The 105206-nt window shown below is 39.2% G+C and overlaps 9 protein-coding genes across 15 annotated transcripts; 6 read left to right on the top strand and 3 right to left on the bottom strand.

Moving 5' to 3' along the window:
* Window positions 1–5234: 5234 nt before the first annotated feature.
* LOC115024479 (poly(ADP-ribose) glycohydrolase) lies at window positions 5235–26323 on the bottom strand. 5 transcript variants are annotated; one of them, XM_029456051.1, is made up of 18 exons: window positions 26265–26323; window positions 25261–25388; window positions 25074–25159; window positions 24281–24991; window positions 23839–23961; window positions 23483–23569; window positions 23132–23206; window positions 19802–19894; window positions 19007–19161; window positions 16226–16305; window positions 16061–16121; window positions 15807–15882; window positions 14448–14595; window positions 10027–10105; window positions 9535–9643; window positions 7634–7739; window positions 6467–6595; window positions 5235–6181 (listed from the first exon to the last, which is right to left on the bottom strand). In XM_029456051.1, exons 4-18 carry the CDS (start codon window positions 24734–24736, stop codon window positions 6006–6008), a joined length of 1953 nt encoding a protein of 650 aa, XP_029311911.1. In that variant the 5' UTR covers window positions 24737–24991; window positions 25074–25159; window positions 25261–25388; window positions 26265–26323; the 3' UTR covers window positions 5235–6005. The 5 variants fall into 5 exon arrangements, with proteins under 5 accessions (XP_029311911.1, XP_029311910.1, XP_029311909.1 ...); XM_029456050.1 differs by lacking the exon at window positions 26265–26323 and adding an exon at window positions 25951–26188; XM_029456049.1 differs by lacking the exon at window positions 26265–26323 and adding an exon at window positions 25657–25904.
* Window positions 25964–35561, top strand: adam9b (ADAM metallopeptidase domain 9b). The gene is made up of 22 exons (XM_029456048.1): window positions 25964–26456; window positions 26786–26892; window positions 26989–27065; window positions 27592–27670; window positions 27751–27827; window positions 28266–28458; window positions 28572–28634; window positions 28868–28939; window positions 29048–29217; window positions 29336–29426; window positions 30102–30232; window positions 30851–31022; window positions 31509–31598; window positions 31722–31923; window positions 32177–32285; window positions 32658–32838; window positions 33008–33094; window positions 33182–33287; window positions 33986–34115; window positions 34226–34331; window positions 35012–35049; window positions 35150–35561. The coding sequence occupies exons 1-22, from the start codon at window positions 26390–26392 to the stop codon at window positions 35271–35273; spliced, it is 2472 nt and encodes an 823-aa protein (XP_029311908.1). The 5' UTR covers window positions 25964–26389; the 3' UTR covers window positions 35274–35561.
* Window positions 35562–36153: 592 nt separating this feature from the next.
* pstk (phosphoseryl-tRNA kinase) lies at window positions 36154–39429 on the top strand. Its single transcript, XM_029456033.1, has 6 exons — window positions 36154–36477; window positions 37308–37563; window positions 38050–38251; window positions 38358–38433; window positions 38880–38973; window positions 39073–39429. Exons 1-6 carry the CDS (start codon window positions 36259–36261, stop codon window positions 39279–39281), a joined length of 1056 nt encoding a protein of 351 aa, XP_029311893.1. The 5' UTR covers window positions 36154–36258; the 3' UTR covers window positions 39282–39429.
* LOC115024464 (zinc finger protein Pegasus-like) lies at window positions 39295–43159 on the bottom strand. Its single transcript, XM_029456029.1, has 4 exons — window positions 43079–43159; window positions 42602–42758; window positions 42325–42513; window positions 39295–41515 (listed from the first exon to the last, which is right to left on the bottom strand). The coding sequence occupies exons 2-4, from the start codon at window positions 42735–42737 to the stop codon at window positions 40587–40589; spliced, it is 1254 nt and encodes a 417-aa protein (XP_029311889.1). The 5' UTR covers window positions 42738–42758; window positions 43079–43159; the 3' UTR covers window positions 39295–40586.
* A 32-nt stretch (window positions 43160–43191) lies between these two features.
* On the top strand, window positions 43192–48214 carry acadsb (acyl-CoA dehydrogenase short/branched chain). Of its 2 annotated transcripts, none has more exons than XM_029456028.1 (11): window positions 43192–43222; window positions 44093–44255; window positions 44340–44440; window positions 44548–44754; window positions 44882–45052; window positions 45696–45821; window positions 45901–45993; window positions 46106–46195; window positions 46308–46445; window positions 46789–46888; window positions 47352–48214. In XM_029456028.1, exons 2-11 carry the CDS (start codon window positions 44240–44242, stop codon window positions 47426–47428), a joined length of 1119 nt encoding a protein of 372 aa, XP_029311888.1. In that variant the 5' UTR covers window positions 43192–43222; window positions 44093–44239; the 3' UTR covers window positions 47429–48214. The 2 variants fall into 2 exon arrangements, with proteins under 2 accessions (XP_029311888.1, XP_029311887.1); XM_029456027.1 differs by lacking the exon at window positions 43192–43222 and adding an exon at window positions 43609–43735.
* Window positions 48215–50729: 2515 nt separating this feature from the next.
* hmx3b (H6 family homeobox 3b) lies at window positions 50730–53005 on the top strand. The gene is made up of 2 exons (XM_029456036.1): window positions 50730–51272; window positions 51578–53005. The coding sequence occupies exons 1-2, from the start codon at window positions 50993–50995 to the stop codon at window positions 52168–52170; spliced, it is 873 nt and encodes a 290-aa protein (XP_029311896.1). The 5' UTR covers window positions 50730–50992; the 3' UTR covers window positions 52171–53005.
* Window positions 53006–54175: 1170 nt separating this feature from the next.
* On the top strand, window positions 54176–58642 carry bub3 (BUB3 mitotic checkpoint protein). The gene is made up of 8 exons (XM_029456034.1): window positions 54176–54383; window positions 55240–55434; window positions 55530–55599; window positions 55737–55888; window positions 56213–56371; window positions 56543–56720; window positions 56951–57167; window positions 58277–58642. The coding sequence occupies exons 2-8, from the start codon at window positions 55240–55242 to the stop codon at window positions 58284–58286; spliced, it is 981 nt and encodes a 326-aa protein (XP_029311894.1). The 5' UTR covers window positions 54176–54383; the 3' UTR covers window positions 58287–58642.
* An 8910-nt stretch (window positions 58643–67552) lies between these two features.
* On the bottom strand, window positions 67553–83302 carry LOC115024465 (uncharacterized). Of its 2 annotated transcripts, XM_029456032.1 has the most exons (7): window positions 83143–83302; window positions 82565–82695; window positions 81984–82084; window positions 81129–81277; window positions 79701–79929; window positions 78900–79120; window positions 67553–69050 (listed from the first exon to the last, which is right to left on the bottom strand). In XM_029456032.1, the coding sequence occupies exons 2-7, from the start codon at window positions 82681–82683 to the stop codon at window positions 68883–68885; spliced, it is 987 nt and encodes a 328-aa protein (XP_029311892.1). In that variant the 5' UTR covers window positions 82684–82695; window positions 83143–83302; the 3' UTR covers window positions 67553–68882. The 2 variants fall into 2 exon arrangements, with proteins under 2 accessions (XP_029311892.1, XP_029311891.1); XM_029456031.1 differs by lacking the exon at window positions 83143–83302 and having other exon boundaries at window positions 82565–82803.
* A 15872-nt stretch (window positions 83303–99174) lies between these two features.
* Window positions 99175–103523, top strand: LOC115024745 (G-protein coupled receptor 26-like). Its single transcript, XM_029456566.1, has 3 exons — window positions 99175–100321; window positions 100991–101104; window positions 102978–103523. Exons 1-3 carry the CDS (start codon window positions 99654–99656, stop codon window positions 103204–103206), a joined length of 1011 nt encoding a protein of 336 aa, XP_029312426.1. The 5' UTR covers window positions 99175–99653; the 3' UTR covers window positions 103207–103523.
* The last annotated feature ends 1683 nt before the right edge of the window (window positions 103524–105206 follow it).

Here is a 105206-nt window from a genome sequence, read left to right as displayed (position 1 = left end):
ATGTTGCATGGAGCAGTAGTATAATGTCATTAGATTTATATCTCAATATAGGAAAGAATTTAAATGCTATCCACAAAAGGTGCCAAAAACAGCAACAGTTTATCTTATTATCCATTGTATTGCTGTGCTTTAATATACCCTCTTAATCAAAAAGGAAGTACTTGATCATTAATAAGATGTTAAGCAGAGTGGAAAGATAAAAGAATGATCTCAATTACAAGTCATAAATTCCCCAGAGTTATGACATGTCTCATTTATGTTTTGATTAAAAAGGATGTCTATGTAAGGACTGGAGGGCTTTAACAGATGAAATCCAATTAACATTCGATAAAAAGACCCAGCGGGGCTTCACTTTCTAACCAGGAAATCCTCAACCCCTTGTGCAGCCTTGCTGGCAAATTAACTGTGCTTTCAAATCACTGTAATTACCGTTTTGTCACAGAAAAACAGACAAATACAAATAGTTTGGTTCCTTAATTAATCTGTGAATAACAGTCAAGGGAGCACAAACTGAGGTCTTAACAGAACTCATTTGCTTGTGCCTTTCATTTACGCTCCACATACATCCTGTCCAACTTCCACGAAAGGGCCCGTTGCATTGTGCGCTGCCACCCTAACAGTGACAGCTGTAACAAACAAGCCCGGTGCACGACAGAGCCTAGAGGTCCACTCTGCCAGAGCTACTCTGCGAAGCACTAGAGGCACATGCAGACAGCTCCCTCCTCTCTATGGACAGACGCACACACAGTCAACCTGCGACACGTGACAGGCCTTTGCCTCAAGTCACTCCGTTCTGCTATCCCCCACAGTCCACTGTCACAGTCCTCACATACATGCCGAAAACAACATATCGAGCACTTTGAGATGTCAGGAAAAGGTCCGGTTGAAGTTCCCGTTCTCCAAGTACTGACCATTAGATGATAGGCCTTTAGGGAAAGACTGCTTTCATTATTGATTAATCCCTTTTTTATGATTAACTGATTAATTGTGTGTCAAGTTAATGACAGAATAATAAAAAAGACCCGAGGTGAGGTCTTTGGATTGCATGTTTGTTTGACCAACCGTCCAAAACCCAAAATATATTCAATTTACAATGATGTAAAAACAAAACAAAAGGACAGCAACTCCTCACATTTCACTATTCGGCATTTCTGCTTGTGAAATTACTTAAACGATTAATCCATCATCTGACAACTGAACAATCAATTCATTTTGTTTCAGCCCTACATTTAAAAAGGAGAAGTAAAATACACTCAAACTTAGTCGCTTAACTTTCTCCCGCTTAATGACTGTTGCCATGTGTTGGGATCTAATCATATCCTGAAAATGATCAAGACCAAAAGCCAGAAATGTCTCCTTTGAAATGTGTGAGAAACATCTGCTTCTGGCACCTTTGAAACCCAGAGAGAGACATCTGTCTAATGTTCCCAAAGTACCCGAAGATCAACATATATTCCATACATCTAAACATTTCTTTACAACACATAGCCCTCTGCAAAAAGTTGTGTCATTTTAAATACAAAAATAAAACATATTGTGTAATAAGCTTCCTGTAGCACCGTGAGATCTTTGCCAAGGAACTGAATATATTTTTCTCTTTTTGAAATTATGATTGGTCTTGTGCGGACACGGAGCAGATGGTGTTATCTACCTTGTGGGTGGAAGGAGCAACAAGTGTGCAATTAAAGGCCTGACGAGATGCCTTCATTTCAAAACAGATAAACTTGGGAGAGTAAACTCTTAAATTCAGCCGTATACTGTAAAAAAAATATTAGTTCAAAGTTGGTGCATTTGAAAAGTTAAATTTGACAGCTAGAATCCTAAAAAAAATTAAATCAGCAAGCATACATGAAAGCTAATGAACAGTTCATGAAATTTTAAGTGGTCAGCAATATGTGGACTTTCCCTAAATTAACAGTTTTTGCATACACACTTGGTGGGAATCATCCTACATGCCTATCCAGCTGATTTCACTAAACATGCTGAGTTTGTAAGTGTTATGAAGAGAAACGTAGACTGTAAGAACAAAAGAAAATGAGTTTAAATGACACAGCACAAGTAGCAAGTGGTTAGCTAATCATTTTATGTCCTTCTTTTACACAAGTTGCTGTGGCGATCAGGCTACTCCCCTACTCTTGTGTGGGAGCAACAATGGCCTCCATCTTTCATGCAAGCCGAGTCGGTATCAATCATACGGCACTCTAATGATAGATAGGCAATCTAATAACACAAGGAGCAAAAATAACTTCACTCACTCAATCCTTGACCTTACGGAACGAGCCGTCAGTTTAGCTAAAAGCTACGGCTTTCACATAAAAATTGATTTTTCTTTGGGATCAATTGCAGTGGAAACATTTAAACTAAAATGGCCATAGAAAGCTGTCACTAATAAATAATTGCTGTTGTTATGGATTTATACGCCGCCTCCGCCTCCTCTCTAACAGCCCATATTTAAGAGTGTTTTTGACTGCAGGCTATTTGGACCGAATACAAAAAGGACAATGCAAGCAGGTTTTCAGAGCAGTGAAGGAACTGCCTTTGGACGAGGAACCATCTCAGCATGTGTAGAGCCGGAGGGTATGACACTGCAGAGGCGCCACACAGGACACAGAGGAAGCGGTGGAACATTTAGGTCACACCGAGTTCAAACATGCCAAAAGGTACAGCAGTGAGAGCTGAGGACATTAACGTGTTCAAAATGTGTTAATCGTGATGGCACACAATTGATTTAAAAGAAGAGCATGACAAGGCAAACATCCTGTTTGCAAAGGAACATCATGGTCCACTAATGGTTTACTGAACTTACTGACGGCTGGGAGAAAAACACTGATGGGTGTGTAACAGAATATTGTCTTTTATCTCAGGGGCTGTCATTTGTTTCAATAACGATGATTAGTGTCCAGCAGTTTGGATCCTGCAACAGATTTTCAATCACGTTTTGCTTTAATGTGTCTCGTTCAATAAGGGCGTCAGATTCACCACTCGGTCGACTGTGTCCCGCTGCGGCAAGCTAGCTACTGTAACAAGATGAGGGTCTTACCAAATATAAAAACACATTTCTTAATTACTTCTTAATTCTTAAAAACTGCAATGCACAAATTAATTAGAGAAGGCAATAAATACAAGCACCTTATAGTCTCTTTTTATCTGTACTAGCTTGGTCATAGTGCAGAGGTCATAGAGGTCATAGTGCAGAGGTCATAGAGGTCATAGTGCAGAGGTGTAGAAATGAACTTGAGAAAAATACATGGAAACTAGACCAAAGTGAAAGAATCAATTGCAAATAAGGTGCATCCATGTACTCCAATGCGCCAGTATGCACATGCAGTATGTGCAGCATCTTTTTTTCATGGAAAGGACAAATTATGAATAATTACCAAAAGGCAACTCATGACTACGAATCCTATTTTTGTCTTATGTGTTGAGTCCAAACAAATGTAAGCCACAGCTCCCAGGGTTCCATCACACATATCAATATTCAGATGATAATGCCTTTAATCTGTGGCCAAGAGATCCTTCCATAACTCCTCCAAACACCGCAGAAAAATTCCACTAATGATCCAAGATGATAAGGAAAAATGAAGTAAATAGTTTACAATGAATTCAAATAGGCCTCCACATTTATAATACAGCACCCTACATTATGAGAGCTGACCTTCTTGGATTGAAACAAAGTAAAAGTGGAAAGATTATGTGGCAATGTCTTTCCAGCTTCAAAAAGAATCTGAACTGTTTGATGCTTTTCATTTGTTCTGCCGGGACCATTGATAATTCATACAATAGACTAAAGAAAACGAGGCGTTGCTGTAGTGCTGCATGTGTACGGGTGCACTATACCTAAAACAAGAAAGGTACTTGATCCCCTGATTCTCCTCATCAATCCCCAACTCAATCCCAAATGTGCCAACCTTTTGTCTCTTATTAATTCTTCAACACAAAGCTCAAAAATCAGAAACAATCTTCATGGATGCCAAAAATGCATATTACAATACCAACTAGAGTTCTCTTTATCAATTGGGTTAATGTTCTTCACACTTCATTTTTTTAAGTCTGTACCAAACAAAACAAGTTACTTTTTCAAAAGTGACATGAATTTCAATTATTCGTCCGGGGTAAGGAAGTAAGGAAATCCATAACGCCTAAAAAGTGTAGATTATAAATTAACACAAAAAAGAAAAATTAGGCCCGTGTTTTTTTTTTTACTAACCCTTTGAACTGAATTTATTAATTTCAGTCTAATCTTCAAACTGCATTATTGATATACCTGTTCTTGTTTAAGAGACTAAACACTATTCATGTTTGGGACTTTATGACAGATGGTAGCCAAAAGGTCAAAGACACACATGGGGTTCACTGCAGAGGCATCAATCCAGTAGGATGCCCCTGTGTGTCTGTGGTGGCTCCCCTTAGAGACACCACCAAAGGCTGTTTTTGAACTCAGCAAGCTACAAAGACCCACCTACTTCAAGTCCTGATTCCATGAAGGCTAAGCCTCAAGCTCAGAGACGCCTACTCCTCATTCATTCACGTACAGTGGTCCCTGTCCCTGGGGACAAAACTAATTTAACATTCAACTAAAATATTTAGTCAATAAACTCCTGCTGACTGGGTAATCTGTAAATTGATTAAAAAACCCCAGCTCATTAGGCATGTAACTATATAATTACACATCGAGAAAGTCACAATATGCATAACTTTAGCATCGTGTCCATAAAGGCAATAAATCAGTATCAAACAGGGTGTTAATAAAATATCAACTTCAATGTTTGTATTGGAAACCCCGTGTCATATATTTAAAATTGTATTGTGTGCTAAGACGTCTATAAACATCACAAAATCAAACCTGACAAACAGTCGAACCTCGGAGGACTCGCGTCAGGCGGCTTCTTCTTGATGCAAATGAAGCGGCGTTTCATCCGACACAGAGAAATCACCCAGGAGCCGCACTGCCTGACTCTCGCCTCTCACTGGATGTTCTATGATCTACTCTTTACTTAATGAGGTGTCATGTACAGTTTATATAAAAGGTACGACCTTATTAAACTGAGAGTGAATGGGTGAAGCTGGGGAAAGATAAATGGCAAGGCTGTAGAGAAACTCATTGTGCCTGTGACATCCACGGGACACGAGGCCCTCATTCTGATTGTTCAGAGACGTATTATTGACATTTGTGGCTCTATTAAAATGGTGCTTCAGAATAAAACATAGGCAATAATAAAAAAAAATACATTACATTCACTTTAAACAGATTTTATTTAGGCTGTTTGAAATACAAAATCTGTCAGAAAAAAATAAACTCAAGTGCAGCTATACAGCAATTATTAAGAAGGTCTACAAATAACAGATTCACAGTCAAATCATCTTTGAAATGGAGAAAGAAAAAAAAATCTAAATGAATATACTAAGTGCAACTGTTGGTAATTTGGAGTTTATATTCCATACAGCTAAGAACCCCAAAAATGTAGTAAAAGTAAAACGTTACTGTAAATGCAGAATGTACAATATTATTTCCCAAAGAGCTCTTTAAATCAAACCGCTTTCCTGAGACTGCTCCAAGCTTTCTAAACCCCGTTCTTGTTATTCTTTTCCTTTAACTTGATTTCTGACAGCCAATTCAATTAGGCTGGATATGTGTGGGTGTAAAAAAGGCAACATGACAAACTCAGAAGATGGATGGCAACCTTTGCTTCGCCATTAAAATCACAACTGCGTCGTATTGAAGCTCAATCCATCGGCGTATTACCAGCAGCAGCAAAATGAACACAGCGCCAGACAGGGTCGTAACTAATCACCCTCTGCACTTCAGTGGTGTTTGAGGATCTGCATGCTAGATTGTCATTTTTGGCTGCCAATGGTGGCGACCACATTTTGTAAATCCACCACTGTTAAATCAAGTTTCTCTTACAAAAGTAATAAAGCTAAAGAAAAAAAAAGGCAAATGTTTTAATTCGGTTTTGTTTCGTTTCCCGAAGATAAGGCACGGTGACTCATCAGCCACGTTGACCTTAACGGCAGTCTGCGGGGACGTGATGTCTGGCCGAGCCACTGTCGGAGTCATCTGGCGCCAGGGAGGAGCTGAACTGTTGGTAGATGAAGGAGTAGAGGCTGATGTCAGGTCGTCGACCAAGGCAGCTCTTGCACACTGAGCTGTAGTACTGCCCCAGGAGATCATACACCTGCCCTGTGAGGGAGAAAAGCAGATTGTGTGTGTTATCTAGTCTACACAGCCTCATATCACAGAAAGCAAAATGTGGAGTTTTCAGTAAGTTTTCAGGAATAATAATTAGCCATGCCATTGTTGGATGAGACATAAAACATCCTAAGAGAACATTTTCAAAACAAAATGATTATTTCATTATTATCACATCCTTGGCATTGAAATCTATAAGAGTGCAACAAAGAAAAGGCACACACACAGTTACACAGTTGCATGTAAACAGGAAGCAGGCTGTGTTGTTTTCCTTACCGACACTGATCTTCCTCCGAGTTAGGAAAGAATGCATCTTGTGGACATCTGTCATGAGCTTGCTGTCACCAAAGGTGAAATAGGCCACATCTCGGCCCGCCTCGGCAGCTGCCAGCATCTGGAGCAGAGCTGGAGGAGAAGAAGCCGGTGTTAAAACCTCAACTGTGAGAGTGGCACAAAAGCACTTTCATTACAATAACAAGATTATCATTTCAAGGATCTATTTTTTTTGCAGATTTGACATTCTCATCTTCTTACTCATTCAGTGGCTGATATTAGCATTTAAAAGTGAGCGACACCAGCCTCTGTGCCAGGTACAGTAAAGGGGGATCAGGGGAATAGGTCTCACCCCCACTGAGAACTCTGGATTAGTTACAAAGAGAGGCCAGGTTTGGCCCCAAAGGAGCTGTGAATATTTTAAGAGACTGGAAATATGTCTGCTAATTAATGAAGGTTGGGACAGTGGCAAGTTAACGAGCATAACTGAATCAACACTTTCAGAAGAGGGTTTAAGCTGAATATGTCTACACTTCAGCAGTTTCTCTCCCCTCCTCCGTTTCATCTGCTTTTCACCCAAGAATTATCTGACAATTAAAAGAAATAGGTGGCTATCTGAGGCTACAGAAGGTAAATCCAGGAGGGAAACAGCATCTGAATTACTAAGCTCTTACCAAGAGGCAGGTCATTAAGCAGACAGTAGGTGATTTTGCCTACGGAGGGCTGTCCCTTGCTACAGCTAATTAACAAATATGTATCTATATGTATATATGTTTGCAAGCACAGTTGCTCCAAGTCAGGTAGAAGAAGAAAAAAGCAGCGCTTCTACTGCAAACAGTTAGCATAAACTCTGCTGGAGCTCCCTGCTCAGTGACTGTGAGACGGAAAGCTGGAACGGATTGATGGACTCGAGCAGGCGATCAATTTCACTATTAATGAAACATATTAACTTTGTCATTTGATCAATAGAAGGAAGACGACGAATAGGCCTTAACTAAATGAAAGCATTCCCGGAAGACAAATGGATGCCAACGATGATCTGCTGGAGCCTTTCAAGCTGAAATGTATTCCGTTATATCCAGGAGGAGAGTTAGGCTGCCAAGAGCATGAGGATGAGCCCAACACATTTTTCACGAGATCTAGTGGCGGGAGCGTTACGTCAGCGCTTACCTTTCAGATGCGTGTCACCTCCAAAAACCCCACAGCCCCAGTTCCCTGTAGCCACTGCGGAAAGGTTTCGGTTTTGTTCTTCAGGGCGAGCAAAGCCACAGTAGGCCTAAATGAAGCCAACGGAAAGTCGACATTTTAGGAAAGGAAACGTAAACACAAAGCAAAAGACGATTTGATACGATAGAACAAGTGTTCTGTCGCAGACGCGAGGTTATAGGTACACTGTAAAACATTAGCCGTGTCTGAAATCATTCATCTATTCTCTACACAGTAAACACTAAACAGTTTAGTGAGCAGTGCATGAGATGTTGGACACCTATGAGTCATCATTATTAGGAAGTGTTGCGGAACATGTATTCAGAGGCAATGGACACATTTTTGCAAAAAGTAGTGCACTGCATATTTGTTCAGTTGTTGGAAGTTTTGAGGGCTTAAACTTTAGAACTTGAGACACTCAAATAAAAAATAAAATAAAAATATAATATATAATGCACTAGGAAGCAAATAAGGTTTGGTTTCAGATACCGTCATCTCCTCATGTTAAGCAAAACTGCTTCGGTCATCAAAATTGTGACTAAACCAGGTTTTTTTTAGGGAGTGACATTAAATTACAGGCCATTCGAGTAAGTGGGGAATGATATGTCGTTTGGTACATAAAGGCAAACGCCGTTCTGATGAGGGATCACCTTTCTGTTCCAGATCACTGGATGTATGTTGTATAAGAACCAGGCATACAGAACGTCTCCATACTAGCAAACATAAATGGAAAGTAATTACATTTTGCCTGCAGGCCTGTGCTTGACACATCATTCAATGCGTGAACACATACAAGGTTGGTTGGACTGGCTGAACATACATTTTTAACATAGTGTCATTTGGCAACATGTAATTTCACACCTATTCCCTCAATTCAATTGCCATTGGTGTGAAATTGGCATGGGTTTTACATATTCATTATTGCACATTATAGAATAAACCCGTGTGCAAAACCAAAAGAGCATTTGACACGACAACATGTCAGATGACAAATCACTTCTAAGATGTTGAATGAAAGATGTGAAGCTGCTCTGGACATTCATTTTCACATTGGAAATGAAGTGAATAGTGAAAATGAATTGTGAGAGCCCACCCTCCTCCTGACCAGTCATAAATTATTCCAGTGAAAGGGTAGATGTAACGGGATTGATCTATATGTTGGTGCATTCTTCACACCCTTGTCAGAGCCGTCAAATTCCTCCATGCTTTCAGATTTGACAACATCTTGATTTTCTAGTACAAACGGACATCTCTGACTGGCACGAGAGGATTCCTATTTAAAAAGAAATCTATGATGCAACTGTAATAATTTTGATTAATATCCCTGAGGTCAATTATGTTCATTAAAATTCATTCTGCGCCTAATGGAGAGTGTAACTGAATAACATTAAGCTTATTCTGTACAAATACGACAATCCGTCAATCTGCATTAAATACAATTCAAATATTTACCTAAAGATAAGCAAACATGAGTCAATCTCATCGCAGCTGCCATTTGTTGTGATACTGTTTCCCAATTATGAATTCTAACGGCAAATAAAGTTAAAAGATAACTGCAGCCATACGCTGTTAAAAAGACATGACTATGGAAGTTCAAAGTGTGACATCAAAGAGCAGTGGTAGATTGCCCCTACACTTCCACTGCCATGAATTATACAAACTGTGTCTACAAAACAAAAAGAAAAGCACGTACAGCAGCACTCGCCATAAAGTTATCAAGGAGCTGACATAATGGGGTTTTTTTGGTCTCACATGTTTAGTTATTTTCAAAGACGCAACCCGTTCATGTTTTGCAGAGCAAAGACGCTTAGCAGAAAGAAACAAACAAGCAGATTACAGATTAAAACACAAAAATAAAAGATAACCTTGTTGAGTTCTCGGTTGAGTCTATCGGGGCGAAACTGTTCAAGAAAGTTCTTGAACTGCAGCGCATCGATGGCCACAATCTCTGTGCATCTTCTCTGCCAGCCATCTCTGCCAACAAATCAAATAAAAGAGTTTTGTACTAATTCAAGTACAATAAAATCAACTGCGCAAATTGGGCAATCATTTCTCGTATCTACATCCAAGACGGAATGTAGGAAGTTCCACAAAATTAAATGAAATAAAAAAGACAGCAAGCATTCTTTGTCACATTAAACGACATGTCTGCATTTTAACTGATGATGACGGCGCTAGATGAAAGGTCAGTCAGTGGATCACAAAAATGTAATGGCAGTTGATCCAATAGGATTAAGATATTTCTGTCTAGACCAAGGGGATGGCCAAAAACGATTATAATAAAGGGGTTAAACAGCTTTTTGTTATTATTCAAGCCTTTTAAAAAGGTCTTTAAAACAGCTGGGTGCAATGAATACCTTGGAGTTTTGTCCTGGTGGCTGCCAGCCCACTGGTAGGTCCGAGAATAGCCTGTGTATTTACTGTACTGCTGTGTACCTGGTGATAACAAACAGGGATATTAGTCTCTCTCACACACACACACACACACACACACACACACACACACACACACACACACACACACTACACACTCCTACACGTTGTATTTTGGTGGCAAAGCTGAAAGAAAGGCAGGTAAGATTACTGTGTTAACAAGCACATAACATCCAGTTTAAGGTTCATGGTGTAATAATCCACATAATCGATGTGCTTTTCTTTTTTGAATTTGATTTTCAAAAAGAAAACAACAAGTCAGTACCATACACAGAGTATTTGCATAATTGTTTCAGGAAACAACACGCAGCATTCATCTCGTCACCAGAGCACAAACATATTCAACAATGGTGTTGTACACGAACAAAACAATCCCTCAGCTCAGTCAATTATCTTCATGCCAAACTGCACTTAATCCCTAGAAGACTTACAAGAAGATGAGTTCTCCTACCAACATGGTGTCTAAACCTTTCACAAAGGGACTTCAGATATCAGAGATTTCCACAGTTGAACAGAAGGATATTCATCCCCAACCCACTTCTTCATTATAGCCTTTCTAGCCAACACAACATCGTTTATCATACTTGTTTCTTTACATATTACCCTCTAGAATATAAAGATATATATATTTTTATATTTTTGACAATGTAATCTGCTTCGAGGAATTATTTTGCATTTGTGGAAATTTTGGAGAAGCTCCTTTTGTAATTAGATATCCAAGAATACAAATTGCGTTAAAAATTGTAAGAACAAAACGGGGGGGGGGGGGGGGGGGGGGGAGGTTGTCTCTCGTGATTCTGCCTGATGCGAGCGAATGAAACAGGAGCAGCTGTATCCTGACAAGAGGAAGGTCAAGTTATTACCCCCCCTTGAAACGATGTGAGAAGCAGCGTCTGACCGCCAGCCCACAGGGGAACACTCAACACCAGTAAAAAAAAAAAGAAAAAAGGGGGAGAGGAGGGTGGGGAGGCAACAGCACAGTCAAACAAATGAAATTCCCATTCATTAGCTCTCATTAGTACCTGGCTGTCGAGAGCGTTCGCTGAGATGCTTCATGCTGCAAAGTGAATAGGCCAAGTGATTAGTAGTAGGGCCTTGGTTCAGCAGGTATTAGGAGGTGCACAAGGGGGGGGGCGGGGGATCTCTAGAGCGCACTCTGCTTGACAGACATTTCACTAATAATCAGCTTGCCTCTCACTTTTTCAAGTAATAAGCACAATTACTGCCCGGATAAAACACTGAAGTGCCTAATGTAGTTCACAAGTGTAACATTTAAAGAAAACAGAAGAAATAAGTAATTTAACATACTCCCTAACTTTTATATCAACTTATTCAGTCATACAACAACAGCTTTGTACGATCTGACTACTGGCCACAAACAGACATCTCAACTTGCAACAACCTGGTAACTAAAATCAGCTAATAAAGAATAAATGAAGAGTTTTATACTCTTCTAGTTCATAAAACTTTTCGAAAGTAAACTGGCACAAATGGTACATAACGCATAAAGTGAAATATCTTTGCGCAGAAGATACAGAATCTCCTGCTGGTTTGCGTTGTTCGAAACCACAATGTTGAGTGTGGCAGTCCTTATGTAAGTCCATAGTGCTATAAATATTTTTGCTGACATATTTAAAGTTTGTCTAAAGCAGGACAAACAAGCTAATTGGCGTAAAACCTCTGATGAGATGCGCGAACAGTTCCATATCAATGCTCATCAAAACAATACAATAAACCAGCTACAAGAGAAAGTATGTTGGTAAAAACATGTTAAATAATTACAAAGTTGGATAAAATGTATTTAATTTAAAAAGAATGTTTTTAAAGAGTAACATACAAATACTTAAAAATATTCTAGTGATGTTAGAAATGATATATAGAAAGGTAAAGCATGTTAAGTTCACTACAAGATACCACAAACGTAGCCGATAACGTATAACACTCTGGCAGTAGAACTAGCTTCGTATCAGCTATGCATACACCTGACCTTCACTGGTCCTCCAAGAATATCAACCTCTATGATCAACCAGATTTGCGTTTGAAAGAAACAACCTTCAGGAACAATATGAATTATGATTTAGATTATTTATGCAACCCGTTTGTCATTTAAAATTATTTGCAGTGGGAGGCAGATCAATCTTTACCAGGAAAAGATGCAGTCTGGTTATTAAAAATTATTTCTAAATAACAAAAAAAGGTTGCATTAAAAAATCCCCAGGTATGATTCACGATGTTCACTGAAGGTTGTTCCTTTCATGTGTAAATACATCAAAACAAACTGACCTTTTACAGCCTCTGGTTGACCACAAATATAAGACAGAGGCGCATCTCATTGCCATGTCCAGAGAAAGTGAGCAAGTGAGGAAGTTTTACTACCGTCAAGGTCGGCATGTGAACAAACGAGGAAGGCACCGTTTCTCACCTGTAAAAATCATAGCCGTCTGCAATAAAAACTAACATCAAATAGTGTTTTAGCAAGATTGTGTGCCTCTATATCTTCTGCTTGCAGCACATCTTCTGGTCAGAACTACCATCAATGAATCACATGACTTCTCCTTGATATGGTTTATACTTTTGACCGCCCCGATGGCAGCCACATATCTAGCAATCAAGGAAAATTCAATTAGGCCTGGGCACTTTCTCAAATTTCCGTGCAGAGGTAACATCCATTAGCTGCCCTACTGTATACCAAAACGTATCACAGGGGGATATGATTTACCACATGGCCGCGATGCAGCTAAGGCTTGGACTTGGACTTGGCTGTTACTCCGGGAGACGAGAGATACGGGCAGGGTTTAATAAAGATGATGGAATGGAAGAGTCCATTAGCGGAGCAGGTCTTGGGCAGGTCTTCCAGCTATAATTAATTCTGGGCCCAGGTAATAAAGTTAAGTGCCGTAAGTGGAAGCGAGGGAGAGATGGCCGGCAAGAAGTCTGAAGGTGACTCCGCCAAACATAGAAGAACTGATGCAGCGGTATGATTGCTGATCAGCAGGGCGAAGGCTCTGTTGCCTCACTTCCTGCTCAAATCCAACCCACTGGCTAATGCATCATGTTAATCTATTTATGGGTGCTGGGTATTTGTGTTGTAACAGTGGTTCACATCATGGACTTGCATTTATTACAATGTACAATTTCAATATACAATTATCTCGAATATAATCAGGAGTTGGTGACCTATTAGCAGCTAATATCTGCGTAAAGAAAATATTGATAGCTAGCTACAAATATATATTTTAAATATTTAAATAAATATATTTTTATATATTTATATTTAAATAAATATATTTTTATATATTTATATTTAAATAAATATATTTTTATATATTTATATTTAAATAAATATATTTTTATATATTTATATTTAAATAAATATATTTGTATATATTTATATTAAATAAATATATTTTAATATTTATATACATATTTAAATAAATATATTTTATATATATAATATAAATATATATTACAAAATTAAATTATATATATATATATATATTTAAAAAATTGAAGTAATGATGATTTTTAGAAACCCTGCTATAAAATCTGTTTGTATTAAAGTTTACTTTCTTTACTAAATGTATCTTACTGTTTTCCATTAGGCACTTGTGTGAGTATTACTTCTTATACACTTTACATGTATTACTCCATTGTTTGTAATTCTTACGCCCAATAATGTCCTTTGAGAGTGAGAGATATTTTCTCTTGTAGAATGGTAACAGGATTTGTGTAGGCTTCCATCAGTTTTGATAAGCTATTACTATATTACATAACGTTAGTTTTCTAACCTCTTCATCAAACACAATCAAGCGGCTACAACAGTCTAGACAAATCGGCGTGAGACCGTTTAAAAAATAAAAATAAAAAGACAGGAGCAAATCAGCCTCCTGCTGGGGCTCCTTCAGTCTAGCTCTTGTTACTGGGTCTACCGGTCGGTCACAACCTTGTTTGTTGCAACCACTCAATACTGAAGTACAGTCAGTGGGAATTACTCAACAGAAAGACACCAGCAGAGCAATCAGGACAGGCCAATCTACAACTCCCGACTGATGCGACTCTTCCCTTCCCTTTGCAGCCAATCAAAAGGAAACATGTGGCAAGGACAGATAGAGAAAACACAAACATCCTTTAGCCTCTCGCTGAGCCAGAATGGGGGAAATTGGAGGTGTGTACTTCATGCTGTGTGTGACTAAAAACACCTACTATGTTTCTTCTGGCAAATTATAGGCCAAGCATGAGAAATGCGAACCTCGGGGCATTATTTATCCAATCTGGATCAACGGATTACATCATGAATAATTGAATAGAAAGGAGTAGTTGTGGGGAGAGTTTTTGTATCACTGACCTGTGATGATCAGACATTCATTGTGATCCAGGGCTTCAGTGAAGAGGCGAGAAACAATAAGCTCGGGGTTGATCAGAAAACGGATTTCCTCTTGGACTAGACCAGAACTGGTGACTCCTCCTCCCACAAACTGATTGGCAAAATCCACCTGCAAATCAAGACAGATGACAGATGATGAAGACAACACCGTGCCTTTGCATTGTGGTCAGGAGCACATGTTCTTATAATTAAACATTTTCTTTGACTGTTAAACTCATAGTTGCCCAAACAGGAGGAAAACACTTCATGAAAGGGTCTCAGCCCTTTTTCTTTTATATATTTGTGACAAAATCCATGACAAGCTGATTGGGAAGGTGGCCTGAGGTGCTCGCATTACTCAGACATCTGTCCCCCATGTCAAAATGAGCTCTCCCCAGGAGCAGCACTTAGGCGTGCTGCTGCCAGTAGCAAATATCAAAAGCAAGAGCGCTGTCCTGCAGTCCAAAGAAAACATTTCCCTCCAGTCATAACATGCTGTTAAATTGACTGCTGACTGGTACCTGTGATATATCTTGCTGCTTGGGTTGTGTGTGCAAATCTATGGGTGACACTGCTTTACTCGTTGCTTTCTGGTCCGTTTTATGATTCAAAAGAAAAAACGCATCTCATGGTTTCGGCTCAGAAACAGACGTGACAACTCGTTGTTTTAGTCAGAAAGCAGCCGCGTGGAACGTATAATTTAATTTCCGGACTGACAGTTGTTGCTCATTGGCCTATAGACAGCCCAGACCAACCCCGCCACAACCCCAAGGAAGAGGCTGCAGAGGGGTGCGCAGCAGTCTGAGAGCAGATCTCCCCAAACTGGTCACTCAACTCTGGGACAGCGAGCCAGCCTCCAAAGTCTGCTTTGACAGGCTGTCAGCACCCCCCGCACCCCAGCAGAGCATCCATCAATCCGGGCCACAGCGTGCCCCGGAGCTGGTCATGTGTGCACATCAACTGTCAACTTGTGGCAACTGGAGGCAAACAAAAGGTGAAAGGCAGAGCGAGCCATCCTGACAGTGTAAAGGAAGCACGGCCGACACAGAGAGCAGAGGAGACTCAGAGGCCTCGACCCCAGTCCCAGCACACACTCCCTGCGACGTGTCACGGGCTCCCTCAAAGGCCTTTTCAGCAGTCGTAAGCATTCTGGGTGAAAGACTCCAGAATGTGGTGGCTCAGTGACTGACTACAACAGAGGGAAAAGAGGATGGGAACCAAGCACAAGGCGGAGTATCTCACAAACTAAATGCTCCTTCAAGGAAAATAATAGGATGGTGCAAGGTTAAGTCTGTCTGAATAACAACACTACTGGTACACTTCTCCTCCTCTGCGTCTTACCTGAAGCATTCCATAACCATCATCCTCGATGGTCCCTTCAGAAGTAATGTGGAGCTTTGTGAGCTGCGCCTGAGAGCTGAAACATAAAGAATGAATGATGCTTTCCATTTATCGATTACAGTTGAGACGATGGATCCTTGCTGGCTTCCAAACGGTCTTTTATCTTTAGATTTAGGCAGCTGCAGGGATTTCTTTTGGCAGAAACAATTGACATACCACTACTACTCTTTGATTACAGTGTCAATACACTACACCTTTTCCAATTCAGAGGTTTATCCAAGCTTTTTCGTGTGAATGTTACAAGTCCAGTAGGCTCTACAAAAGCAAAAAAAGGAAAGTAAGAGGTATTTCATATTATATGTCACTTTACATCGATAACAACATATTGCAACATTTAAATATGAAATCTGAGCACCTACTTTGTTCACTGAAACTTTTGAAATAGCACATCAGGGTTTTCAGTTTCTCAATCTTGCTTGAAGAAGGCCCCTCAAACAGCCTGAAGGCGAGAAGAGATTTTGAATTTAATTAGGCTACATATTACATTCATCTTCTACAAAATGAAGCACACATTGTAGGCAAGCAGGTTATAAATGGCATCACAGCCAACCACCAACTCTTTTAGTCAGCCAAAGGTTAAACAACTACAGCCAAGACCGGGGGAAAATGACTCTCCAGTGCCGCCGAGACACAAGACCTCCACTTTGGCCATGTGAGTTCAGTCATGCTTTAACTTTTGATATGAATTGGTTCATCTCTCACTCAGCTTCCCTTTCACTCACTAGCCAATTATGTAGGAGTTCCTTCGCTGTTACGACAATGGAGTGGCCCCAGGCTTGCCATCACAGAGTCACACTGGTGTGCCACTTCACAGCACTCACACAAAAAAAGGAACAGAGAGGGAAACAGGGCTCCCTCCTTGGGGGTACATTAAGAAGCCCTGTGTCGCTTTTAAGCAACGGAGTCCTCAGGAGGCAAAAGGTCAATCCCCCTGAAAAATAACACACAAAACGCGCACACACACACACACACACACACACACACACACACACACACACACACACACACACACACACACACACACACACACACACACAAAGCTGCTGGAAGTGAGGTGCAGTGGGCGGGTTTGAATGCACTTTCAGCATTAAGCCCACCATCTCAGTCTCAAGAAAACTCTGTAAAGAACCCCACAGCCCGCCTCACATGGCATAATAAAATAAAGAGAAAGAGATTTCATGTGAGTGAAATTAAATAATGACAAAAGCTTGATGCACTTGAAGCCCTTCAGGGGCTGAGGAACACATTCATCCAAGTCCGCTCCTGCATTCATTTCTATTTTTTTTTGTCAGTGTGGCCTCTAGAAACAATTGTGCGTCGTGTAGTCCTCGGGGCAAATGTCTTGGACATGAGCTCGCCACTAGTGAGAGCAGGCTTTTAGTAACATATTGCAATGTGGTCTTTGGGGAATAGAGCATTAATACACAATTATATAACATCAATATACTCCCCATAGATGTGAAAAAGGCTATGATGTAACTAGTGGAAAGGGGATAAGTGACTACAGTATGTTTAACAGCTGGGTTTCCGCATCATCAGCACAAACATTTATCAAAAAACAGGGAAATCCAGGCATGAAAAACCATTTGAGCTAAATGCATTTCATTATAAATAAAGAATAAAGTTTGCTTTTTCAAGAATACTTTGAATGACAAAAACTACGACGAATAAACAGTTTTAATAGTCAGCTTTGTCTCAATGGAGACTTATTTTTTCCATTGCGATAAAGCTATTAGACATTGTTTTTCAATGCAAATAAGAAGTCCGGATTGAGATAAAAGAACATCTAAAAAGATAAACAGCTTGGTTTTCATTTCCTCTACATATTCCTGTGAAACAAATATTCAGACAAAAAAAAAGTTTGGAAGAGAACAGATCTTCAAAAGCAATACAATTCAAATGAATCAATTCTCAGCGTCAGGCTACAAAGACGACACTGGCCTTCCTTTTAAATCCCAGCAAAACCTTTATGTGAATGAAATACTGATGCAATTGAACTCTGCTACAGCCTTCTGTAAAACAGCCAATGGCCTTCTCTATTGTCAAACGCAGCCATCTGAATCAATGTTAATCTAATTCCCTTCTCCATTTAGGTAATTACACTGTGATGCCAAAAGAGATGGGGGACAAGACTGAGCAGAGATCTGCAGAATGCTTTTGCATTACACTACCCCGATGATCTCCACAGCGAAAGCTTGCAGGGATAAAAAAAACAAAAAATAAATAAACCTCCAGCCTTCCTTTTTTTCATATTTGAGAAAGCTTCGGCTCCGAACTACGCATACAGAAAGGTATTTATTATTCTGGTAAAACTAAGTCCAAGAGAAAGACAGACAAAAAGGTATTGTAGTGTACAGTTCTCGTGAGTATTACAGGATAAAAGGAAACATCTTTAAAAATGTGACATTATTTCAGATCTCTGTGTAAATACAAGCATCTCTGATCAATTTACTCTTGTTATGAGATAGGGTTTATGATCATGTGTAATTAAATCTACGTACAATGTAACTGTTTGCTTTAACACGCAGCCAGAAGATAAAATGATTTATGAGGAAAACATATACAGTAGTGCCCCCTGATGGAAATGAAACAAGTTGTCACAGCACCATCATTTACAAACTGACTATGTGACTTTAAACCAGGGGTGTCAAACTCGTTTTAGTTCAGGGGCCACATACAGCAAAATGTTATCTCAAGTGGGCCGGACCAGTAACATCACAGCATAATAACATATAAATAACCACAACTCCAAATTGTTCCCTTTGTTTTAGTGCAAGAAAGTACAAGTACATTCTGAAAATGTTCAAATTTAATCTTTTTTTACAAAACATTATGAACAACATGAAATTTCTTAAGAAAAGAAGGAGCAATTTCAACAATATTAAGCATCAGTTTATCATGTACACATGTGCATTACAACTTACAGATGACAGTGTGTCTACAAAGGCACAAAACATTTTGTCCCAGGTATCTGGGACAGTAGTTTACTTTATGATCAAAACAACAAATCTTTACCCCTTGCAAAGTCATCCCGTGGGCCGGATTGGACCCTTTGGCGGGCCGGTTTTGGCCCCCGGGCCGCATGTTTGACACCCCTGCTTTATACCATCATGTATGGAATTACCACATCCCTACTTTACCTGAAGAAGTTGATGCCTGGGTAGTTGGTGTACTCAGTCCTTCTGGAGTTGCGTCGGGGGAAGGTGCAGAAGAAGGCGTTGGCGAGCAGACATGCCACCTGCTCCTGAGACATGGTGATGGAGTGGCTCATGCCTTCCTTGAGGAGGGGTATCGGCTAGAGGGACAGAGGTACAACTGAGGAAGGTCAAAACAATTTGTTCTGACAATTTGCCAAACGAGACATTGAAGTATGTTGCATGAATGTACTAATTTGGCACCACTCTGGGCTTCTTGAATCAGCCATCATAATCACAATCAACGTCCATGTTTGCTCACAAGAGATCTATACTCCTGATAAAGGCTATGGGTTTATAAACAAACAGTGCATCTGTGTGAGCAATTCTGTGCTGACAAAAGGCAGAGCTTGTTGCATTTAAGACTAAAGACCAACAGAAAGAAAATGACTTTGATTGGTGTTAAATTAACCAAAACAAGAAATACATTTAACACAACATGTAAAATTAAAATGAGATGATTGGCCAAATTAATAAACAAAAACAAAAACTTTTAATGACTTTTCCAGCTGCAAAGGCACATTGCTCTTCATCATCCACACGCCAAAGAAGCAGATGACCAAGAGGAATATAAAACATTGGGCAAATGACCATCAATAGCAACGTGCCATGACCTCACCATTTTTAGTGCCATTTCACAAGATATTTGTCATGTCGTGACCTTTGGGATCAACCTGCTGCGGTGATCTACTATGTCACAGACCAGTGAGTCAGTGTCTGTTGGTTAGTGATGGCCGTTACCTTGGTACAGAGCTCAGATGCTCTCAGTGCTAATTGCACCATGTCTGGCAGCAGGGAGTCAAACAGATGTTCAGCAGCATCAGGCTCCAGGACCTTGGAGAGAGCAAGAGATCTGTTTATGTTTGTTGTTTTGCCACAAAACTCAGCTGTGACATTATTAGCTATTTGGGTTGATTAAATTCACAGCTTGGATCCGTAGCAAAATGTTGAAGCTGTATGTACAATTTTTACAGAGAAATAGATTTTAATGAATTATATATATATATATATATATATATATATATATATATATATATATATATATATATATATATATATATATATATATATATATATATATATATATATATATATATATATACATACACAAATACATACATACATACACTAACACATATACACTACTCGTATTTACACCCATATTGGCTACAAAATTTCAGAATGATCGATCACACAGCAATTTAATCAAGGTTGCCCGCACGGCCATGCCAGCTGATTAAACAGCCTTCCTGGAAGAGATGCAAATGAACAAGCGTTTGAAATAGAAAGGACAGTGTGTTTCCAGGACAAGGAGCCTTGACTTGTTATTTGGCAAAGGACATTTATATTATGGCAAAGGAAGCCTGACTAAACACTGTCATAAGTAATGACCTGGTTGACATCATAAACTGCTCCTATGGGCGTAATAAATGAAGGCAGTTGACGGAGCGAGATGGTGGATATAGCTGAGGTAGTATAAGCCGAGCTCTTTAAATCAGCACAAGACAGTGCATCAAATCAACTGAACTAACACTTTGTATGACTTGATACAGGTCTGTACATCACGCAAACTGACAAAGTAATCAAGCAAGAAGCGAGGGTGTGGGCAGCGAGAGACCAGATACAGATTTAACACAACTCTCGATGCTCCCGTTCCCATTCCCCGCAGGTCCGAGGAAAAAAAAGCAATCTGCTTGACTGCGTCTGTGGACGTGTGACCGTATAAAAACAAAACACTTGCATGCTCATAACAGTAAATACAACACGGGTTTTGGCTGAAGAAAGTGAAATTGCCAAAAACCAAGGCTGTCCGTCAACGGCTTTTCAGTTATTCATAAGGTGATCGTGCGGAAATGAATATTCAATGAGGCTGCCTGGCCCGTCACTCTATGCCATTCATGTCTACTTTTCTCTGACACTCAAAATAAGCCTTCTCCAATGTCTCCAATCTGGCATCTCCAGGGGAGAAGTAACACAATGAAAAATGGGGTACGTTACATTGCATTGTTTGCCATTCCTCATGTAGCCTGTGTGTTGCACTGGAAATAAATCAAACATGTAGGACCCTCCGTGATTGTTTTTTTTTTTTTTAATTAAACCAACATTATATTCTATGGGCTGTATGAGCTGCTTTCTATCAATATATTAAAGATACTGTACATGTAGCTTATTAAAACACAGATGTGTAACTCAGTCAAGCTGTGAATCAATTCTGTAAGAGACAGAAGCAATACAAATTAATTTGCTAACTGCGTGTGTCGACTTTGCAATAATATGAAGCATAAATAAAGCCAATGCATTTTGTTTGAGCTACAACAACTCTAAACAAGTGACGTGAAAGTATCCAACATGAAACACAACTGAGACACTTTTCGTTATCAGAGTTCTACGGTCGTATATATGCAAGTTTTACAGTATTTACTGATCTACCAATCATCACTGATTTCATCTTCACTGACGATGAAATGTGCGAGTGATCATGTGTTTGATGTAATTAGCTACAATTTATGTGGCACCTAAAATCCAACTCTATTTTAATATGTGTGATGGAACTGGACATTTTGCATCCCAGTTGACTTGACACAATTAAAATCGAACCACAATGACAAAACTTTGCCTCCAGCTAAAGCCTCTCAACATGTTCAGATTTGATCTAATAAAATTCCCCATTCGGACATGATTCATGACATACATGTGGCACACAATTGATTCAAGAGTATAAGGCTGGAGTTAAGAATTCTCTGGGATGTAAGGTCATGAAATATCATGTAATGCCATTTTCATTTCTGACAAGTTACTAAACTTGACCTTTTGGAAAAATATTTAATTATTCCTCTGGGCTCCCACTTTGCCTCTGAAGGACTGCAACAATCTCCTTTGAGAAATCCATTACTACAAAATGACAGAAACACATTTGATATAAGGGCATTCATGAAGAAAGTGTTACATGTACTTATTTCCTGAGATGTGAGAGATCATAGAAAGGTGACGCCGTGAAGCACAGAGTGGATGAGTGCTCAATTCTATAAGTAAAATAAAGAACCATTATTTGTCGAGTCTTACATGCTCTGGATTTCTTTCATCAAACAGTCATGTCACAACATGGCCCATCTCTCCTAATGGAAGGTTCCTATCCCTTTCATGAGCCAGACAGTAGTACAGCTCTGCCTGATTTTGCAAAGGATGACACAGAGCGCATCAAGACAAAAGATGATGGATGGCCTCCAAACGAGGCTGGAGAAGACACGGACAGCTCTGAGCAACAACCAATAAACCAACAGTGCTCTGGCCATCATGATGCAACTGATGCCTAAAGAAAATGAGTTATCTGGGGACAGTTTTACCACATAAACACTTTTAAAACGTAACCTCACAAGATAAACTATATACGAATGAATTGCATTCTATTAACTGTGAGCAAGTGCTGTGACTCTATTTATGTAATGCTGCACGATGCTTGAGAAATCATTGTAACAATACAGAACAAACTTCTTCACAAAACCTATTAACACTTTATTCCCACACTTAGCCAAGTATTTACTTTATAAATAAGTATTTTCGCCTCTCAATCACTACATGACAGGCTCATTATACAGTATGTACTGTGAGGATTATTGACTGGTTTTCAAGTAGTAGAGAAACAAACACAAGAAAATTGGCTGCACGGTCATTGATTCACAATGCCACTTAAATACTGGTTGTACTAAACTGGATCTAATCTGGTGTCAAATGAAACATCCGTATCACTGCGTCTTCCCCAAACGGAAGATATTATCCTCACTACCTAATGAGACATCTGTACTTTCTTTGACCCGAGCTGTGTGAGAAGCACCAACACTGGTTTACGATGCCTTCTGTCGAGCAATTAAGTATCATGATTGGACATTTGAGGTTTCATTAGTCTACAGCTAACGCTCTAACATTGTCAACATGTGTGTCCATCTGTGTCTACATATCTGCATGCCAGTATCCGTTAAAGCCCTTACCAAAAATAGTTTTTGAGAACAAAGAAACTTTATTCACTACTTCTGGGATGAGTGATTTTCAAAAACAGATGTTTATATCGTTTACCTTGGTGCAGTAGAGACGTAATGCGGTGAAGTCCCATTTCTTTGCCTGTGAGGAACTGTATTTCAAAATGGCGTTCTGTAACAAACACATTCAATAATTATATAAAATTGAGAAGCAAAATGAATCTTTATTGTCATTTTAAGTCAGGATTGCTATACATGTGTATTAAAACAACAAACACATTGACAAAATGTCTGAGAGAATGTGTGCCTCTCTGTTTCTGGGCTTATGACGCCATCTTATGGCGTAGTCTGGTAACAGCAGCTACGGTGCACTCTTCCCCTCTTTTTATGAAGTGAAATACATTAGGCTTTTCGAATAAAAAGGACGGCACACAGATTAGAAACTTGCCTTCAGCTCGGGTTGACATGTTAATTTGTTGTTAAAAGTTTCCTTGATCAACTCCCACCGACTCTTATTTTGCCGTTCTTGCGTTTCCTGTGGAAGCACACATTGTGTTAGGTCTCTGCAGGGTAAATACAGTTCAGCTCTTCATATGCAAAAGAATAATAACGCTGTGTTATTGTGCACGTTTCTTGCCGCGGTTTCATGAATTAATGTAATGTTTCATTCATGCACATGCAGATTTGAGACATAAAAAGTGAATGTGGATGTGTAAGCGTCATAACTTGTAGAAACTCTTGACAGTAACACAATTTAAACATCTTTTTTCATACTAACAGGTTTATAAATACTTGGCCCATTACCTCATCATGTACAGGAAACAGATTCCAACTGGAACAGGGCATTTTGACATGGACATCATCCCAGGTATCCTTAAACTCAACAGGATATGGAACAGGAACTTTACCATTCTGAAGAAGGTCTGTCTGTCAAATGGTAGTGAATGAAGCTTTAGTACATGTAATACCTGCATACTAACAAACTGTCCTATTGTCAAGAACATATAGATCTGTGAGAAACTCAACGAATATATATTAAAGATCATGTTTTTGTATGTTAACACTTTGCCTTTGCATGCTTACAGATTATTACAAAAGCCCTCATAAAAAAGATCTTATTACAAACTATTGCTGAAATCAGCTGGCTCGGAATCCTGTAAAGACATTGGCTTGACTTATTAAATTACTCTATGTTTATATGACGTAACCACCTGAAGTGTTGTGAATACAAATAAATTGTTCAAACCCTTATCATCACAGTGTGCTGGCCGGGAACATCCCTCAGCGGTGGAAGCGGTCCGCCACATTCAGGCATTCTCTTTAGCTCATTGATTGGTGTCCCCAGCCATTTGACATTAGACTTGTCCTTGTCTGCATCTTGTTTCTCTGGAGGCTTATCTGAAGATGCGCTCCCAGAAAAGAAGTCTGTTATTTTGGTATTGTGTTTGACAGAGTCCTCTGAGCCTGCCGAGTATCTCTCCACTTCTTCTTTCTCTAATCCAACATAATTGTGGGACAGTGTCTGCAAAAACTCACTCTCTGCAAAATCCTCGAAGGCTGGTGACACAGGATTGTCTTCATCCAGGTCTTGTGGGGTCAAGGGTTGGGTTTCTTCATCAGAGTCAGAGATATCAGGCTTTTCAGCATTTGTACAGGCCAGAACCTGAGCTGAAGTGCTTTGAAAGCTACTGTCATCTGCCATCTCTACATCCTCTTGGGTTTGGCACACAGATGTACTTGGGTTTTTTTGGGGCTTAACCAACCATCTCTCAAGAGTATTTCTTAATTTCTGTTGTCGTCTAGGGCCGATTCTTTGATGGTTACCTTTCGTCTTTACACCTCGCAAACCATCTGCTCCAATCTTTGGCCTGTATATCCATCTTTCCGTCTGTGTTGCTTTGCCTCCTTTCTTGATCTACTGTGTCATTATTTCTGCTCTGAATACATATAGACAGGCCTACACAATTAAAAAAAGAAGATGCTTAAATTAAGCCCATTACTTGTTTGACATATACTAAAATGTTATCTAACCAAATTACCTGTGAGAGAAGACGGGGGCTTAGGTGCACTGATTTCAACTCTGAGTGTCTTTGCTAAAGGTTCAAAGTCGGTCAGTGCTGTCATTCTACAAAAGGAGAAAGCAAGATATAAGATCATGTCCATATTATTTTGAGAGAGGTGCATCTTGGCAGTTTAAACATGAAGAGACACCAAATGTATACTCACAATACAACTTGAGCAGACACCACGATTGAGGTATTATTTGGTTTTGTCCAGACTTGTTTCGTAGGCAATCCTTTCGTCAATAGGTGAGCATATCTTAAAATACGGTATGCAGCCATACATAACGCAATCTATTTCAAGAAAGCAAATAGATTAACCGGGGCTTTAGTCAATTTAAGGAACGTAATCATCCGTGTTGCTATGTGGTTTATTGACTAAGTGAGGTTTCCTAACTAATACGTTTAAGTACTTAATGGTACAGGAAAATGCTGTTTTGCATTTTAATAGTATTCAGACTTTTTCCTTTGGTCGTAGTTAGTTAGTTGCAGTCCAAACCTAGATTGACAGACTGTCAACAAACGACTGTCAACAAACCATAGCTTATTAGCTAACACTTACCTTACATGCTAACTAGCTTTGTACTACAACGGGTTGTTAAAACAACTTAACAATGATTAAGATTAGCGTCAGACACTTGAACTGGGTAGTGTGGAGTGGTAGCTTTCTATTAGAAAAAGCTTCGACGTAAACTATAAGCACATTTATTGTTATTTAGTTCATGTTAAACGCACTGAACATTGCTACAAACAATGCCGTTGTTCAACACCAAATCACTTCCGCACGCGAGTGACGTTGCAATTTATAGAATAACGCGATATTTCCAAAGCAGTTCTCGTCGATGTTTATACTTACACGTATTATTTTTGATGTAGAAAAGTTAGTTATTCAACAATTCTGATTCAGACACCATAGCATTAAAGCACGATTTTATTGTAGACGTACTGAGTCTTTACATTTATAACGACGAGGAGCTTCTGAAGACAGAAACTCACCCACTTAAGACAACAAGTAGTCAAGCATTTAAACAGTTAAACCGTCAGTTAACACTTAAAATAACAGCACAGTCTATCTACAGTAACGTGTAACTGTCTGGGAAATTATCTCACAAATAGAATGACACAGTATTGTCACTCCACATTTGGATTTGATTGTTTTGCAATTCTCACCTGTCGTTAGCCACACCCATCATGACGCACCTGACCAGGAAGAATAGGCACAAACCTTGCGTTCAGTAATAGTTCACATACCGCAGACCTGATGGGGAAATAATCTTGATACTTTAACCAGGATCATGGTCAGAAAATACATCTTTTTCGTTGTTTTTCTGCTGTCTTACGTTTCTTGGATTGACAACAAAGGTGAGACGTTGCTGATTTGTTTAATGTACACACCGACAACTATATGATGGTTTAGAGAGGGGTTTTTCTTTGCCATCAAGCTTGCTTGTGGTAAGACATGAGACATTCCCTGTGTATGCTCAACAATCTTTCTGTTTTAAAGGGACATGAGAGATCCTAAGAACAAGTAATATTATTATATTGTATTGTTATTATTAGTTATATTTCACTATTCATTCTTTTTTGTATGTGGTTGTATTATTTGTGGAGGATTATTGTCCTGAGAAGAAATAGCATTTATTAACCACAGAATACCTTCTCAGTATTTACAGTTTCTCCTTTCATTTCAGACATTTTCAATGGCCTTTCATTAAAACTCTCCAAGTACTCCATTGTGTATCCTCAACTGATTCACAGATGGACAAGGAGCATCAACCAACCACCACAGTCACAAGAAGTATGTAACAACCCTGATTAAATATATTAATAAAACACATTTTAATATTTTAATATGACAACATCAAGTATGCTTTCTTGTTTTAACTAATTTCAGAAAAATGGAGAGGAGGTATTATCATATGCAATCAACATAAACAACAGAAAGCACCTCCTTCATCTAAAAAAGAACAGGTATACGCAAAGTTAAAACTTCCAGATTACACTGCATACAAATGACAGCGTCAGCTCCCGACCTAATCAATTTTTTATGAAATTTTACGCAAAACTGATCCCAGATCAATTGGAGTTCATAGTTCTGTTGCCATACATGGCCAGGACATCACACAGGTCACTTCTTACAGGGTCAATATTGATAGTGAGCTCAACTGGAACACTCACGTTGCCAGTGTTTGTAAAAGAAACCATCAGCGACTCTACTTCCTTCTAAGACTCAGAGCTTTTGGTGTCTGCTGGAATATTATGCTCATTTTCTATAGAGCTGCCATAGAGTCTATTTTACATTTTGATATTATATATATTTTTTTTTTTATCTCATGCTGATGTTTGCATATGTGTTCTTATTTAATGTGTATTTTTGTATTTTGTCCTATGTGAGACACTAAAGTAATCTTAACCTTAATTATTTTTACTGACATTGCAGGACCTTGTTATTGCTTCAGATGAAATAACTCATGTAATTTCTTCCTCTTCTTGTCAGGGACTTTTTACACCCAAACTTTGTTCAGTATTCTCGTGACGCCACTGGTAACCCCGAGTCATCCTATCCAAAACCGCATGTAAGTCGACACTTGCTTATTCTAGTTTATTAGGCTGGTTTAAACTTCCCTTGAACCGGTTTTTATTTTAATGTTCCCAGGTGCATTGCTATTACCATGGAGAGGTGGAGGGACATGAGGATTCAGTTGTAGCGCTCAGCACATGCTCTGGCCTCAGGTTTGAACAAATCTTATCTTGCTGTTTCTAGGTTCCTCCTTTGAGCTAAAGATGAGGCTCTACATCAATATAGACATTTAATTACTTTTGTATCAGGATTATATGATTGTATTGAGTTAACGTTTCACAATATTTTGTTGTCCAAATAATGATCAAGAGCGACAAATGCACTTTTATTGAAGTTTTGAACCTCAATAAGTTGGAAAATGTTCCCGTCAGACATATGTTTTCCCATTTATTATGAGGAAGTGTATTGGGTTGATTGGTTCAAATGTTCTTATTTTAGTGAAATGTTACCAACTCTATCTGTGTTCCTCTTTTCCTCCAGTACGTAACTTGTGCTTTGTAATGCCATGTATGCAGTACCACAGCCTGGCTTTGGCACACACTGAAATTATTGATCTATTTGTGTGTCTGCTACGCACTTCTTCTATGTAGGGGTGTGATCCTCCTTGGAAATGAAACCTATGGAGTTGAGCCTGTGCCACAGTCTACCACCAAGGAGCACGTTCTGTACCTACTGAAGGACTTTCAGTCCGAGCCCGTCACTTGTGGGGTCGTCAGTGAAGCTGCATCAACGCAAAGCCATGAACCCTTTGAACCTGGCCAATCGCTGACTTCACTGCTGCGGGTTAGGATGCTCACCACGTTCACCTGAACTTATATTCATAGTGGGAACAGGTGGAAAGTAACTGAGGGTCTAAATAACTGCTTTACGTTCTTTACTGTTTGTTGTTTGAACAGAGGAAGCGCAATTTACCTCAAACCAGTTACGTGGAGTTGGTGCTGGTTGCCGATAATCTCAGGGTGAGTACGTTTATATGTTTTATGACTTCACTAGTATGTAAGTGAACATGAATTGGTTGCAACAGGTTCACTTTTTTTTTTTTTAGACGAGATGCAAGTAAATTAGCGCTTGGCTCTCCTTGTAGTTAGGAATGTGCTTTTCCCCCTCAAGCGTTGCTCTTCTTTTCCTATGCTGTGGAATATAGTGCCAAAATATTGTCTATCATAATTATCTTTTACAATTGTGTTTACAGTATGTCTATAAGAAACAAAATGAGACGGCGGTACGAGAGGAAATGGTGGAAATGGTTAATCTACTGGATGCGGTGAGATTTCAATTTGTTTGCTAATTGATGCTCGATTCTTATTCATTCTACAGTCCTGGTGCTCGTTCTGTGCTATGCTTTATAATCCTAATCTTTGTTTTATTCCAGTATTACAAGAAGCTGAATATCCGTGTGGTGCTTGTTGGCCTGGAGATTTTTAAGGATAGTAATCCCTTTCAAGTGGAAGGCTCTGCTGGAGAAGTGTTGGGGAGATTTGTCAAGTGGAGGAAGACTACGCTCTTACCAAAGATCAGGCATGACATCGGTCAACTCATCGTGTAAGCAACGTGTGTTTTCTGTCTTGTGATGACATCACATTTCACTGATGGCTGCGTAGTCTGAATTATTCTGAAATGTAAAGTTTGTGATTTATCTCTCGGTCCACTCGTTCCTCAGCGGTCGGCCCAATCCATACGATGGAAGTATAATGGGTATGGCCTTCGTGGGCACGGTCTGCTCCACAGCCACGTCTGGAGGAATCAACGTGGTTAGTTCAACTCCCTTTTAACTTCTAACACCAGCTGCCACCTGGGTGCTTCGGCAGTATGAACTTTTGTGCAGAAACTGATACTGTCTGCATTATTCATGGGAGGCTCTATTAGTGTTGCTCATTCTCACATGACCTAAATAACACAGGGCTCAAACAGGTTAGACATGAACACGGTCTTACCATGACCGGGCAATTCTATTTGGGTCATTGAATTCCGTAGATTATTTTGCAATGTGATGCCTTACGCCGTTTTAATTCCCTTTTCATAGTCATAATAGAAGGAACTCTTTTTTGATAACTTAAATGTACCATATGATAGTTTGAGAATTTCCATTTATTATGTTGATAAATAAATTATTTTTACTTCCTGATCAACAACATTTTTTACATTTACTGCTCTTCTTTTCCCTTCAAATAAAACACATTTTCTTAATATAACTCGCTGTATATCCAATTGGTTTACACTTTTGAAAGATCCGTTCATGCCAGATCTCTTACTTCAATATCTTAGTTCAACAGCAGTGAAATGCTCTTTTCACTCTGACTTAAAAATACTCTGATAATGACTGATAATGTCGATGAATAACTTACATTTTCAGTTTGGGATCATGCATTTAGGTATATTACCTATGGAGAATGTTAGCACTGAATGCACTGGGTGTGTTTTCACAGTTCAGCGCGGACAACCTGCCTTATGCCTCCGCTGTGGTGGCTCATGAGATGGGCCATAACCTGGGCATGAATCACGACAGAGAGGGTTGCTGCGACGATGGAAAAAACTGCATCATGGCGAGCGCTGCTGGGTAACACATCTTCCACAAAATATTTCTTAACTCCTTGACATGAAATTAAACAAGCATTTGTTAAAATAATATAGTATATTCTGTGCCTTTTTTTTTTTTACAACAGCCTTACATAAAATATTCTTTGTGATGTGAAAACTAGCAGATGGCGTTTTTGTTTTTGTTTACATTAGGTTAACTGTCCATAGTCCATGTACTTACTGTACACGACTTACAGGATATTGTACTAAAACCTAAAGTTGCACATACACTCATTCCATTTAACTTAGGATTTTAATAAGCAAATGTATTATTATCTTTTTATTTGTTTTATAAATAGATAGAGATCCTGTAGCCTAATGTAATATGCACACTTTGTGCTTATATTGTTTGCTACAAAGCTCTCGATGGCCATGAAAGAGTGACTTTAGTGGCTCTGTACTTTTAGTACAATCATTTTGTGTTTGTTCCTGTTTTTGTATCGGCTCGCAAAATTCTATTTCATACAAAAAATACTAAGTAATGTAATGTTACTAAATAACAAAAAATGTCTTCGCTCAATGGTCAAAGATTTGTTTAATAATGTGAGGGCTGTCCAGTTGGAGATTTCCATTAATGGCTTATCCTGCTATCCTGTAGTGGTTCCCCCATGTTCAGCCGCTGCAGTGGTGGAGACTTTGAGAGGCTGATCGTTCGTGGAGGAGGCATGTGTCTGAAAAACCAGCCCTCTCCATCAGATGTGGTCGGTATTGCTGAATGTGGCAATGGCCGGCTGGACAAAGGAGAGGAGTGTGACTGTGGCAAAGCAGAGGTAGAGTCTTGTCTGCCAGACACACACACAGACACAGACACAGACACACACACACACACACACACACACACACACACACACAAACACAAACACAAACACACACACATAATTACAGATTATTGTATTGGGTATGTATTTCTTTAAGCATCATTTTACAATAATGAGATAATTACGGATGTATAGCAGATACACAGACAGAAACAGTGTAGTTTGTGATATGGTGCAAACCAGTATTTTGAATATGAAAACAGACCTTTGCTAATGAATGTTGTTAAGAGTTATAATCAGTATTTCTTTATAAATGAAGAAGAACATTTTGGTGTAACATAAAAACATTTTGCTCTGAGCTTTACAGACTAGACACGCATGTCATGTTATACCCTCATTGATCTTAGAATAAAAACATTAGTTAGATCAGTTATTGTACATTTTCTATCTTTTTAATGTAGTGGTAAGCATTGTTTTTTCCGTTTTCATTTCATACAGGAATGCGACAATCAATGCTGTGATCCTGCCACCTGCAAACTTAGACCGGGGTCCGCCTGTGCTCAGGGGGGCTGCTGCGACAACTGTCAGGTTAGCATTAAGTTGGACTTAAGGCCAGAGTTTATGACTGCACTGCATAGAGGCAATACATTGTATTCGGGAAAACATGCTTTGCACTTGTAAAAGGATGTATGTGATTGTTTTTTGTTTTAGATCAGAGTTCCTGGAACGCCATGCAGAGAATCTGTCAACACCTGCGATCTTTCTGAATACTGTGATGGCAAGACCGCGTTATGTCCCGAGGACTTCTATATCATGGACGGCCTGTCCTGTGAAGACCGTGAAACTGCAGCGTACTGCTTTGAAGGCCGATGCCAGACGTATGATTTCCAGTGCAAACATCTTTTTGTGCCAGGTATATTCAATAAGGCTTGATGCAAAGACTTTTGTAGCTAGTTAAACTCCAGAAACTGTAAGGTTTGTGTACTTTTAGTCATGATTACTGGCTGCGAATGTTACCCTGTGCCAGTCAACCAGATACCCTTTGATTTGTTTGTGTAAAATGTAAACTACAGATAATCCAGTCAAGAATACATCAACCCACCTGATCTGAATTCATTCTCTTCTCATTAATGTTTTATCTTGGTTATTATCTTTCTCTTGGGCAGATCCAGCAACAAAGGCAAAGGATATTTGTTTTAAGACTGCAAATGTGAGGGGAGACAAATTTGGAAACTGTGGAGTCACCAAGGGTGGCTTTATCAAATGTACTGTAGCGTAAGTACTCTGGTTTTTAATAATTTAATGATATGAACCAAGTGTGTAATTCTGAGAAAGACTGCAGCAGCAGATAAGGTACCAATATTTTTTTATGATCATCGGGCCTAAAATATATTGTCTTTTCTGTAGAATTGGGCTTGGTAAATCCATGTAATGTCTCTTAACATCAGAAATCCTCTAATTAGGTTTTTCATTTGATATCACAGTTTTAGGAATCCTTCTAATTCAAAATACTGAGGATGGTCATTTTAAACAAAACGATGTGATGCAACTTTATTTTGTCCATTATTAAAGGATATATTTACTTTAAATATTAAACTCATTAACAACTGTGGGAACTGACTGTGTTTTCTTGAACTTGTGCTGCAGAAATTCCATGTGTGGAAAGTTGCAGTGTGCCAACGTGGACCTCAACACCATCCCGTCCGGTGCCCAAGTCAGTATCGAAGAAATTCAAGGGTCAAGGTGTATTAATGCAAACTTCAACCTTGGCACAGATGTGCTGGATCCGGCCTACGTTAACTCTGGCAGCCCTTGTGAGAAAGGAAAGGTAAGCCGACAAACTATTTTAAGTCTTTGCTTCAAGGAAGGAATTTAACCTGGAACTAATGTGATTATACTTGTTTCAGGACAGTACTGTCTTTGTGCATGTGGAAATAATAAACCCTAATTATTCATTTTGATTGCATCAATAAGTTATAATAAGTTTTCTCTCTCAGACCTGCCTGGAATTTCAGTGTGTGAACGCCACTAATCTGATGCCCAATTTAGACTGTGATGCTCGCACCACCTGCAACGGCCGAGGGGTGAGTCAGAGTATTCTTTACTTTTCTTTATTTTTACATCAGCCAATAATGACAATTCTTACTTTGCTGTTATATTGTTTTCTTCAGGTATGTAATGACCGAGGGCACTGCCACTGTGGAAACGGTTGGGCCCCGCCTAACTGTGACAAATCAGGGCGAGGTGGCAGCATTGACAGTGGTCCTGCTCAGATAGGTGGGTTTATATTCATTTACATTTCAAAATAAAGCACAAACTTTTATGCCCCTTTCATGTCTTTAATTATGAATACCTGTATTGAGGCACATATTAACCCATCTGCCTTGACTGGAAAACATGTTGGTTAAAATCCTGTTATTTTTAAATGTCCACACACTCTAATACAACATATGGAAATCAGTTTTGAAATTATTTAAAGCATCACTGGATACACAGTAATCTAATACAGTAGTCCTTTATTAGGCTTCATGTTACTAATATATCATTTTGTCTTCTGCTAGCATGACTGTGGTAGCAGTGGTTCCTTATTACATCAGTTATTGTGGCGCACAGATATGAATGTGTTTTTGTTTTAGATCCTTTTAATAATACTAAGAATGTGTCATTCCAATTTCTCCATTTTGCCAACTTTATGGCATGTCTGTGATGCCTCTAATGATGAACTAGATATTTTAGCTGTTGCACTAGCATTAGATGTATATGGTAAATCTAAGTTGTCTTTACTGCGCTCTGCCTCCACCCCTGATGTATGTTACGTTTATCATGGTGTCCTGTATTGTCATGTTTGTGGTGGAAAACTTCAGAGACAAAATGACTACAAAAACAGCAAATCAATGATGATGGTAATCTGCTTGGAATAATTGGAGTAATATACTCTAATGATTGTTATTCACATATGACCTTTTCTACCTCAGACCACTCCCTCAGGAACGGCCTGTTGATCTTCTTCCTGTTGGTTGTTCCTCTTCTGATTCTTCTGATTCTGGTGCTGCTCTACTTCTTCAGGAGAGACGCTCTAAAACCGTGTCTAAAAAGAAGCCCCAAGTAAACCCCTCACATTTAAAATATACGGATAGATATGTTAAAGGCTGCCGTTGCAACGTTTTATTTTGATGAAAAGATTATTGGTTCTCATAGGTTTTGTGCTTTAACAGGTCACGTAATGCTGGAAATGGAAATGGAAATGGAAATGGACAGTCAAACACCAACGTTCAGACAAATGCAGCAACCCAGCCTCCAGCACAGGCTCCTTCTGATGAGGTAAATATGTGTTGTTTTTCCTAATGATCATCACTGCAGGGATAACTTTGCAGTAGGAACATGTGTTCTTTCATGACCTGAACGAAAGGAAAGAGGTAAATTAATCAAAATAAGTACATGTAAGTAAATGTAAATACTTGTTGGCATCAAATGTGTACAGAATTGGTGACTATATTTGTGACAAAATGTACTTTTAATTGGGACCAACTCCTTTTTGGGCTTCTACATTCAACATCCACAAATATTAAAACAAAAATACTTATTTGTAAAACTGACAACATCCCATCTATAGAGGGTATAGAGGTATGATATAGTTTATGAAATCTTATATGGAAAGAATCACCTACTCCATGAGGCTTTGGGAATTTAAATTTGAGGACATTTTGAGGAAGTGGAAAATGTATACGCCCTTCTTTCATTTAAATCTGTTTATTATTATTTAAAAAATGTTTTATCTCAAATTAAAAACACCCCTTGTTCTACTGTATTTTTCGGTTCTATAATTGCATTGTGAAAATCTGCAAACATTTATTATTCTGTAAAGTAACTAAAGAAGACGTGTGTGAACTGCTGCTGTAATGTGATTCCAATAATAAAGGAAACATTTTCAAAAACAAAAGTGGCCCACATTATGTTTTCAGCATTGCAGATTTTAAGTTGTTTTTTTCTTTTAATTCCAGCATGGACATCCACCAGATACCTTACCTCCAATTTCAGGGTATGACCTTTTTATGATCTCTCAATCCATATTACCTTCACACACACAGATGGAAATTGAAGCTTTCAATTGACCTGTATAACCGGTTTGACCTGTTTAGTTTCAGGTATGGAGAACTGGATTATTGGAATGAAGGAACAAGCGTTGGCCCTGCACAACCACCAATTCCCAGCCAGGGCCCTGGAGTCCCCAAACCATTCCCACCCAGGCAGATACCGATTTGATTCTCTTTTTAAACTAACCATTTTCAATTATATTGTGAAGGTATGGAGTTCCCTACAGGTCAACACTGTATTACGAGACCTTTTTAAAACACTGTGATGAAAAATATTAACTTTAACTTGTTGCCAGCACCTCTTTTAAAATTGGCTGTAGTAATGTGGTGGTGGATGAGGTAAAATATCTAAAAAACAAAGTTTTTGTATATTATAGTTACTATGTATTCAAATATTTTTAAATATTTTTTGATTTCATGAATGTAAACCGAATAAAGAAATGTATTAGGCAATGTGTATGAACCTTTGTATTGTAAGAGTGTGTTTCTTGGAACTGTAGTAACCCTTCTGTGCTATCAGTGTAGCCTTAGTTTGTTTAACGTAATAATACATGAGAGCCACTATATGGGTTATGCATTAAGCAAGAAAATGTTTTTGGCAATGGCTTTGCTTTTTGCTTTGTCATCGAGTTGTTCAAATAATTATGGAAATGGCCCTGAAGGTAAATTCTCTTTGCTTGCTTCTCCATTTTTAGATTTTGACAGTTTAGACGTATCTAGGTGTGTCACTGCAAGCAAGCAAGCAAGCAAGCAAGCAGTAAAAAACCTAGACCTGACAGTCCTTGGCAGTGGTTCTGAACCTTTTTTTACCTTAAATAAATCTGTTTACCTATGAACCCAAATCACAGCTTCAATGTGGGCATGAGCTACAAGAACTTCAATCCAAGAGACTTTCCTTCTCGGATTGCAAATATTTATTGAGCTAACAATGCCCGAGATTTAGTCTAGTACATCACTAAAATAGCTTATTTGACTATATATCTTAAATTAAGTAGAACTATCTCCCTTCGCCTTTTTTATTTTGAAAGGTGTGTGGCCGGAAGTCACGTGTTTTCTTTATGTTTTGGAGCGGCATGATGCGGATGTTAGCTGTCAACTGTGGCAACCACTACAAAAAATGTAAAAATATGAGTTTTTAAGCTGCTTTCTGGTACATGGCTGCAGAGGAAGCCGGAGGGGTCGGCCGGACTCCGGCCTGTCTGTGTGTCTTCTGCGGTCTACCTGCTGCTGGGAAGTCCACGTTGGCCCGCAGAGTCCTCAGCACCGCTGCACAGCACGGATGGAGAGCCAGCGTTGTGTCGTATGATGACCTGATCCCTGAGCATGCTTTTCAGACCAGAGTGGTGAAGGACTGTGTTGAACTGCAAGAAAAAGTAAAGACAGTTGAGCTATATCATTCCTTATCTAGTCGCAACCCCAAAAAGATGAAACTATCCAATCTAGTAGAATTGCGAAATGTAAATTATTATAAGGACTTTGCCTATAACTGTAATCTTAAATTGTAAACCACCAATATAATGTTAGTAACATTGGGAGTTGTACTATGAAGAGTAAATATAATTTTAGTATGAGAATAATGAAAGAATTGCAGCAAATTGTTGTATCAATCGTTTTATGAAAAGTATGACATTTTATTAAAGAAAAGTGCCAAAAGAAAACCTGGTTGCAGCTTCTCACATGTGACCATTATCTGTTTTTCTTATTTTTTTATGATATTCAACTAAATATCTTTGTGGATCAGATTGTTGGTCAGACAAAACAAGCAATTTAAATATAAGAACTAGATGATATAGTTAATTTCATATCTCAATATATATCATGATATAGCATGTTTTTTAGTCATTCAATAAATAAATATTCTATATGAAATAACCACATGGTTACATTTATTTTAGTTTACTCCTTTGTGAATTTGTATTTTACTATAAGAACTTAAGTGCAAAATTAACAATTTTATAGTGAAGTTAGATAAGTAAATATGATATAAATGTTTGACCTTTTTATATATTTTTAACTAAATAGATATAGACCAAGCAATTTAATAACGACACATGTATTCACTACAAAGTACCAGAGTCATTTTCATCATTTGGGTATCATTGACGTGTCCACAATAGTTTTGTACCTTAACAATGTAAAATCAATTTCCAGCAAGCATTAACACTGGTTTTATTGATTGGTTAACTTATTTTATTCTTTCTAGCACACTGAATGGAAGCTACACCGACAAGCAGTTTTGCGGTGCATCGAGCAGTTCTTGGAGAAACCTCAAGTTTTGGCAGAGCTGGCGAGCAGCCGTCAGATCAACAGGGCTGCATGGGAACAATGCATTCTACCTCTGCTGCAGCCTGAAGCTTTGGACCGCTCTCAGGCTGACCGGGCACCACTGCTCTTTCTACTGGATGACAACTTCTACTATCCAAGCATGAGATATGAAGTGTACCAACTTGCAAGAAAGTGTAAGCACTTTCTGTCTACAGCATACTAACTTACCTTTTATACAGGACCATACTAGTAGTTTGACATGTTTTAGCCCATTTAGTAAAACATTTTTATTAAAGCATTCTATAAGCTTGTATATTGATTTCATACCTCAAACCTATCAAACCCATTAAATCTTGGAAGATTGGAGCCTCCTGCAAGCACCCGAATGCATCAGTGAATATTTTCAAAATCATTGACTAGCACCACAAGAACCTATCATATACATTTAAAGGTCACTAAATGTTTACTATGATGAATTACTGATTCCAAGCAACTTTTAAGATATTAAAAGTATTAAAAGATATTAAAAGTATTAAAAGTAAGTTTGTTTTAGAATACTGAAGAAAAAACTGATGGCTGCCTGGACAATAAGAAATCCGTGTAAAAAACGATGGGATAAAACACTTGTATGCCCTTTAAGTTTCCATTTGGTTGAACTAATTAGTCTGTTTTCTTTTAAGATTCCCTGGGTTTCTGCCAAGTGTATCTGCAGTGTGATTTGGAGTCCTGCATCAGCAGAAACCAGAGCAGGTCCGAACCCATTCCCACTGAGGTGGTCTTGGAGATGGTGAAGCGTTTGGAGTCTCCAAATCCACAGAAGAACTCATGGGAGACGAACAGCATTTCACTCAACACCACAGACGATTTTTCCGAATGTGACATGTAAGACAGCGGAAAAAGCAGTTATTAGCATTTATTACTGAAGTTCACAAGCATAAATAAAGTATTCATTTGTTACTGTTTCTCTTCCTGTCTGGCTTGTCCTCAGCCAGAGGGTGAAGGAGTTGATCTCCTCGGCACTGAGCAACCCGCTGTGCCCGACTGAAGACAACACAGAAAAAAAGGTGTGTCGACGGAGCTCCCATCAAATCTTAGTTAACATATTAAGTCAATTATTAACTTAAAATATGCAGAAACTGCAGAATTTATTTGTCTTGTGGTTAGGGTTGAACAATCAAGATTTTTTTATCGAAAAATAGCAATATGGCCTCTTGCAATTTTCAAATCGCAGGAGGCAAAATATTTGTTAAAGTTAAAATCTTTCTCAAAATACCATTTTAAATTAAATATTGTCATGCTGCTGAGATGTCCTGGCCTGCACATTATATTCTTCAGGCTTAAGAACACGTTGTGCTCATACCCTCATCATGTTTTTGAATGAAAATGAGAATAATGATGTAAAAATGATCATTCCCTCTAATATCGCAAATGCATTATCGGTCAATATAATCGCAATTAGATATATTTTTTCAAAATGGTTCAGCCCTAGTTGTGGTCTCATTCTGTGCAGGATGCAGACCGCCTGAAATGCGCCTCTAGTGTGGTTCACCAGACTGACCAGGCCTGTCGACGCCATATATCTGAAGCTATGAAGACTGCCAGAGGTCAGTTGTGTGTGGGCTTCATTAACGCCACAAATTTGACATTTTAATCAGTTTGTCATTTGAAGCCAAGTTACGATCATTTTGTCCCCCTAACTTTAGAGAATCAAGTATCCCCTGAGCACATGAGGTCTTTGGCTGCTCAGCTGAATGAATCCAAAGCAGAGTTTCTTCACAACCTGCGGAGACAGTTGCTCCAGGAAGCGTCTTTCACCCAAGAAGAGGACATCAATGTGGTCAAAAGAGCAGTTGACGTTTTTGATCACGAGAAAAAGGAAATCCTGTTGAGAATCATAAATGCTAATAAATGACTTGAATCTTTTCTTGAATTTTCACAAAGGAAGATTTAATCGCATCAAAAAGCCACAAGAGAATGCAAGACACTTTGTATTCAATTAAATAAAATGTACTTTTGCTGGTCGTTGTGGCACTAAGTGAATAAAAAGTTTTGCTTTTTTATTCAATCTTTCTTTTAAACTCAAGATACAGGGATACACTCGTGCTCACCTGCACGGTCACAGCAAATATGGTGTCAGTACATACATTCTATATTAAACATTAAAGAGATAAAAGCCCATTCAACTCAAATTGTAACTTTCTGTCCATACTAAGATTAATCACATACTAAGTATTTAACCTGTCTTTATTTTAGACCAAGATGTACACAAATCAAAAGCTATTAATTAAAATAGAACATTACAGCTTAGAGTCACAGGGATCTTAACAGTGTCTCAACAGCTGCTACTATACACATAAGAAGTGGCTACGGTGAAATTTGATTTTGTACTAAGAATTGGCAAAACTACTCAAAACAACTTATACATATATAATTGTTTCATGGGTATAAATTAGTAACAAAAAAAGAGAATAAGAAATTGAAATATTTGTGATTGATTTGGCTGATTTGCTCGGCACAAACTTGTGATTTGAACTGAAAAATTAGCAAATTCAGTTTCTCACAGCGAAATGTGTCCATCCAATTTAACTAAGATAGAAAATTTGATTTATAATTAGATAAACGGGCCATATACAGAAAGTGGACAAAATTACAGTTTAACAGCCCCACGATGAACACTGATGGTGAAGCTCATAATGTTTAATGTTAAATACTGTTTACTTTATTTAAAATGTCTCATATAGTATAGCTGCCTATGCAATTGTGATTTACTACAGGAGCTAAATGGGAAGTAATTAGAAGAAATTAGTCATTAGTAATTAAAAATAATTAGGATAACATGCCAAACACAAGCAGCTGCATTGGCACAGAAGGACAGTGGTCACAATGCCCTTACTAATACTGACTGTAGGACGAGTTGAAATGAAACGTCAATTATCAGCTTCAATTTGTATTTTTACTGCCGAGCTGTTTAGAAGATGTTTCTGTCGTTTTCTCCACCCTTTGTATGCATCAATCCACAACTGATATGAAAAGCTCAAAGCCATGAAGAACTGCAATAAGGCAACAATATAGTGAGTATTAAATGAAAAAAAAAAAAGAATAGTAAACTGTACACAACAAAACATCAAATGTAAATCAGTCATGTTTAGATGCTGTACAGGCAATATACTGAGAACATAAGGATTTAAGACACCAAATGCATCTCTGTTGCTAGAAATCACTTGTGTTGTCCACGGGCAAAATGGCATGAAAAGTCGTATTTGTCTATACACATGTGCCCACAGATGTTGCACTGGAACGGCTGTTCGTAGCCATGACAGCCCATGTGTATGGTGTAGAGGATGTTGTCCTGAAAGTGAATATCACAGTGCTGGCATTTATTTAAGAGCTGTTGGTCCGGTGTGTTCAGGGCAGGAGCGGGTGTGCTCGGCTGGCTGTTGCTAACACTCGCAGTAAGAGTGTTCATGCTGTTCTCAAAGCCGAGGCCAGGAACAGGACTGCAACTCCCGCAGCCTGAGGTGGGAGATTTATTTTTAGGTGGTGAAGTCTGCACTCCATTTGAACACATGACAAGGTGTTCACTGGAGACCTGTTGTATGAGGATGGGCTTCTCGTCTTTTAAGGAGTCCCTGTCTGGGGATGCAGGAGTCTGAGACTCAGGATGAAGGTCGGCTAACTGGCCCGCAAGTGTAGACAGCTGGTCCAGTGGGTTATTAAAAGTCATACCATTAGCAGCTCTGTTGCAACTGTTGTTCTCATGTACCTTGGGAAGGTTCTGATACTCACTGCTATTCAAATTGTGGTGGATCTTGTGAGACAAGTCACTCAGATAATCCGACTTTGGCATCACCATAGAGGGAGGGTTGAAGTTGATGAGCAGTCGCCTGCTGAAGCCCAGCGAGCCTGTCCTCTTCTGCAGGGAGCTCAACATTCTCTTGTTGGAGAACGAAGAGCGGACGGCTCTCGTGGGCAGGAGTTTGTGGCGGCGGCGACGGTGGTGAGACAGGTTGCTGCGGTCGCTACAGCGGAAGGCACAAAGGTCACATTTGTACGGCTTCTCTCCTGTGTGCGAGCGCATGTGGGCTTCCAAGTGGCGCTCGTACGCTGAAGCAAACGGGCACAGCTGGCAGCGATGAGGCTTTTCTCCTGAGGGACAACAAGGAGAGGAAATAATTGCAGTTATAATATTGATATTACCAAACATACTCTACTGGGAAAGAGTAAACAGCTATGAGGAAGTAAGTACATTGTACTATGTGTGCAGCACAAGAGATTATACAAAATGGGACGTGATGATTAGGGATAGTAAGATATAGAATTGTATTTATTTTTAAATACAGTAATTATCATGTAAGAGAGCACTAGCTCACACGAGGTTACTACTTTATTTATGCAGGGGAAATGTATAATTTATGATTACATTAAGATGGTTTGATTGTTTTTAAACTAAAGAAAAAAACAAGATGTGTCCCATCTTTTATAAGATAAAATGTATTTGTTTCTTAACAAAATGCAAGGTACAGGGATTCTACTATGTTTTAGTGAATAATATCCTGAATTGCAATTATTTTGGCCAGCATAATAGTGACATGACATTTTCATATCATCCCATGCTTATTTGTGCCATAGACAAAACAACGAGATAACAAGAAGAATATATTCTTCCAGTATTCCATCTTTAATAGTCTAGTTATTGTATGTGAGGAAACTGACATATAGCTGATATATACAGTGCAATTAAAACAGTAGTTGATTGGGAACATGCCCAGTGAAAAAGAGAACATTTTTCAAATGTTTTATTTAGGCTGAAAATCACCTTGAAGTTCCTTAGTGGCCTCCACCCTGAGAGGTGCTTATATTTAACAGTTCCTCAGCAGTGTGTTCGGTTATCAGCAATGTTTAAGATAGATGTTTAGACATGGTGTTACCTATATTAATGTAGTGTAAACACTGACCTGTGTGGATGCGGATGTGCTCTATTAAACGAGCCATGCCCTTGTTGGCATAGCTGCAGTAACTGCACTTGTACTTTCCATCGCAGGTCCTCTCGAGGCCGTCCATCTGTACATCTGACCCATCCTCCATTGGTAGGTTCACCTCCACATACGGAGGATCCAAACCATTCTGCTCACTCCTGGGGGCAACTAAAACCAAACGCACAATGACTTTATGATTTGACCCTTTACTTATCAAAAATATATCGCTGTATAATTTATTGTACTCCATTCCCACCTGCTTGAAACGGCTCCCCTGTCTCCTTTTCTCCGCAAACAGAGCCGGAGATCATGTTGACATGCTGAGTTTGTTGTGTCAGGTATTCTTGGAATTCCTTCACAAAATCCACAGGCTCGGTTTTTATCTCTTCCATTCTCCTTCTACTGTATTGAAACTAAACAGATCCAGTGAGATTAGTTGATAGTTATACGTATGACAGCTCTGCTTTCACGTGTATTACTGATAACCTACAGTAAGTAAGTTAGCCAACGTAGCAGCCTATGTTGATTGTTAGCTCATAGCAACAACAATGCTAATGTTGCCTAGCTAGCTCGACCCTTACAGCAATTTTCATTATCATCAACACCGATTATCTAAGGCGAACCTCAACGCAATCCATAGCTTATCTTTCAGCGTCTAAGTTACATTATTACCAAGTAGAGAGAAGTTTGAGAATTTGGCCCTGGGGATAAATTATTCGGCTAGAATTGTTACCGGGTGAACGCTTCCGTTTCTGCTGATACGCCTGTGCTCCGAGTCCCCTTAAAAGGCACTTGGTGCTTTCGGGTACTATCAGGAAAAACGAATTGGCACATACAACGAGCATAAACATATAAAGGGAGTCTCAAGAACGCTCAAGTAAGTATTATAATGTTCTATGTCATCTGGGTTGCCAATTAGCCGTATTTCATCCCATTCATGCAATTACTATACGGCACAAACTATAATTCTGTATAAAAAAAATCATATATTTAAAATATATAATATAATATATTCAAAGCATGCATTTCTTGCGCACACAGCAAAGCACTTTCCGTTAATTTCAGTTTAAACCTATGATAAAGAGCATCATAATTGGCAGATTGAATTTCTGTTGTGTTTACTCAAATAAAATAAAATAAAATAAAATGTATTTATATAGCCCAATATCACAAATTACACATTTGTCTCAGTGTGCTTTACAGACTGTACAGCATACTCAATTTCTCTCAGTAAAGCTAACACACAACCATAAAACTTGAGTGTCTGATTTGCATTAAGGGGAGCCTGAAGGCAACGTCACCACTCTTGTGGACTGACATACGCATATAAACATTTTGTAACCGTTTGTAACAAGTCATGGCTGCACCGTTGGTCAGGATTTTCTCAAAGGTGAGACTGAATATTATTGTCCTAGTTATTAACATTTGACGTTTTTCGGCACTAATGTATCCATACTTTATCCTTGAATTACGTAACGTAACCCGGCTGGCTCTCATTGACTTTACTAGCTAACCAATATTGTTGTTGCTAATACACTGCTAACGCTAGCCTGAAGCACAAACCAACATCTCAAACTCTGCAGTAGCTGATCACTAAAATAATTATTTATTTATGTAATGTAATGTATTGGTAGTGAATGATGGCCGACATGGCTGTGTAGTATTCTTATTCAAAGTCTGCATTTACTCAAATACACAGATAGTCAGATAGTACAAAGATGACCACTGTTGTCTATCCTGTTTTCAGTCGTGCAGACAGATCTTTCGACCATGGGGTACATGCCAGGTTGGATGGAGGAGCAGGTCCACCAATCCTGCCCCAAATACGTCCTCAGACCAGGCAGCTGGGGTCGTCTCCTTTCCTCCCCTTCAAACATTTTCAGAGGAGGAGAGCATGATGAGGGAAGCAGGTGAGTTGGACATATGGTGGTGGTGCTGCTGATAGCTGGAGACAACTTCCTTAAACACTAAACATATGTCTCGTTCTTTGACAGTTAAAAAGTATGCACACGAGCGCATTGCTCCGTTTGTGTCAAAGATGGATGAACATTCTGCCATGGAGGAGGAAGTGCTCAAGTCTCTCTTTGAACAGGGTGTATGTAATTCATTTAATTGAGAATTAACAAATGTGTCATTTCACTTAAGTCAGTTTCCATCTTTTTTGTTTTTATCCAGATGATAATGAATCAATTTTTTTTACAGCTCATGGGTATTGAGATTGACCCAGAGTACAACGGCACTGGCTCCTCATTCTTCTCCTCCATTCTGGTCATTGAGGAGCTGGCGAAGGTGGACCCCTCTGTGGCTGTGCTCTGTGACATCCAGAACACACTGATCAACACACTGTTTGCGAAACTGGGTACAGCAGCTCAGAAAGAGCAGTACCTCAGCCGACTGTCAACTGACATGGTGAGCAAGTTGTCTCTCAGGCATATATACAGATTGGTAATCTGAATATTAAGACGGCTATGATGGAAAAAAATGTTTTTAGATGCTTTCCTGCACTTTCTTATAATAACAGAGTTTTGTTACACAGATCGGAAGCTTCTGCCTCTCTGAAGCTGAGTCGGGGAGTGATGCCTTCTCTCTAAAGACACGTGCTGAAAAACATAAAGACTATTACGTCATTAATGGATCCAAGATGTGGATCAGCAATGCAGAGCATGCAGGTGTTTTCCTGGTGATGGCCAATGTAGACCCGTCTGCTGTGAGTAACATCTTTCTATTTTTGGCGCCTCTAAAACAACTTTCTCAATCATTTATAGTATTACTCTAAGAAGATCTTATTGTAAATATACCTAATCTTATCTAGAGCTGCAACAACTATTTGACTAATTGATTTGTTGATTTGACAGAAAAATAATCGCCAAGTATATTGATAATCGATTAATCGTTGAAACAATATTTAATGAAAGAAAAATCCTGTTTTCAGCCTTAATTATGGAGACTTCCTGCTATTCTGTTTTCGTTCATATCTTTTAGTTTTTGACTAAACAAATCAAACATTTAAAGACATCATCTTGGACTTTGAGAAATTGGGATGGACATTTTTCACCATGTTCTGATATTTCATAGACCAATCCTTTTGGAATGGAAAAGTCTGCAGATTAATCGTTAGTTGCAGCTCTGATCTTATCATCTCGCATCACAGAGATCGTTTGCAGCGTAACATCTGATTTTCCCTGTTTTATTGAATGCTGTTAAATACCATGAATATGTAATCCAAAAGAGAAACCTCACAAATCAAAATGTATCACAGAGTTGAATGATGACCTCTTGAACGCAGTCCCATCGAAAGTGTGCCCCTGTAACGTACAAAATGTGAAGACAAACTCCCTTTTGATCGACAGGGATACAGAGGCATCACCTGCTTCATCGTGGACCGGGACACGGAGGGGCTTGAGATTTGCAAGAAGGAGAACAAGCTCGGCCTGCGTGCGTCCTCCACCTGCCCGCTCAACCTGGACAATGTCAAGGTACTACTGAACACCTTGTACTACACCGGAGCTGTGTGAAACAAAAGCTATTATTCACTTGTTTTACTTCTCATTTTAGGTACCAGAGAAGAACATTTTGGGAGAGATCGGTCAGGGGTACAAGTATGCTATCGGAATGTTGAACGAGGGCAGGATTGGAATTGCCGCTCAGGTAAACCATTTTAATTTTAATTATATACTTAAAACAAGCTAAATATTCAAGATTACAAAGTGAAAATGTAAATGTTGTACGTGCTCATTTTGTCTGTGTGTGTGTGTTTCAGATGCTTGGGCTGGCACAGGGTTGTTTCGACCACACTATTCCTTACACCAGACAGAGAATGCAGTTTGGAAAACGCATCTTTGACTTCCAGGTTAAGATCCACAATTAGACGCCGCACTTTCACACACCATGTTTTGCAATTTCGTCACATTCTTCTGGTGGTCACTGGTTCTCATGTCGTTATGGTACTCTTTGTATTCCAGGGCATGCAGCACCAAATAGCCCACGTAGCGACGCAGATTGAAGCAGGTCGGCTGCTGACGTACAACGCTGCTCGTCTGAAGGAAGCCGGGAGACCTTTCATCAAGGAGGCCTGCATGGCTAAATACTTCACTGCAGAGGTGAGCTTCCTGATTCACTGACTACACTTCAACACAAGGATGGTGAGGGGATATGAATAGTGTGATCATCAGGGTTATCTGTTATGTTTTTATAAATACATTTTATGTAAGTTAATGGATTTCTCCCCCCTTTTACATTATTTCTTTGATCTCATCTGTGTTGTTGAACCTTGATTTCTCCTTTACAGTTTTCTAAGTAATTATTTTTTTAAAGTCTGTGTTATACATTTTGTGATATCTATTCTATGTGCTGCTATCTTGGCCAAGAAACTCCTGGTTGGATGAAAGTAATTATGATATCACACAATGGTATTTATTTTGTTTATGTGTTTATTTTCCTCAGGTTGCGTCCCTAACCACATCTAAATGCATCGAATGGATGGGAGGAGTAGGCTTCACCAAAGACTACCCCATAGAGAAATACTACAGAGACTGTAAAATTGGTGAGCATGACTGGACAAATATAGACATGTTTGCATTCTGTTTGTTAAATTGTTGACATTAGAGCTGGTTTTAGGAAAGTGGGACCTAAAGCAATAATGTAGAACAGGACACAGCTCCTGAGGGTCTGCGGGAAGGTCAGGTGTAGCTGTTTGTCATTGGACCAGAGTGGGGCGGAGAGAAAGGGCTGATAGCGGTGGCTGTAATCGGACTCCTCAGGAATTTCCCCCGCCTGACCCCTCAGAGGGCCGTTACACCAACACACGGCCAAGGAAGCTGCCGGGGAAAAATGTCCCTTTTACTGTCATCACCACCATTTTGGTTCTCCAGCTGGGGCAGCGGCGTACTGAGCAGCATAATAAGACCCCTTGTTTCCTGATAGCGAAAGCTGCAGGTTCATGTTCTGTGTCGGGGCATTCGACATTAAAATGAAATTCTAATGATTTGTTTTGCCTCCATGCGCAGGTACCATTTATGAGGGCACAACAAATATTCAGCTATCCACTATAGCCAAGTTCATTGATCAGGAATATGATCACTGAAACCAGCCGACCGGAGCCTGACGGATGACACTCCACTTTGTTTTCCCCTCCTCAAATGACTCTGGGGGTGCATTACTGCTTTCATGTCTCTAGAGTTTTGTTGCAGTTCAAGATGTTTGTTCATAGTATCAATCATTGTTACTCTTTAGGTAGTTTGCACTACTGATGTTACTGATGTTGTGGTTGTATTTCTCCATCTTTAGGGTTAAAGTAATATGCTGCTTATTTTGATTAATCATTTGACAAATAGGAAATAATGAAAAATGATCATCCCAGTTTCTCAAAATCCAAGGTGATGTATTTTAAATGTCTTGTTTTGTCAGACCTGAACACAGATATTCACTGTAATATGATAGAAAACAGAGAAAAGCTGGACATTTCCATATTTAAAACGGCATTTTCTGCCATTTTTGCAAGAAGAATTACTTTAAAGAGTAATCGATTATCAAAATAGTTGTCTATTTATGTTTCTGTTGATTGACTAACCGTTGCAGCTCTACATATAGCGCTGTACCACGTCCCTCTTGTCCATATTCTTCCTTTGTTTATTGGTATTGGGTTGATGAATCATGTCAGAATAACATAACTGATCCATGTGTTGTTTAAAGATATAGATTTCCTTTGAATGTTTCAGTGCCTTCAGAGGGTCAGCTATGAGTCTGTCTTCACAGGACACTCTCATATGCTCCATAACCCACCGTACAGTTTCTTGTTGGGGAAAATGTAATTTCACATGATAAAGAAATGAACTTTTTTGCAATATCAATAAATATGAAGTATTCTGTATCTTTCTTTGGTGTCAGATTAATACCAGGTTATGTCACTAGATGGAAGCATTCTCCAGAGTGACAGCAGCACTCTGAGGCAGCTTCTCAATGAGAGAAGTCAATTACCAGTCATTTAACAGCCTGTCGCCTCTAATGATATTTTATATCAATTTAATTATGCTGGTGCTTCAGATGAAAAGAGCCCGCCTTGTATAATTGACTCACTGATAATTTTTCAGGTGAGATTGATTACATTTCCACGGCCTACATGTGCTGTGTAAAATGAGGTCTATTGTTTAACACAACTCGAATAAGCTGTGTCCAAGTATACAAACTCGTAATAGCCATTATCCATCATGACCCCTTGTAAAAATGAACCCGCCAAGGTATCTATTTAACAAAAAGCCATTAATCACTGACGGTACTTGACAATATTTATTAACGGGGATAACAACAGTCAGATTCAAACCCGACTGCAATGGTGGAGATTGACACTATTGATGCAAAAATATGTAGATGTTCAGATCCTCCATGAAGTTAGTAGATAATCATGTTTTCACTCTAACTATGCTAAATTTTGGTATTTTTCATTACATTTATTACACTTTATTTTGATGGGGAAATGACCAAGCTGTTTTGTGCCCAAAGCCTACGTGCATGTCTCTAACACTATACAAAGAGAAGGAAGCAGAGAAAAACCGATCAATAAAAGAAAAAACGGGCAAATATGTAAAAATACTTTCTGTTAAAGTATTCTCCAACAGCAACTAAACATGTTATTTTCTTCCTTTTCTTTTTTATCATTCCACTTCCACTCTGTTAAGTGTTGTGACCAAAAAAGTTTGTATGTACTGATTCATTTTTGATCTGGTCTAATAAAATTGATATTTTAAGACACAAATCATTTTATCAAGAGTCATCACTGATAGAATGTATAATCTGACATGAGTCTGTCTATGTTGTGTGATGTTATTAGATACAAACAGGACCATGACAGGTTCCAAATGAAGACAGAGAGTGAAATGTTACTAACAAGATCAAATATTTTACCCAGACATTTCCGAAAATCACTAAAACGACAAAATTGAAACACAGGCCTGCGTTTGCATCACTGATTGATTGTGCTTTGTTTCCCCCTCTGATCCACTCCGACTTGTTCCCTCTATTGTGCGAGCCCCTGCTTAATGAACATAATCTGATGAAAACAGCTATCTGCTTGTCACTTTGCATTGGCAAACGCAGCTCAACTAGCCTCTTTCTCCGCCCCCATCTTTAACACAGCTATGAGACCTCTAATTATGCAGGGATTCAAGTAGCTTTTCACAAAACACAGTGTTGTCCTTCAGAGCTGGAGAGCGCCCTGTGAGCTAAAAGGACAGGCTGCATGTTTGTAGGTTGAGCAAATTCAATCGGTTTGATTAGTTCCCTGCATCTGCTTCAAGTTTGGATTAAATGATGAATCTTAAATGCATCTCATGGTGTGTTTTTTTGACCATATATAGTAATATGTCTGAGCCAAATTTGACCTCACACAAAAACATCTATATCTGAAGGTTAGACTGGCATACATTTTTTGTGCGTTTGCTTTAGGATTTTTCAAAGCAACATACATATAAAGCACATTCCAGAGGCTATGATTCATTATACTTTTACATCTTGAACTCTCAAACATACAATTCCCTCAATCTTCAGAGAAAAGCAGTTTGACAGTTTACAAATTTAAATTCATTTTGTGTCTCTGTCTTCTGCTAATTATCATCTAATATGACCACGTTATATCATGTCTCATTACACATACTAACATTATTTGCTGCATCTAAGCATCATTATTGTAATATGTGACAGAAACAAGACTTGTTGTGTCATCCTGGTGCATTACATCCCCTGCTGCTGCCCCAGTGGGTTTGCAGGATTTTGCACAAAGCAGATTTGAAAAGCCTTTATCTCAGTAGTAAGCATTCAATTTGATGTCTGCCTGTAGCACTTCCTGACTAATAAAATTACATTGAAGTCAATGAGCTCTGGTGCAGGGGAAATGCAGGTACATATTGCTTTCCTGTTGCACACAGGTGGAACAGAGGATATTTGAAATAACAGATGAATGAGGTTGAACCTCAGCAGCTCACAACACCTCACGCAAAGTCAAGATATACGTAGAAATCATCTTATCTATAATAACATGTATTTCTTATGCTAAAAGGATACATATAAGACTACTTTTCAAGTCGAAGTTTCCTCTTTTATTGTTTTATATGTTTTTGGCTGGTTTAGATTAGTGCGTAAAATAAACGTAATTTGCGTATTATTTGTGCCATGGCCAAACTGTTTACAGCTCCATGTTGAGGTGTGATAATCCCTTGACCATTTATTCAATTTACTAACAGGTGCTTGCGGCACGTGCACGCCCCCAAACCCCCGAGACGTTCTCCTCTTTAATCTAATTGGATAATAAATGGGTGCGTACTGTTGAGCCCGAAGCCAAAACGCTTGCGCGGCCTTTTTCTTTTGGCGTCTATTATCGTCATAGCCCCTCGTCGTTTCATCTCAAATCCCATTCGCTATTGTACCTGCCCAATAGCAGAGACCGAGCGCGTTTTAACTCGGATGGCATTTTTCATTTCATCATTACAATCTAGTGCAAGTTTGACGCAGTGATCTCTGAGCTCTCATTCTGACCATCCTCGGGAGCTGTTTTCTTCTCTTTCAAATAGTTTTAACCAAAAACAAGATCATCTTTTCCGGTGTTGTTTTTCCTATATACGTTTTGATGGTGATCCACATCGGACAGTAAACTGTGATGGCAGACTCTGATGCGCAAGAGACTCGCCAAACTGCAAAAGACTCGCCGTTCTCCATAAAGAACCTGCTGAACATCGAAGACAAACCCACGAAAACGAAAAGTTTCCACGGCTCTTCCAAAGGAGTGTTTGAAGGTAGCTTCTTCTCTCGGCTCGGTGACTTGTCTTTCCCTCGATTTGAGTTGCCCACACAGAGAATTGGACTATCAGCGCAGTATTTGGAGAGAGCGTCTACCTGGTGGTACCCATACACGCTCGGGACTCATCTGAGGACTGGAGGTAAATGTTATTAACTTTGATCATGAAGGAAATGTAGTGTTTTGGAGAAATCTGAATTTAGATTAATTTTACAGCAAAGGGCCTATTATGTCATATCATGAGGGGGATACCATATGAGTAATAGGGGCTTTAAAATATAGCCTATACATGAATTATAAAGATATTTCTAAGTCAAACGCATATTCCACCAATACATCTAATGTGTTTGTAGTTTCAATGTATGTGAATGAATTTAAAAACAAGTTTTGGATAGATCACACGGCATATGAGATCAAATCTGAATCCAGTATTTTTTTCCCCTGCAGGGTCTGAGAAGGCCAGCCTGAGGGAAGCATCACCGGCACAGGACAGGCGCTCCCCAGATCTCCAGAAAATTAACCAAGATGCCAAAGAGGAAAGCGCCGACGACGATATCGCGCTGGATGAAAGTGACTCGGAAGAGCCAAAGAAAGAAATAGACCAGGAGGACGACTGGAGGAGGAAAACGGACGAGCTGGACTCCGATAGGAAGCCCTGTCGGAAGAAGAAGACGCGCACGGTGTTTTCCAGGAGTCAAGTCTTCCAGCTGGAGTCCACCTTCGACATAAAGCGCTACCTGAGCAGCTCGGAGAGAGCAGGCCTTGCCGCTTCACTGCACCTGACAGAGACGCAGGTGAAAATCTGGTTTCAGAACCGGAGGAATAAGTGGAAAAGGCAACTGGCCGCGGAGCTAGAGGCGGCCAACCTGAGCCATGCTGCGGCGCAGAGGATTGTGAGGGTTCCCATACTTTACCACGAGAATGGAGCCCCAGAAACGGCCGGGGGCCCCGCTGCACACTCACCGAGCAGCCAGTCACTTCTGGCTTTCCCCCACCACATGTACTATTCCCACCCGATCCCACTGCTGAGGCCTGTTTAACATTGACTGTGCATGATACGCTGTACACATGTTTTTAAATTAGAGTGACCTTCATTGGAAAAAATACAATTTTGTACATTTTGTAGATTCAACGGACACAATGTTAGATCATGTTGTTATTATTATTATTATTATTATTATTATTATTATTATTATTATTATTATTATTATTATTATTATTATTATTATTATTATTATTATTATGTAATCATCCTTTCCTGCTAAAACCTCCTTAAGCAAGTCCTTATTACGGCACCATTTGGTGTTACTGGAGGGATAATAGAAAATTATTATTAATTATATTATTATTATTGGTGAAATTATTACATGCTCAAAGGTGGGTGAATATATTTTAATGTATTCGATTTGAAAAAGAAACTTGTTTTGAACAGGGTTGACTGTCCATATGTATTTTACAGAGATTTGTGTCAGTGTTTGTATAAAACATGTGGAATTAAATATTTTGATATTTTCCAATATTGTGCAATAATGTTGGCTTCACATTAGGCTACCAGCCATTGTCACCTATATTTCACTTTTACAGAAACAAAAATCCCTTTTCTCTTTGTAATGGTGAAGACAATCATGTGATCCTTAAAACAAATCTCCGAAAAACTGCATTTAATGGGTATTTGTTTATATGACGGAATGTTTTGCCGGTAATTTAAAAGCCATGCAAAGAGCCAAAAATAGCCTCTGTTTTTGTGTATGTTTTTCTCTGATATTGTTATTGAAATTCTGTATATTATGGTCTTACACTCAGTAAAGATTTCGTTCCAAAAATATTTGTATCTATCCTTAATATAATTGTGATGAACATGGAAATGAATCCTTCAATTATGTCGTGTCTTAAATATCTCGGTTTTCAAACATTTGTGAGGATGGAGTGATCTTTTTTTCTCGATTCTTTAGAAAAATGTTTTAATGAGCCATAAAGGCACATTGAGGGTTTGCAGAGATGATCGTAAATACGGATATGGATCATACTAACATTGGATTATTTTAACAGTTAATTAAATGATGGCTATCATTTTAAATCTGATTATTTGAGAACATTTGCGCAATGGTTGCGTAATTGTAAACATAATACGAGGAAACATTATTCTGGAATTTTGTTAAATTTTTAGTCCTAACACTAACATTTTGATCTCTTGCTATGATGGGGCTATTGTTTTGCTGCAACATTTTCTCAAACCAAAATAGCCTAATTGTGCAGATATCTCACACAAACATTAGATTAAGATAAAATACAACTTTATTTATCCCGAGGGAAATTGTTGTGCAGCAGTTGCAATACAAAACGGTAAAAATGCAAATGTAGAGAGTGCAAATATACAAGTCCAGGTGCAAATATATACAATGCCAAAGTCAGGTTACTAGTATGGATCATAAAAATATATGGTGGTCACAATTAAAAGGCCAAATCAAGGGATTCAATAGTCTAGTAGTCAGTCGTTACATTTCCACAATGTAACATTATTGATACTATATTTTTAGCACGAGTCTGAGAAGAGGACTCAAATAATCTGTGATATGTTGGCCTATAAAATATTGTTATTCTATTAGACTGGACCTTTTTGGGCAGCATTGTCCTCAAACCACAAAAAAAAAACAATTTGAAGAAAGGTTATATACAGCTACAATAGCACAAACCTGTCCAGATAGGCCTATATTTAGACTACCTTTGCTGATATAGGCCCAGAACTAAGCAGCCAGTCGACCTGATGAAATATCACTTTTATATTCGAAAGTATGGTTTTCCTAGTTTGTATGCTACACTAATACCACTGTATGCTGATTACTATGGTGCATTATATTTATGGTGCATTATGAAAGACACAGTTACTCATACTAAGAAAATACTTCCTATGTGCCATCGAGAGAGAGAGGTGGGGGGGGGGGGGGGAGAGGGAGAGGGAAAGGGAGAGAGTGCGAGCAGTCCTGTGTCATGTGATCTGTGCTGAGACAACGGAAATAGCCGCTTAGGGTAAATCAACCAATCGTGTTGCAGGCGGGAACTTGAACATTCGACTCAACCAATCAGCATCCACTGGAGCATCGGCGGTGCTTGCCAAGGATATAGCTTCACGCAGCCACATTGCTTTGTAGCATTTCGACGTTATATATTTTCAATATTTACTGTCCACCAAGGCATAGTAATTAGGCGTTAAGGTCAAGGATCAGTTGCATCGGAACGACACTAAACCGAAGCGGTAAGTAAAGTGAAATGGCTAACACCAGGGCTTCTAGCCAACGTTATCGTGACCGTTACAAGCTAGCGTTAGCAAACACCGGGGGCAGTATCAGTGGGCTCAGTGTAATTGCTGGATGTTACGGCACAACTCGTTTTGTCAGTGTAAAACAAGAACGAATGCGATAGAAAACGCACACGCATTAAAGTTATTATTTTACTATCCCTCGCAAACATAAAACATGTTATTTGGCTTGTATGTTAGCAGGCTTAATACTGGTTGGGGCTAGTTAGCTAGCTAAGCCAACAACCACTGTCACTGAGCTAGGCTAACAACAAGCTGGAAAACCATTGATCCACCAGTATACCAATGACGTTAGTTACGAACGTTTTTATAACTTCATGGAGTTAAAATCAGATAAATGGAGGGGGTAAACTTTTTTATAATCACAAACCTGTATGTTATGGTTTTAATCTAACATTATGACCGTTAAAGTAATGGAATGTTTACGTTAATTTAGCAGTTATGATCACTCTAATACTACCAATTTGTTTTGACAGTGGCAGCAGTAGTTTAGTTTCAGCTCATGTGGTTTTGGATGAAATTATGGTAATAATATATAGGGAATTAACTAAATAACATTACCTGTAAGAACTCAATGTAATGCACGCTATCTACAATAATTATAGCCGTGTTGTTAAATTAAATAGCACAATACTTGAAAAAGGTGTTTATGTTGTTGCATCCATGTTGTTTTATAATGAAGTATTGATATATTTAAACATGTAATGTATGCATAAATTAGATCTAATTAAAGTCACTTTGGAGCATTACTCAGTTTCAGTGTCAGACCTTATGATATATTTGCTCTTTGCAGATGACTGGCTCAAACGAGTACAAGCTAAACCAGGGACCAGAGGACAGCATCTCTGCCGTCAAGTTCAGCCCCAGCGCAACCCAGTTCCTGCTGGTTTCCTCCTGGGATGGCACTGTCCGTCTCTTTGATGTCGGAAGTAACACCATGCGGATGAAGTACCAGCACTCTGCTCCAGTTCTTGACTGTGCTTTTTATGTAGGTCACATATTTTTATATTTGTTTAGGCTCCTCATGCAATGTCAAAGCCTGATACAGTCTGTTACTCACAAATAACGTTCTTTAACTTGCAGGACCCAACACATTCTTGGAGTGGAGGTTTAGATGCACAATTAAAAACTCATGATTTGAACACAGACCAAGGTATGTCCCAAACCTGTTGTATACTAATAAAAGTTTTCAGGCAGTATCATTTAAACTAATTCCAGATCTACATACCTATGCCATGTATTTGCTGTATGTTTTAATTTCTTCTACTCTTTAATATTCTCTTTAAACAGATACAATAGTTGGAACACATGATGCCCCCATTCGTTGTGTGGAATACTGCCCAGAGGTTAATGTCATGGTAACGGGCAGCTGGGACAGATCAGTTCGGCTGTGGGACCCAAGGACGCCCTGCAATGCTGGAACATTTACTCAGCCCGAAAAGGTAGAGCAAAAGCGACACATTAGTATCATATAACAATGCATGCAAGATTTTATGAGTGACTTTCTTACAGGAGCATTTAAACAGCCTATTAGTTTAGTTTCTCTGTGCATGATTCTAAACCTAAATGATGGATGGTTGGATGTACTTTATTGATCCAAAATTAGGAAATTCTAGTGTTACAGCAGCAAATACGCCATAAATATACATATCTACACTAGACAGTATTACAATTGCATTGACATTTGACTCATTGTTACAGGTGTTTGTGTAGTGTCTGCATTTCTAGTATTGTGTCTCATCTTGTCTGTCTCGTCTTTGTGAAAGGTGTACACCCTGTCTGTGGCTGGAGATAGACTGATCGTTGGCACAGCTGGAAGACGAGTCCTGGTGTGGGATTTGAGGAACATGGGCTACGTACAGCAAAGACGAGAGTCCAGTCTCAAGTATCAGACTCGCTGCATTAGAGCCTTCCCCAACAAACAGGTACATATTTAAATTCAAATCAACTTTTTATCAATGAAAGTGCACAGTTCTACTAAAAGATACATACCCCAGTTTAAATTTGTCAGATGATTTACTCCTCAGAGAGCATTATGTCACAGATACAGATACCTGTGTTAGTTGGTAACTTCATATGTTCTGTCATGGCTCCAGGGCTACGTCTTGAGTTCAATCGAGGGGCGTGTAGCTGTGGAGTACCTGGACCCAAGCCAGGAGGTTCAGAAGAAGAAATATGCCTTCAAATGCCACAGACTGAAGGAGGAGGGAATTGAGCATGTTTACCCTGTCAATGCCATCTCATTTCACAGTATTCATAACACCTTTGCCACAGGTAAGACTGGCTAGTTAGTACATGACAAAAGACAACATTTATTTCCCCTTACATTTAGTTTGTCTCTGTAATGGGGCAATTTGTGTTTTATAAAACTCGTAGATTTTCCTATGACCTTTTTAGCAGTGAGCTGCCAAGGTTGCACGAGTAATACCGTTATTATAGATCCATATCTCAGCAGCAACACGGCCTGAATCTTTTGAGGTTGACCTTGAGCCTCCTTCTTCCAGGTGGCTCAGACGGCTTTGTGAACATCTGGGACCCGTTCAACAAGAAGCGCCTGTGTCAGTTCCACAGGTACCCGACCAGCATCGCATCGCTGGCCTTCAATAACGACGGCACCATGCTCGCCATCGCCGCCTCCTATATGCACGAGAGGGGAGACATCAGCCACCCAGAGGATGCCATCTTCATCCGCCAAGTCACAGACGCCGAGACGAAACCCAAGTGAGTCTTCCTCACCGCTCGTGTCCTCAGTACGGCAGTTGGCTACTCACTGAATCATGTATGCAGCTGCATTTACAAGGAGGCACGTCCAGCTGCAGCATATGCTGATCTGTATCTCTGTCCGTCCACTTTTCAATATCCGACAGTTGAAAGATAGACAGATGAGAACTTGAAAATCCTCCCCCCAGTATGTGTCTATGCTGTCCAGACAAAAAGAAACCTGCTGTACGATGTAATGCACTCCCTTACAATAGCCCTGTAATAATAAATACTACCTTTTGTGACTCAATGTTTGACCGGGAACTTTGAAAATGTTTATGCTTTATATGGTAAGAAATATTGGACTCAAACAGTAACACATTGTTGGTTAAACAGCTTTCGCTGAGGGAATTGTGGAGGTTGACGGATGTTTTGTGAAGACCAAGGTTGAATTTGGTTGTAATGTCAGTACAAAATGCTCCCACTCATGTCCCACAGTAGCAACATTGGAGTAAATGACCTCTTCTAATTGCTGATCCAAGAAAGGGATGCACTGCTCTGACTTTTTCATAACTACCGATAACTGGGCTTTGGGTATCGGTTGATACGAGTACCGATCCAATACCAGTGTTTAATAAGCTGTATGCCTCACTGTGTGGAAGTGACTGTGATCATTCTTTCATGAGTAAGGCAGCATCAGGCGTGACTTAAACATTGCTCTCTTAACTTTTAAAAAACAAAAATGTAACAAATAAATACATAGATTTTTTAAAACTAAATAAACTTAAAAATTGGCAGGAATTACAATTCAAGTGTAAACCTTTTTAATGCAGCAACAAATTGGTCAAAACTGTGTGTGTGTGTAAAAAAACAACAACATAGAATTGAATTGAATAGATCGGCCCCATTGTCACCAATACCCGAGCCTGCTATTTGAGTCAGTAATTGGTGCATCCCTAGATCAATGTGTAATAAATAAACTTCTGAAACATCTACTTTAGCAGGTTTTTTGTTTTGGTCGGACTTGAACCTCAGACAGAACCTCAATAAAACAGTGAGTGGGGCATCACTTGTCTCCATGCATTAGTTCTGTGATTGTTTGAATCGATTCTCCCGTTTTTGGTTTACAGGTCAACTTAAGTCGGTCTTGGAATGGTTCCCTCTGCGTATGAACCCTTTCATCACATTTGGGTTATCTGCTGGCATCCAGTGTACCATTACCATATAGTTTGCTGTCATTTCTTCCCATTCCAAAAAAACAGCTTTTTCTTTCTTGTAAGTGTTTGTTCAAACGTTTCTCTTTTGTGGCTCTTGTTAAATATGTCATTGTTTCATGTATGTTCTGACAACCAGCTTTTGTTTTCTTGACTAAAATGGATTTTTATATACACTTTTTTCAACATTTAAAGTCATACTGAAGCTGTCTTTGGATCAGTCTTGTAACACTGATACTATTTTGACGCTTTGATGGTATAATAAAACATTTTTATCTCAAATTTTGACCAACTGCTTAAAGTTTTGTCACATGTACCTACGAAGAAAAAAAAAATCCTGAGAAACGCTAGGAATGTGTCGGGGCAGAAGAGGCTGTTCTCTTGATGATGTGTTGAGGGAAAGCGATGATCCACTCGTCTTGCCGAGGGCTCCACTTGCCCCCAGACAGTGACCTGTGTTGATAGACATCAGAGGTCTGCGGCCTAGACCAGATCCTGCTTTATTATTGGGGAACATTGGGAGAAAACCTTTAAACTGGATGACCCGGCTGCATCAGGCTGACTGGGGCAACACAAAAAAAAACCTGGTTCGCTAAAATAAAATGATCATAAACTCTGCTCATTCCACAGATTCTATTATTATAGAAGATAAAGAGTGAAAGCAGAGATGTCTCAGTGGGCTAATACCTTTTTCTAATATCACTGAATTCATCTGCTGCTATTTTGCAAGTTGTTACACTGGTGACAGAGTTGGATGCGACGCAGACCCTTTTTTAATGCAGTATTCGGGATTATATGAATGGGAACTGAAAACACTGAGCCGTGCCCTGCAAAAGTCTAAGTGGTGTCTTTTTCCCTCAGTTCAGATTTTCAATTGCAACTAATGCAATTTCTGAAGCCCTTCAGCCAAAGCAGCAGAGAAGATATAGATGTCAATTATTCTATTTAAGAGCTCCAATTTTTTCTAATGGCTCTATCTGCTTCTGCGGTATCCTGGAAATGATTAGTTCGGATTGGTTAAATGATGTAACTAATTCCCATGATTGCCGATAATGAGTCCTTCTTTGACGTTAGATTATGACTGCACCTTAATATGAAATGGCATTCATTTTGGGACATAATTACTGTCCATGGAGCAGACTGAGAATGGCCGGGGGTTTGTTGTTGGGGCTACAGCAAATTACCTTGTTTCCTGTCATCTTTGGCTTCCGCTAAATTGGAAAATTGAATTCTTTGAGTGTGCATTAAAGCTGTTAATGTTTTCTTGTCTGTATTGTTTAGCTTTTTTTAGCTGCCAATTTGTCAGGCTCATTGGAGCAATTAGTATTTTTTGTAACCTTAACACACAAGTCCCTTTTTATTCATTACTTCAAAGGATTTATTAAGGCCTGTAACTTAACAAATTGCAGCAGATAAATCTGTTGCATTATCTTCCTCCAAGCCTGTCGCCACAGATCTCTCTCCAGGTTTTTGTTTTTTTCTCTTTCATCCAGCAAAGGCCCAGTTTAACCACACATGTGGTTGTGTGGCCAGGCTCTGGTTTCCAACCGCTGAAGTGTTGCAGACAGTTTGGCTCTACATGAAACCGTTACATGACAATTAAAATGGGTGATTGTGCTCCAACAGCCTGTCATGTGCATTTAACCCGACCACAAAAGGCTCTTATGTTCACTCAAGAGGGCACAGATGACCTTCACCAGACACCTTATCTCTCAGGAGCGGTTTCTAATATTATATCAAGCTTCATGAGCTGTGTAGAAATGAGGAAATCACATGATGCATCAGGAAAATGTTGACACCGTTCTGTATTCGTCTTCTGTTTCAAGACACAGTGACGCCATGCAATAATGCAGTCTGATCTTCCTTTGGAAATAAAGATCAAGCTGTTCAGTCATTTTGAATAAGCATACAGTAGCAGTATTTTATTTTGTAGCACTGCCTGCATTTACACAGCAAAAATGAATTGTTTCATTGCGAGGCTTTCTAAAAACGTTGGGACATGCTTCCATCGTTGAAGAACTGATTTCCATTGATGGCAGCAGTTCAGCTTTTTTTTTTTTTTTCTTATGGAGGGTGTCAACTACAGGAACATGCATGAAGGATTTATAATTTAAAGGGTGCTAGTTTCTAATAAATACCTTTGTGTACACATTAATAAATGTCATTTAGGTCATCAGTGAGGACATTTTGGGTTGCCATGTTGCAGTTTAGAGCAGTGCACATCCTCCTTTAGCATATCCTGTTTTGTCTCTTTAGCTAGCTCTTCAATTCAACAGGAATTCAGTGGACAAATCCATATTTATTACTTGTGTTTTATTCACTTTCTTGCTGAGATTTAGATGAGAAGATTAAAATCACTGTCATGTCTGTCCGTTAAGCTGCAGTCTGCATCCATCACAACCATCAATCTGGGCCAAAAGATTCTGGTCTTGTCCTGTGTATATATATATATATATATATATATATATATATATATATATATATATATATATAGTTGGCATCTTGTTTCCAGTACATCCCAGCTGGGGAATGAAACCTGAGCTTTTCACTTGGACGTGGCTGTGGCCTGCCCTCACTCAGAGCTCCACCTGCCCCGAGGAGGCTTTTAAAGAGCTTTGGTGGGCAAGACAACATCTCCTCAAGAGCATTGTAGTTACATTAGAGCCTAATTAGACGGTGAAGCTCAAGGCCATGTAACCCGCTGCTAGGTTTCACACTCGCAGCCATCCATCTCCTTACAGGCCGGGCCGGCGGGCAGCAAGGGGCTGACTGCTGAAGGGGACGCTCACCTGGGAGCTGGGCTATAGTAAATCAAAAATCTCTGGGCGTGACAGGAGGGTCACAGATTTTGGGCTCGAGGTTACCTTTTGGCTCCTAGGCTTTGTGCTGCAGATAAATCATTTGGTAAAGAAATGTGTGGCCGTGGTGTTTTTAGAATCAGGCCTAATAAGACTATGAAACCAGATTGAATTTAGCCCCGTTGTGAATGAAAGATATTATTATTATTATTATTATTATTATTATTTCTTTTACCATAAAGAACCAACACATATCTATGCTTTGTGTTTTTACTGCCTCAGAAAGATGCAACAGTAGTTGTTTCTATAAGTTCAACTTTAAGGCACGTTTAGATCATTAAAGTATTGTTCCATACTTTCCCTTCCTGAAAGAAAGACATGCCAGCAAACATTCACTTCAAAAAGGTAAAGAGTGGAAATTGATGCTTTAGTGAAAAAAAAAAGTGCTCCTTTCAAATCAGCTTTCATGCCACCTGTCAAACTGATGAATGTATGTATGAAGGAGGCGGGGCAGTCAGTGCATCGGGGTCATGCTTGAAAATGTCTGGCCAGGGGGCACCAGAGCTGCAGAGATTAAAGGTGAAAATACTCAGAAAAGGGAACTCTTGTTTGTGACTTTTGCTCGCCCAGAAAAGGAAACATATAAGGTATATACTGATTCATTCATGTTTTGTTAGGATTAAGTGTTTAAGGTGTTGCCTATAACACCGAGAAAGCTCTTGGTGCTTCCTACTGAGGAAGACACCTTTTCCCATCATGTATAGGGTGCCATATTGAATGGTTTGTTAATGTCCTCCAGGGGTGAACCTACAAGTACTTAATTTTAACTGATCCACATCCTATAGAGAGCCACCTGCCAGGCTCTGTGAGAACTCGTATCAAGTCCTGCGGATCACACAACATATTCCACTTGAAAACCTAAAACCTGTTACATTGTATCGATGATTTGCGGTCAGCTTTAGAGTGACTTTACACTGTCGAAAAAACACGCCGAGGGCAGATCCCAGGGGAGACTGCAAAACTTGTTACCGAAATCCGATTGCAGGCCTTTTCAGGCCAGCCTCTTTGTGCGCTCTCCATGTCTATGAAACCCTCTGTGCTGTTTAATGGGTTCATGGCCACAGGGCAAGGGTTACAGTTTGTCCTTCCTGCAATTAGCATTCACGGTTAGCTTAGCAGAACTAATGCACCACATCTTTGAGGATCAGGTTGCCTGTGTGCCTCTGAGTGACTGCGGAGCAAGATTGAACTGACTCCTTGTATCCATTTCAACCTGCTTCATTAGATGTTATTTGCAAAAAATCCCCTGAAGAATACCATTTTAAGATAAGTAATATCTGCCAATAAGTGTCACATTGTTGCACTCTGGAAAGAAAACAGAGGGATAAACGAGTGCATACCGTGTGCTGATGTATAGTACAGCTACACAGTTACAACAATAAAAGCACAGGGGTCTGAACTATCAGACAGAGATCAATATGGGCCCCTTCAGTTCTATCGATGTGTATTTGTTTCTCGTGTTTTTCTCACATTTCTCCGTCATCAAAAAAAGAAAGAAACGCACTCTCTGTTTTTGTCTTTTTTTTTTTTTTCGTGTCTGGTTTGCCCTGTGACACTTAGGTCAAGACACTGTGATCTCATTGCAGTTTTCAGTCCGCAGGAACATTTACACCGACTCTATTGTGGTAGCAGTTGTGGGCCGTGGGGATCTCATGAGTCTTAAGTGACATCGCTGTTAAACTGAAGCAGCTCGGAGCTGTTTTCTGCTATTAGCTTTCTCTGCTGTTGTGTTGTGTGTATTACATGGTTCATGTGCGATGTAGCAAATATGTCGGCTGTAACGTGAATGCATTTTCTTTTAAATGACGGGAGTAGTATGACAACAGACATAAGAATACAAACAAACACTGTGCTACATGGATAAAGGTGAATTAAAACAATAACGTCCAATAGGAAAGGCTCTCACACTTTAAAAAGGAAGGTGCCAAATGTGTATTCAGTTAATCATTTAAAAATGTTAAAAATACAAGTTACAACTTCCTTTTTAAAAAAGACTCAAGAAAATATAAATAAATATTTAATAAATGAAAGTATGAATGCAATACAATGTAGACATCGAGTCAACATCTGGGTGAAATGCCAGTTCCCAGATTATAATCTACGTCTACATCTTCAGTTCTATGAGAACATTGTAAGAGACAATGTTAGTTAATACTTATTACGGATGTGGAAATGTGTGTTTAAACTCCGACCTGTGGTTAAGCAGGGAAAAATCTATGTTATTGAATATAAAATACATTTGCCATTTCCTAAGTGCATGCTGTCTGAGTGATCAGTGACTGCAGTGCATTACAGAGTCCAATCAATGACACACAAAAAGATGTGCTTTCATAAACAGCTTTTGATTATTGGACATTATTAACTTTTCTGAATTCAGTGAAGTGAAGTATGTTGTCCCATCGACTCAAATGCAGATTAAGTAAACTAATGTGCATACAGAGATCAATGCATTCATCCAGTGATGTTTCTGTGCGTAGAAACGGCAATGCATTGAGAAGTCTGGCTCTAATTCATCATCGTCCACACATTATATTATTATTGATGGCGCTTGCCTTGGGCTAGTCCATTTGTTTTTCAGATTTGTGACAGGCGGCAGAATGCTGGATGGAGGTTTATTCTGCAGCCGTGCCGCACACTCTCTCTTATTTATCTATTGATCATCATACCTCCCAATAATCTGCCGCCTGACACATTTGACAACATTATGTGGAACAGGTCAGAGGACAGCGCTAATGAAACTGAATGATGGATGTTGTTATCCGCAGCATTAACCTTGCTGATAGTTGTCACAGACAGCACATTTATACACACACACACACACACACACACACACACACACACACACACACACACACACACACACACACACACACCACTGTGACCCTGCAGAGCCTGCTGTAAAAATAAAGAGCGGAGCGTTCATTGAAGTGGTCAAGAGGAATGTACGTGTAAAAAAACATTTTACAATTTACAGTGTTGCAGGCAGCATTTGCTTGTCAAACATGTCTAAAACAGCATTTAAATGATCTTGTTTCAATTTGAAGCAAGTCCTAATTACAAGATGATATAGTCAATGAAAAAAGTTCACTTTTCAATCAAATTTCAGCAGTTTTTAACCTGCAAATCGCCAAAACTACACTTATTGAGAGGGTGCTTCTGGACAAATATTAAGTAAAACAATTAGTCTGGGAAAGGGGAAAAACATTGATTGGGGGATTAGAAGAGCTGCAGGGCACCTTGAAGCGAGAACAGGCTGCTTTTGAAATTACATATCTGACTACAGACCTAGGTTTTTATTTTTTTTATCCTTTTAGTAAATAGTCAACAAAATAGATTTAATGTCAGCACAATGAGAAATTAAACCACACACACGAATGTAATCATCACTGCAATTTATCCAAGCAAGATAAAAGTGAGCAGATATTCTCCACGATTTTTGTCAAAGTCTTAGAAAAAGTAGGTAGAAAATGACATTGTACCAAAATCACATTCTGTGCGAGCACTGTGAGTGAAGTCATAAGAGAGGTCTGTAACACCGGGCGTGAAGTGAGCTTTATGACTGCGAACGCACCGCTCTGCTCTTCTCCACTCCATCCATCCATCCATCCCCGCCTGGCTAATGTATCCCTCTCAATAGCCGGTGACAAGAGGAGAAAAGACTGCCTGTGTGAAGCACAAAAATCCCCACCGCGGCCACGTTCGCCACAGTAATTGGCAAAGGAAGCTTCATTTCATTCACTCCCGTATGTCTTTTGTTGTCCTGTAGGTTTTTTTTTACAAGTGTGGTGCTTTTGAGGGTTGTTTAAAGATTGGCTAATTTCTGCAGCCCCCTGCCTGTTGCTACCCATGTGCCCATTTTATTTATTCTTTTGTGAGTACACAATTGGACACTGAAGTGTATTAATAACTCAACATTTAATAGAGTCTTGATGATACTTTGGAGTACCCCCTACTTAATTTTGAACATCTGCAAGAGGTGGAAAACCATTTAGTCTTTTCTGAATCCTGCTGCTTTCACACTCTCAAGCTTTGTTGCTGTACTGTAAAGTAGCGGTCACAGAATAGAGCTGGGTGGGCATTAGAGCAACAGCCTGTCTCCTTTCATTAGCACATTGTAGTAGTTGTATAAAAGCCACAATTACACTTTATCCTGTCGTAAAAAATACATAAAAAGATTTTTGAATATGTAACACCGGTGCGTTTCTTTTCTCCCTCATAAGCACGCGTAACCTTCTGATACATCAGCTTTATATGAAAACTGCTGCTAAGAAAGATCTTGAGCAAATATCTGCTTTTTCAGCTGTGATTCAGACACTGTATGTTTATTTTCACAGATCCTGTATTTATGTAAGTATTTACATGTTTACAGCAGTTTATGCCAGCGGCTCCCAACCGGTTTCGCTTTTGACCCCTTCATATAATGTCGACCCCTTATCACAGTTTGCTTATCGATGAGTTGCGAGCATCAAATTGTTACTTTCCCTTCTCAGTTTGTTATATTTGAAAACACTTTTAGAAGCCGGAATGGATTACAATGTAAAGTATGTTGCAAGAAAAGGAGAATAATTGTTAAGCAGAATGTCAACAGTTGTTATTGGGACTATTTATTTAGTATAAAGTAGTTTGAGTGAAAGGTGTTGACAGCAGGGTCTCTGGATTATCCTGAGTAACCTTCTGGAGAGATTGTAGCTGTTGGGCTTTTAGCCACGCTAGCAGCTATGGATGGTAATGTCGGTCAGTCCACCACTTTGGTCCTGACTGAAATATCTCAACGATTGGATGGTTGGCCATGAAATTTGGTCCAGACATTCATGGCGTGCGCAGGCGATGTATCCCAATGCCTTCGCTGATCAGCCGACTTTTCTTCTATCGTCACCATGGGATACATTTTTGTGGGTATTTTTTTGTGACAGAGTCATATCATTCTTGTTCATGTCTCCCTTAGGATTCAAATATAAATGTAAAATGTAATGCGTCTGTTTGGTTATGACCAAATACTTGCAAAAACTATTGAGATTCCATCAGCCTAAGCTGTACTTTGTGTTTGCATGTCTATAAACTAGGGTTCAGCAGGAAAATTAGCATCTTTCTTTTTTATGTTGTTGGGTGAACTGACCCTTTAATCTACAATATTATTATTATTCTAGTTCAGTATGGTGTTAAGATAAATACGTTTGTAAAACTGAAGGATTTGAAAGCCAAGATAGCTGCCGTGATTACAGGTAGATAAGTGATTGTTAACAGTTTCGGTACATTTCACTGTTCACGTTGTGTTTGTGTAAGGGCACAATCAGAGCCAAGAGTCATTCCTAACTGTTTCCCCACTTACAGTAAACACAGCTTTTCCCCGTGGGGTTAGACTCTCAGTACAACACAATCTCATCTCTAGGGCCCTTTACAGATGAAACAGGCGTGCATCTCAGAAAATATTAGTTAAAAAGAGCATGTTGACCTCCGCCTGATCAGAACCTTTGAGCTAGTCAAACTGAGGGAAGATGGGGGTTTACAGTATAATACTAGGAGTTCAAAGCGCTGGAGTTCGGCTGCTCGAGCAGGTGAAAGGAATTGTTTCAAACATTTGGGAGAGGAAACAGTTATGTCCTCGAGTACTGACCTGTATGAATACAGCACTGTGCTGCAGGATTCCAACTAAATGGCTGCGGCTGAGACAGCGGCTCGTTCCTTCGCATATGTTATTGGAGAGGGACGTGTCCTTCATGTCCATGCTGCTCTACAGTTCCATGTCCTGTACCTGACCTGACAACCCTGGGGACCGTGCCCAACGGTCCAGAGGTCAAAGTTAGACACCTGGTCTTACTGCAGGGTCAAGACTTGTAGTTCATCACTTCCTGCATGAACCACCAAGTCTTTAACTTACAGATGGTCAGAACAGCTCTTTGTAGGATACATGACGCACATGTTTACTGCAAGGAAAAACATATTTCAACATAATTCTATTGCACTATAGATTCACATAAACTCGATATCCGGGAGGATTTCCATTTGAACAGAACCCTCATTGATTCAGTTTTACAGAGGAATTGCAGCCTGGGATCAGTTTACCTTGTTACCTTGTCACACTATGTTCTGGTCTGATCGCCATGTCCATTTCCGCTGAGCTTCCCCTCCCTCTCGCCACCACGCTGCCCGACAGAGCTCTCTTTGTCCCGGTGGCCAGTCATCCATTCCTAATATCCAGTCTTTTACCGCGCTGGAGACGCGCTGCATGCTTTCAAAGAGCAGAGTGAGCTGTCGATGGATGCCCTCCATCTCCCAAATGAAGCTTTGAAGAAACCTTGTGGCCTAGTAATGACAACAAGTGACTTTGAATAAGAAGCATTACATCATCAAATCTTTTTATTATGACACCAAATAGTACAAATACAATTAAACATAAAAAACAATTGAGGATACCATGACTAAAAAGAAAAAAACACACACACACACTAATGAATAATATAAAACAATACAACAATAATGCTTAAATCAATCAACTGAAGAGTATAGTTGACAATCAATTTGGCTTGATACTGAAAGTGCTTGCAGTTTTTTTGTTTAAGAAAAGCAAAACATTCATATTACCCTGCATGCACCCACCACTCAGAATGACATATTTCTCTAAATCCTTCTCATTCCATATCAACTGATATTATCAATATTGCTTGTCAAGTGCTGTGGAGAAAACAGTTCCTGAGGACACTTCTTAGTACTTAAGTTTAAATATGCAAAGACAATAAACGCGTCAGAAACCTTAGAAATTCGAGCAATGTTGACAAAGAGAACCACAGTCTAAAAAATGTGCACGTACAAATGCAAACAACACAATGCTGTTTGTACAATCTGTTCCTCAGGTAAAACAGACATTTGAACAAGTGAGGAGCTTGAGTACAGTGTAATGATGTTTCAGGTAGAGAGATGCCATGCAAGGAGATACCATCAACACAGAGAGCTGCCTCTATTGCATTAGCTAAAGGCACTGATATCTTAATGGAAATAACTTCATTTTGCCCACTACCAGGCACAGTAAATACAATTGCTAGCTGTTAGCGCAGCTGTGTAAGCCTGGTAACTGATGGAAAGTGACTCAGTTATGAATGGTGCTGGTGGTGCTCTTGAATATGTTATCATCTTCTCTGTGTGCTGGAGCATATTAATAAAGCACCTTACAGTTACACCATCTAAACAGACCGTAAATCAGTGCCCACAGAGGCAGTAACACGCTCGGCCCTCATCGTAACCGCCACAATTAACACATTAAACACTTCAATCCTGAACTGATGTGACACAATCAGCTAGCGTAATGATTCATTAATGGCCGGTGTAAAGTGTGGGCCAGCCCTAGAAATTCAAAACAAGAGAAAGTTAATCGGGCTAATTGTCTGAAACCATCTTCATTAACATAATATTGCCACTAAGGGTTGCAGAATCAGGGGGAAATTGGCCTACAATAAATGCTCAAAGACAGTCAGAAATGGTATTTTTAAGACAGTATAACAAACTACAAACACTGCATAGTAAAAGGCACTCAGAAAAAACGTGATTAAGTTTGAGCTAAATTAAGTGGTTTGGTTTTCTTGCATCTGCATACTTGTCATTAAGAATGCTTCCTCTCGCCGCAGCGCCATGATGTGATGGCTATCCTCTGTATAGACTGAAACACACGGTCAGTGGCTGAGAGTGATGCTGTGAATGCTGTTTGCTGAGATTTTGGCGTCTGCTTCCTCCCCGCTGATCCTGAAGATCACATAGGTGTTGGAGGGGATGGTGGTGGTGGCGTTGAGGGATTTACCCAGCCAGCCCTGAGATCCACGCTTGTACATTTTAACTGTTACCTGCAGAGTAGGACGGAGAGAAGTCACCAGATAATTAATGTTATACAAAGGGAGAGTTTGTACAGAAGTGGCTATAAAATAAGATGCTGTTCTTGGATTTTGGGGCTTTGGCTGGAGTCATGACCCTGACTGAGACCTCTGACCTCTGCCTAGAGCTAAGCAGACGCTCATGACGTTCACATTTGACCTCTGCACGAGCAAGTTGTTGCTTAGTCTGTGGCCTTGCAGTCTGTCAAACTTGACCCTGAAAGTATTGATTTGATGATTTTCAGGTAAAAGATGGAAAGGTACCCACGACAAAACTGGGCTATATTTAGTTAAACATTTTAAAAACACATTATGGTTACATATTACTGTTGATGAAACAGCATTTAAACACCCGCATTTCAATTGGCAACAGGTAACCTTTCTTTGAAATGTATTCCTTGAAATAAAATAGAAATAACAGTTTTATGTAACATAGACCTCTATACAAAAACTACAACTTTTGAACCAGATTTAACTCAGATGCCTACTGAGAGCGACTTATTTAATTAATAATCTTTTTCAGATATACCATGCCTATTTGTTGGTTCCATTCCAATTTGAACATGTTTGTAGTTTTATACTTGGTCAAATGTGTTACAGGCTAAAACAAATCCCTTCACCTTTTATCGAAAGACAATAATTGCGAGGAGATTCTGATCAGGAGCCAATTAGTCATCCACTGAAATGGGCTTAAAAAGAGAAAAGAAAAATACTGTAATATTTTCCACAATCCCGCTAAAACACATTTTTGGAAGAGTAAACCAAACGGCAGTCTGAAACCGAATAAATATTAAATTAACCTTGTTCTCACTGTAAGCTATTTTAATTCCCCTCCACATCTTGAATGGAGTCATAGCTCTCTTGATTTTATGTAGGTTGTAGGGCATAATACGCTTTAACACTACATCAAAACTGCCTGTTATGTTTGAGCCTGACAATGGAAGCCTTAACTAGATTTAGACATGCGGGTAATTGAACCACATCCATTTCAAAAAGAATACCTCGCTGCATCTCTTGTTTGGCTGCATTTACAGGGGATAACAGAATATTACAGTGCCTTTTCACAGTTCCATTTTCTTTCACTTTAGCATTAGGCAATTTTTCAATTATTATTTTTTTTCCATGTTCTTTCATCCCCGGCTCTCCATAATGTCTGGGCCTTTTAGTTAATGGTAGCGACAGTCAGAGCCCAGTATATCGGCCCTTGTCCATTTTGCAGGTCATTGTGGAAGCCCAATAGGCCTTTTATTACGCCAACATCAAAAGGCAGATAAGCATTAGAGGTGGGGAGAATACCCTGCACTAGATATGTTCCCTCTTTCCTTTGTCTGCTATTGAAAGTGATCATTTTAATAGTGAAGAGGTTGGTGTATTTGGGGCTGATGGGAAGTGCGGCACCCCTGACAGCCTACGAATATGAGCAAGTCGATAACACAACACGAGCACACAGCACACCCTCAACACCTGCACACTCTTGCTGCTAAACTAATTATCTGCAACAAAGGCCACTGCGATTTCACACACATCTTTCAACCATTTACTTACTTATTACTGTGCATTAAAACAGGGCGAACAATTGTGTCTTATATTGCAGCCTTGGCCGAATGCCACATGGCTTGTATTACAATAGCATCAGACACTTCAGAATGAGTGTCTATTAATTTGGGATGCAGGAAAAAATAGCTTCATGACAGCTGGTGGCAGAGAGGCGCATACACCAGCACAAAGACATCACAGAGGAATTATTCTAACAAATCATAGCCAAACGTAATAGTAATTATTTAATTTAATGGAACTAAAGTTGAGTACTTCCATCTTTGTGGCGCAGACAAAATAATGTTTTTGCATCATTCAAACCCGGACATAAATAGAAAAACTACTCACTTCACATAGTCTGAAAGACACATAGTGCATTGTGGGAACGCACACAAAGAGCATTTACCCCCATCGCGCACAATCCTCTTAATGTTATTTTAATTAAAGAAAATGTTCGGAAAGCTGCATCTAAATCCAGATCTGCATCAAAATATGCATATGACCATGGTGTCTTGGGAGAAAACCTAAATCATATGAGAATATTTTAAAAGTATATTAAGTATATATATATTAAGTATAAGTATAATACATTTTTAAGGATGAATTGTGCAAAATTGAATTTATAGACATTTAAATGTATTCTATTTCTGTAGCATCATCCAAAAGGCAGAATGCAATCACATTTTGCACCATGTTTATGGGTTAACGTTTGCACAAAAACAACTTCTGTTCATAACTGTCTACTACAATCTGGAAACCAGCTATGGGTAAATGGTATGGAATCAAATCTTCCTTTGTGGAGGAAGTCAGTTTCTCAGATCTGTCGATTAAATCAACTAATTGACTCATTTCTTTAGTCAAGGACATCCCTAGAAACCTGTAGGGAGAGTGTTGATTAACAATTCAAGCTGGCGAGAATCATTTAGGCTAAAATGAACGCGTCCTAAACAAACAGATTCACCCTGAAACGCAAAATACAGTAAAAACTAAACTTAACAGGCTTCAAAACATTAGCTTCTTGATGGAGGTAAATATAATACAACAGAAAAGCTACAGATAAAATACTGTATATATTTAAAATCAAAATAACCGAAACGGGTTTGATTAACGGTGTTTTGATTGATCGTGTTTTACCACATACAGGAAGGAAGTATGCAGCCGTCTTTGGCATGAACTCAAAGAGGGAAGTTCTGTGTGGTCTAGACAAGCTGCCTGCCAGGTGTTGTTCAGCAGAGATGGTGTGTCAGGTACAGGAACTGTCACTGCATGTTACCCTCACAGCCACTTGAGGCAAGTGTCTCAGGGTAAAGATGATACTGTATCTAAAGTACAGTTGAAAAACAAGGAAGGAGCTGCTGACATAAAAAAACCCAATGTTATTTGAAGTGCAACCTGCATCCTACACTTAAAAGTAGCATGCCACAGCGGCACACCTTTCAACCAGCCAATAGTTACAAAATATAAAGTCTCTTTTGACTGTGAAATGTCCACAATGTACGAGAATTAAAACTATTTCAAGCACAGACAGGCCTGAATGTGTGTTTGTGTGTGTGTGTGTGTGTGTGTGTGTGTGTGTGTGTGTGTGTGTGTGTGTGTGTGTGTGTGTGTGTGTGTGTGTGTGTAACACTTAATGGCAAGGACAGGACCCTTGGGGCTAAGGTTGGGTGTCACACAAAGGGCTAAGAGCTCACCTAACGGTGTCTACCCCTGATACACCTCTCACTTTCAGTGTCGGGGAGGGGGAGTCTTGTGAATGACATCACTACTCACATTTCAACGAGACAATCTCCGTCTTCTTATTTACCGTCTACTAATAGTCATAAATCCTGCCTTTGGTACGCTGTTCACCTTTTACCCTCTTAAACTCAAGACGACGGCTCATTCTAACGTCTCCTTACAAACAGCTGATAGCGACCTCACTGGTTTCCTTAGCTTCTACCTGTAGGGTGTCAGAAATCCCAAACCATTTCTTTATAAACTTGCCTTATACACTTTGCATTGTGACCACACACACTGTAGAACTAATTGTAAAAGTATAAATGGAATTATTTGCAATTAAAGGTCTGACAGGTCTGACAAACATGAATAATGTGAGGAACTGTGTAATTGGTAGGGACGTGTCACCACCTGCGTGTATTGCCATTCACAAAGTTCAGATTGTTTCTCCCGATAAAGTCAAAGAATCCCAGTGGGGTATCAGTCAGCGGGGGCTGTTACCTGGAGCCATGGGTGCAGTGTTTCAGGTGAACTCTGAGTGAGCGTAACGCCACACCAGCTTCAGACGACGGGCTCTTTGTTCCACGCTGTGTCTCACTAGACACAGATGGGGAGGAACACCGAGCAGCACACCTCTGGCGCAGCAAACATGTTTGTCGACGCGCCAAATGTGATGGAATCGGACCAAAAGTGGTTCGCTGTCATTTCAGATGGATTTAACAAGGCAATTAGGAAAACACTGTGTGGTTTGGCTCACTGGGTGAATCAATTAACTACCTGCTGAGAGGGGTGTGAATCGCTGGATTATCAGCAATTCGTTGAAGTTGGATTATTCAATTAACTGGATAATTGTTTTGTGAATAAGATGTCAATCTTCAAACTGCTTATTTTGACAAAGTTCAAAAGGCAGAAGGTATTCATTTTAAATATATATAAGAAAGTAAAAAGCAGGAAATCCTCACATTTGAGAATCTGGAACGAGTGAATGTTTATCTGATTAATCTGTAATCAATATTGTTGTTGAATAATTTCCAATTGACCAACTAATCTAATCCTTAACTAAGCTTATCAGAAGAAAATTCATCGGCCCGTTTGAAGAATCACTACAATACTTCCTGCCTGAAATACTCTAACATCAAAATTGAACTCCAGATGCGGACCATCCATTAAGATGCCGAAACTTTGGTTTGGTGACATTACCGTTTAAGTACATTTGTCTAAAGTCATGAATGCAAAACACGGCTGGTTGAGTTGTAAATAGCAACGTCTCTGCTTCCAACCAACCTGCCTCAGCTAACAGGAAGCCATTAGACTCTCGCCAATAACCATTTACATCCATTCATCCAGCTCTGACTTTATTTTCCATCCACATAAGTGAATTTTCCGCGAGAGGTTAAAATATGAATCCCCCTCCTTTTTCTCCTCAATGGGTCTGGTTGTCTGGCTGACTTGAGAGGGCACAATCTATGACTGATTTAATTTGCTCTTTACGAACATCTCTAACAGCATTACCCCCAGAGCATACACTGACTGCCCCCATCTGACTCCATTAACTCCCAAATCAGGTTTAAAGACCATATTGATGCCGTCCGTTATTAAGGGTGATTATCAAAACAACAGACAATGGGCCAAAGTGTCTGTTAACTAGTTTATCCATAATTTCACATAACCGTAACAGATGGCAGGGCTGTCAATTAAATACTGTATCTGCAGCACACAGCGGCCACACAGTGTCTGGATATGCAGCATATTAGCCTCCACATTAAAAGAACGATAGTCTGCTCACAGGTGGTCAGAGGAAATGGACCGAGCACACAAAACAAATGTGATATTAAATGTCAAACAATGGGAATTCATCAAATTGAGAAAAGAGTGAGAACTTGCTAATTACCAGCTGGTGTTTTTAAGCTGGCGCTGAGGGTCTTTCTGTAGAATAAAAAAGAAAAAGAAAAAGGCTACAGATAAAAAAACCTCTAATGTTGCAGTCCACTTCACCACCTTTATTCTCCTCAATTAACGAGAATGGCTTTTGAAACTGTAATTAAGTGTCTCTGCTCCACTCGGCCTCTTCATTATTCATGAATCCCTATTGATCATATCTTACAACCTATACTGTGGGGATCACTGTAATATCCTGAATCCCCAAAACAAATAGCTGAGCTTCCCGAGTTAAAATTAACATCTTGGCCAGTGACCAAAGGAAAGTTTCCGTTAGATACTAAATCCAGCAGTTAATGCTAAATTGGATGAGAATCATTAAACATCTTGTATGAAGCCTATATGGTCTTATTAAATTTACCATAGCAAAGGTTTGGGCACAAATGAATTATTGTTGTTTATGGAGCTTCAGTGGAGCCATATTAGTATGCTGTGATCATATAATTACGGTTGCAACTAACAATTATTTTCATCACTGATTAATCTGCACGTCATTTTCTTAATTAATCATTCAGTCTACAACATAGTTTTCCAGAAACCAAAGTAATGTTGTTAAATTGCTTTTTTTAATCTGACATATAGTCGAAAACACGAAGATATCGAGTTAACTATCATACAAGACGAAGAAAAGGCATCTATTCCTCTGGCTGGGCAATACATATTGATATAAAGTGTAAAGTGATATTATCTAATGGTTTTCTGATCTATTATTTGCCTTCACCCACTCAGTCATTATATTGGTCAAACGTACTGTGTATTGTGTATGAGAGATAATAATATATACAGCATATATATATATATATATATATACACATATATATATGTGAATTAGACCTCTATATATATATATATATATATATATATATGTATATATACATATATACATATATATATGTGAATTAGACCTCTTACAGCGTATAATGCATGCAGTATACAATATACGCATACAATATTAATGGATATCACAGACAGTATTACCAACTGTGTGTCTTGCACGACCACAGCTCATTCCACATTCGAAGAAATTATTTTGTAATGAATATTAATGGCTTGGAGGTTTATTTTAAACATGTATTCAAATTTACTGAAACTCAATCTCCACCTGTGTTAAGTAGGAATGTGTAAAACATGAACTCTACTGGTTGATGTTTAACTAAATTAACAGAAGAGCGCTTGAAGAGCTCTCAAACATGACTGGTATTACATGCTGGGTGATGAATTTGGAGGAAACACATCGAGTCATCTTCAAATTGACAGACGCAGAATCTCTCCGCGGGACTCTTCACAGCGGTTTAGCGCTCGAGTGAAAAAATAGATTTTTACCAAGTTTAATCACACGCTATTACAAGGCAGCTTTTATCATTACCTTCCACCGTATAAGTGCTGGTGTCTTCACTAGTTCATTACAGACACTTGTGATTCTGCAGCACCCTTCTCATGTGTAATTGCATGGTTAGCTTTTCTCTGTAGCTTCCTACACACACTCTGGTGCAAATTATTTCCAATTCCAGTTTACTTTCGAGAGCGATGCTGCAATTACAGAAATCTGAACATCCTGGTAATTTCCCCTCAATTTTCATTTTCGTTGAAAAATGAAACTAATAGTTCTTTCTTCCTGGGACAATCTTCAGAATTATCTTTCTTTAGTACAGAAATCATCCTTCCATCAAATTTAGTACTGATAAATTGCACTTTTGGCGAAACAAATTGTAAGTATTTCTTTCTTGGTTGACGTCTGGTAAACAAAACAAACGCACCCGTGTTGTTTCTGAGGCCCAAAAGCACACAGGCTTTCACAAATGTTCATGTAGGATTGTTTCATTTTCTCCACTATACACAGGATTCTGCCATATATGTGAATGGCCATTATAAATGTTTTTATATTCAATAGCAAAAGTAATTATATATATTTTCTTTTAATGGACAAATTCGTTTTTTTCCTCGACATAAAAAAAGAGACCAAAAAGCTGCAGTGGTTGCCAATATTATCTATTTAGACAGCAGAATTTGCAGGCTTTGTAAATGGCCAGCTCCTGGCCTTTTGTGTGCTTCCATTCATTATCACCACAAAGCGGTTGATGTCTCGCCTCTCTGCCTTTTCTTTGCTAAGCACCGGGCGCACCAGACTGTCCATTACAGGCCTGTGACACGTGCAGCCTGGGAGATGGCCAAACAGAGAGGAATGTTAAAGTTAAAGCGGAGTTAAATTAACAAGCTACACCCGTGTGGAATCTGCAGCCAGTCAGAGAGACAAGATGTATCTACGGTAACCGAGGTCTGATTATTTGTCCGTCGGGATGTTGGTGGTGAATTTGCAGCCTTTTCGCATGGTGGCTTTTCTTCTATTAATCAGCTGACTGGGTGGTGTAGTCAAGTTACGGTCGTAGGAACTCAATTGTTGTTTCTCAGCTATGCAATTAGTAGACACTCTATATGCTGAACGTGAGTAAGGAGACTTTTTTATAAACACAGGGGCTCCATTTCTACTCCTCCTGAATAAACAGGATTATATGAACTGGTGCAAAGACCTCATGAAACAGTCACATTTCAGAATAGACACACACACACACACACACACACACACACACACACACACACACACACACACACACACACACACACACACACACACACACACACACACACACACACACACACACACACACACACACACACACACACACACACACACACAGTAATTACCTCTCAATCCATACAAATTGAATGAAGCCAGAACCGTGGTCTAAGAATATAGACCATAATTAATAAATTACAGCCACTCTACTCAATCATTCTCCACTTTGGGGACTTGTAGACATCCCATTCTCCACAGAATAATTGACTGAGCCCGCAGAAAAACACACCTAGTGACTCCACGGTGGCTTTGTGGATGCATCTGGTGCCACCTCTTACAACCAAACAGATGCCCGAGTAAAACTGTGAGTCATATCGCAGATCTTCTATCCTGTGTGTTTACAAGTAACAAATCAAAAGCATGCATTATTTCTGGGCTCTGAAAGTACGCCTGGGGGAACTATCAAGTTTCTTTGACTCCCCCCAAGCTTCCCCTCGCAGCTGCTGCACACGACCAAAGACCTTTCTTTCTTTTTTTTTGCTTAAGATGGAGCGGGTGACACAGTCATGGACTCCAAAAGGAGCAAATGCTTTACTTAAGATTATAGTACGACTCCAACGGCAAAGCTATGTTTTTTTGGTGGTTATTCTAACTAAATGTTAAGAATCATACACTTGTAACAAATATATACTGTCTATTGTATTTTAACATGCTAAGCAGGGTAAAACAGAGAGTCACATTTCTTTGTGAACTATGGGGGGGGGGGGGGGGTGTTCGCCTAACACTGCCTCCATTTACAAATATTTCTTTGAAAATAATATATTTTGTTGTCGCCTTGTGTGTCCCCTTGGGCTAGAAAAGGGCCCACTGGAGACTGTCTAATGATTGTTGGGTCATGTATCAAATACACAGCAGCTGGAGGCGAGAGTACATGCAGTCTGGATGTTTGGGGTGAGGGGGTGTGAACTAAAGCCTGAGTGTAGTCTGTAAGGAAAGCTCAGGCTGAGTGAAATCTGTAATGGATGCTGACCAGGGGTCGTACCCACTGGACCTTAAGAGCTCTGACCTTTTACTGTCTAACAATTATATATAATTACTTCATTCAACAACTAATTTCTCCAACAAGTAGCACTGAAGCGTGAAGAAATGTCACCAAAACAACTATCATTTGGTGTAAATATCCGAATCACTCAGAGTCAACCTTCACATTCACTGTCACATTGACAGTTAAGATGTCCTTTCATGCCACCTGGAGAGACAACATGCAACTAATCATAATCATTACCTCGCAATAACATAAACAATAATTATCTACCGACCTGAGGATGTGAATGAGCTCAAATGATGCCTATTCATATTCAATGACTTGATTCAATCAAGTGAGCTACTGAGTACCTTGTAGGCAGGCAGAGTGACTTACCTCAATAAAAAACTGGAGAGTTAGGGCAGTAATTAACACTAGGAGCGTTAATTGGAAATTATCTGAGAGCACACTAGAGGGAAACATGTTTTTAAAACAGTGTAAAAAAAATCCTCATTCATCTTTATCTAGTTTGTGAAATAAAGATTTTTTTAAATGACCACAATAACTCTCACTGTTTCACTTCTAAATAAAGAAAAGCCTTTTATTAGTTGGACTTAGCTGGATCATTCTAAAACATCAGTAAAAAAACTGTAAAACCTGAGATTTTCATTAATTTGAAGGTCTTTTGACCAAAGTTTTATCGTAATAACCTGATCTGATGTCTGTATAAAGTCATATTCTGACATTTTCTAATTTAAAAATGGCCCTAATTGTTTGCAAATATTTGTAAAAGTGCTTTGATGTTCTGCAATCTTTAGTCTTACTCAAGCCTTTGTTTTTCCAGTTCTCAGAAAAAGAGGGGAATGCCTAACAACTCACAGTCATAGTCATAAAGTACTACTGCCACCTGCTGGTCTTCTGGTTCACGTTGGGCTTTTTGCTTTACATTATTATTTGAAGCTGTTGAGGCAGCCTTCAGCTCTCATGTACAGACGGTACCTCTGGACCTGGTAGCTCATCAGAGTGGACTGACCTGAGGAGCGTGTCCCAGCAGGGACCACAGCGAATCAGCTGACAGGGTCTTGACTCTGGAAAACTCGAGCGTGTCTGTCTCCTGTCGGTTGAGAGCGATGTACTGGCAGGCCTGGAAGTCTCCTTTCAGCTGCTCACCACAGTGCAGCCGCACCAGATCCCAAGTCCCCACCCTCCTCAGGACCTCCCGCACTGACTCCATCTGCTTGTATGACAGATGACCTGCAGAATACAAAAAAAGAACATGAAAGAGACTGGTGGTGGAAGTCATTATAATGTAACAAAATGTAATTAAATAAATAATCAAACTTGTCAAGTTGTTGAGTCCTCAAAGTCTTTTTATCTAGCACATTTTCAATTTTAGTAAGATTATTTGAGTCTTTTGGTGGCATTTTATGTCTTTTTTAGAGAGTCAACAGCAGAGAGATGAGAGGAAATGAGGGGAGAGATAGATGACATGGCATGACATGCAACAAATGTCCCATGTAAAATGACATTACGATTAATAGTCAGTGCCTAAAAGTTTCCAAAACTTATCGGCAGTTTTCACTATCATTAAACAAGACAAAATAAGGCAGAGAACTGCACTAGAATCAAGGAAAACAACACTGATACTTGAATTTAAACAAGTGTATTAGTATTGAAAACATGCTGAATAACAACTCTTCTTTACACTAGTGCAGCAGTCTGTTTCATTCTGTCTACTTTAGACGAGCAGTCTGCACAAGCAGATTTCTTCAGTATAAGAACATTAATTAAATCCCTCAATGTTTTAGTGTTTATCTCTTAAGGAACCGCTCACCAGAGAGCCAGGATGGAGTCAGTGCATCTGATATCCAGGCCATGTAGCCCTCCCTGAAAGATCTGAGGAAGTCGTCTATCTGGCTGTGGGAGACCAGCTCCCTCCTCTTCCTCAGCTCCTCATCCAGCTCGCAGTCCGGAGAGAGGAAGACAACCCTGGGGAAGAAGAGGCTTTGGCGCACCGACACTCCACTCCTCTTTAAATGGCCACAAAAGTTAGCCGTCTTGGTCTGGAAGAGAAGAATTAAGGGAAGTAAGGAGAATTAGTTTCGGATAAATCATTTAGTCTATAAAAAGTTCAGGAAACAGGGAAAATGGTCAAAAGTAAGGTCGGGAACCAATCAATAGTTTTTTGGTACTGAACTAAATATGTCTGTAGCTTCAAGAAGCAGCAGTAAAAACAGCTGGTATTCAATGTCTGGTCCCATTTGTCTCTGATTTAAGTAATAATTCTGCTGATTATTGACAGTATGTTTGAATCAAAGTTCTGCTTGTGTTTGACATTTGAGAACATTTTGATTTATTTGTTAAATAAAACGCTGGTATTTTAGAAAAAAACATGTTTGTATTCTTTAAAGAAAAGTGTAGAAAAAAGTATTGTTTTGTTATTGGTACCTAGAGCCCTAGGGGTTATCTTATCAATCTTATCTTATCTATCTAACCAACAGAGACACTTCATTTACAATGACATACAAATATAAATGTAGCAAACGATCAATCGATTATCAGAATTGTTGTTCATGATTGTTCCGCTGACAGACTGATCAATTCATCGGCTTCAAATTAAGAGTTTATTAAAGCAGAAACGATAGTCAGCATGTGTTAACATTCACACAGGATGCCTTTGTATTAAACAGTTATATAATGACCTAAAAGACACACAAATGCAGATGCCTACTTTTCAATTTCAAAAAAAAAAAGGACCCACTTTAAGAAATTATACAACTGTAAATTGGCCGAGACTGTGGAGCTGTATCTGCTTAGTGTCAATTAATGAAGTTAACACATTCAATTCAGGCAGAACTATTTAAATAATGCAGTGTGTGTTTGCCGTCAGACTCTTCTGTCAGGCTGCCGGTCCAAATTGAGCATCTATAGAGATGGAAATGAATGACTCCTAACAGACCCAAGCACATAAGGTGACAGCTGTGTTTAGGCACCTGCCTGCTTTCACCCTCCCCCTCTGAACATAATTATGGCCTTTCAAATGAAGAGTGACCACTTGGGAAGTTTAGGAAGCCCCGCTGTAGTGTTTGAAATTTCCATATAAATTGTCATGGTGACTCAGAATCTCTTAACCCGGCTGGAGTTCGGATGAAAACAATGTCCTGGACAATTGATTGGACCTTGGACACAAGTGTGCCAGAGAGTTTGACATTTAGGTTTTCATGATGGCATTTCAACGTTACAGCTTCTTTTTTTTTTTTACCATGATAGCTTTGAGGGGATCTTCAATCTGCTCAATGCAGATATTGGTACAGTTTTGGTCCTCATCTTTCACTCGAACATGCCAGTTCTGGTTGTGAGCGGACACCGTGCCTCTGCAGGGTTTTACATCGATGCAGAAGATCCCCTGACCTTAGTGAAAAGAAGAAAGAGAAGACTTACAGACTCAGAACAATAGTGTAATATCACAGATACTATAGCTAATTCTTTTCTCAAGGTCTCAAGGCAAAATGGACCTTGCATCACAGTATATGTAATTTAACATCACGACAGCGATACGTATTCTGATACAAAACATTTTCCGTAAAGGAATTTGGAAAATTACTGTATTGCTAGATATATAAATGACTGGGTGGGAATTAGCATTGGACAGTATTAACCGTCTTACATTGATATTTTAGAACAAATACCTCAAATATAAAAGGAAATATAAAGTGATCACTGCTGGTGCGTTTGTAACACTTTCAAACAAATCTGGGATGTGACTATAAAGACATTTTGACATGTCACTGTAGAAAATAATACAATTAAAAGGATGGCTGGATCCATTTAGCTGCTTTAGTTTGAGCGTGCCTGTATTGTGCATGCTGGTTCACTGTCATGGCTTACTGAGGCGTTTGAATAGAACAGAGCCATCATTAATGTTATTAGTAAAACCTGCGTTTTTCCTACTCTGAAAAGACAAAATGTCTGCTGGGAAAAAGGCCAATTAGAACAATCATAGCTCACTTAAATGTAACACCTGGAAAAAAACTTGATATTACGAAAACCAACGTTCCGATGATGTTGAATCCTTTAACACAATATCATGAAACGCCATTTCTTTCTACATACTAACCTGTGAGGATAACAATGTTTATGTCATCTTTGGCGTTCTGAAACTGGTCGGGGATACGCAGATTGCAGTAAACATCTTCCTTTCTTATCCCGGTGAGTTTCCTGCAGTGATAGTGCATAGAAAATAAAGCAATGTTAGGTATTTTGCGAAACAGAACACTTCTGAAGCTGCATTAATTGATTAGATGTTGGTCACTTGGGGACATTGGAAGAAGCCGCAAACACAACATTAACATATTGTAACAGCTAACGTGTTGGCATGTTGTGTTTCTGTCCATCCTACAAATGTAAATCCAGTACTCACTCTCCTTTAAGCTATATTTTGGTCTCCACCAGGGAAATATCTGGCTCTTTAGCTGCTAAATAACAGCTGCTAACTTTGTCTGTCTGCCGTTTGGTGCAGAGCAGGTAGTAGTGTAGGCTACAGAAGGTTTACCAGAGCTTTTTCAGAGAACACAGCAAAACCAAAACAATAAGCTGAACGATGCTAAAACACTGTAATCATCACTAAAAACAATTTATTTGCACATTGCACAATGTAAATGTAAACATATGTATGTATTTATGTAAAACAACACTTACCTGGCATGTTGAATAAAGTCAGGTAGTTTTGGTGTCTGATGTGGGCTCTGGCCTTGGACACTTTCTGAAGATTTGGAGGTGAGATTAAAATGGGTAAACAGGCTTCCAAGATGAGGCATTCTAGACTTTATCTGAAAAAAGAAAAAGATCAGAGGAAAACTGAACTGAAGAAGCAGTTTGACTAAGAGACAACATAACTGAGTTTGTAACTGAGGGAAACCAAACATCTGACGCTATTTATTTCCTGCAATGTCACTGCAGGAAATAAATAGCATCAGATGTTTGGTTTCCCTCAGTTACAAACTGTAATACTGTCAATGTTGTTTAGAACATGGTGTTCTAGCTAAATCCAATATGTTAAACTAAACAAATTAAACGGAAACCGCTATTTCCATTGCTTCAGCATCGTTGTATTGCTTTAAAGGCATCCTGAAAGCATGCTAACTGCGACATTTAGGCTTTTTGCAGCTTTGTTGACGACATTTGGACGCTTCAACTTCAACTTGAGGAGCCTGTGGAGAGAACAAAGAGACGAAAGACAAGATTGGCACGAGCTTTAAAACAAAAACAATACATACTGAGGAAGTCTCGCGCTGTTAAAAGGGCCGTTTAAGAGCAATAATGAGGGAATTCAGCTCGGCATCTTCCGCGTCATTAATGTCGGTTTACAGGTCTGTTTCCAACTGCTGAGCAGTGTAACTCTATCCAGGGAAGCTGTTTCACAATTTCACCGCCCCCCCTTCTCTCCAGCAGCACTTCAAATGTTCCTGGAAGACGTAAACAACACACCACGTGCACCTGCAGCATCATATTTCGCACACGGGAACATGACGCCAGGCGCGTCACTCAGTCCTGCAGTGTTTGCGTGATGCATTTAGGGAACGATTCCTGTTATTTTCATGTGATGTTCCGATGATGCCTTGGACTGAGAATTTGGCTGACTAGCTGTGGTTGAAAGAAATACAACAACACCACAGTGGAAAAATACTTCACAAGTAGCCTACATGTGAAATGCATGCAGTGGCATTTGTTTTTAATGATGATTTATGGATAACCAAGTGTTCTTCCTTTTTATTTACACCTGCAAAGTAATTTAGTTACTACAGCTGTCAGAGTAATGGAGTAAAATTACATTATGAGGAAAAATCCCCCAAAATGTGTACATACAGTATACCACTTCCTTGAATTGTACTTATACTGGAGTAGACATAGGCTAGTTGATTGCACATGTGCTAATAACCAAGTGAACATGGAATTCATTGTGATCCAAGCAAAAGCAGAATAAACAACACACATTAGGAATTACTAACAGAAGATTGTCAATAGTCTACCATCATATTAAAACTATTTTCCAAATCCAAACCAATTTATAATAAAAAATCTTCATGGAATTTAAGATATTTCACAAATGTACTGCAGTCCTTAATACTATAATAATATTAGTCATTGGGGAACACAATACAAGTTATATATTCTTAGTTTTGCGTGCAGAGAGCTACATATGTGATCACCTTTCCTCATATCTTATCAATTTTTGCCTAGGATTGGAAGTAGACATAGGTTTTTAGTCTGGCCTTAAAAGAGAAATATGGATATGAATATTCATAGAGCTATATACTTGCTCCAAAATTGAGGTATAGTTATATTGAATATAATAATCCAATATATTATTTAAGGCATGTGATTCATTTTATGATATAGCTGTGTAAGATGGTGAACTTAATATAATTATTACTCACAGGTGACCCTTGAGAGTACAAAGGTCAGACTTATCACACTAATGTCGAGGAGTTTAGCCTTTTACGATTTATAGCTTATGGAAGGACACTGATGAAATAGTATATTGTGTTTTTATAGTAGTAATAGTCTACATAAGGATTTACTTCATGCTTCATTTACACATCCAGCAGGATTCTCACATCCTGCATGAGGCTACAGAGAGGATATTACAAAAGTGATGAAGAATATTTAATTCAGTAGTAAATTCACACAGAATATCTCAATGTGGTGATAAACAATATCCGGATATCACAAAATACCATGAAAGAGCTTAATATCAAGAGCAGATAGCCAAATCAGCTCATATGGGCTCAATGGAAGCCAATAAACAGAGGTACTCTGCCTCTCCTGACCTTCACTTCTGGTTGAGATCGGGGAGATAAAGCAGGCGCAACCTCAATAAAACCCATACAATGGAGTAAAATAAATAGATATTAAATTAAAGCAGAGGCAATACTGGCTGAAATGCTGCAGGAATTCGAGAACAAAAGCTTCTTTGTGCAGTTTAATATTGTCTACAATCAGCGCCTCATGATACATTTCTAATCATTTTCATCTCTTGCCTTCACGTATCAACACATATAATCATCTTGTATTGGAACTTGCAAATGACTTGTGTGTGTGAGCAGCCACGTTTAGATATTAAATGTGCCTCATGCTCCTAGTTTGGCCTTTCGGTTAGAGTTAATATCAAATTCATAATCTGTCTCATCTCTGACTGTCCACCGAGGAGGAGTTTATGGTGTCCAACATTCCCCTCATGAGTGCATGTTTGTCTTGCCAAACTTTACCTTGGTTACAAACATTGCATGTTAATTTAGGCATTGGGCTGACCAAATATTTAGAAGGAGTATTCTGCCGTTGAATTAGCAACTGCTTATATTTGTGTTATTATACATACTGCTGCTGCAAGACCCATGTTGTTGTCTTCAGCCTTTTGTCCTGGATTAAAAAACAGGCCCACTTCAGGTCCATAGCATGCTTCAAGTGGTTCCTGAAACATTGTGTATACCATTGCCAGTTTTAATGTCATTTTCACCTAATGCACCTGAAGAGCTCCGCTGTGTGTGTGAGGAGTTGCTGAGGGTTTTCAGGTCCCTTCTAAAGTGTAATTAATCATTAGAGTTCATACTTGGGGGGCTTATCTACTATTCTATAGAGGGCTTAGTAACCTTAGTAGAAAGAAATCTTGCGAATAATAGTGGTATGAATTTCATCTGTTTATCAGACGTTCATGTACAAGCAGATGATGTTCAGTTTCTAGTACAGTAAAAAAAAAAACGAAGATAATAATATTTCACGCTGACGATATTTCCATTTTCAATCCTTCAAATCAAATATCTAATTTGCAGAAGTAATGGTTGCATGACATCGCTGATGCTCTGCTCACTAATTTTTGCTCATTTCCTTTGAATTATTAATATGAGAGATTCTCCATATGCTCTCAGAGGATTCTTGTCCATTCCCTTTTTTTTTTTTGGAGAGAATTAGCATTTTACAGTGAAGAGTATAAAGAGCTTAACTGCCCCAATCAAACCGGGTGATTTAAATCCTGTCTAATCACGAAGTTTAATAGGGGTTGCAGCTGGATGACCTGAAGTAAATGGTCTGAAAATGTTCCTGGGTCTCACTCACCTTTATAATTAGGACCATCTCACCTGAAAAAGCATGGATGCTGAAAAGAGGTTTTGCAAAATTATACTGAGGTAAAATAACTCTATTGGTGTTTTTTTTGCTAAATAGCTTAATCCAAAATGACTAACAAAACAAAATAACTAAGAATCCCACTGATATAATAAACCCAGTTAAACCTGGGCTCAAAAATGAATCGTGAAAGTGTGAAAAACAGTTTGAGTATCGACCTCGGAGCGCCTTCTTTGTGACTGGCCAGCCTCAGTAATTAGTTATGCCATATGAAGAGGTAATTTGTATGCTAAAGTTTAATTGTTCAATTATCACTGGATGTGTGAGGAGGCCTTGATGCCATTTCATCATGTTTGAAAATAGTGTCGAACCCCTCTTGCCACATATTGTAATAGTTGGCAATTACAGAGAGAGCCCTCTAACTAAGTTGATTGCTGTAGGCTGGCCCCGCTGAAAAGCCTTTGCTACCTGCCGGGTGCAGTCGTTGGCAGTGAAGAATCCGTCCCTTCAGCCTGCAGAGCTGTGGAAAAGCACCTCAACTAGCTGTGATAATAAAACGGTAGTACTGAGGAGGACAACATGTTAAAACAACATTATTACAAAAAACAAAAGAAGATTAGTTCAGCATTCATTGCAGGACAACTTGTTTCTTCGCGCTATAAACAGAGAGAGAAACTAGTTCACAGGAACAATGATCCTCAGCATTTTTAATGCTGTCCTGGAAACAGTTTCAAATAACATTTTATAATGCAGAGTCCTCAATTTTGCATTTCACCCCGGAGAGATTTGCATGTTTATGTCTCCAGAATGCAGCTTTTATTGAGCCCAAAATCTAGGATTGAGTTTTGTTTTTTGATTTCTGCATACTCGTCTCAATGAAGGTCAACACAATATAAACAAAACTACTGAATTTCAGGTTTAGATTTTTTGAAAAATCACTGTCAATGTCAGACAAATATTAGATGTATAGGCTATATATTTATTATGTTTTTATTTATTTAAATATTTCCACAATGGTGTAAAATGCTCCATAACAATTACTACAACTAGAATGCAGAAGACTAGTATTGCCATCTACAGGCTGCTATTAAACAATAACAAGCATCTAACATCGAGACAATTACAAAGCCTCGGAGCTCGAGAAGTTTGTGTATAGTAATACAAAATAAATGAATATCATAATGTACTCTACAGTACATGAGCCAAGTGTAATAAAGCAACATGCATGAGAAAGAAAAAAGAAAGAATAATATTCTGTAGGAAACTGAATTTGATAGATATGTAATCTTGGCTCTACAGGAAAAAGGTAAACAAGAAAAAAATGTATGTCTCTGTTTTGGATGTATAATAATACATGTAATACATTTGTCATGTAATTACAACTCCAACAATCAGTTACTGATGACCAATGATTGTAGGCCATCAGGGGCCCAGATGGGAATCCAGGAGACAAAAGGGGCCCCTTCACTCTCACCCGGCAGCTTTTCAAGATTCTCATTAGCGTGCTAAATTGAGCCATATGTGTCCAATTTGTAATTACCTTCTACACAACCAGGAGTGACACAATGTCTTTAATAGAAAATAAAAAGGTTGTCTCTGTTCTCAACAACAATAATAATAACACAACACAGGAAGTGAGATTCTTTTTAATGCAGATATGCACAAATCTCATTTACTGTGCTCATACACAATTGTATTTCTCTATTTCATTTACACTTATAGAGGAAGAAAAAGATGTCTTTGGGAAGATAATTAATAAATATTTGAAAGTTGCAGTAAAGCCCAGGTCGCAACTTTTGTGAATTTAGGACACAAACATAAAGCTTTACACGACCGTGGAGGTCGAACAGCACGAGAAGCTAAATAAAAAACTGCAATGAACAACATTTAGTTTACCACTTGAACTACATGAACCCTGTCGTCCCGGCTGACTGACATTCTGCTCATTCGGGTACAGTTCAGATGTTTGTGTCAGTCTGCGGTGACACTGGATCCTTGTGGAGCTAATGCTAATGTAGTCGTGTGGCTCAGGTGACTTGTTGTACATTCTTTCATGTGAAATTATCCCTTATTTTTGGCACTGCTGTGAGTGAAGAGCGTTTGGGAGATTTGTGAGGCAGTGCAATTCAAAAGTGCAAATAAATACATTAGAACATCATTTAAAAGCACAATTATAATAGAATACAATTAGATTATTACTTTTTAGTTTGAAATTCCCTCTTTTTATGTACTTGATTCATCTAACTCAGACTGCTGAAGTCTCATAGGAGCTTTTGGCTAAACTCAGGAATGCATTTTCACGGAGAACAAACTGTGGATTTTATCCCTGACCACTGACTTTGGAGGCACAAGAGAGGTATTCATAGACTAGAAGAACAATTACAACAACCAAAATAAGTTTTAATGCAAAAGTGTGAACCTATCATTTAAGTACAAAGTGGGTTAGGGTTAGTTAGTATTTTATTACAAAATTCATTTCCAGACTTGATTGAAATGTATTGGATATTTAGTTAACAGCAGATTACTTCAAATTTCTTTGTTAAGGGAACTTTTGAACTATTCTCATGAACTACTTACTGCGCTCGTGTGAATGAAACCTTGTGTTATTCTGTATCTCAACATTAGATTTGCAGCCTTAGTGGACTTATATATGTGTTTTCTGGTTAGAGCTGAGGGTTATATAATCCTGCTTCATTTTCATTTAGGTGATGAAATACTGTAAACATTCTTCTTCACTTGAACAACATATGGCAGCCACAGACCCTTTGATGAGTGATTTGTAAAACCAGAGGTATAACAACAGGTATTTTCAGCTCTCCCCCAACAGAAAATGCCCCTTTCATGTTTCTCCAACTTGGTACTCACAATCTGAAACAAGGGTGCAATTGTGGTTGTCACCAAACAATGACATTTTTTCTTTCTTTCACTCTCTAAATTCCCCATATCATCTCTACACAGATGAGCAATTTGTCTGTCATGAGGTCTGGGGCATCGACCCACTCCGGGCCTATTTCCCTGACAACACTGTTATTAGCGGTAAGCCGAGCCAGTTGCAAATGAATCTGCCTACTGTTCAGGAGGCCAGGGCTCTTTTCAGCGATTAATTTGATAAATATATTAATTATGAATCTGGATGACAGTACAATCAGATTGTCAGGCTTCCAGAGTTGGCCTTTGTGATAAGTCTGCTTTGAGATTGGGTCTCCTCCGGTTTCAGGAGCTGTCATCCCCGGGGCTCAGCCTCTTATCAGCGCCTGACCCATTCACTCGGTAATTTCCTGTGTGTTGTAATTAAATGGAGGCTTTCTGATTGCAAGTGACTCTCTTTAAGAGGCGCTTCTTGGGTTTCAGGTGAAAGGGATGTTCAATGGACTGGCTGTCTCCCCCGCTCTCTGTTAGGACGTGCACCTTTAATACATCTGCTGTAATGTGAAAATCTTGTTGAGGGTTCATGCTGAAGAAGAACCCCCTCCATGTTTCAAATGTTTTTTATTGCGAAGCATCGTTTTCAAAGATAACAAAACAGAGTAATACTTATTTTCCATAGTAAAAAAGATATTGTCAAATATTACAAGAAAAACACTCTTCAAAAGATACAAATATTATTTGAAAAAAAGAAAAAAGAAAATGATGATGATAATAATAATAATAATAACAATAATAATAATAATAATAATAATAATGATAATAATAATAATAATAAGGATAATAATAATAATGACATGTTAGAACCCTCTCAAATAATAATAATAATAATAATAGTAATAATGATAATAACAATAATGACATGTTAGAACCCTCTCAAATAATAATAATAATAATAATAATAATAATAATAATAATAATAGTAATAATGATATAATAATAATGACATGTTAGAACCCTCTTAGATCATGTTTAGGATTAATTAAGTACAAAAACATTCACAAATCAGTTATGAAAACTTTATCTTTGCACTGAATGGTGCTCTGTTTATTAGAAGTTTAAGAAATCCTCTGCTGGCTGCTGACAGCAGATTATGCATATTTACTGTAGGTGCTGACTCTGCCCGTCCATCTCCGCTTGGATACTGTTACAGAACTAGCAGACAGACATCCTGAGCCTGGCAGCAGTCCTCTGTCACTATAGTCTGACAAATGGCTGCAAGGCAGTGGAAGTGTTAAAAAAAAAAAGGTAAAGCAAAAATAATAATATATAAATAATACAGTTTTTAGTTACATCTTTTTCAATGGTACATCCATGTTTATCTTAAGAGATAAAACTATTTGTTATAGAAGTTACAAGTTTCATTAAAAGTTTCTGATTGCACTGTAAAGTCTCAACTGGAACAAAAGTTGGATCAATAAATAGTTCCTCACAGCTTCACAGCCTGCAGGGAACATTAACCGATGACTTCGTAACATAAAGAGTAATAACGGGACACGATATGATGATGGAGGAATACCTGATTATAACTCTACTTCCCTTATAAAAAGAAACAATTTCAATAAAAAAAACTGAACTCCATTATTTTTCTCCCAGATTGACACATTTTTGAGAACTTCTATTCATATTTTATCTTTGGTAAAAAGAGGGACAACTCAAATTTACACATTAACTGCGTTTGATAATTTTCTATTTTAATTCACCCTTGGTGAAACCCTTATACTCAAGTGTAGGATCCAAATGAAAGCTTGAATTAACTCGGCTGTGCTGCCTCTGGAGGCACAAAAGGTTTCCCTGCCGCCCTCTTTTAGTTTACCTCTCTGGTACTGCCGAGGCCTATAATTAAAATTCCGTTTTTTTTCATACGGCCGGTGAGCGCCATTAATTCAGAGAGTGGGAGCCATTATGGAGCTTGTGGCTCCCAGGGTAGCACTGGGGGAGAGGTGGGGCACTGCCTTTTCAACATTAATGGCCCCCGTATGTCTGCGAGTAATCTCAACAAGGAGTGAAGTGGCTTCATCCCAGCTGCAGAAGCAGGCTCCCAAAACACTGCAGAGATTTAATGGAGTTTTGTCTTGGGCCCTTTTACTGTGACCTGTGAAATTTGAATAGGTTGTAACATTGGGCTCACCTTTACTTGTCATTACTTTGTCCATAAAATCAGGAATATTGTCTTCTTTAAATCACTTCTCAGAATTATTAGCACTTATTATTATTTTAGTCTTTGTGCACATATTTGGACAGAAACTTATACAGCACCCTTTATGTCTTGTAAAATAATATTAAAACGACTTGGTAATAATCTTTCAGGTTGCATACTCTGTAGGTTATCTCATGCTTACATTTAAAGGTAATAATTGCTGTTATCCAAGACAAGCAGGACATGCAATTTACAAATACCACTAAATGCGTGGATTATAAAAAGCAGGAAGATTGTTAAGTAGATAAAAACAGGACTGACTTTGCTTTGCCACAAGGAGGAAGCACTGATTTCATTTATCTCCAGTCCCAGTTCATTTGTGAGTCATGCGATACTGCAGTGTTTCACTAGATGGCAGGAGTGCATGATTTAAAGATTGAGCTCGTGACAATAAACTTCTAAGATAATCTTTTTCTGGCAAACTAAATGATATGTTAGTATAGGTATTGGAGCGCACAGTCTTTTATAAACCAGCCACCTGAACAAACCTGAGAGTCACTCCTTGCTTTTCAATATGGATAACAGTGATGGCTCTGCTGTCAACCAGGTTTCTATACAGAATATGACTTTTAAACAAGACATATTGTTTGGTTGTAAACCTCAAGCGTGATTGTGTATTTATAAAAGGCTTGTTGCACACTTAATCGATCTTATCCTTTAGGGATCTGATCAAGTTTCCATCCACAGAGACTCGTATCGTATCTCTAAAATAAACTATACCTTAATGATGTAATGATTGTTTGCCTCACTGTGTGTGAGCTGCTGCAGTCGCCTGCAAACTAGAGAGAGCGGCTCCATGCAAACACAAATCAAAAACAAAACAAATTAAAGTCTCATATTCATGTAATCATACTGATATAAAATGAATTCTCTGAAGACGAAATCTGCTGTCATCCCCTTGTTGCATTCTCTTCATGCTGGCCACGATAAGCCGGAAATAAAAGAATAATTGCGCATTAGCGTTTCTAATTAAGGTTTCTCTCAAAGGTGAATGGAACACTGATGGAATTTTTCTGGGGTTTATTAAATTACAGTGGAATCAAATTAGGGGAGCAAATTAATCCTTGCAGTGAATTAGATCAGTGAATGAGAAAATTGACTTTTCAACACAAAGCTGTGGATAAGAAGGCAGGATTGGTATACAACTCAGAAACACAGCAGGTAGTTGAGCTGAGATGAATGTCAAGGATGGATGGCAACAATCCAAAGATGTCCACATGGGTTACATGTACATGGAGGTGGGGGGGGGGGGGGGGGGGGGGGGGCATCCAGGAAGAAAATCACAGTAGCAAGAATCATATTATTATCATATTTCTTATCTCAGAAAGGCAAGACAAGTGCCCTTGGCTCCTCAGTGTGTAAGCTTTTATTCCTACATTCTCCTGCATTGATTTATCTTCTCAGTGACATACTGTGCTGTTGCCTCCCAGCACTGTATTTTCCATGCATTCCCACAACATACACTCACAAAGTCTGTCTAGTTTTTGCAGTGATACACAAAGGTATGCATCCCAGAAAAAAAATCAAATCTTCTTGAGTGCACCAAAGCGTGCCAGTACAATGCTCCTTCATCATCATCATAAAACTGTCACTGCTTGAGAATGATGAAGATAAAGATGAACTTTGTTTTTGGCTTAATATGTACATTAAATTCACTCATTTGCTTTCTTGCAGAGAGTTTGATGAGAAGATTGATACCACTCTTATAAGAACAGAGCAAATCCAAAGAGGAGATTAAAACTGATTCACATGTTATATCAGGGAATATTTTAGTAATCAGAAAAAAGATTTTACCGCACCGTAAACTTGTTCATCACACTCACACAAGAGGGATATAACAAGTAGGGATTATATTTCAAACTGTACACATTTTCTACATTAATTATATTTACAGTAAGTGTTTACTGACTGCAACATGGGATGAGTCTTCTGTACGCTGCCAACAGTGTCTGTGAAGCTCGTTAAGATATGAATTATATTACCAGGTCTCCATGGCAATTCATGTACTTCACGTCCAAACACAAAGGGATGGGTATAATCTCACCTCCCACAGCCTCAGATCATCACTACATAGTGTCTTTTTTGAGTATGCAGACATTTTTTAAATAACTACTCTAAATTTAGAATCTGGCTACATCGCTTCAACCTTTGTGCCAGTGGTGTGCATGTTATTTTGGTATTGTTTTTAATAACAACTCATTGTCTTTGGAATGATTGGTGACACAATGGTTTTCTATCCATTGGGCAAAGTTAACCCAGTATTGATTGATGCTGCATTAAAATTGGTACATGTTGACCTTGTCATTTTAAGTGTGTGACACTTATGCTAACGTGCTCACATAGTGTACAGTACATACTTGATTTGATGAGCTCTTGAGAAATTCACTCTGAGGTGTGTGTGTGTGTGTGTGTGTGTGTGTGTGTGTGTGTGTGTGTGTGTGTGTGTGTGTGTGTGTGTGTGTGTATTACCTCCTATTACCTGTTCCGTCTCACTGAGGTGCTGTACCCAAGGGAACAAAGCTGTATTCCTGAGCAAGAATAATCTTTATGGATTTTTTGGATACCTGCCTTTACTGTCTATGAAACAGGTTTCAGTTATAGTTAATTGGTTTCTGCTTTTAAGGGGCAAAACAGTTAATATTGACAAATACTGATTATATTTCCTGGGTTTCGCTTCAAGGGGGGATTCTGACTATTAAGTGTGCTTGCTGATCTATAATGTGACAATTGTAAAAATGGTTTGAACACAAAGTGAATCAAAAATTGCTACGAGTCATCATAGTAAAACGTGATGGATCATCTCTCATGTGGGATGATTTTTTGGTCAAATAAAGGTCAAAGTTCAAAGACTTTTAGTCAGTTGCCCCAGGCTTTATGGCACGAAGAGCGGACTGATTACTTGTCAGATCAGCTCTTTCGTGAGCTTTGGTATGTGCTGTCTTACATTTATCACTCGACTGTACACACAACAGGTTGATTAGAAAAGACCATTGTAGTAATGACTACAATATGACGTGTTTGAATTGCATACTGATTTAACTGGTGTCAGGAAGGAATATTTCAATTCCCATGTCAGCGTGGACAAGAAAGCTAATCAAGTCAACCTGCATTAGAAACAATATTAAATATAAATATTATCTAATGAGAAGATCGGTACATTGCAGAGTGTGTTTGCTTCCAGCTGTAGGATGTAGCACAGGCTTCAAAGAACAGCTGATAATGACACTGTCAACTCATCTGTGAAATAAACAGATGGAAGACAGAGAGCCTCATATATTAGTTGCTTTATGACTTGGATTGCCACCTTCAAGGGTGAATGTACAAAAATATTCCTCCTTTATATTGTAACGTGGCGAAAAAAAATCCCCCTTTTTTCTTCTGCCGACATTAGCCAAATATACAGCTGTGAGGTTCAACAGCTTTACATAATTATACTATAAATCTGCAGAAGCTGAGCACATAGGCTTGCATAATACTGTCCAGTTCCACATTTAATTACAGCTTGATGGTTCAAATATTAGCAAAGATGCTCAAAACTATTTACCACCCACTGTAAAACTCTAACATCATGCCATACTGAAATCTTTGGTTTTGTACTTTAGACAGTATTTGCAGCCATGAGCAGGTTGTCGCACTGCCAAAACCCTCCCAGATCCATAATGAAAAATAAGCTTGTACTTCATAGCCCGGTGCCTGTAATGACAGTGTTCTGATTATAAATTGCTGATGGCGGCGAACTCAGTGCTGGGTTTCCTCGACATCGCCATAGCTATCGTGAAATGAAAGGGGCCTCAGAGTGTTCAGAGGGGTTTGGTGATGCGCTGCCCAGCCAGGCAAACAAATGGAGGACATGGGTAACAGCTTCATATCAGGGAGGCTTTTCAAACAATCATATACAGCACTCATGTTACATTAGCAGCTCCGCAAGGTGCTTCTGGTTTGTTTGTTTATTTGCCCGTTTTTTTTACGGACAATATACAAACTTGATTTTCATGAAACTCGGTGGAAGGGTGCAGCATGGGCCAAGGAGAAACCCATTATATTTTGGATTGTTCACTTATGGAAAAGTGCCTTTTTACTTCTAGTGCCTTTCTAGTTACATTACTTAGTCTTACTACAGCATTTTAATTTAGCTGGTCAAGGTGCAGCTAATTTAAAGTACTTCTGGATCATGATGCATCAACAATACATTATAATATATAAGATTATATGTCGTGTGTGCAAAGTCTTTATCTGCAATGTGACTAGCAACTAGTTATAACTGGATATCACATAAATGTAGTAGAGTAACAAAAAAGTGACATAAAATAGAAATACTACCTAAAAAATGTACATAACTAGTGGAATAAAGGTTATTTTTCACCATTGGGCCGTTTCACTAATATGAACAATACATGAGTTATATATATATATCAGTATATATTAAGCATCAAAAGTACTTTTAAACGTGCAAGCTGTCATACCAGTCGGTTCAGTATCAACCAGGTTGAAGAGGAGCTAGCACAGAAAGCTAGCATTATTAGCTTCTCTTCGCTTTCACTTGCAGGTTTGTATAAAACATCTTGCCTGAGTGAGTCTCCCTCCTGTCTTCACCTATGAGACCTTTATGAGCCATAACACCGTTGTGCCAGCAGTCAGCTCATACAGTATGAATGCACTCTTCTGAGTTACATAACATGTCGTCTCAAGTCTGAGTTTTGCAAGTTTTCCCATTCATTTACACAAAATTCCCCAGACTTTTTTCTAAAGTAAGTTCCTCTCAACTCAACGTATAAATCCTGCGTCACTAGTTGTTCAAAAATATAAGTGACACGTCTATATTCAAAAGGTCAGTCGGGAAAACGTAGAAGCTAAAGCGTACATCTAGGTTTGAAATTTACGCCAGCCTGCCAATCCGAGGGAAGTCAAGTGTGGAATTGGAACTGGCAGCGAATTCAAATCCACACTGTCACAGCAGAAAGGAAGAGTGCTGCAGGCTTTCTATCATGCTACCGTCTCTCACAGTCAAGTCCTGCATTTGTTAAGTCTTCTGACAAGAGGCATTATCTTCAAAGGGCATATTTGCAGAGTTGAGATGTCTTGACTTGTCTAAAACACAGTAAACACAAATGATTGAAGCGACACGAAAATCCATCTTTACATGTTTAGAAGACAATGAAGACAATGCTAAGAGTCTTTCACTTGGTATAACATGTAGGCAGACGTGGACATTAACTAAACAGGGAAAGCGTCCTACCCCTTAAACATTTAGTCATCAATTTTGGTAGTCGATTAATTGTCCTTTATCAATAAATAATTAGAAAAATCCATTGGTTCCACCTACTCAAATTGTGAGGATTTTATTTATATTTTATATATATTATATTATTGTTTCTAAATCTAATATCGTTGGCTTTTTGACTGTTGGTTGAACAATTCAAAGACATCTTGTTGGATTATGAGAAATTGTGATGGTCATTTTTCACCATCTTTAGATATTTTATAGACTAAATAATTAATATTTTAACCCGAAAAATTATATTAATAGATAATATTAAAAGAAAGTTGTTGGTTGCAGTACGAAAGTCAACTAAAACCTGCCACCACACTTTCATGCACAATATGCACAAACTCATCAATGTTTTGTAAAGAAGTATGATGAAATTATGTTTTTTGTGCTTACTTAATCTGTGAGACACCTTCGAGCAACATCAGACAAAGGAGCTGCTGTGCTGTGTTAATTCAAGGTGATATCACCTGAGGCCACGAGGCTTCAAAGCCCATGTGTACACCTCCACTCAGGCCTCATTTACGTAGATCTACTTAGACATAATGCGCTCCAAAAATACAGCCTTTTTTGTTTACAGGTGGAACAAAAGAGGACATTTTGTGTCTTTGAAAAACATGCATTCATATTTATCAAAAGCTATTTTCATGCACGCCTATCTAATGTGGAATGGTGCTTAATGGCGATGTATGTGTGGCTTTTTTCTGACTGATGCATCTTTAGCAACAAACTCAATTTTAGTCACTTTTTTTACCAGCCGTTCTAAAGCTTTTCTGTCGGTTGGTCGGTCCACAAAAATTTTCCCACTCTTTGGGGTCTACAGTTTTCCCCCTAGGAGGCTGATATTTGACATCGTGGTCAACTGTTTGTGAGGTTGTGTTAGAGCAGGGGTGTCAAACTCATTTTAGTTCAGGGGCCACATACAGCACAATTTGATCTCAAGTGGGCCGGACCAGTAACATCACAGCATAATAACCTATAAATAACAACTCCAAATGTTTCGCTTCGTTTTAGTGTAAAAAAGAACACATACATTCTGAAAATGTTCAAATTGTACATTTTTTACAAAACATTATGAACAACCTGAAATTTAAGAAAAAAAGGTGCAATTTCAACAATATTATGCTTCAGTTTATCATGTACACATGTGCATTTACAAATCACAGTGTATCTACAAAGGCACAAAACATTTCGTCACAGGTATCTGGAACAGTATTCTACTTTATGATCAAAACAACACATTTTTACACTTTGCAAAGTCATCCCGTGGGCCGGATTGGACCCTCTGGCGGGCCGGTTTTGGCCCCGGGCCGCATGCTTGACACCCCTGTGTTAGAGGGATGCGTGTACGTGTTAGCAGCTGTTGAGAATTCACACTTGTTTAGGAGAAAATATGCCAACTATGACAACAAAACCCATCACAAGTACACTCCTCTCACCCATGCACATTAAATCACTCGATGCTCTCAAAGCTATATTTTTAGAAATGCTTTTTCTTAGACATTGTCAGTGGAGCTGGCATTTAATTATGAAAAGAATAATTAAAGTGATGAGTACCAAAAGTCGCTCTTAAGTCTGAGATCAACTGGTGGCTCTGTGCTGATAAAGCCTCTGAACTGACAGGAGAGAGCTGCACAAGCAGTTGCATGACACCGCTCAGAGTGTGCCTTTCTCCAAAAAGATGGTTGCCCCCCGCACATGTACAAGTAGAATGCTGTAAATGCATCATTCATAGCCAAAGCCTTACTCTGTGCCAAGATGGAGCTGCATTTCAGTTTAATAACACCGAAAAGCTGACAGGGTTGTATGTCCTTCCCCCTGCAGAAGCCTTCTCTTTGCATCAGGAGCAAACATCAGCCCATACGCCACAGACACCATCACAGGATGTCATTTTAATGAGCCTCCCTTTCAAGGAAAATCTCTTTTTATCCCCATCTCCTGTTCCTGTTCACCTATTGCCACCCATGAGAATGGAGAGAACACGGTGGCCTGCATAGTATCACATCACCACAGTCAAATACAATGTGCATGTGTGTTGCAGTAACAGTAACTCTTTCCGCCCACACACTCTCACTCTGACACCTCCCCTCCCCTTATTGCAACCACAACTACCACCTCACCCTGTTCCAGCGCCTTCAGTGGCTCACGTGCCGCAGCACACTCCGATGAGTACCACGCTTCAGATTCTCCACACTCAAGTCCAGAAGGGGAAGCGGAGTGCGGGGGCGTCATCCGGCTCCAGCTGAACAGAAGATGTTGCTCCTTATCAATCTGCTGAAGCAGATGTAATTAGTAAAGATGTTTGAGTTGGAATGCAACGATGGTTCAAACCAATGAAACCAGCTAAACATGAATTATTTTGTCTTTTAATAATCAGTTTGATAAAAAAGATTAGATTAAATGAGCCAGAGTAGAAAGAAGAATCACTTGACGATTGACAGTTTTGCATCAACCTGTTTTTTCGGGATGATTTCAATATTTGAATTCAAATGATGAGCTGCTTAACAGGATACTGTGTGACAGTTTTCTTTACCTGAATATTCTGCCTGTATTGTGTCTGTTTTCATGACACTGCTGGTCTCCCTTGAAAATAAATCCAAAGGAGGCATTGAAGAAGAAAAGACAACAAATACACCTTGAATACAACATACAAGGGTAGCATCATTCAATGTGTATGAAATTCATAATAAATGATTTATTAAAAAAAAGTGTTCTAATTAAAAAAAGAAAAAAAAAGCATTTTAGACACATAAGATCTGGAATTTATTCTTACATTTGTTTAACTTTTCTTTCTGCAAGTTTCGATTATTTGAAAGGACTCCAGAAGGAATCCCTACTTCACTCTTGTTAATGTTCTTTTACTGTTTCTTAGAGGAGACGGGGGAGAGATCAAGTAGCCCACACACTGTGCAGTGTGTGCGGAGGGGTGATGCCTCGAGAGCGCATCACAGGACGACACAACCCCACTGCAAGACGCAGTGCCAGGATAGAGCAGCTTAGGCACGAGAGCTGGTTTCCTTCAGGTATTAGAAGGAACAAGGGGGAATTGTCTTCGAATCCCTAAACATAGTTATTGTCATGTTTGAATCCTCCTGATCATCTTTGCTGGCTCGCGTACAGAGACAATGTAGTGGAGAGAAAAAGGGGAACTCCACCGGTGGAGGGATCTGGGGATGCATGGACACGGCTATGGGTGATTAATGCCATTCTGCAGCTGCAAAACAAGACTGGATATGCGCACAAAAAGGGGATAAGTGAGTTTTGGGGCCCACAGGATGGACACTGCGGAGGTGATTCTCTCTATGTTGGTGGTAGTCATTATCATAGTGTCGTTGCTGTCCAACGTCCTGGTGCTGATCTGCTTTCTGTACAACCCGGAGATCCGCAAGCAGGTCCCCGGTCTGTTCAACCTGAACCTCACCTTCTGCAACTTGTTGCTGACCGTGTCCAATATGCCACTCACTTTGGTGGGACTTGTCAGTAAGGCTCAGCCGGGAGGAGACGGCTTCTGCCAGATCGTGGGCTTCCTGGAGACATTCCTGTCCACCAACTCGATGCTGAGCATGGCAGCTTTGAGCATCGACAGGTGGATCGCGGTGGTGTTCCCCCTGAGGTACCACTCCAAAATGCGCCACAAAGACGCGGCTTTTGTGCTCGGGTACACGTGGACGCACTCCATGTCCTTCTCCACGGTGGCCACCTGCCTCTCCTGGGTGGGATATCACCGGCTCTACGCGTCCTGCACGCTATCCAACCCGAGGGCGAGCAGTCGGACCCAGTTTGTTATCTTCACCGTCTTTTTCCACTCCTTCTCCTTCCTCCTGTCTTTTATAGTGCTGTGTGTCACATACCTCAAAGTGCTTAAAGTGGCAAGGTTTCACTGTAAGAGGATCGACGTTATTACAATGCAAACTTTGGTGCTGCTGGTGGATATACACCCCAGGTGAGCTCCTTTAACTTATTATTCCTGTTTGTATTGCTCCTGCATCAGGCACGTTTTACCACCAATCTGCACTGTATACTCGCAATTGGGAAGCAGATAAGGAAATATCAAGATTATGTTAGAAGAGAGCAAATCAACCCTCTGTTCACAAAGGGGGTGGGGGGGGGGGGGGGGGGGGGGGGGGGTGGGTGTGGAGTAAGTGAAGTTTGAGCCATCAGTCATTTTCATATTGATTTTAAAGCCTAAATGTGCAGTTAATAGTGCCATCTTTGCATTGATGTGTGTCCTCAGTATTCAGAGGGGAGGCACATTCTGATTCTACTGAAATGCCATGCACTCTAAACCCAATATATAGTCTGTGTGTGTGTGTGTGTGTGTGTGTGTGTGTGTGTGTGTGTGTGTGTGTGTGTGTGTGTGTGTGTGTGTGTTTCAACACATTTTGTTGAAATTGTAATTCCTCACTTTTTGTTTCATTAGTGTCTTTGAGATACATCTATTATGTTACCTCAGCTCATCCTCCTATATTTAACCCATGCACAACATAAATAAAACAGAAGTGCACCCACCCCTGGCTGTCTTTTGTGATATCTCTAGAGACACTTTGTGGTCTTCCCTCACAGTGTCTCGCTGACACAAATCTACTGAACTGTCTGTGGATTGTGTTTCTAGTGTTCGCCAGCGTTGCCTGGAGGAGCAGAAAAGGAGACGACAGAGAGCGACAAAGAAGATCAGCACCTTCATTGGCACCTTCATGATCTGCTTCGCTCCCTATGTGATCACAAGGTGAGAGAGGGAAACCGCACACTGCGGCGTACGCAGCCCTTTTTGTTCTGCTGGTATCCCCACAACCTCCCTCCTCTGCTGTCAAGCCCCCCCCTCACCCCACCGCCCCCCTTCTCTCTGCCTCATCTCTGCTTACTCTCCACACCGGCCAGAGTTGGAAGATGAGATTGGCTGACCTTGTGATAAGTAATATGCCTCTGCTCTGCTGTTGCTGCTGCATTAGCACTTTTCTCCTCAAGTTCCTCGGGTGCATCAGTTAGTTAGGTGGAATCCACTCTCATCAATCACTGGACAAAGAGTGGGTGTCACTCGAGGCCTCGGGTGTGAGACACATAAGTAATGTCCAAGATAAACATTACATTAAAAAACAAGGAGTAAACAAATAGAGACGTTAACATGTTCTGTAAGACTTGAAGTGTCATTTCACCCAAATTACTCATTTTTTAAAATTAATTTTCTAACTTTACACTTTTTTCAACTCTGTTTTCCAAAGAATACAGAGTCCTTGGTTGTTCTAGGGATTATCCAGAGTAATAGGAACACAAATGTTAACATACTTAACCGCTTAATAACTGGAAATGACCCAATAAATGCAACTTCAGACATCCATCAAGTTACAACTTTGGGAAAAACTGCAAGTGAAACATCCACAATGCATTGTGGTTTTAAGTATACTCCATTAACATCTTTAATTAAAATCTTAAATTGGGAAAGGTTGGTCGATTTTGGAATAAAACCAGGTTGTCATAAAGTGAAATATTGTGTTTTTCATCCACTCGGACAACAAGCGCTGACATTTTGTTGTGTTATCAGTAAGCTGTCAGGAATGAATGACCATAGCAGCACTGTGCATGCTCTCATTCTGCAGATGGCAGTTTACTAATTACAATCCCAATATATTACTCTAAAAGCTCCTCCACTGCCTCTCAGATGCTCATTTGTTGTCAGGGTCATCATGTGTATAATATAAACCCGTCGCAAAAAAAAAAAAAGTCGCAGCTGACTTAACCTCCTATTCGCTCTAGTGCTGTGGAGTGTGGGGTAAATGCCAGTGATGGCTACTGGCCCATGTTAGGCCAGTGTGGACAGAGTAATCATACAGAGTGCAAGTGAAGAGGATCAGCGATTTTTTAAATATCATTTATGACACCACTTACGGTTAAATGTTTTCATACTTGACAAAATAAATTGTGTCAAAAGCACCAATTTTATGTCTTTATGAGTATTACTGAGATCACTTTAAGATGCAGACAGCAGGAAAGGCTCATTAAGAGCCGCTTTAAATCAAATATACTTTATTTGAAGGAGTACCTTGTTCCCCCAAAATGATGGAAGAACATACTGTCCTCTGTCCTTTATGGTTTTCTGTTAGTCCTCAGTTTCATACTGTATTAAATAACAATCAGAGTTAATTGGCTTGTTTCCAGACACTCATTCCTGCTGACACAGGTCTGTTTTATTCCTCCGGTGGCTCTATTTATCCCTTTTCTTTTGACAATCATGCTGCTGGCTGCAAGTGAGAAATGAGCCGAAAAGTAGCCTCACGCTGTAAATCCACCCGCCTGAGAGAAAGAGGGAAAAACATACATGTAGTTTCACTTGACAGCTGCCTACATTTGAACTTTAATAATAACTTAAGACAGAATAAACACTTACTCAGATGTTTCTGTTAAATAAACACAATTTGTTTTACATACTTTCAGTAGTAAAGAAACACTCTGCTCCCAACAATATAAAAATTAGTTATGAGCAACAATGTCTTGCAAATGGAGTTCTATTTCTGCATAATAAGCTTAGGGCATGCATGCTTTTTCAACCATGCCTTTCCCCTGCACTCCCTCTCTCACCACCCTCTCTTTATGCTTTCCTGCAGGATTGTGGAGTTATTTCCAGCGGTGCCTATCAACCCCCACTGGGGAATTGTCTCCAAGTGCTTAGTTTACAGCAAGGCAGCCTGCGACCCCTTCGTGTACTCCCTGCTCCGACACCAGTACAAGAAGACGTGCACTGACATCATCAACAGGCTGCTGAAGCGTAGCTCCTTGAACGCATCCGGGCGCGGGCACGAGAACCAAGTCAACAGCATACCGACTGCAGAGTGACGGGGATGCGGTCTGACCCGGCAACTGTCAGGGAAATATGAGGCTGATTTATCTTCGATGAAGAAGATAATAAATATTACTTGTTCCTGTCCACGTCTGCTTAAATTTGGACTGACATGCCAAAAGGAAGTTACTACAGACAAGGGCAAATCCCTGCACAGGAATACCACTGTGCTTGCATACTGAAACTCCAGAACAGCAAATCAGTGCAGTGGATTTGTGAGGACAATAAGCAACGGGAGATTTCACATTCACCTGGAGAGACAGATGCGCTCGACCAAGAAGAACGGCCAGTTCATAGCCTCATTATTCTAACTGGGTAGCTTTAAGTCTTATATAAGATACATTGAATTTTCTTTACATGACTGTCATATATATATATATATATATATATATAATATATATATATATATATATATATATATTCTACGGAAGCCCTGAGGGGCAAGTGAGGAAAACATTTCTGGTTATCCATTTTCTAACTCTGATCTAAAGTTTTTTCTCTCCTGTGTTTATGTCTTGAGAAAAAAAAGTTTTGCATTCTTAATTTTTCTTCATATACAGAAAACCGGCACCTTTTTCACCTGTTTCACAGATAAAAAGAAAAAAATAAGGACCTTAAAAAGATTATCCTTGACCTGTTCACCAGAATCCTTTCTCTCACTTGCCTCTCAGGGCTTTTGTAATGTTCATATTATCTTAAGAAAAAAAGAAAAATGGCTGTACGTTCGTTTTAGTCTGTGCAAAGTGTTTGCAAGTGACAAGTTGATACGTTCCCACTGTATGTAGCACTGAAAACTAGCCTAACCAAAACTAACAGTCCCCAAATTGTATTGCAGATGAAAACATACAACAGAAAGTGCCACTGCACCGTTCGGCTCAGCTAATACATTGCCTTGTAGTGTAAGGGCCAATGAAAGATAAAGCAAGGTTATGTGTTTTTCTGTGTTTCATGTGTGTAAACACATTGCCATCGTTTGTGCTTTCAACACCCATTTTGTAGGACTTACTGACCCGGCCAAGCAGAGTTTTAAAGAGAAAAATAGGCCTTCAAACCGGCTGCCTTTGCTGTCATGACTGACATGTGCCCCTCAGGTTGTTTAATCAAGTGGAGCGTGATTGACTGTACTTGGCCGGTTTGGTTTGTACTCACAGAGAGGAGTAACCCGGAGAGACTGCTTTGTGCTTTCTCACACATTTGGGCTGGATGGACAGGAAAGAAAAATGTATATGATGTCTTTATTTTCCTATACTTAGCAGAGTGATTATAAACTAATGACTTCATGTGATATTGAATAGCAAATGATAGCCTTCCACGAAAAACAAAAGCTAAAGAAATAGTGTCTGCTTTCTGGATATCTATAAGGATGGAAAATCACCTTTTTACTCTCACGTCAAATTTTAAAGTTTATTTATTTGGTCCCATTGTTTGTGCAGTATAGTAGTTTACAGGCTTTTTCTTGAAGACCTAAACCTAAGCTCAAGAGCCCTCTTGACTGACAAAGTGTTATCTGACTTACTACATGTTGTACCTATTATATTTTTGTTCTGTATCAGGATACAGGCAGCTCTGTATCAGAGGGCTTTTGACTGGGCTCCACTTGTTATAGAGTTGACATATTGTAGATAGAGGTGCTTCAACGCATTAATTCAGAAAACAGAGATACAGTTTAACATGTGTTGCAATAGTTGAAGTTTTTGATGGATTTGGATACACAATGTGTTTAGACGGTGCAGCAGTGAGATACTGTATGTATCACACTCGGTGCCAAAATGATCAATGATGCCCAGTGAGCCAAATATTAGTAGCTGCAGTTCATTTTTCTGAAAAACATAAGCAAAGATGGAATCAAAAACATGTTCATGTAATTACTAATTGATAAATGTTTGATATTTTGTGTTCATAAGTTTAAGGATTGATACGGAAGCCCTGATGGTTCATTCTGTCATGTTTGATCTATATTGTTTTCTACATGATGGAAAAAAAGGTTTTACCAGGA

The sequence above is a fragment of the Cottoperca gobio genome, chromosome 19 (assembly GCF_900634415.1).
Source record: "Cottoperca gobio chromosome 19, fCotGob3.1, whole genome shotgun sequence".
Classification (NCBI taxonomy): domain Eukaryota; kingdom Metazoa; phylum Chordata; class Actinopteri; order Perciformes; family Bovichtidae; genus Cottoperca; species Cottoperca gobio.
This window is presented reverse-complemented; position numbering and strand designations above follow the sequence as displayed.

Coding starts and splice junctions, on each gene's coding strand:
- LOC115024479 (XM_029456051.1), bottom strand. CDS start 24,736: ATGGCAGATGACAGTAGCTTTCAAAGCACTTCAGCTCAGGTTCTGGCC. Junction 16,122..16,225: donor CAAAAGTTTCAGTGAACAAA/GTAGGTGCTCAG, acceptor TTGCTTTTGTAG/AGCCTACTGGACTTGTAACA. Junction 14,596..15,806: donor ATGGTTATGGAATGCTTCAG/GTAAGACGCAGA, acceptor CTTGATTTGCAG/GTGGATTTTGCCAATCAGTT.
- adam9b (XM_029456048.1), top strand. CDS start 26,390: ATGGTCAGAAAATACATCTTTTTCGTTGTTTTTCTGCTGTCTTACGTT. Junction 31,023..31,508: donor GTGACTGTGGCAAAGCAGAG/GTAGAGTCTTGT, acceptor CATTTCATACAG/GAATGCGACAATCAATGCTG. Junction 33,288..33,985: donor CAGTGGTCCTGCTCAGATAG/GTGGGTTTATAT, acceptor TTTCTACCTCAG/ACCACTCCCTCAGGAACGGC.
- pstk (XM_029456033.1), top strand. CDS start 36,259: ATGGCTGCAGAGGAAGCCGGAGGGGTCGGCCGGACTCCGGCCTGTCTG. Junction 36,478..37,307: donor GTGTTGAACTGCAAGAAAAA/GTAAAGACAGTT, acceptor TATTCTTTCTAG/CACACTGAATGGAAGCTACA. Junction 38,434..38,879: donor AAGACAACACAGAAAAAAAG/GTGTGTCGACGG, acceptor CATTCTGTGCAG/GATGCAGACCGCCTGAAATG.
- LOC115024464 (XM_029456029.1), bottom strand. CDS start 42,737: ATGGAAGAGATAAAAACCGAGCCTGTGGATTTTGTGAAGGAATTCCAA. Junction 42,514..42,601: donor AGGGGAGCCGTTTCAAGCAG/GTGGGAATGGAG, acceptor GTTTGGTTTTAG/TTGCCCCCAGGAGTGAGCAG. Junction 41,516..42,324: donor GCACATCCGCATCCACACAG/GTCAGTGTTTAC, acceptor GTTGTCCCTCAG/GAGAAAAGCCTCATCGCTGC.
- acadsb (XM_029456027.1), top strand. CDS start 43,703: ATGGCTGCACCGTTGGTCAGGATTTTCTCAAAG. Junction 45,994..46,105: donor GGATTGGAATTGCCGCTCAG/GTAAACCATTTT, acceptor TGTGTGTTTCAG/ATGCTTGGGCTGGCACAGGG. Junction 46,196..46,307: donor AACGCATCTTTGACTTCCAG/GTTAAGATCCAC, acceptor TTTGTATTCCAG/GGCATGCAGCACCAAATAGC.
- hmx3b (XM_029456036.1), top strand. CDS start 50,993: ATGGCAGACTCTGATGCGCAAGAGACTCGCCAAACTGCAAAAGACTCG. Junction 51,273..51,577: donor GACTCATCTGAGGACTGGAG/GTAAATGTTATT, acceptor TTTCCCCTGCAG/GGTCTGAGAAGGCCAGCCTG.
- bub3 (XM_029456034.1), top strand. CDS start 55,240: ATGACTGGCTCAAACGAGTACAAGCTAAACCAGGGACCAGAGGACAGC. Junction 55,889..56,212: donor CATTTACTCAGCCCGAAAAG/GTAGAGCAAAAG, acceptor TCTTTGTGAAAG/GTGTACACCCTGTCTGTGGC. Junction 56,721..56,950: donor TCATAACACCTTTGCCACAG/GTAAGACTGGCT, acceptor TCCTTCTTCCAG/GTGGCTCAGACGGCTTTGTG.
- LOC115024465 (XM_029456031.1), bottom strand. CDS start 82,791: ATGTTTGGTTTCCCTCAGTTACAAACTCAGTTATGTTGTCTCTTAGTC. Junction 82,085..82,564: donor GACTTTATTCAACATGCCAG/GTAAGTGTTGTT, acceptor CTATCACTGCAG/GAAACTCACCGGGATAAGAA. Junction 79,121..79,700: donor GACTCCATCCTGGCTCTCTG/GTGAGCGGTTCC, acceptor TGTATTCTGCAG/GTCATCTGTCATACAAGCAG.
- LOC115024745 (XM_029456566.1), top strand. CDS start 99,654: ATGGACACTGCGGAGGTGATTCTCTCTATGTTGGTGGTAGTCATTATC. Junction 100,322..100,990: donor CTGGTGGATATACACCCCAG/GTGAGCTCCTTT, acceptor TTGTGTTTCTAG/TGTTCGCCAGCGTTGCCTGG. Junction 101,105..102,977: donor GCTCCCTATGTGATCACAAG/GTGAGAGAGGGA, acceptor GCTTTCCTGCAG/GATTGTGGAGTTATTTCCAG.